Source organism: Lepidochelys kempii, chromosome 19 (assembly GCF_965140265.1).
Source record: "Lepidochelys kempii isolate rLepKem1 chromosome 19, rLepKem1.hap2, whole genome shotgun sequence".
Lineage (NCBI taxonomy): Eukaryota > Metazoa > Chordata > Testudines > Cheloniidae > Lepidochelys > Lepidochelys kempii.
In genome coordinates this window covers 10,248,240-10,388,497 of record NC_133274.1, presented here as the reverse complement: position 1 = coordinate 10,388,497, position 140,258 = coordinate 10,248,240, and the positions used below count along the sequence as shown (strand labels likewise).

At 48.6% G+C, this 140,258-nt stretch overlaps 7 protein-coding genes across 11 annotated transcripts; 4 read left to right on the top strand and 3 right to left on the bottom strand.

Moving 5' to 3' along the window:
• Nucleotides 1-10,445: 10,445 nt before the first annotated feature.
• On the top strand, nucleotides 10,446-21,172 carry KDF1 (keratinocyte differentiation factor 1). 4 transcript variants are annotated; one of them, XM_073317842.1, is made up of 4 exons: nucleotides 10,446-10,522; nucleotides 14,875-15,992; nucleotides 16,821-17,024; nucleotides 17,298-17,372. In XM_073317842.1, the coding sequence occupies exons 2-3, from the start codon at nucleotides 14,894-14,896 to the stop codon at nucleotides 16,979-16,981; spliced, it is 1,260 nt and encodes a 419-aa protein (XP_073173943.1). In that variant the 5' UTR covers nucleotides 10,446-10,522; nucleotides 14,875-14,893; the 3' UTR covers nucleotides 16,982-17,024; nucleotides 17,298-17,372. The 4 variants fall into 4 exon arrangements, with proteins under 4 accessions (XP_073173943.1, XP_073173944.1, XP_073173945.1 ...); XM_073317843.1 differs by lacking the exon at nucleotides 16,821-17,024 and adding an exon at nucleotides 17,976-21,172 and having other exon boundaries at nucleotides 10,498-10,563; XM_073317844.1 differs by lacking the exon at nucleotides 16,821-17,024 and adding an exon at nucleotides 17,976-18,006 and having other exon boundaries at nucleotides 10,498-10,563; nucleotides 17,298-17,505.
• A 7,804-nt stretch (nucleotides 21,173-28,976) lies between these two features.
• On the bottom strand, nucleotides 28,977-45,167 carry NUDC (nuclear distribution C, dynein complex regulator). Its single transcript, XM_073317619.1, has 9 exons — nucleotides 45,004-45,167; nucleotides 41,365-41,442; nucleotides 36,448-36,651; nucleotides 35,782-35,868; nucleotides 35,253-35,369; nucleotides 34,567-34,761; nucleotides 33,442-33,525; nucleotides 32,298-32,416; nucleotides 28,977-30,473 (listed from the first exon to the last, which is right to left on the bottom strand). The coding sequence occupies exons 1-9, from the start codon at nucleotides 45,100-45,102 to the stop codon at nucleotides 30,422-30,424; spliced, it is 1,035 nt and encodes a 344-aa protein (XP_073173720.1). The 5' UTR covers nucleotides 45,103-45,167; the 3' UTR covers nucleotides 28,977-30,421.
• An 8,632-nt stretch (nucleotides 45,168-53,799) lies between these two features.
• Nucleotides 53,800-55,549, top strand: NR0B2 (nuclear receptor subfamily 0 group B member 2). Its single transcript, XM_073317900.1, has 2 exons — nucleotides 53,800-54,343; nucleotides 55,210-55,549. The coding sequence occupies exons 1-2, from the start codon at nucleotides 53,800-53,802 to the stop codon at nucleotides 55,488-55,490; spliced, it is 825 nt and encodes a 274-aa protein (XP_073174001.1). The 3' UTR covers nucleotides 55,491-55,549.
• A 3,695-nt stretch (nucleotides 55,550-59,244) lies between these two features.
• GPATCH3 (G-patch domain containing 3) lies at nucleotides 59,245-69,245 on the top strand. Its single transcript, XM_073317461.1, has 7 exons — nucleotides 59,245-59,608; nucleotides 60,667-61,097; nucleotides 62,718-62,892; nucleotides 64,200-64,259; nucleotides 65,936-66,057; nucleotides 66,467-66,594; nucleotides 67,509-69,245. The coding sequence occupies exons 1-7, from the start codon at nucleotides 59,278-59,280 to the stop codon at nucleotides 67,720-67,722; spliced, it is 1,461 nt and encodes a 486-aa protein (XP_073173562.1). The 5' UTR covers nucleotides 59,245-59,277; the 3' UTR covers nucleotides 67,723-69,245.
• Nucleotides 69,246-72,659: 3,414 nt separating this feature from the next.
• GPN2 (GPN-loop GTPase 2) lies at nucleotides 72,660-93,113 on the top strand. Of its 2 annotated transcripts, none has more exons than XM_073317869.1 (6): nucleotides 72,660-72,879; nucleotides 74,296-74,731; nucleotides 76,697-76,853; nucleotides 77,981-78,141; nucleotides 80,390-80,520; nucleotides 84,066-93,113. In XM_073317869.1, the coding sequence occupies exons 2-6, from the start codon at nucleotides 74,318-74,320 to the stop codon at nucleotides 84,097-84,099; spliced, it is 897 nt and encodes a 298-aa protein (XP_073173970.1). In that variant the 5' UTR covers nucleotides 72,660-72,879; nucleotides 74,296-74,317; the 3' UTR covers nucleotides 84,100-93,113. The 2 variants fall into 2 exon arrangements, with proteins under 2 accessions (XP_073173970.1, XP_073173969.1); XM_073317868.1 differs by lacking the exon at nucleotides 84,066-93,113 and adding an exon at nucleotides 81,063-81,928 and having other exon boundaries at nucleotides 72,668-72,879.
• LOC140900498 (T-box transcription factor T-A-like) lies at nucleotides 86,050-139,790 on the bottom strand. The gene is made up of 15 exons (XM_073317867.1): nucleotides 139,068-139,790; nucleotides 136,899-137,036; nucleotides 136,302-136,350; nucleotides 135,417-135,519; nucleotides 133,419-133,528; nucleotides 129,970-130,069; nucleotides 95,832-96,040; nucleotides 94,562-94,795; nucleotides 92,578-92,842; nucleotides 91,896-92,030; nucleotides 90,400-90,461; nucleotides 89,943-90,004; nucleotides 89,006-89,185; nucleotides 87,856-87,970; nucleotides 86,050-86,813 (listed from the first exon to the last, which is right to left on the bottom strand). The coding sequence occupies exons 1-15, from the start codon at nucleotides 139,210-139,212 to the stop codon at nucleotides 86,567-86,569; spliced, it is 2,154 nt and encodes a 717-aa protein (XP_073173968.1). The 5' UTR covers nucleotides 139,213-139,790; the 3' UTR covers nucleotides 86,050-86,566.
• SFN (stratifin) lies at nucleotides 117,440-120,261 on the bottom strand. Its single transcript, XM_073317870.1, has one exon. The coding sequence runs from the start codon at nucleotides 118,805-118,807 to the stop codon at nucleotides 118,067-118,069; it is 741 nt and encodes a 246-aa protein (XP_073173971.1). The 5' UTR covers nucleotides 118,808-120,261; the 3' UTR covers nucleotides 117,440-118,066.
• Nucleotides 139,791-140,258: the final 468 nt, after the last annotated feature.

Here is a 140,258-nt window from a genome sequence, read left to right as displayed (position 1 = left end):
CTGTGAATAGAGGCGTCCGTTGCAGTATCTCAGCAACATGAGATATGCCCATGCGGGGGAGGACAACTTGGCTGATAGGGCCCAGGATGGGCTGGGAGGAGGGAGAATGGGAATGGAACAAGAAGAAAATTACTAGGGGTGCCTGGTTTTCAGCTTTACTGAGGGCCCTAATAAAGTTTTGGCTTCACCTAGGACACTAATGGACCTGGGGAGAGAGAGGGAAACAGAGAGGGGGTGTACTGGCCCTTCAGTTCTTGCTGAAAGCAGCGTGTTCCTGGGCTTCTCTTTGCCAAGCTGACCCCAAGGATGGGGTTGGCTGGTCTGGTCCCTCTGGCTTCCTCATGCCCTCACGCTGCATTACTAGCTGGAGCATCGGCATACTGGAGCTTCAACCTCCCGATGCCCAGTTAGCTTGAGTTTAATACACCACCTACCTCGAGCTGGTGATTGTTGTGTGGGAATGGGAGGCGGGTTCAGGGCTACCCTGGAGTTATACCAGGAGCTAACACTGCAGTGAAGACAATCCAGAGAGCCATGGGCTGGCCCTTACTATCTGCCAACCATTTAAAAGCTGGTGGCTGGTGGACTCTTTAGAAGTGCAGAATAATATAACCTTCATGAATTAATTAATGCGATTACTATCACTTCCCCAGTTGCCCAGGAGCTTTTCCCATGCGTCACTGGTGCCAGTATGGGGAATCTAGGAGCTGCAGCTTTCCCCTCTACTCCACAGACCCTGATCCAGCTAAAGAAGAGAGCAGAGAAAAATCACATCTAGTGGTTAGAGCACATTAGGGTGACCAGATATCAAATGTGAAAAATTGGGACAGGGGGTGGGGGGTAATAGGTCCCTATATAAGAAAAAGCCCCAAATATCGGGACTGTCCCTATACAATCGGGACATCTGGTCACCCTAGAGCACATGACTTGGAGTCAGGCTGCTTGGGTTCATTCTCAGCTGTGCTGCTGACTCACTGCATGACCTTGGGCATGTCCCTTTCCCTCTTTGTGCTTCTGTGAACTCATCTAAAACAGGGATAATGACACTGGATCTGAGGATGGACAGGAACTGTGAGGATTAACTTGTTAATCTTTGCAAAGGGCTTTGAGACCCTCAGCTAGAAACAGACTAGTGGAGGGCAAATTGCTCCTGATAAAGAGGAAATGTGGATGCGCTGCTGGAATATTGCTCATGTGCAGCTCCTGGGGTGAATCCTGTGACCCTTCCCCCGCCCGCCATGAGTGACCATGGTATGGAATTATTGTCAGGGGTGTCTGGGGTCACTGAAACGTCCTGGCATAAACTGGAGCATGTTCAAAGTCCTCCTCCAGCACCCGGAGCTCCAGAAGGAGTAAGGACCGTGCCAGAGTTGGTAGCAATGAAAAGAACAGACGTTAAAATTAGCAGCACGCCTGACCTCCGCTAAAGATGCTTTCAAGCACTTTTAAAAGCCTCAGTCTTCTGGGAGCTCAGGCCATGCACTGCACAGACCCTGATGAACAGGCCTGATGTCAGCAGGTGCCTTGCGTGCTGCGAGCTAGGCAGTTCTGTCTGATGCATTCGCCTCCGTGCTGCTGACTAATGCAGCTTCCTTGCCCACACCGTGACGCAGAACAGTGCTCAGCAGCAAACTGAGCTTCTCTTCCTACCCAGGCCACGTTCCTGCTGTCACTAGGCTTAAGAGTCTGCTCAATGCCCAGCGCTAACATGACAGCCTTTGCACTGGGGAGAAGAGTGGAGAATGTTGGTCATAAACTTGGAAGGAACCAACCTGAGCTGTGTCCATCGCTAAAGCACTGCATATTCCCCGGAGCTGCAGTGAAGATCAGCTGGATTCAATGCATATCCTTATTCCAAATAAAGCCCAGAGCACTTCCAGTTTAGAAGGTGACTGCTCAGGTTGGAGGAATCTTATGAGCAAATGAAAACCAGTGTCCAGGTATTTTTAAATAGAGCTGGAGCCAAAGTGAAATGCCAGAGCCCAACAGCCCTGAACTCAGGGGAAGTTTGAACTTCATGGGCCCGTCTCTAATAATGCAAGAATAATAAATTAATAATGCCCGGGAGGTATTTTCGCTCTCTTGACCGGCACTCTGGACACCTGACGAGGAAAAAGGCAACACGTTTCCAGGCAGCGCTTTGAATTGCACACAAATCAAACCCCAGCCAGCAAAACGACATGAGCGGGAGTGAAGCACCATACTCCCATTGCCGCGGCTTCAACAGATCCACCCAAAGTCTCTGTGCTCTTTTGAAAAGGAACCAGCCGCCTGGTACTAACAGCACATTGTGATCTGATTTCTCTCTCTCTCTCCTTCTAGCAGCCTGGCTGGTGCATCTCACACAATCCCGTGTCAGTCACAGCTGCTGCTGGGCAGGGTGCTTTGGTGTTCCACAAATGTCAGCCTCATTCTTCTCAGACCCTTGCCAGCCAGCTGTCCCGGGATAGGCTTTGAGTATGAAGTGCTCTGCACCCCATCACTTCTCTCCTTTCCCCGAACCCTGGAGCAGAACTAAGCATCCGCCACCCCTACACTCCAGGCTGGTGAGTCATCAGCATTCAGAGATCCAATGAGTCACTCAAGGCAGCAGGAAAAAAGAGTGAATGAGCCAAGCTGCCTGGCAGGTCTGCTCCGTGGAAAGCGCAGTGCGTCTCCAGCGTGCATAATTGCATGCCACCACCATGCAGCGAACGACACCAAACCAAAGCAACAATGCCCGCAAGCTCCTCTCTCTGGTGAAAGCAGGGACTGTGTTTGCATGGGACTTGTTTTTAGCCACCATCGCCTTGTTAAAAGAAAAGGAGGACTTGTGGCACCTTAGAGACTAACAAATTTATTTGAGCATAAGCTTTCATGAGCTACAGCTCACTTCATCCGATGCTGTAGCTCACAAAAGCATATGCTCAAATAAATTGGTTAGTCTCTAAGGTGCCACAAATCCTCCTTTTCTTTTTGCGAATACAGACTAACACAGCTGCTACTCTGAAAGCTGTCATCGCCTTGTTGTTACCCGGAATTCTTTTAATCCAAAGCTCTTCGTAACGTTTATTCTGTGAGAGGTGGTGTCATAAATATAAAGGGAAGGGTAAACCCCTTTGAAATCCCTCCTGGCCAGGGGAAAGCTCCTCTCACCTGTAAAGGGTTAAGAAGCTAAAGGTAACCTCGCTGGCACCTGACCAAAATGACCAATGAGGAGATAAGATACTTTCAAAAGCTGGGAGGAGGGAGAGAAACAAAGGGTCTGTGTCTGTCTATATGCTGGTTTCTGCTGGGGATAGACCAGGAATGGAGTCTTAGAACTTTTAGTAAGTAATCTAGCTAGGTATGTGTTAGATTATGATTTCTTTAAATGGCTGAGAAAAGAATTGTGCTGAATAGAATAACTATTTCTGTCTGTGTATCTTTTTTGTAACTTAAGGTTTTGCCTAGAGGGGTTCTCTATGTTTTTGAATCTAATTACCCTGTAAGATATCTACCATCCTGATTTTACAGGGGGGATTTCTTCATTTCTATTTACTTCTATTTTTATTAAAAGTCTTCTTGTAAGAAACTGAATGCTTTTTCATTGTTCTCAGATCCAAGGGTTTGGGTCTGTGGTCACCTATGCAAATTGGTGAGGCTTTTTATCCAACATTTCCCAGGAAAGGGGGGTGCAAGTGTTGGGAGGATTGTTCATTGTTCTTAAGATCCAAGGGTCTGGGTCTGTAGTCACCTAGGCAAATTGGTGAGGCTTTTTACCAAACCTTGTCCAGGAAGTGGGGTGCAAGGTTTTGGGAAGTATTTTGGGGGGAAAGATGCATCCAAACAGCTCTTCCCCAGTAACCAGTATTAGTTTGGTGGTGGTAGCGGCCAATCCAAGGACGACGGGTGGAATATTTTGTACCTTGGGGAAGTTTTGACTTAAGCTGGTAAAGATAAGCTTAGGAGGTTTTTCATGCAGGTCCCCACATCTGTACCCTAGAGTTCAGAGTGGGGGAGGAACCTTGACAGGTGGTATCAGGAAATAAATCAGGGAGGACACGACCGTCCAACCTATAGATGGCTGGCACAAAGAGGACAATGCAAGAGTGCTTTTACTTGGAGCTAAGCCTTTCTTAGTCTCAAGTACTTACACACATCTGCAATAGGTTAGTAAAACACCCCCAACCCTCGATAATTACCGAAGCTGAGTGTGGCTTTCGAGTGGCACCATAACAGCCTTCTGCTGGCCAGGCTTCCGTCTGCCAGTGGGGACCAAGATGCATCCAGAGGGAGCGCTCCTGAAGAGCTCCTTCTGAGAGAAGTCCAATTACCTTAAACTTTCCCCCGTTATTTATACATTAGTAATACAATGACATATTCCTTAAAGAAACTTGCTAAGCAAGCAGTTTTAAAAGGTCAAACACCTTATGATCGTCAGTTAACCAGAGATTTTTTTTTTTTTTCCAGAGTGTCCATGCCTTTGGGCCCTGACAAACATTCCCAGGGGCACGTATAAACAGACTTCTTGTTTTTTTAAAATATTTGCATCAGCAATTCCAACACCTAGCAGGAAGGGCACGGGGACAAGCAGCCCTGTCCGTGGCACCTAAAACCCCCTCCCCTGCTGCCTTGGTTACACTGAGGCCGCTGCATGACCAATTTATGACCTGCTGACTTGGCTACTTTTAGCAATAAGCAAGAATGGCTCAGTCCGGCCTGCTAACTTGACTACTGTTAGCAACAAGCGAGAGTGGTTTAGGCACTTTACTGGTTTGCCAAAATCTCCCCAAACACTGTCTACACTGGGGCTCCCATCCTGGCTCCCACAGGCGGGGCTGCTCTGGCAGGAAATGATCAAGACAAAAGTTTAGTGGAGACAAGGCCATGAGACATGCAACTCACCCAGAGCCTGATCCAAAGGAATGACCCCCCCACCACACACACGCTTCAGAGGGCTTTGGATCAAGCCCACAGCTTGCATATTCCCGTCCCTGCCACATAGCAGCAGTTTGTAGAGGTGCATATGAGGCTTTTGACCAAGTTTTGCTTTGTGTGGATTTCTGCCTTTTCTTTGCTTTGATCCCTGCCTTTGTCATTCCCGTGAGCTCAGACCCTCAGCAAACACGCAGTTATTACCATTTGACATTGTTTAGATAGCACCAGAGGGGCACACTGCACCTACCAAGTGTCTGAACTGCATCCATGGGTCTTACAATCAGGCCCAAACCTGCAAACTCTGGCTACTGGGCATAGCACTTACTGCCAGGCTATTGACTCCAACGCAACTGGGCCTGCCGGTAAGCAGTGTGCCTGGTAGTGTTGCACAGTCAGGTCCGAAATTAGATCTAGGATAAAACAAATGGCAAATCTTTAAAGCCCTGATTTAGGAAAGCATTTAAGCACATGCTTAACTTTAAGCATGTAAGTCCCCCTGGATTGCTATTGCTGTCTGGCATTTTCAGAGGAGAGTTCTTCATTCTGGAACTCACCTCTCCTCTCCTTCATCCAATATGGTCTGAGATCGTCAAGTCTCAGGGCACAGGGTTTACCATAGGAGGCAGCAAGGTCCAGTCAGGAGATCTGGATCTGTTCCTGATTCTGCAGCTGACTGGCTGTGTGACCCGGGCAAATCACTGAACACCAACATTTGCAAAAGTGGCCTCTGATTTCGGGCGACTCTGTTTCTGGGTGCCCTGAACCAGCCACTGTGAGCCTGGTTTTCAAGACTTGAGCACCCCTCAACTCCAGATGAAGTCAATGGGAGTCATAGGAGCTCGGCACCCCAGAAAATCATGCTCAACGGTGTCTCAAAATGAGCATCCAAAAATCGGAGGCCGTTCTTGCAAATGTTGGCCGTAAACTCTGTGCCTTGGCTTCCCCGTCTTTAACGCAGGGATGACTTTTGCGAAGAACTTTGAGATCTATGCACGAAGAGTGGATGTCAGTGAGGTGGACTTTTGCTTCAAGCAAAGAGTGGGGTTGGGTGTTCGGCATTAGCCTAGTGAATTTTGTGGTATTATCTTTCACGTACGGGGCTGGGAGACCAGAAGATGGTCCCTTCTTTTTAAAAAAAATCTCAAAATATAAATAAAAGGCTAGCGTGGGTTTCGCTAGATAAGGGGTCGTGTGTGGCAGCAGGGTTAAAATATTAGTAATTAGGAAGGGAGATTTGCCCTTGTGGGGGACGGGCTGTTATTCCCACAGAGCAGGTTATTTGAGTTGATTAGTTTCATTTTGGTTGTGCTGTGTTTTCATATGTGTGGATTACTTTAAACTGTCTCCTTGGTACTTGTTGTTTCCAGGCCTGTTGAGAGAAGCCTGTTTGAAGGTGGGGTTAAAGCGGAGTGGGGTGCGCACACAGCAAAGCATGACTCAAGGATGCGATCACTGCAGACCATGCTTTGGCATATTGCAGTGGCATGGCCCTCATAAAAGGGCTTTGGAAGTCCCCCTCTAAAGGGAAGGGGAGGGAGCGGTGGTGGTGTTCTTGTACACATATGTGTAAAGAGAGACATGAATTTACCTTTTGCCCTTCTGTGGCAATTCCCATCAGAGATCTCAAAGCACTTTATAAATATTAATAATTTGTATTATTGCAGCACCTAGGAGCCTGAGACAGGGAAATACTATTTCCATTTTACACGTGGGTGAATTGAAGCAAAGAGATTTGAGATGATTTCCACAGTATAATGGAGGGAGTTCATGACAGAGCCAGGAACAGAACCAAAGTCTTGATGCCAAGCCTCTGCTCTAACCACTAGACAACGTTCCCTCTCTACATTGTAACAGGCTGATGCTTTGAGTTTGTATTGTGGTGTGAACAAAGCTTTACATGGCCCTCTGCAGAACCATGCTAGTCTGATGGCCCAGACAGTCCCTCAGTGCACAGCACCATGCCCTCAAGGGAAGCCCTCAAGGCCTGCTTCCCGCCCAGCAGCACAGTGCAGGTCAGCAAGAATGGTGTGCGGGATTCCTTGTCTTGCCCCAGGATTCCAAACACCCAGCCCTTTGGACTACTAGTGTGGATGCAGAAATGCTTTAACTTAATATGGTTACAGTTTAAACCACCCAAGTAAACCATTTTCAAAGTGATTTAATTTGGTGCCAGTGTGGGCAGGGCATAACAGTCCAGATTACCCGTCGCTGAGAGTGGATCAGGGCACTGCCGGCTCCCTTCCTTTGTCAAGACACTGCCACTTTGCTCCAGCCTCTGCTTGGTTTGCTATATGCAATGCCACCATTCATTTCTCCTCTCTGCTCTCCCACACCGTTTCTGAGCCCCCAGATGTCAGCACATGCAGAAGTACAAGGACATTGCTATTAGCAGTAGGAGCTGGTATCTTGGCAACAGTATCAGCTAAGACAATTTAAAAGTAGAGGGGGTTCTGAGTGTCTCTGCTCTGCTGCGATGGATGAAGAACTGTAAAAAACTCCAGACCCACTTCCATTTCTCAGAATGGCAGCCATGTTAGTCTGTATCAGCAAACAGAACGAGGAGTACTTGTGGCACCTTAGAGACTAACAAATTTATTTGAGCATAAGTTTTCAAGGGGTAAAATCCACTTCATCGGATGCATGCAGTGGAAAATACAGTAGGAAGATAAAAAGAAAAGGAGTACTTGTGGCACCTTAGAGACTAACCAATTTATTTGAGCATGAGCTTTCGTGAGCTATAGCTCTCTTCATCGGATGCATACCATGGGCTCATGCTCAAATAAACTGGTTAGTCTCTAAGGTGCCACAAGTACTCCTTTTCTTTTTGCGAATACAGACTAACACGGCTGCTACTCTGAAACCTGTCAGTAGGAAGATAGATATATACACAGAGAACATGAAGAAATGGGTGTTGCCATACCCACTATAACGAAAGTGATCAGTTACGGTGAACTATTATCAGCAGGGAAAAAAAACAACCTTTCGTAGTGATAATCAGGATGGCCCATTTCCAACAGTTGACAAGAAGGTGTGAATAACAGTGTGCGGGGGGAGGGAAATAAGCATGGGGAAATAGAATCATAGAATATCAGGGTTGGAAGGGACCTCATGAGGTCATCTAGTCCAGCCCCCTGCTCAAAGCAGGACTAATCCCCAATTTTTGCCTAAATGGCCCCCTCAAGGATTGAGCTCACAACCCTTTTACTTTGTGTAATGACCCATCCACTCCCAGTTTTTATTCAAGCCTAATTTAATGGTGTCATTTGAAAATTAATTCCAATTCAGCAGTTTCTCATTGGAGTCTGTTTTTGAAGTTTATTTGTTGTAGTATTGCGACTTTTAGGTCTGTAATCGAGTGACCAGGGAGATTGAAGTGTTCGGTTTTTGAATGTTATAATTCTTGACGTCTGATTTGTGTCCATTTATTCTTTTACGTAGAGACTGTCCAGCTTGGCCAATGTACATGGCAGAGGGGTATTGCTGGCACATGATGGCATCTATCACATTGGTAGATGTGCAGGTGAACGAGCCTCTGACAGAGTGGCTGATGTGATTAGGTCCTATGATGGTGTCCCCTGAATAGATATGTGGACAGAGTTGGCAATAGGCTTTGTTGCAAGGATAGGTTCCTGGGTTAGTGTTTTTGTTGTGTGGTTGCTGGTGAGTATTTGCTTCAGGTTGGGGAGCTGTCTGTAAGCAAGGACTGGCCTGTCTCATTTCTGGATCTTGTTTGAACTACAGGTGAAAAAGAATAATTACTGGAGGTCAAGGCTGCCACCTACTGGCCAACACACCTCAGTGTGGGCTACCACTTATTTCTTCATTCTAGTGCTTTGCTTTTCTGCAGCTTCTCCCGCCTCAAGATCTCAAAGCCTGTTACAAATCTTAATTAATTAAGCTTCCCCGTAAGGTGGTCAGTATCATTATCCCCATTTCAGGGATAGGTAAACTGAGGCATAGAGCGGGGATGTGGGTTGCCCAAGCCCACACAAGAGATTAGAGTCAGGTGTAGAACCCAGGAGTCCTGACTCACTCCCCTGCAATAACCATTAGGCCAGACTCCGTTTTGCACGCATGGTCTGTACATCCAATACTTTCAGTGTTCAGATAAAAAGAAAAGGAGTACTTGTGGCACCTTAGAGACTAACCAATTTATTTGAGCATGAGCTTTCGTGAGCTACAGCTCACTTCATCAGATGTTTACCGTGGAAACTGCAGCAGACTGTTCAGATACTAACTATAGGGGAGTCCCGGCTGAGGCCTTGTGAAGCCTGGTACTTGGGAGAGCAGTAGGACTCAGGGGAAGAGCTCCGGAACTGGGGGTCAGTGGGTGAAGGGATCTCGGGGTGGGGGGTAATTCCTGGAGGGGAGTCAGTAGCTGCAGAAATTGGGGGGGAAGGGTGAGAGGAGGGTTTGGTGGACACTCCTTGGAGGGGGGCAGGAGCAATGATTGGGAGGAGTCAGTCCCGGTTGGGGTCCTAGGGTGTGTCAGTGTCCGGGCAGAGTTGGGGGGTGTGTCAGTCCCATTTGAGGGTCCCCAGGGGTGTCAGTGTCTGGGGGGGATCAGTCCCTGTTAAGGATCCCAGGGGGTGTCAGTGTTTGGGGGGGGGTCAGTCCCAGTTGGGGGTCCCGGGGGTGTCAGTGTCTGGGGGGAGTCAGTCCTGTTTGGGGTTCCCGGGGGTGTCAGTGTCTGGGGGAGTCAGTCCCGGTTAGGGGTCCCAGCGGGTGTCAGTGTCTGGGGAGGTCACTCCCGTTTGGGGATCCCGATGGGGGTCAGTGTCTGGGAGGAATGGGGGGGTCAGTCCCGGTTAGGGGTCCCAGGGGGTGTCAGTGTCTGGGGGGGGATCAGTCCCTGTTAAGGATCCCAGGGGGGGTCAGTGTTTGGGGGGGGTCAGTCCCAGTTGGGGGTCCTGGGGGTGTCAGTGTCTGGGGGAGTCAGTCCCGGTTAGGGGTCCCAGCGGGTGTCAGTGTCTGGGGAGGTCACTCCCGTTTGGGGATCCCGATGGGGGTCAGTGTCTGGGAGGAATGGGGGGGTCAGTCCCGGTTAGGGGTCCCAGGGGGTGTCAGTGTCTGGGGGGGTCACTCCCGTTTGGGGGTCCCGATGGGGGTCAGTGTCTGGGAGGAATGGGGGGGGGTCAGTCCCGGTTAGGGGTCCCAGGGGGTGTCAGTGTCTGGGGGGGTCACTCCCGTTTGGGGGTCCCGATGGGGGTCAGTGTCTGGGAGGAATGGGGGGGTCAGTCCCGGTTAGGGGTCCCAGGGGGTGTCAGTGTCTGGGGGGGCCACTCCCGTTTGGGGGTCCCGGTGCGGGTCAGTGTCCGGGAGGAATGGCGGGGGGAGTCAGTCCCGTTTGGGGGTCCCGGGGGGGTCAGTGTCTGGGGGGGTCAGTCCCAGAGCGGGAAGAAATCAGTGGCTGGGGATCCCGGGGTCCGTGCCTGGGAGGGTCCGGCCCGGAGAAGCGGGAGGTCCCCGGCGGGGCGGGGCGGGGGCGAGAGGCTGGGTGCAGGGCCCAGGAGCTCAGTCCCTGGGCCCTCGTCCGCAGCGGGGGGAGGAGCTTCGCCTCTTCGAGAAGCGTGTCCCGAGCGGCAGCCCGTAGCGGCGGGTCACATGGTCTCACCTGGCTCAGGTGAGGGAGGGGCCGGACGCCGTTCACCTGGCTCGGCACAGGTAACTCCAGGGCCGGGCCTGGCCAGCGACCCCCCCACGGCGGGAGGGGGCCCGCTTGGGGAGCCCCCCCCCGCGTCCGGGGGGAGCAGGCCCCGCCCTGCCCAGGTCGCTCCCCCCCGACACGCTGCGGGGGGGGCGCCCCAGACCCACCTCAGAGACCCCGCCGGCGGGGGCCGCCCCGGGGGGCCGTTCAGACCCCGCGCGGGGGGAGCGGGGGCCCGGGGAGCCGGGGCGGGGTTCTCCCGCCTCTGCTCGGTGGCTAGGGGTTTGTGTGCCGCGGGCAGCGGTTGGGTGTCGTGTGCGGGCCCCCTGTGGAGATCGTAGGCACCGTGCGCAGCCCCGCAGGGGTCCGCGGACCAGAGGGTGTAACCCACCGGCCTCGGGAGATCCAAAGCCGCGGATTCCTCGCTGCCTTGAGGCAGGGGGAGCTCTCCGCCCCCCTCCCCACGGAATCGGTCTCCGCTCCTTGTGACGGCCCTTCTCCAACACCCCCCCCACACCCCCCCAGCAGGCTGCCTGTTTGATGGTGTGACATTCACCCAAGCACTCTGTGTCCCCCTCCCTGCCTCCCCCAGCCCGCTCGCTCTGGGGGCGGGGGGGACACGCATGTTGTGCTCCCTGTGTGTTGCTGGGCTTGGGAGGGTCCTGGGCTCCATGTGGGATGACAGATCTGGTGTGTGTGTGTGTGTTCAAGAAATGTGATCAGCTTCCTAGGGAGCGTGTGATTGACTGGAACCACAAACGCCAGTGCAGCCGTTGCCACTTCATGTCCTGTCCTCTGAAAGAGCTGCTGCGGACCCAGTACCTACAGTGCCATCGTTACACTAGATGCACGTCTGTTACTCTTTCTTTGGAAAATATTTTTAGTTAAGTTTTTAAAAAGTAGCAGTGTGCTGTGTTGTTGGGAACGCCCAAGGTGTTTGTGTCAGAGGTAGATGTACCTCCGTTTATGTGAAAATAACTTTGTCTGTAGTCGCAAAAAGACAAGGAGGACTTGTGGCACCTTAGAGACTAACCAATTTATTTGAGCATAAGCTTTCGTGAGCTACAGTTCATTGCATCCGATGAAGTGAGCTGTAGCTCACGAAAGCTCATGCTCAAATAAATTGGTTAGTCTCTAAGGTGCCACAAGTACTCCTTTTCTTTTTGCGACTACAGACTAACACGGCTGCTACTCTGAAATTTGTCTGTAGTGAATCTTCAGGAGAATGAACAGTTTATTATGATTTGTACAACAGTGGTGTCTAGGATCTCCAACTGAGATTGGCAACTCCATTGTGCTAATGTACAAATGTATAGTGAGAGACGAGCTTTTGATCTAAATAGACAAGACAGATGTGAGGTGGGAGGGGAAACTAAGGCACAGCAGCAAAGTGACTTGCCCCAGATTGCCCAGCAAATAAGTGGTAGAGCTGGGAATAGAACCTGGATGTCCTGAGGCGCAATCTACTGTCAGCAAAACCACTGTAAGGCAGGTTTGAACCCTGGCAGCAGTGTGGTTTTTGAAGAAACTGTAAAAGCTATTGAGGGTTGTGTGTTTGGATGCAGGTCACATTAGAAATCAAGAAAGGATTAAATTTGAAATACAGCAGTTTGGATGTTCTGAAAGGCCCCCTTTTATCCAGTGTTTCCAAATCCTCCAGTACTAGATAGGGATGAGTCAAAGCTGTGGCCAGCCTGGTTATTGGCTTACTGGTTTCGATAATTCAGCTAAAATAACAAGGAGTCCGGTGGCACCTTAAAGACTAACCGATTTATTTGGCATAAGCTTTCCTGGGTAAAAAACCACTTCTTCAGATGCATGCAACTGAAGAAGTGGTTTTCTACCCATGAAAACTTATGCCCAAGTAGTCTTTAAGGTGCCACCAGACTCCTTGTTGTTTTTGTGGATACAGACTAACACTGCGACCCCTTAATACTTGATAATTCAGCTCGTTCTTATAACTGATTTTGAAGGAGATTTCCTCTCCCTCTCAACAAGGAAGATCTTAAACCCTGGATAATTAGAAGTTCCAACTACTCACAAATACCATTCTTCTGAAATGGATGCTTAACCTCTTTAGAAGGATCTTGTTGGTTCAAATAAGATTGATGCTTGAGGAGGAAGAAGGCTACCAACTTCATTGTCAGTGTCAATTTGGCAAGTGGGTTTTAACCCAAATATCTATTTGCCATTGTTATGCAGCTGGTTACAATTTAGCATCTGGGCTTACGGTCAAAGGGAACACGTCTTTGGAATCCTGGTAGTTGGGCTTTGACTATAGTTTGATATCTGTGTTGGTTGAGAAGTCTTTATAGTCTTAAACTTGTGATCTTGTGGTGAATACAGTGTGCAGCTGTGATCTAATGGATTGAGCACAGGATGTGAGCAGGAGATAGGTTCTATCCCTGACACTGTATTTTGCACAACCTTAGATAAGTCATTTAACTGCTGTGCCTCAGATATTTTTTCTTCTACAGTGGCAATAATACCCACTTTATAAGACACTTTGAAACCTCAGGATACTAAGCGCTATATAAATGACCATTACTTTATGGGCTTTGGATATATGTCATTCTTTTAACATGACCTCTGTATTATGACTAATCTGTCTTCCTGCTGACCAGTAATGGCTCTCCACTTGGAGAATTTGATCAGCTCAGATGGGTTTTTTGGTGCATGAAAACTTGATGAAATTGAGCAAAAGCTGGTGGCCTGACTCAACAGTGCCGAGCACCCACAGCTCCCGGTGAAGGCAATGCAAGCTGGGGGTGCTTATCCTCTTTTTCAGAAGGTGCTATCTGAGTTTTTATATTTAAAATGTCTAGGAGTCAGGGAAGGGGAACTCTCAGGGTGTGTGTTAATCTTATAAAATACATAGGTGAGACCAGATGGCCTGAAGAAGAGCTCTGTGTCGCTCAAAAGCACGTCTCTTTCACCAACAGAAGGTGGTCCAGTAAAAGATACTGCCTCACTCACCTTGTCTCTTTTATATCCTGGGACCAACCCAGCTACAACACTGCAAGATACATAAGTATCAGCCAAGGCTAACGAAGCCAAAATGTCCATGGAAAACAGTGGCACGGAGGCTAGGGAAGCTTATCCCCAATGTATAAATATCTGCCAAGCACTCCCAGTCCCCATGTCAGTTACTTTGGCAGGGCTACTTTTAAAAAGTGGCAGTGGTCGCCCTCGTTAGGGTAGGAGTAGAGAGGTTATATTACCTTTGTATTTGACACTGGTGTGACCACTGTTGGAATACTGTGTCCAGTTCTGGTGTCTACATTATAAGAAGGATGTTGATACATAATACAGAGGGTTCTGAAGAGATCTGCAAAAATGATTAAAGGATTGAAAAGCATGCCTTATAGCGATAGACTCATGGAGCTCAATCTGTTTAGCTTAACAAAGAGAAGGCTAAGGGGTGACTTGATCCCAATACCTATAAGTACCTATATACGGAGCAAATATTTGATATTAGAATCATAGAAATGTAGGGCTGGAAGGGACCTTGAGGGGCCATCAAGTCCATCCCCCTGCACTGAGGAAGGACCAAGTAAACCTAGTCCATCCCTGACAGGTGTTTGTCCAACTCATTTTTAAAAGCTTCCAAAGATGAGGGGAGGGATAGCTCAGTGGCTCAAGCATTGGCCTGCTAAACCCAGGGACCACCCGCCTTCTGAACAACTTCAGAGTCTGAATCTCCTTCCATTTATGCTGGGGAAGCATCTTCTGAAGGTTATAGTGACTCTGATGCCGCTAAAAGTAGCATTTTAAAAAATAAGTGGCTTTTCTGACTTCCTGCTTCCTTTTGGAAGGCACTTAAAACTTGATGTTTAAAGCACTAGTAAAAGTACTGCAGGGAACATTGCCCTGGTCAGGGGTTGGGCAGTGGTTCTCAAACTTCATTGCACCATGACCCTGTTCTGACAACAAAAATTACTACATGACCCCAGGAAAGGGGACCGAAGCCTGAGCCTGCCTGAGTCTCACTGCCTAGGGTGGTGGGGTCAAAGCCTGAGGGCTTCAGCCCTTGGTGGGGGGCCAGTAACCTGAGCCCTGTCTCCACAGGCCGAAGCCTGAGCCTTGCCGCCCAGGGCTTGAAGCCCTCAGGCTTCAGCTTTAGCCCCAGACCCCAGCAAGTCTAATGCCAGCCCTGGTGACCCCATTAAAACAGGTCACAACCCACTATGGGGTCCACACCCACAGTTTGAGAACCACTGGGCTAGATGATCCAGGTGTCGTCCTTCTCTGATGATTCTTAGACGCTGGCTGGAGACAAAGTTACTGTGACAATGGCTCTAAATTTGACATGAGACCTTGTTCTTCAGGTGCCTGAGGTGGTGAGCCATGCTGGGCAGGAGAACAAGACACCCCCAAGAAATAATCAGCAAGCACCGAATGAACCTATCCCACCAGGATGCTGTGCCCCAAAGGATCAACCCATCCAAAGAGTGTGACATCAGCCTGGAGGTGTTTAGCAAATCCACACCTGAACTCAAACAGAGCCGCAAGCTGGCACAGCAAGCACGGGACAGGAGAGCCCGCAAAGCTGACCTCAAAGACTCCAACGGGAGGGAGGCAGAAACAATTACCTTTATTTCTGGCACAGCAGAGGCTCCCCAGACCCAGAGCTTGTGCTGTCTTTCTTTGTCTCAGGCCTGGAACGCCTCCAAGGCTGTTCTCTGCTGTATAGTGGCCTGTGGGGGCTGCTTTAAGAATTGCAGCATTCACATCCCCTGCATGGGTCACACGGAGACTTCAACTGATGATGGAAGAAACAGAGAGCAAAATGGACGTGTGCCTAGCAACAGCCCTGCCAACATCTCCCCTGTTGAAAAGAATGGGAACCAGATCAAAAAGAATACCATGGGGAGCAGCTTCAGCTACCCAGATGTGAAACTGAAGGGGATCCCTGTCTATCCGAACCGGAGCCCTGGCAACCATACAGATGCAGATTCGTGCTACAAAGAGCCCCTGCCAGAGAAGACCTTCAGAAACAGCATAGAAAAGCCACCACTCCCCAGCAGCCACCGGAGCTCGGAGGAGTATTATTCCTTCCATGAGTCTGATCTGGATCTCAGTGAGTTGAGCAGCTCTATGTCTAGCAAAGAGATTGATGTCTTGATCTTCAAGAAACTGACAGAGCTCTTCAGCGTCCACCAGATTGATGAGCTGGCCAAGTGCACATCGGACACAGTCTTCCTGGAGAAGACCAACAAGATCTCAGACCTGATTAATAGCATCACTCAGGACTACAACCTGGATGAGCAGGATGCTGAGTGCAGGCTAGTCCGCGGCATTATACGCATCAGCACCCGGAAGAGCAGGGTCCGGCCCCCCATTTCCATTCCTGCCACCAAGAGCCACGAGGAGAAGATGAGCAGAGGAAACCCACCGGACAGCGGCAATGAAACCATGCTGGAGTCCCTAATCCCCAGCCAAGACGGTATGTGCAAGTCCCTTGTCCACACTAGCTTTGCAGCTCAGCTCCCTGTGTTTGAGAGCTGGGTTCACCTTGGGATATGGAAACCCTGGTCTTGTGAGGCGCCTACTTTGGAGTTTGCAGGGAGTGGAGTTGGAAACTGAACTGTAGCATCAAGGTTATTTTCCTGAGTTAGGGGGATCCTTATTCCCCTTCTAAATCCTGAAGATAGCCACTTAATACTGTCCAAGTCCCTGAGAACCCACTTTGCAGCTAGTATCCTTCTTGATGACTCACCATACTTTACTCTGCCAGAGGGGTTTGTGCTCAGTGATATAAGGGGCTGGCGATGCTGGTTCTGTGCTAGTCCTGGCTCTCCTCCCTAACCCCATCTTAGGAAGCAAGGCCATGAGTCAAACTCAGGTCACTGGGATGATCAGATCCGGCACATGCCAGAGCACTTCCACTAAGGCTAGTAAGCTGGCCTTCTTAATTAAGCTTGGCCAATGTTGTTCTTGGATAATGTTCACCTCCTGACGCTTTCTTCCCCGTGTCTCATTCTCAAGCCAAAGGAATCTCAGTTTCTCTGCCCGTAGCATGAAGGAACTTTCCCAATCTAGTAACAAATCTGAAACAATTGTTTATCAACAGTCTTGGAAAACTGGCTGGGTGTGTATGGTGGGGTTTCACCATGTTAATTTTCTAATCTTTCATTCCATTTCCGGAAAGCCTTTCCTTCCCCTACTCTCCTCCTTAACTTAGAGTCCAGTAACGTAACAGTATCCACTTCCAGACTTCTGAACTGCACATTGAGGCCGGTCACTAGCTTGTCCCCTATCGTTCTTCTCTTAGGTGTTAGTTACCTGCAAGTATCTCAAGTGCTGCCTAACCCTAAAAGAAAAGGGGGAGCTGCTGACAGAGTGGGAGGGCCTCTTTCTTTGGAATGTGCACCCCCTGTCCGAGTACCTGAAACTGCTCACCTCCAGGACATGCCACAAGGCGCGCTGTCTTAGGGCTCTTGAAGAAGCAAATATTGTTGGATGTGATGGGGAAGAAGTAAGACTATTCTATTTTTGGGCTCGCTGGTTACTTAGTTATAGGGTTGCTGTTGCTTTATTGTATTTCAATAGTTGTCAGAGGCACAAGAATGTTTCTTAAACCTAAAGAATAAAGAAGTAGTGAGCTTAGTCCTGATACTCAGCTGGATACATGCAAATGATATTGGCTGTTGGGAGAGAACTTTATATGTTGCTGGCAGGTTTGTCTGCTCATGGCACCATATACACCTTCAGTCTCTCCCCTCTCAGCACTTCTGAATTCTCTTTCCAGATTTGGCTGTGCAGATATCAGAGGAAACCACAGCAGATGTGATAGCCAGGAACATGAGGCGGTTCAGCGCTGCAGGTAACACCTCTGTCTCTGTCATAGTGAGAAAGCAAAGGCTACAGCTCTTCCAGCTTCCATTGTGACTTTGGGATGCGGCACTTGTTGAATAGAGGCCATTTCCTTCATTGGGAGGACCCAGGCTAGTACGTATGTACGTACACACACACTCTTTTCTCCTGGGGCCTGAGACCAAGCCTGAGGGTTTTCAGTCCCCAAATCTCTTGACAAAGTTTGAAGGGAAGTGAAAGCATAGTTAGGATGGGATTTTGACTTCAGCCTGAGGGTAACTTACAGTGAAGTGAAGCAGCGGGGGCGAATTATTTACCAGCAGATGCCTTGGGCTCTGTTCCTCTCCCATATTGCTTTTAATGTTTTGCATCAGAGAGCGGCCGTAGGCTGAGCTGCTAGTTCCCCTGTGTGTGTGAAGTGACAGGATCTCTTCTGAAAGTTGCCTCTGATACTCTGGGCTGTTCCCTGCCTGAGGGCGTCAGCTGCTTTCTCTTCCCTCGCCATACGTAAGCCCCTTCATGGCAGCTGTATCTGTGTAGCTCCTGAGGATTTTGCTGCTGCAGTCTGTGCCATTTTATTTGAACTTATTCCCCCCCCCCTTTTTTTTCCAAGGGTCTCCAATGAGCAGAGCTTCCTCCTACCAGGACACAGAGACTGATTCGTCTGGAGCACCGCTGCTTCAGGTTTACTGTTAGAATAATGGACCAAGGCAGGACTCTGTGGTGGGAGAGGTCACTGGGCCTTACAGCAAACAGAGTTCCTCATCTCTTTTCATATAGAACATGCTATGCCACTTTATTTTCTTCAGTTCTCTTTTTCCCTTGTTAAAGTTCAACTTGCCCCTCAATCTGTGGGGTGCATTGGATTATTTTTCTGTGTGTGGGGGATCATAACAGAACCTTGAGGAAATGGACCATGAATCTAGTGAACTTATTCAGACAGTGGGACATGAGTTCTGGGAACAGAAGATGGACAAGGGGATACTGACAAACGGAATATGTTCTGCCTTTGTGGGAACTTCCACTCTTGGAGTGCAGTTTTAGTACCCAATCAGACATCCAGCTGTTGCCCAGCTCCAAGAGTCAGCTGTACAGTTTTTGCCCTTCTGGTACTGTAGATGTTAATGTATGTTGTGTAGCTTTGTTGATGATAGGAATGTCTTTACATTTGTAGCAATTCTGTTGAGGTGAACTCCAAGGCTGTAAGAACACCTGTTTAAGATCCCAGATGTCTACTTACCGTTGCTGGCCTTGATTGTCCCAGAGGCTGAGTCCTCTAGGCACAGTAGCCAGACAAGCTTTCTTGACAAAGTGCCTTACACCTGTCCTGGAGGGACCACCTCAGAAAAGAGAGGGTAGTTCAGCCTTCAGGGTTCGTTTAATCCTTGGCCTCTTTGTAGTGGGTGCCAACAAAGCAACCAAGCCATTTAATGCTAACTACAATGTGGACAACTTGTTGACGAGACTAACTGGACTGCGACCCAACTCTTGTCTCTCAGGTTATCATGCAACCATTGAGTAACAACTTTAAATCACTGCCAGTCTGGTGAGAACCACTGACATGAGATATTAAATAGACAAAGGTGTTGATTTATAACTCATTTGCCAATCAGCTTTTCCCTCACTCACCTGCCAAGGCTTACATAGCCCTTGGTGATCATGTGAACTGCTGGAGAAAGCCCTGACCTTGGGTCTTAGCAGGTAAGTGAAAGACCAGACTTTTTTTAAAATTACAAATCAGTCCTCCCTGTAACTCTGCCTGTGTGTTTGGGATCTTAAATGCTCCTTAGAAATGCTCCCTGGAAAACTTTGCTGTTGCCTTTAAAGGGAGGGAGAAGGGCTTTTTGGGGGAACTCTCCATGAAGTATATGTAGGGAACTGATTATTGCTGTGTAAATGTGACTCTCACCCCCCTTCGCACAGGGGTGTTCAGTGTGCTCAGCCTCTTTCCTAGAAGCTGTGGCCACCCTAAAGGCACCAAACTGGGTGACCTTGAGGGCTGCAGCTTTGCAGAAGCCTGAGGGCTGCACCTCATTGGCATCTCCACTGGCTCGTTATCAGAAAGTAAACACACCAGCTGTGAGATTTGTTTATACACCTCGGTGCCTTAGCAGGGGAATAGGAAATGCTCGTTGGTGGAATTAACCAGCAGTGAAACCGGTGTCCAGTGTTACTAGAGACAGACAGTGGCAAAGGTGGGCTCTTGCCCTGGTGTATGCCGCACTTCTGTGCTTCAGCAAAGGAAAGGTGTCTTGAGCTTGTAGGTTGGGACTCTAGAGCCTGTGTTTGCCTCCTGTGCTTTTCAAAGATTTGTAGCTTTTGGTTCCTCACTTCACTAAGTAGGGCTTATATAGCTGCCAGTTGTGGACAGAACCCCTTTGAAACATACCATTCACCTGAGCCACATTTAAGTCCCACTCAGACCTACTTGCTGTTCTTGTAAATTACTTGCTTTTAAAAAATACAGATTCAATCATATCACTTGAAACATCAGAAACGCTGGCTCATGAATCAGTGTTGACTCGGCAATGATATTTAGGCTAAATAACTGATCCCACATCACTTCGAAGCTTCTTCCACATTTGCCTGTGTTTTCTTGTGGCGCTGTGTTCCACGTTTGGGCCTTTGGCGGACTCAGAGGGATGGTCTGGCAATGCGGGGGCCACAGAAGTTTTGGTGAGTTCGATTGTATTTCCTTAGGCTTTGTTTTTAAAGCAATGAAATGTAAATTTGAAAAAGCCCTCCCACTTGTTCATGTGAGGACCTGACTCCTGGCAAACAGAGACTGACTGTAAATACGTAATATTTTACATACTACATTTGATGGGCCTTGCTGACTCTTGGCTTCTGAACTAGTTTGTAAATATGTATTTGGATAAGTTTGCTTTTTTAAATGCACATTTACGTGACAACGTAGCCTGGCGCCTACTGCTGGAACAAACTGGTTCCATATAGCACCTATGATGAGGCAGTTTCAGGAAGAGCTGCCCATGGCTGCTGCCCAGATGCAACAGCAGACTTTTACAACTGTTTATACAGCCATTTATGCCAATGGTGCCTGACAATGTATGCATCTTAAAACTCCGAGTGAAAAAAACCAGTGGGTGTTAGAGGTGTAAAACAATTCCTGAAACTGGCAAACCTGTTTTTTGGTTTTTTTTAATTGCTCCCTATTTAATTATGCTTTTAAATTTCAGCCTGAAGCAGATTTTAAGCACATCCTTTGCTGAAGGGTCTGGGAGAGAAGGGCGTGTGTAGTGCCCTGCAGCTGGCAGACAGCAATGGTCCAGCTAGAAGTTTCTCTTTTGGTTGACCATTGTGTTAATGACAGATTTCAGAGTAGCAGCCGTGTTAGTCTGTATTTGCAAAAAGAAAAGGAGGACTTGTGGCACCTTAGAGACTAACCAATTGTGTTAAGTCTGTATATCTTTTTTCCCTGGTTGATTTAATGCAGCCTGGTGTCTGGGGAGCAATGAGGGTCTGTGTAAATAAAGTAGCCTCTTGGGAGCTGTCTGTGTGCAGGGAAATGTGTGTGGGGGAGTTAATAAAGGGAAGACACTGTCAATGACAATTCTACAGAACTGAGGCGAATCTTCTCTACAGTGTCTCTCTTCTCCCCCCCCATCCCCAAATCTTGTACTCATTTAATCCATCTGGAGGAGCCACACCCTCATGAAGCGGGGGGCGGGGGGGGGGTCAGAGCTTTTAGTTCTCCTGACCCTCTGACTTGAAGGACCAGTTTTGCCTTTTTAAAGTCAGTTACTCATCTCGTAGCTAGTTTGCAAAGTCCTGCTCCTGCACCTGCTGTCGCGCTCCTTTTTTGGGGTGGGGAGGGGATGGGAGGGAGATGGTCAATCAAAGGAACTCCCATGTCTCTCTAGCCTTGTCATTAGACGAGGGAGTGTGGCTGCTTGTAGGGTAACTACCTTGTCATACACTTTTTCAAAGGTATGGGGGTGTGGTAAGAATTGGTGCCAGACCCTTCTTTCTCCTCTTTGCAAGACACTTCCTAGTGGCAGTGGGGCTCCATTGAGACCCGATTGTTGGATTGGAAGGTGGTTGGTTTGGGGAGAGGGAGGGATTTAAATCCCCCTTGTTAGGTCAGGGGTTGCTAGGAGCCTTTCAGTCTGATGTGAAATCTGGAGCTTTCTACATCTAAGTTGCCATTTGAATGGTGCTGCAGGCAGTAATGATTGAAAACTCCCCACTGTTGCGTGGCTGGTGTGAAACAAGCTGGTTGGTGTCAAGCCAGTGATTCCCAGCACAACCCCTGTTCCATTTGGGAGCTACGGTTCTCTGTCTATAGAGGCAAAAGATTGAGACCAAACTCCCCACTTGCTCTGCAGATAGACCCTCCATGTGGAGGTCCAGGGAAAGACGTTTGGACTGCATTTACCCATTGGGCTAAGTAGAGGACATCGGACTGTAGACCTGTCAAGCTGCCATCTTCCACCAGCACTAAATATCCAGTCAGACCCCTGCAGGGAGACAGCCTTCCTTTTTAATGTTCTTTATTTTCATTTAAAAAATATGAAGGGAGGAAAAAATCCTTGCTCTAGGCTGGCAGTGGGTGTTGGCTGGAAGGGATCTGCCAGGGAAGAACCTTTGCTTGTGAACAGAGCTGTTTTATTGGTGAACCAGGGCAACAGGTATATAGAACTAATACGGCCAGCTCCACTTAAGTGGCAGTAACTTAAGCTGCCTTTCAGCCAGCTTTCTGAATAGCTGTCTCATCCGGGTCCTGCAACTGGGCTCTGGCCACAGAATGTCTTCTCCACTATCCCAGTCTGTTTCGAAGCAGCTTTGGAAGAGGGCCCGACAGCTTGCAGCCAGCTAATCACAGGGCAGCCCCCTCACAAAAAGCCACTCTAGGATGCGCCACTTACTCTTTTCCAGCTGCTTTATGGGACCCAAGTAGGTTTCCCTTCTGTTTGGCCAGCTTCCTGTTTGGGGTTAGCTTATTTTGAATTAGTGGTGGGGAACGGCTGATGACCACAGAATTGCTCTGTTGTTTTGTACTAGTGATCAGGCATATTTTTGACACACCAGGCCATCCTAAAAGCTGTGACTCAAGTTATTACTTATTTGTACTGCAGCCGTGACTAGAGGCCTCACCCACAATTGGGAGCCCATCAAGTTACCCACTTTGTACACACATGGTGAGACATGTCCCGGCCCCCAAAGAGCCATGTAATCATACCGAGCTGGCCCTTGGTTCCAAACCCTCATTAATTGCTGTTCTCAGAATATTTCTAGGGAGTAACTAGGATGTCTTCTGCCACCTTAGACTGCTTAAAATAAAGATCTGACAATGCATCCATCTCACTTCTTGGTTCCTTGTAGAATAGCAGTGAAAGTGCTTTAAATTCTCACTCCCGAGCCTGGGTGTCACTTTGTTTCTTGACTGCTGTGTTCTCCCCATTCATGCCTGGGTGTTGAATGAATTTGCAACATCTTTTTGCTACTGGAAGAGTTGTCATGTTTGTCAGTCCAGCAGTTTCTTAGCCTGTGTCTACACTACACAGCTTTTAGCATAGCTGCTGTTTGTCGCCTTTTCTGCTGACAAAAAACTTCCACCCCCAATGAGCGGCATTTGCCGGCAGCTCTCCTGCTGACAACACGCAGTTCACGCTGACGCTTGTCGAGGCAGAACTTTTGTCTTTTAGGGTTGTTGTGTTTTTTTTTAACACCTCTAAAAGACAAAAGTTTTGTCATTCAGTTGTCAGTGTAGACCTAACCTTAGTTGCTGTATCTGGATCCACGCTGAGTTTCAGTATTGGGCATGGTACTGAATGGGGCAAGTGATCTTTTGGGAAGAATATGGTGACTAGGGAACTAGTGCCATAACACTAAAAGAGACCAAAAGCTGAGCAACACAGGAGGACAGGGATTTTTAGGTAGACTGGTTTTAACATACATTTACCTCCAATGTCTAAATGAACACCTGTGAGAGAGGATTTCCCCCCTCCCACTGCTCAGTTGAGAGCTCACAAAACCTTCAACTTATGGGTGTTACCTTAAAAGAGAGTCTGATTCATGATGAATCTAAGTGTCAGTATTATCTCATTGTCTCACACCTGTTAGTTACATAAATATCTGTGGATTTAACCCGAAGCAGTCTTCATGATGAACATGCAGCTAAAATCAGCAGGAGCAGGACTGAGGTACATTGGGAAACCACCTGTGAATTTACTTCCTTTTGGGAACTTGAGTCAGCATCTTTATTTCACTGTTGACATCTTTGATTTTTTTGGTTAAGATTTTCAGTGAAATAAATAGCAAGTCTCTACTGAGCATGTGTCTTAATCACCATTGGAAAACCACCTAATGGTGCTCTTCAGAGATTTTATGATCTGTCACATGACTATGCCCCTTAGCAGAAATCCAGGACCATGCAGGTCATTGACCTGAGCAACCATGGTCCTATTGGAAAACCCGGGAAGTGGGTGGGCGCAAGCCCATGGTAGCACCTTCATCCTGGCTGTGTTTCTCTGCATACTTATGAATCTAGAACATCCTTGTGCAAAAATCAACTCTATATACACAGACCCCTGCTTTCAAACCCCTTGGCAGTGATTCAGTTTTATTTTGTTAAAGTTAGCAAAAAGCGATTGATCTTCCTGTGAATGAACAGACTCTGGTTAGGTTTGGCAATTTTGATTGTATTCCTGGAGGTTTCATCACATGACATCTTTAATTCCTAGAGACTCTGGGACAATTCTGGAGGGTTAGCAACCCTAACTCTGGTCTGTGTTTTTTTTAATTACTGTTTGGAGCATGCAAAGAAAAGCAAATAAACACCATGTTCCTCTCACCTACCCACCTCTTGAAAATGACTGAATGGCTTCTTTCCATGTGGTCAAAAAGTGATGTTGGAAAATGGACTGTTCTACCTTGATCCTTTCCCAGCCCAGTCCTTATTAGCTTCCTCCCTTAAAGTGAGAGCTGCAGCCTCTGTTCAAACTAAAAAGCAGTGATTTTAAATGCCTAGTACTTGTTCTTTCTCCTGCAAGGCTTTGCTACTGAATAGTTTGTTTGTAAAATAGTACCACAGCCTGGTTTGCTTCTCGTACTGTTTAAACATGTAGCTTAAAAAGCTACACAGGGGCTGGTGTTAGAAAAAGGAAAGTGGGAGGGGGAGAGAATTGTATTTCAGCCTGGAAACACCTCTACAAAGAGTCTTCAGGGCTTTGCCTAAATATGTGGGAAGGGAAGAGCTGAGGCCCCCTGAGGATATGTCTACACTGCAGCTGAGAGTGAGCCTCCGAGCCCAGGCAGCCAGATTCAAGCAGGGCCTGAGCTAGCCTGGATGTTGCAGCTTGGGCTGGAGTTCAGGCTCTGAAGCTTAGGAAGTCAAGTGGGCTTGAGAGCCAGAGCCCCACTGTATACATGACAACTGTTAGGATGCTAGCTCGAGCCCTGCTAGTAAGTGTCTCTACCAGGGCTGGGAGCCTTGCTCCCAGCTGCAGTGTAGACAAAGCCAAAGAGGTGCATGATAAATTGCTGACCTAAGGAACCATTGTTGAACCCAAAGGCTCGAGTAGAGAGTAGATCTTTCGTGGGTGTTGGGCTGCTTCTGTTGTTCCTGCTCTTGTCTGTCTCCTATGCACAATGCAGAGCTAGCTCCCCTGTCTGCTCCCTGTAGAGTTCTATTGCGTGGCGGCATGCTTGCCTTCCGCACCTCCAGCTCCTGTCACAGGATGATTGATTTTGTTGTGCTTCCTGCATGCAGTTTGAGTGTCCACAGCAGGGCAGTGAGCCTGGGGACATTGCCCCTATCTTGAAAACCACCTTTCAAGTTAAACCTGCTTGGGAATGGTGACTAGTATTAATGTACTTGTGTGCTGAATTCTCCTTTCTTTGCCAAGGGGTGGCAGCACTGACCCGCATGATTGACTGCTTTTGTAGCAAAGCAGTTAAAAGCAGTGGATAAGCTGCCAAAATCTTAACAACCGCTTCCCTATAAAAAGTTCTGATTTAAGGGATGTACCTCTGTCCTGCCTCCCTAGGCCCGTTCTCCATCCCAGGTGCCTGCTGGTGGTGCAGGAGTCCCACCACCTCCTGTTCCACCCCTTCCCCAAATCCCTGGCCCCGCCTCCTCCCCCAGGCGTGCCACATTTCCTCCCCCACCATTGCTTTCTACGGCTTCCCCCTGCAACCCCCCGCCCTAGCTCACCTCCGCTTCACCTGCTCCCCCCACCACCCCGCTGCTCCGCTTCTCCCCCGTCCCTCCCAGGCGTGGGAGAGGCAGAGTGGAAGAGAGCGAGGGTCGCGGGGGAGCACAGGAAGTAAGGGGGGGGGGGTAGAGGAACCGCTCCCCACCCCAGCTCTCCTCCACTCCACCACTGCCGCCTCCCACAACTGAGCCGCAGCTTGGCTTCTCCCTCCCTCCCAGGCTTGCCACGCCAAACAGCTGTTTGGAGAAGCGGGAGCGGTGGCGGTGCGCTCAGGAGAGGAGGCGGAGCAGAGGTGAGCTGGGGCACATTTCCAGGGGCAGCACGGCACTGGAATGCCACCCCTAGAAATGTGCCACCCCAAGCACCTGCTTGTTTTGCTGCTGCCTAGAGCCAGCCCTGTCTCCAACAGCCCCCTTCTATAGCCCTACCCCGTGCAGCCTCCCTAGCACAGCGAGTCGGGGCCCCCTTGGCCTGGGGGGCTGCCCCAGCTGAGCCCCATCCTGGCTGGGACTTTCTGGGCCAGCGACTGCCTACCCAACCCCACCCTGTTCCCTGACCGCTGCCCCCCCACAGAACCCCTGCTCCTTATCCAACCTCTCCTCCCAGCCCCGGCCCGGCCCCCTTATCATGCCACTCAAAGCGGCAGGTGCTGCAGAGCTGCCCGGGAGTGGTCCGGAGCGCTGGCGTGCTGAGGCTCTGCGAGCTGGGGGAAACCTCCCCGGCTGGGAGCTCAGGGAACCCTGACAACCGGTTCTAAAACTGCTTCTAAATTTAACCACCGGTTCGTGCGAACTGGCTCCAGCTCACCACGGTACTGGTGGAGGTCTAAAGCTTTCACCATTACCAGGGATTGCTGGCAATTTAGCTCTGGAAAAGTTTTTCAGCTGATGTATCAGGGCTTTTGGGAGCCTACTTACATCATGTGAAGTATGACTCCTGGTCCCAGGAAGTGTCTACAATGCGTGTAACTAGACTGCTTCACATCTGCAATTGTGGATCCACCTTCACAGCTGCTTGGAACCAGAAACCCCCTTTCCCTGCTTTGGTTTATTTCACTCCAGCATGACCCATTCAGTTGGGGGTGTTGTTTTTACTGACCTTTCCCTGGCAGGAGTCAATGACACCTCAGCAGTGGCACAGGACAAGGTCAGCAGGGAGAAACACCTTCCATTCCACTGGCTGGAAGGGTTGAAGTCCAGGGGCTTAGGCCTAAAGCCAAGCTTTGATTCACAAACACAACCTCGGATGTTAGCTGCTGCAGTCTATTCCCATAACTTGAGCAGGGTCATTCTCAGGGGGGGTAGATTTCCCTGCACACATGAATCAACAGCAGCTACCTGCTAACGTGATAGGGGTGCTACTGTAGCAGATTCTCTCTCAAATCCTGGGTGGCTGGCACCTAAAATGGGAAGTCTGGTGCCAGATTGGACTAGAAAAGTGAGATTTAATATCTTAAGGGTATGGCTGAAGTTAATCACCATCATGTGCTGTATAAGATCGGTTTTGTCCCCCTAACAGCCATGAAGTGAACAAGAACAGCAGCTAAGCTCAGCGTCAGGCATTGTCTCAGTCAAAGCAAGGGGGAGGCTCTGTATTTAAAAAAAAAAAAATTAGTAGAGGTGCTTGTCAAAAGGTTTCTCACGTCAGTTCTAGAGACAGCTGCATCCCAATGACTTTTGCTACCTTTGATCTGCTTATTTCCATTGCTGGGTTAGCAATAACTATTCTTAGGGCTGCCTATGGATGCGAGAGCCCTGCTTGCTGCAGACTGAACCCTGCCCCCACGTGGGGTTTGCACGATCTGAAGCAAGAGGTGCAGTTTGCTCATCTATCTTCCTCCTCACCTTTGATCTGACCCTACTTCCCTCCACAAAACAGGGTGACCGAACTCTATTTCTCCCACACCAACCCCTGCCAGCCAGGGATGAAGTGGGGCTGGTGAACTGAGGACATGGTTCGAGGAGGGCGGTGCTACAGGCAGGTCTGGCCTCTGATCAGTCTCTGCCACTGCAGCTGCTGAAACTTGACTCGTTAGGAGGGGCCCGAGGCTGGAAGCTAAGCCTAGTGCAAGCATGGAGGTTAGCCTGAACTTTCCCACTGCTCCTGCTGTTCTCCCACCTCAAGGGACGGACAGAACCCGACAGGCACCTGCCCTCAGTGACTTTCTCTCTACCCCTCTCTGAGCTCTGCAGTTCAGCATCACGGTAGGCTCTCAACACACATGCCGCAGATATGCTGACCTGATTTTTTGGCCTGCTATACACCAGAACTGGACAGAAAAGTTGGCATATATAAACCGTACATTCCAGGAACTTAATATAGCTGCTCAGCCTGCACAGGAGAGAGAAATAATGCTTACATATGTCACGTTAGTGGCTGGCCCAGTCAGTTTTAATGTAAGACCCTGAAATACTTTTTTCTTATGTCTGCACACTTGACTTCAGTGAGGGCAGAAACGACGAGAACTGGTGGTGAAGTGACAGCATAGCCTGTCCAGCGGGGGTGGAAGCTCAGGCAGAGAGTGTAAGGAAGCACCCCTGCACCTCAGAGTGGCAGTTGTCAGGGCAGGTGCCCAGCTCCATGCTCTGTTACAAGGCTGCTGCTGTAGGGGATTGTGCAGGCAGTACTGACATCTGGGGCCAAAATGTACAAAAGCTGAGACAGAACAGACTGGCCTTGGCTCAGCTGAGCGCAAACAAGCTGCCGTGTCCTGCTGCTATAAACCGAAAACAAACAGCCCAGGCACATGGGCAGAGGGGACTTTACCCCTTTGCCCAACTACCCATTCTGGCAGTTTGACTAGCCCCTCCAGTGATACCAAAAGGCAGCTTTTCCACTCCATCTGATACAGAGGCAGCTGATGTGAGAAATAAAGACCTGCTGCTCTCGCTCCATAACCACACCAGGGCTCAGGCCTAGTTCCTGCACAGCAATGTGTGTGGTGAAAAAAAGCCACCATGGCATGTTATGCACCAAGCCTTTTTCACAGGCGCAGCACTGATCAGGCAGGCGGGCAGCTACTTCAGATCGAGCACCAGGGCTGCTATAGGCAGAGGGTAGGCCAAAGAATAGGGCCGTTGGCCAGCCCGGACTAAAGTGTACAAGCTGGGCCCAGGCTCAGTCACAGGCCGAGCTGTGTGCTTCAGGAAGTGGAAGTCAGAGGTGGTGCCCGGCCTTAGGCAAGCTGAGTGTTAAAAGTCCCAGATCAGCAATGCACCAGCCTCTTCTTCCTGCAGACCCCACCTCATTATTGCTTTCAAATGTTTCAGACAGGGCACTGCAGCTCACAGTTGGTCCAGGCAGAGTTTGAGACTCCCTGGCCTAAAACCCCTCATCAGTCCAGCCCTTAGTGTTCTCCATTTCCACCTTCTACTGCTTTCAGACCAGGTGCTGCCCCATTATCAATCCCCACCCTACTTACCACACAATTACACATGCACATCACCCTATTTCCTTTATTTTACAAGTGCAGCTTTAACAATGATATGAACATGCAGAAAACAAGTTACTCAAGTCAGCAGCACCCCAGAGAGGAGAGAATGTAGGGGACACTTGCTGGCCAATCAACAGGTGAAAGAGAGGAGGCCTCTTGGAAAACACTAACTTGACATAGGTGGAGAGATCAAGCTTCCAGAGGGCTTCCTCCTGCCTACCATCCACCCCCTCCCTTTGCAAAGGCAAGAGGGCTTAAGTGCTCCTCCTTCACAGGACAGCAGAATTTCAGCACACCCCTCTGTCACTTTAGTGACCTCTCCCCTCAACTCTGTAGTGAGCCGCTTGTCCCACTTTCACCAAGCTCAACAACAGCACTAAGCCAATCCCATGCAGTGGGCAGATCAGCCACTGAACCCTCCTCACTCCCCAGGCACAATTCAGCTCTAGGGCTTCCCCCAAGCTAGAAAGGCCATAAAGTCCCTTCCCCACTAATTTGAGCAGCAGTGTGGTGACTAGTGGCGCAATGTCCTCTGATAACTGAAATGGATTTGTACCAGTGTGGACTGGGAGGAGTAAAAAATCCTTCTCTGTTGTAGATAAAATGGTGTTTAATTGGCACATTAGCCTCTACTCCAAAGACCAAGGGTGAAGCAGGCCTTATTGAGGAGCTCCCCCACGGCAAACAGATGAAGGCTAGGAAAGCGTTACAGAATAAGCCAACTGTTCCTACACGAGAGCAGAGCAGTCATGCAGGAAGAGTTAAGGGACTTACTCACTGTGAGCAGTGCTGTATTACTGAAGGTAGGACTAAGACCCCAAACGCCACAGCTGTTCCACTGATAAACACGGGGGGGGGGGAGAGAAGGGGCTTAGCCAGGGTGCTGTGTCCTGTAAAAGTTTTACAGGTGCAGCTTGCTTTGGAGCAGGTACATATGTGGGGGGGGGGGGGGAGAAGATGGAATTTTGCCCATCAAGGCTCCAACTGCCCAGTTTCAAAGCAGGAGCTGGGAGGACAGCTGCATCAGCTGCCCTCCTGTCACAACTAGACTGGTTCTTAACCAAGGACTGGGGTTAGTGGGTCCCAAGAGGCAAGTGACAGTCCCACGAGATGTCCAAACATTGCTTTAGCCTGACTTGCCTAGCCTTTTTTGCTTTACTTCCTCCTCTCTGCCAAGCAAGGTCCTCGGGATCTATATAAATGTGAGCCAGCTGGCTACGGGTCTGGCAGGCGCTGCTGCTGCAAACTGATACAAGGGCCTTGCATTGTGCTGGACTGACAACAGCGAGGATGCCAGTCATGAAGCTGCTTCCGTGGCAAGTTCACTTGGGGACGACAGGAGTGTTTACTTGCCCAAGGTCAGGAGATGACCCTTCCCTCCCCCCGACCCATGCACATCCTGCCCCATTCCATGGTATGTCTCAAGGGGGTGGGGGGGGAAAAAGGGGCTCAGTTGAATTTAGCCTTTGAAAAGTCCATTTCTGGATGCTGCTCCATGAACCTGTAAGAAAGAAAGGTGCACAAGTGAATGAGCTAGGTAGGCTGCATGCTACATAATGTTACTTTGCAACGTCATGCTCTCTGGTGTGTTTGATATTTCCTAGGCACTGTTCAATCTATCCTCACAACAGCCCCTGTATAGTGGGGAGGCATTAATCGCTGCTTCCACATAGGAAGAGGATAGCAATGCCCCCTCTACTGTCACTTTCTATCATGATGGCTGCTGCCCTCCCCTTCCCCAGGCCTGCAGGTCTCACATTAGCCATGTTGATTTGCAGAGCTTCCCGTGCAAGGAACCCTGGACACCACCTCACTCCTTCCTGCTCCCGTTAGTAATATCAGTAACATTACCCAGTCATCAAGGCCAACAGGTGTAAACAAGCAACGGTTATTAATGGGACACACCCTTGGGAACTATTACCTTCAGGCCAGACACGTAGCAGCTGCGATGTTGATAATGGGGGTGAGGGGATTCTGATCGAACCTTAGACATATTACTTAGTCATACATATTACTGGGGATGTTAGGGATGTCTCCGCTACTGAGGTAGTGAGAATAGTAGCAAGAGAAGGATAGCACAGAAACCCAGCTCCAGTAAAGTTAGGCCAAACCCTGCCCAAATGTACAGCTCTTCCAGCAGCTTTGATTAGCTTCATGCTCCGTCTGCCACTGCAAGCAGGTTTGGAAATACTGCATCATGCAATGTGAACAATATGGTACAAGGAGGCGACCCATCGATGTAGTTCAGCACTATGCAACCGCTGGCTAGGCAGAGGGCTATATGCAACCACATTCCCATTCTGCATGACGGTGGAGAAGTGCTGTTGCAGCGGCATGTCAGCAGAGAGGACTTTGTTGCCAGAGAGCAGGAATGTAGCTGGACATCACCAAAGCCCACTATGGGCCGGACAGTCTAAACTTCATGCCCATTCTCCACCAGTCAAAGAACACTGAGACTAAGCTCATGGAGAACATTCAACAAGTGGTCTCGTGTACAAGAGATCCTGTCTACACTGCTCAGGGAAGCAAGGGCAAACCCAGATTCTTGGTGAGAGGAGACCATCTCAGTTTCGGGTCTGATGTACGTTTTGGAACAAGAAGTCATCTCACTAGAGGCACACAGCACATAACCCTCATGGACCTTTAGCTTGAACGAGCCCCTATGGTGCTGATCAAAAAACTACATCAGATAGTACTGCCAGTAAAGTCTGCAGAAAAACTGTCCTGCTAGATTAATCCTTGTTTCACCCCAGGGAAAAGATGCAGTTTTGCATTTACAAGGGGAAGCTGCACAACCTACAGTTACCCTTCGTCTCATCACCAGCAGATGTGGGCACTGACCCCATATAGCCTTGTCAGGAAAGTTACTCACAGGAACTCCAAGGTGCAGTTACGCCAAACAGGGCTATAAAGATATAAACGTGCTATTGGCTTGGAGACAACTGTCTAATATAGGATGTGTGGGGGAGGAAAGATTATCTGGGCTACTAGGTTGAGGGAGATTAATGAGCTTTTATGTGATCTCACTGGCTCCATAGAGACAATACCTCCAGCCAAGACACCACCTGCTGTGTCTTACTCCCTGCACTTGAAGCTAGCCCTAGAGCAGAGCTGTGCAACACAGCACATTTCACGGAGGGTCAATGTCTAAAACATTGCAACTGAATTCTGCACGTGAATGCAGACAGGTTCCAAGGCCAAACTTGTCTCACACGCCATCAGTCATTCTCCCTCCTCCCATTACTCCATGACATATGGCTGACACACAAAATTGCTCAAGGGAGGTGGGGAAGAAAGTACCCATGGATGAATTCTCTGTACGCACTTTTTCAGTATATCCTGCTTCTTCTGTTCATCAGATGTGGGGAGCCCCATGGATTTCTGACGTTGATCATACATCATTTTCTCCACCATGCTGCGAGTTTCACTGTCCAGGTCTGACAACTAAAACCCAAAGAGATTCTGTTATAGATGGAGGAATAAACCACAGGCCCCATGGCCTACATACAGAACCTCTGCTTACAGTGAATTAAGACAGTAAAATTTCAATCCACTATAGTATGCAAACTACAGACCTACTTATAAACTGACCTGTAAATCCAACATCAAAACCTTATTGCAGTGAGTGCAGGATTCAGTTTGCAGGGTAGCTTTGAAGTAGCCAATACCAGCTCATGCTTTTGAATTATTTAACTTGCTAGATCATCTCTTTCTAGTTATGCCATCCATAACCCCAGTCAGGGAATACACTCACAAAGTCTCTCACAAATATTCAGTTAGTCATACTCTGATCCAAAAACTGTTCCATGAGGAGGCAACATGTCTCCTCATGTTCCTTTTAACATGCTCCCTACACCACTCCAGGTGAACACTCACTGGATTCTATAGGAGCAAACTTTTCTGGAGTAACACTGAACTCATGAAAACAACAAGGAGTCTGGTGGCACCTTCTTCAGAAGTGGGGTTTTTACCCACGAAAGCTTATGCTCAAATAAATCAGTTAGTCTTTAAGGTGCCACCAGACTCCTTGTTGTTTTTGTGGATACAGACTAACACGGCTACCCCCTGATACTGAACTCATGGTATTTGAAGTCAGGGGAAGGGGTTTTCCTTACACAGAGCAGAGGTTTGTTCTCAGACTAATGCAACATTGTCACCATGGGCAGTGGCAAGTTTACACCTTATTTTCCCAGGACACAAGAAATTCTACAGTCCCACTTCTAATTCAGACCAGGTCTCTCATGGGGCACTGAGACAAGTTGTGTGCCACACTTCTTATAGTTTCATAGGTCAACATTTCTCCCAAGTCTTCATCCCCTTTGGATTCTGTGTCCTTTGGCCCCATTTACTTTGCTTGCAGATTGAATACATGGTAGAGGCCAAAAGGTTTAAGAAAATCTTGATCACAAGTTGATCACCGTACACAGCCCCTGTTCACTATGGCTAATGGGGTGACAAGCAGATATTACCTTTGAGTTCTCTGGGTTAATTTTCTTGGTGTTGATTTCTGGGTCCGTGGAGACTAGCTTGCTCCACCATTCCATCTTGTTGATCTAAAAAGAGGAGAGGAGGCAGTAAAGAACACTTCACAAAACAGCAGATTCTCTGAAAATGCTCATCTGGATATTTAGGTGGGTTACTTTTTTGTTACAAAGAAACAGAGTTACTGGAATCAAACCCAGCTCATGTAGCCCTTAAATGACAATGACCGCCAGAAGATAAAGCCTGGGTATAAGGTGGCTTTCCCACTCTCAATCACCTCAGTTTAATCCCAAATGGCAGGAATTACCAACGCTAGCAACAATCTGCAAGGAGACAGCGTCCAGAAAGGGCAAACCCATGTTCCTATTATTAATCAACTGCAACTGAAATGACATAAAAGTAACACTGCCACACTGAAACCTGCCAGCACATGACACACCAACTGTGCCCAGATGTTCACATACCACAGGTGAAAGACAGACCAGAACTTTGCTCCAATAATCCACCCAACTTTAAAGAAAAGCGGACTCCATTCTCAAAGAGTGAATGACCAATCCAGGACCAATTAAAAGTTACAGCTGAAGATCTGGTCAGACTCTAGTCCTCAATACACTGATGTTCCTAAGTGGAGCAGTATATAGGCTCAAGCAATACTGTACCAAAGAACAGGAGTGGAAGTACAATCTTAACTCTCAAGGTTCCTGGCTCTAGGAGATGTATAACAGACATGAGCCTGAATGCTATCACTGATTCATCCTGCTGTACCTTGTACAGGATGTGAGAAAAATTTCCAGACCTGAGCCATTCTTTTTAGGTGACAAAACTGAGGCCTGGTCTACACTAGGAAATTAGATCAGTATAACTATGTCACAGTAAAAAAATCCACACCCCTGAGCAACACGATTAAACTAACCAAACCCGAGTGTAGACAGTGCTAGATCGATGGGAGAATTCTCCTGTTGATTTAGCTACCTCCTCTAGGGGAGATGGAGTATCCACTGCTGCACCATTTTAAGTGTAGACATGCCCTGAAGAACTGTCCGAGATTGAGATGTCAAAATACCGTGTGTATGGATCACTGGTCTGACCCAGTATGGCATTTATGTTCTTACCTTCTCCAGGTGCACGGTGACTATTTTACCATCCTCAATCAGCCAGGAGCTTTCCTCCACCTTCACTTCATTGTATAGATCTCCTTCAATCACTGGGGGGTGACCCTTCAGCCCCACTTTCAGGTGCCGTCTCTGAACGTCCACCACCACATCCTTCCCCTTCAGCCGAAAGCTCACCTTGAATGGGATGGCCAGCTGGACAGGAAAGAGAGAAAGAGGGATCAGAGAGATCTCTCACTTCCCCTTGTGTTACTGCTCCAAGACTTTCTACCTTGAGTTCATCTGAGCTACACGGTATATGCTAGAGTAGGACATGCTCTTTGTGCATTAAATATATGGATTCTGTGGGGGCTGAAGCAGACATTTGGCAAGATGATGCCCGACAGGTCTCAAGTGGGTTGCACAGGATGAGCAAACTATGAGTGCTGTCTCACTTCAACAAGGTCAAGATTGAGGCAGAATGACAAAAAGGCCTCAAAGCATCTTGTCTACTAAGCTCTCTCCCTCTATGGGTGTGCTACAGCTGAACACTGTTACTATTATCTTCTTGGACAACCAGAATACAAAGCATATCATTGAGCTAGCTGACCTTGTTGCTCATCAACGGCTCCACAGTTCATAGCAGTGCCTGCCCTCAAGTTTCAAGGCTAGAGTTCCTCACATCCCCAATCAAAGGCAGCACTTACATCCAATTCAGAAAGGGTCTGTGTCCACCTATAGTTTGGAAGGTCAGCCCCATTCCCAGAGTTTGGTTTAAGTTTTCCTTTATCCTTCTCATCTTCTTCTTCTTCATCATCAGTCTCCTAAACAGACAATTTAAGCATCAGTAAAGAGGTCTTCAAGCCTGCATATACATTTCACTAGTAAGAATGGCTCTTTAAATTCATATGGGATTTTCCAGTTAATTATGTTTTTTGATGCCCAAGGCACTCCACATAGATCCAGCCTGGAATTAGAGGGCAGAGATTTCCTTTTAAAGCATCAGATTTTTAATACATTAGGAAATGTCTTTGAGAATCTTTTGCACTCGCCAAATGGGCAGGGAGTAGAGATGGCAGAAGCACTGAAGACCTCCAGCGCACGCTCTCACAGAAAGAGGACGCTCCACTCTGTTCAAATGGCATACTCCTCCACATACCGAGAGGCCACCTCAATGTTGTTCAGATGCACACTTCCTCCTCCCCAGAACTGAGGAAGTCTCTGGGAACACATTACCTGTTTGCTGGGCTCTGGAGATTCCGTTTGATTCTCACAGGGTTTCACTGAGACATCTTTGGGCTCATCTTGTTTTTGCTCTTTTTTCTGTTTTAAAAAAACCCCAAACCCCCAGACTGATTATCTGATATCTGTGAAACTCTGACAAGTGAAATGTACTAATACAGCACTAGGTGGCCCCATTTCCTTCTATAGATAAAGCTGCAGACCTGCGCATGACTCAGAACTACAGGAAACTTGGGGGGGTTTCCAGCTCTACTGCACCACATAACAGGAAAGCCCCACTCTCCGAGAGGCAGTCTGGCATGGTGTCAGCCCTCCTCTGCTCCCTTCCCCAGTGTAACTGCACAGAGAGTTACTCAGAGACCGTGCCAGAGCGCTCTGTTGCAATAACAGCACTTGCTGAGGGCACTGGGGCAAAGTAACCTGTAAGAGAACCAAGGAAAAGAAAGATTGGACAGGCTTAGATTAACTTGGAAATGCAACAGCTGCTCCAGCCTGGTATTCTGGATATTTGTACAAGCACAAAGCTTCTAACTGAATTATACCAGTCACTACTGATTGGGTTGCACACAAGCCAACAAAGAAGGCTGGCTCTAGCCCCAGACAGTCTCCTTTTAAAAGGCAGATGTGTGTGTGCACACGTGCACCATACTGAGCTCTCACCTGGTCAATTTCCTGTTGCAACCTTTCCGCCTCTTCCTCTGTAAGCTCCTTGATCCTTGGCTCATTATCTTCCTGCTTCTTTTCTTTAACGAGTTTGGCAGCTCGCTCTGCCTTTTCACGCCGTTCTGCCTCTTGCCGGGCCTTTTTCTCCTTCCGCTCTTTCTGAGCCAGCTTGTTGTGGTGGTTGAACGTCTCTGTGATTAACTGAAAGAAAGAAGCCCAATGATGGAGGAGTTTTAAGACTTCACCATACTCCCGAACCTGGGTGGCAGCAGCTGAAGGGAGACTTCACCTCCCTTATAAGTCTACTGCAGAGCAGACACGTTCCCCAAAAGCACTGACCTAGGGATATTTCCCTCTCTTTTCATCCCAGATTTGAGATGGTGTCTGACAGAATATCTGGGAAAGTTCAAAATACTTTCCAAATCCCTGCCCATAGGAGAAAAGTACTCCTTGAGCTGGATTCTCCATTGCCCTGTACCTTGTGTAGTGTAAAATCCTACCATTTGATTTGACAGTGTTTAACAGCTACTTTGCAGAGGTGAAAGTGCAATGGGGATTCAGGACCCTAGTTTGTATATTCAGCTCTGTGCCAAGGATTTGTAGTCTCACCTTAAACTATTCATGTAGTCTCTGTGCCTCACTCATCTGTAAAATGAGAAGAATACTGTCCTAACTCACAGAGGACCAGGAGGCTCTGATAACTAGTGTTTGTCAATGCTTTGAGATTCCCCCCGTGGAAGAAGTTATAGGAGTATAATAACTGGATCCGGATGCTTTCCAGGTGGAGTACACTGAAGACCTTTCCCATCTGAAGCATCCCCATATACACTAGATGGATAATTATCCAATTTAATATTTAGATGGTAAGCTATTTAGGGTGGAGAACTTGCATTCATACTATTTTTTGTAAACACCTTGCATTGTTGGCAGAAGGGGGCGGGGGGGAAGAAATAACAATGAATACTTAAAAACCTAGAAGGTATAGTTTGTGGGAGAGAGATTTTAAAAATTTGAAAACCAAATTATATTGCTTGGGACCAAGTTACCATATAACCCTGCCCCAGGAGCACCCAAGAAAGGCAGAATATCAAGGTCTGTGACGTAAATGGCTGCACTGCTTGGAGGGAGAGTTGAGTAAACAGGCAGGAAGCCAGAGAAATAACCCAGCTGTTGATAATGCCAGAGGTACTGTGCAAGGCAGCACGTAGTGAAAACATAGTTCTACTATGGAAGACACACAAGCTCTTCAGACAGGAAAGAGAACATCTGGGGAGAATGTAATACAGGGCAGGTGGGAGCAATGCTGGGTACCCCTGGTAACCATCACAGATGGGAATCAAGAGGAGGGGAAGAAGAGATTCCTTATATCAAAGGGTATGAGTTTAATCAGAAGAAGTGCCAAGGATGTGATCGGCACTTATCAGGGTGAACTAGGCCAAAGCAGCTCAGAGATTCTGGACCTCAGCTAATTATACAACTGACTGCAAACCAGTACAGGGGGAGAAAGATACAATTATTATTAAATCTTTATGTACACAGCAGGAGTGCAGTACTCTGTTCCCTCTAAGCTGAGGGACCACCCAGGAGTGAATCACGCACTTGATTAGCAGAGCCACGGCAGCATGTGCTCAGGTGGCCCTCCCCCCACTGCTCTGCAGTCACATTGCTCCTGCCCTCTATCTTGGAACCCCTGGACAGCTGCTCCTGGGACCCTCCTGCTTGCTGTGGAGGGGGGACAGAGGGGGTGCCGATATCAGGGTGTCCTGCTTCCCCTGCCTCCCCCCCCGCCCATGTATCCCATTTCCACAGGGGGGGGAAGAGAACACAGGGCTCAGGAGCAGGAGAGCTGCTGTGATGAGTGAGTGCCTTAAAGAGATAGCGCACAGTCCCTGACTTCCCCAGCGGCCAGAGCATGCATACTGTCTCTGTGTCTCTCTCACACGCACACTCATACTTGTGTTGTTGTTGGTACTTCTTGGTACTTCCTGCAGTGCACATATATTCTATGTAATTTTATTCTTTCAAAGTGCTATTATTTTAGTTTCTGGACTGGTCTATGCATTTCATAATTTTATTTCTTTTATGCTTAAAATTTAATTCTTTGAGTAGTGAGTTCTAAAATGCATAATTATCCCTATGGTAATTAAAAAATTATGGGGCTTTTTGTTTCTACTGGTGACACAGATCTGCACATTACCTCAATATTGGTGCACATTACAAATTTATTCCACACATGGATGGAAAAAATTAGAGGGAACACTGGCCTGTAGTATCTTCTTTGATATGATATTCAAAACACACTCCCTCTGTTGTATACATAGAAGTGGAATTGAGTCTCCAAAAAGCCAAAAGGATGGTACTACTAAAATAGCATTCTAATTCATTTGGGGAAGGGAAGTGAAAAGGAGACAGGTGTGTCACAGGGTAACACTGGCCCTTTAAGAGGGAAGAGGCCAGTGCACCTGCAACTGGTCAGTTGACCCCAAATTAGGCTTAAGAGAGGGCATCTGGGCACTTGAGGGCAGGAGATTGGGAGAGTCAGAACAGGTGAATGGTGCCTGAACCCGAGAGTGAGCAGCAAGGAAAAGGTGGCAGGAGTTGCTTGGAAGAGAGCTGAATCCATATAAGAACTGGAACAGAACTGCTGGTGAGAACTGATTGAAGTGGGGAATCCTAGATGAGTGGAAGGCTTGGGTAGTGGCTCCTAGGAAAAAGGGGACGATACAGCTTGGTGAGGGGAAGCCAAGCCTGGAAGAAAGAGGGTTGATGCAGGAAGTGGATCCCCTGTCAAGGGGCAGGGCTTACAGGAAGGGAGGCCCGGAGGAGTGGAACACTGCAGGAGGGGGAGCTCTTATGGCAAAGACCTGAGTGAAGGGCTACAAGAAGACTGGTCACTCTCAGGCAGGAAGGCCTGGAGAGAGGGACTCTACATGGGTGTAAAAAGAACTTGGAACAGAGTGCTGTTATTGACTTGGGTCGGTGATGTGGCAGAGCTCAACCTGAAGAGGGGAATGGGGGGGGGGGAACCACTGTATTTTCATATGTTTACTGTGGAAACTGCAGAATGGGTTTATTACAAGGTTTTTGGGGAATTACTGCAATGGTGTGTACCAGTTATGCCCAGGGCAAGCTTTGTATCAAAGACAGACTATGTTCTCTTCATGTGTGGATAAGAAGGAGAAACTGAGGCTGGGAGAACCTGTCAGGCCACAGCCTGTTGTGGGGGTGCTGCTTGGTGGAGCTGCCCTATGAAAAGATTTTTCTCCAGAATCTTTCTCCCTCCACAAAAGAGGATTCAACATTATGGTTTTCCTGCCTCTACAGCTAGTCAAATTCCAAGCTATGATCCCAAAAAGCTGCGTGAAACAGGCTCAGTGTTCTTTCCCAAACGAAGGTGGGAGAAGCATGCTATTTCTGTCCACCTAACCTACATCTCAGGAGAGTCAGGGGCTGAGATCAGGACACTGATGCATACCCAGCAGCAAGTGGCAGGGTGTTCTGCAACCATCTGACGGTGAAATTGGCTCTGTTTCAAATGTTGGAAGACCCTTAAAGTTGCTTCAGCATTTGAATAGCCATGACCAGAAGTACAAAATATGTATTTGCATGTGGTATCGTTCACTGCCTGTATAGTGATTTGTCAAAGACTTGCCCTTACTGAGGAATGAATCCAAAGTGAGGATGATAATTTTAAAAACAAACCCTCAGTCAAACACAGGAAGGTTCTTTTAAAAAAAAATGGGGAGGGGTGTCAGTCATCTGAAACTATCAGGAGTGCTAATCACATTTTCTTTCTATAACTATATGCCAATCTCTTTGTGATCTTGTAGATTTCTAACTCGTCTCTCCCCAGACTGAGGGGAGGAAGAAGAGTTAATCATTTGCATCATTTTCATCCTAAAGCTTCTTTTTCCATTTCATAGATTATGCAGCATGTATACATTATGCAGCATTGACAAAACCATATGGCAGTGGTTCCCAAACTCTGGCCTTCAGATCAGCAGTGGTTGGTAGAGCACTTAACAGCTCTGTGGTAGAGCACAGAATTTGTTAAACTGCATTAAAGCACCTACAAATATATTAATTTCCCAATACTGATTTTTTTTTTTCCATGCAAGAATGGCTGTAGTTGCCGGCCACAGATGTTATTCAATAGCCAGTAGGAGGGGATGTGATCTGTATGGAAATTAATGTTTCCATGAGATGTTACTAAGACATAGTCCACAACGTGAAGAAGTTTGGAACTCCTGCTATGTAGCTAACTACAGAAGGCATTCAGAAAGTTTAGGTACTTCATATTTGAGCACTTAAGTCTGTTGTGAGATTAAATATGAAATGTAGTACTCTGCAGTAGGGTCAGGAATGCCAGCCTGCTGGAAACAGAAGGGTCCAGGTCTCCCACACCCACACAGCAACCACCAGCCTCACACCAACACTGTCGTATCCTGCAGCTCAGAGACAAAGTGGTAACTACATATGCAGTGAGACGGACTTTGTGCTTTTTCTGAAATGAACAAACAAGGTAACCTGGGGTTATCAATCCTGCGGTGTCTGTCACAGTTAAATCAGTATGTCTGGCAGGCTTGCTTTCCAAACAAGCCTTTGGCCAGAGCATGGCCAAAAAAACCAACAACCTTTCACCACTGATGCCACTCACACAAGCAAACATGCTCAGCTGTGGATGGGGCAGTCTATTATTACCTTGTTTCCTTAGTATGTTTCAGCAGTTTCACAGAAAGTCAGGCCCATAGAGCAGTAAAAAGAATCTGATGGCAATAGGAGAGCATGTGGAGGCAGAGCAGTAACTGGAGAATATGGAGAACTCCGTCTGCCACAGAAATGAGTGTTTCCAGATAGAGCAAGCTATGCTCTATATATGTAAGAAATCAATCATGAAAATATCAGGGGAGTTACCTTCTCTGCTACTCCCTCTTCTCCTCCTATGAAGAAATCAGTTTTACGTCTGAGGAAACTGAAGAACGTGTTCACAAGCTGAAAGACAAAAGACAAGTAGTTTCAGAAGACTTGAAATAAAGATTTCAACTTCCCAAGAGAAAACAAACAAAATAACTTTACTCTTGGCCTGCCAGGACACCAAACTGCCACCAGATCAACAAGAGATGCTAGTTCCCATCAGTACTTCTCGCCTCAGTAAGGAGAGGTTTGTGTGTGTGTGTTTTTTTTTTTTTTTTTTGATCTGTACTGTAATCCCCAGCCAAGTCTACTTGGAGATCTGTTTAAATCTTGACATCAAACTCCTGTACCTATTTATCAGAAACAATTAGCGTATTCTGCAAAGATATGCCTTCTGGATTCTCTACCTTCAAGAGATTTTTATGAGATTATACAATGGGCAAGGACTGATAAATTCCTTTTGAAGTCACCTTCCCTTAGAAGCACCATGACTACTATAGTTACAGTGGGGGCTTCTAGAATTATAACCTTAAAACTATCTGGTGTGTGAGGATTTTTTTTTAAAAATAACTCTCAAACTTAGGTCTCTTTGCTCATGTAAAAACCCCAGTAGTTCTCTCTCTCTCACCAAGTCATTCCTCAGCTCTGAGCAATGCTGTAGTAGCCATGGGAGACCTTATGTGATCAAATCTTATTTTTTTTGAGAGAGAGACTACAGCACACTTACTTAAATATGAAGAATTATAAACTGCAGCTATACTTATAAGTAGTAAAGCACATGTGAATCAGTATCCTAGACTTCACTAAAGAAAATTAATCTGTAAAATTTTGTAATTAACAATGGCCAGCAATGCAAACTAGAACAGGAGTACTTTTGGCACCTTAGAGACTAACAAATTTATTAGAGCATAAGCTTTCGTGAGCTACAGCTCACTTTATCAGATGCATAGAATGGAACATACAGTTAGATATACACACAGATAGGATGGCCCACTTAGACAGTTGACAAGGTGTGAGATACTTAACTTAAGGAAATAGATTCAATATGTGTAATGACCCAGCCACTCCCAGTCTCTATTCAAACCCAAGTTAATGGTATCTAGTTTGCATATTAATTCAAGCTCAGCAGTTTCTCGCTGGAGTCTGTTTGAAGCTTTTCTGTTGCAAAATTGCCACCCTTACATCTTTTACCGAGTGGCAACAATGCAAACAAGGTCTTAATACCTACTGCACTAGTTTAATAAAGCCAACCTGTTGCACAGCTGCAAGAAAAGTCTGTAGGTCTTGAAATAGTTGTTACAATCCCTTATCACTTTTTCCTAATCTTATTAGTATCACTGAACAATTTTTTTTTTTAAACAGTCTGGTAAATGAGAACTATTTGAGCAAGTATTCTCATTTCCAGGCCCTAAACCAAGAAAAGTTCTTACTGTCCAAGGAAAGGATACATGGACTCAATAGAAGCAGACAAATAGATGCTCTAATATGGCACAGCTAAAGGATAGCATTTCATAATGGTCCAGATGCATGGGCTGCAAAAAGGAATTGCTTCCATCGGACATCTGTAGGGCCATACAAAATTCACAGCCATGAAATCTGGCCACCCGCTGTGAAACTTGGTCTTGTGTGCTTTTACCTTATACTATATACATTTCACAGGGGAGACCAGAGTGTCTCAAATTGGGGGTCCTGATCCAAAAGGGAGTGGGGGGGGTGTAGGGGAGGTTATTTGGGGGGGGGGGGTGTCACACTACTGGTCAGCCTTCTGCACTGCCTTCAGATCTGGGCAGATGGATGGCGCTGACTGTTAGGCGGGCGCCCAGCTCTGAAGGCAGTGCCCCACCAGCTGCAGTGCAGAAGTAAGGGTGGCAATACCATCCACCCTTACTTCTGTGCTGCTGCCTTCAAAGCTGGGTGGCCAGAGAGTGGCAGTTGCTGACTGAGGGCCCAGTTCTGCAGGCAGCAGTGCAGAAGTAAGGGTGACAATACCATACTACACCATCCTTACTTCTGCGCTGCTGCTGGCGGTGGCTCTGCCTTCAGAGCTAGGCTTCCAGCCACCAGCTGCTGCTCTCCAGCTGCCCAGAAGTAAGGGTAGCAGTACTAATTTACTAATTTTTAAAATCCTATGAATGTGAAATTGACCAAAATGGACCTTTAATTTGGTAGGCCCTAGACATCTGACAAGACTAGACTATATAGGTATGTTTCAGCATGGCAATTTCTGCAAGAAATTTAAAATTTCTGGGAGATGGTAGAGGAAAGGAAAATAGTGCTCACTGAGACTAAATCCTACCCACACCTCAGCTAAAAGCTATACTATGTCAGTAGGAAGTGCTGTTGCTACTATGGTTTCCCTGACTGATGTGGGCAGGGACTTGATCCTGAAACCCATGGTAACCTCACCATCCTATTTATCTTCCTAGGTCATTTGAAACACCATGTAACAGTCATCATAACATTTTGGGATGACTGTCAGTACAGAAATCTCTGTGGCCAAAGAAATGGCTCACGTTTAAACAATTTTGCTTGTATCAGGGTTGCGACGCTAGAAGCTGGGACTGGATGGCGGGATGTATCACTTGATAAATTGCCTTGTTCTATTCACTCACGCTGAAGTACCTAACACCAGTCACTGTTAAAAAATAGGATACTGTGCTAGACAAACCATAGGTCTGACTCAATATGGTTTTTCTTAGGGTCACACTCTCCAGGGGTAGGACTCAATGACATGATTGACAAACAAGTAACCTGCCCTATAGATATAATATATGTAATGTAGCTGTGTTGGACCCAGGATATTAGAGACACAAAGTGGGTGAGCTAATATATTTTACTGAACTGGGATGATGATTTCCAGACCTGAAGAAGAAGTCTGTGTGGCTCTAGAGCTTTTTTTCTCTCACTAATAGAAGTTGGTCCAATAAGAAAGATTACCTCACCCACCTTGTCTCTCTAATATAGCTACTCATTCAACTTACTTTTATATTACATCCCTTTGCTTGTATTTTGTCTATTGAAATTGTAAGATGGGTGTGGATTTTGTCTTCTTGGCTGTCTCTGAAAGCCCATACATGTCAATAGCACCATATTAATGAGAAATACATTCAAGTCAATGTCTTCCAGCCATTACCCCAGGCACCCTGAGTCCTGGGGACTCTAGTGGAAGCAATAACAACGTGTGTAGAGGCTGCTGGCAAACAGCAACATGGCAACCTCTGGGTGACCAACAGGAGCATGCCTGCCTCTGAAACGACTACCCCAGCCGCAGACCCAGGACACAAGCACCATACCGACCCCTTCCTCTTTATTAAGAATCACCGTTTCCCTACCAAAGTCGCCAAGCACGAAGGCAGGAGGGGAAATAACGGGCACATCAGATGGCGGGCGGGGGGAGAGGAGAACCACATGGCTTAATGCAGCCACCAGAGCACGTGCACAGGAGCTGGGGGGTATCACAGCTTTATTCCAGACTCATCTCCAGGGGGCTCCCAACCAGGGTGGGGTGAGCCCTGCACCCCAGCTCGCCCCGCCCCCGCCCCCCTTTCACGCGGCCCCGGAACAGAGTTCGGAGCTCAGGGGGGAGGAGTCGAAGGTGGGGGAGGGGCGGCCTGACGAGCGCGTCCATCCGGGCGTTACCTCCCGCACGCCGCCCTGGTGCTGCTGGGCCATGGCCAACAGCATCCCGTCGAAGCGCTCCTCCTGCTCCGCCGCATCCGCCGCGCTCGGCCCCATCATTGCCCGCTGCCGCCGCCGCCGCCGCTGCTGCTGCCACCGCCGATGCCTCACACCGGAACCGGAAACCCCGCCACCACTCGGCCGCTGAGCCCGTCAGCCAATCCTCGCGCCCAAATCCCCCCAATCTGCTAGTTGATTGGCTGTCGCCGCGGCCAATCCACGGAGAAGAGGCGGGAGCCCCGACACAGGTTCTGCGCTTGGCGTTGGTTTCTATGGTTACTGACAACGTCCGGGGCCTTCCAGAAAAATCTGCGCAGGGGCCGCGTAGTCCTAAGGGGGAGGGGTCAAAGGTCAGGGGTTATAGGGGCGTGAGGGGCGTAAAGGGTCCTGGTTCTGGGGTGGGAGCCCCAGGGTGTCCGGGGGGCTCCTGTATTAGGGTCAAAGGGAGAGGCATGGTGGTAGATGCCTGTGATGGGGTCAAAGGGAAGGAGTCATGGGCCTTGGTGATCAAAAGGGAGAGGTTATGGGACTCCATGTTCCTGGGAGGGCATCCTGGGGGTTGAAGGGGGGGGCGGGGTGCTACCTACCAAGGGAGGGCTATGTGGGGAGGGGTACCACACTTTCTGCTCATTCCACTTGGGTAGGGACTAGAGGAGCCTGTTTCCTTTCCCTCTCCTCACGGGCCCGGCGGCCTTGATGTCTGGGTTGCAAACGCTGTGAGGGAACGTTTAAACCAGGGCTTCTCAAACGCCTCCAAAGGATAGGTCAGCCTCACACGTGGAACCAAGGGCAAAGAAGCAAAACCAAGGAAGACAACTCTCTGTTGCTGGAGGGCAGCCAGATTGCTGATGACAAGCTTGCATACTGACTGAAGGAGGTAACATGTTCCTGACTCTAATCACAATGAAAAACACCAGGAGCAGCAAACACATGACCAAGCTGATGCATCCACTTCAATGGTCAAACATGCTGCTGTTGATAAAGGACGGTATCACTATAGTCACTAGAGGAAATGGCTCCTAACTCTTACCATGCTGTTATTAGTAACCCGGACCAATTTCATGACTGAGGCCTGGAAAGACAGATCATTCTCTTAAGCAACACCCAACATGTCATCCTTTGTATAGAACAGTTTCTCTCTGTTTTCACCCTTTCTGGGCTACTCTGCTCGTTGCTGAGGCACCTACACAATTTAGTGATTAAACTGCTTGGGACTTTTTGACCACAGTGTGACTGTATCAGGTTCCCCTCTTCTTATGCACTGGAATGGGAAGGCAAAATATGGGCTCTTTTTAGACCGCTGCAAAACAGTGGGGTGGAACAAGAGATAAATGCCAGGTCCGTTTGTTCTGAGTGTAATATATCTGATCAAAACAAAGCGCCACATTTTCACTCTGCTCTGCTTCAGAGAGATCTCGGTGCTTTCCAGTGTTAGTGGTACAAAGAGGCTATCTTGGGGAGATGTTTGTTTAATGATCTAAGAATCAGTTTTGAAATATTGGGATTCCTTGGAACTGCAGATACTAATAATTAGGCTCTCTTCAGCCCTTTGTTCTTCAGAAGAAGTTAAATTTATTTCCATGTAGTTTGCTACATGTGGGTTTTTCAGACAAGATCTTCAAAATCCAGTGGGATGATTTTCAGAGGTGCTCAGCATCTGAAGCTCCCCTTTACTTCACTGTGTGCTCAGCCCATCTGAAAATCAGGTCATAAGGCCCTTTCAAGCTGCACTTTCAGTAAGAACTGTGGATTTGTCTCACTGTCCTTAGCCAAAATCTCCATTCCACTCACTGTTGAATACAATATGTACTGACTATCCACTGTTGTGGGAGCCTTCAGCATGAAAGCTGCTGTAAAAATGACATCCAATAATATGCTGTAAGTGCAGTTCAAATAGAGGTTAGAAGGAGTTTGGAAATGTGGAGGTACTCCTTTGGGTGAAATTTGTGTTTGTGTTTCCTTATCTTGTTGGTTGCTCAGATTTTGGAGGGGAGAGAAAAGCTGAAATAGTAGTTGGTTAAGTAGGTTCTTATATTTTCACTCACAAATCCATTGCTATTCGATCTTCTAAATCCAGGGCTGAAAAAATTAAGCAACATGTATGTATCATATTGAAGAGAAAATATCTACGTTAGGGTTCCTTGGAGATGATGTGTAGTAATGTGGAATTCGGGATTCTTAGTGGTGATTAGAAAAGGAGTACTTGTGGCACCTTAGAGACTAACCAATTTATTTGAGCATGAGCTTTCGTGAGCTACAGCTCACTTCATCGGATTCATACCGTGGAAACTGCAGAAGACATTATATACACACAGAGACCATGAAACAATACCTCCTCCCACCCCACTGTCCTGCTGGTAATAGCTTATCTAAAGTGATCATCAAGTTGGGCCATTTCCAGCACAAATCCAGGTTTTCTCACCCTCGGACAGTGGGGTGGGAGGAGGTATTGTTTCATGGTCTCTGTGTGTATATAATGTCTTCTGCAGTTTCCACGGTATGCATCCGATGAAGTGAGCTGTAGCTCACGAAAGCTCATGCTCAAATAAATTGCTTAGTCTCTAAGGTGCCACAAGTACTCCTTTTCTTTTTGCGAAGACAGACTAACACGGCTGTTACTCTGAAACCTGTCATTAGTGGTGATTGTGATTCAGAATATGGAGCTCTTCCTTCTGAAGCAGTTCTGAGCTAATGCTCCAGTATGGTATTAGGAGATCTTGTGTTGCTGGAAGTGCCATCTTTAGGATGAAATGTAAAACTGAGATCCTGAGCATTTGTGATCACTAAGAGTTCCATGGCACATTTTGCAAAGGGGGCCCAGTGTCCTGTATTTATTTATTTAGAATCCTAGACTATCAGGGTTGGAAGGGACCTCAGGAGGTCATCTAGTCCAACCTCTTGCTCAAGGCAGGACCGATCCCCAATTAAATCATCCCAGCCAGGGCTTTGTCAAACCTGACCTTAAAAACTTCTAAGGAAGGAGATTCCACCACCTCCCTAGGTAACGCATTCCAGTGTTTCACCACCCTCCTAGTGAAAAAGTTTTTCCTAATATCCAAACTAAATCTCCCCCACTGCAACTTGAGACCATTACTCCTTGTTCTGGCATCTGCTACCACTGAGAACAGTCTAGAGCCATCCTCTTTGGAACCCGCTTTCAGGTAGTTGAAAGCAGCTATCAAATCCCCCCTCATTCTTCTCTTCCGCAGACTAAACAATCCCAGTTCCCTCAGCCTCTCCTCATAAGTCATGTGTTCCAGACCCCTAATCATTTTTTTGCCCTCCGCTGGACTCTTTCCAATTTTTCCACATCCTTCTTGTAGTGTGGGGCCCAAAACTGGACACAGTACTCCAGATGAGGCCTCACCAGTGTCGAATAGAGGGGAACAATCATGTCCCTCGATCTGCTGGCAATGCCCCTACATATACATCCCAAAATGCCATTGGCCTTCTTGGCAACAAGGGCACACTGTTGACTCATATCCAGCTTCTCGTCCACTGTAACCCCTAGGTCCTTTTCTGCAGAACTGCTGCCGAGCCATTCGGTCCCTAGTCTGTAGCGGTGCATGGGATTCTTGTGTCCTAAATGCAGGACTCTGCACTTGTCCTTGTTGAACCACATCAGATTTCTTTTGGCCCAATCCTCCAATTTGTCTAGCTCCCTCTGTATCCTATCCCTACCCTCCAGTGTATCTACCTCTCCTGCCAGTTTAGTGTCATCTGCAAACTTGCTGAGGGTGCAATCCACACCATCCTCCAGATCATTTATGAAGATATTGAACAAAACCAGCCCCAGGACCGACCCTTGGGGCATTCCACTTGATACCGGCTGCCAACTAGACATGGAGCCATTGATCACTACCCATTGAGCCCGACAATCTAGCCAGCTTTCTATCCACCTTATAGTGCATTCATCCAACCCATACTTCTTTAACTTGCTGGCAAGAATACTGTGGGAGACAGTGTCAAAAGCTTTGCTGAAGTCAAGGAACAAAACGTCCACTGTTTTCCCTTCATCCACAGAACCAGTTATCTTGTCATAGAAGGCAATTAGATTAGTTAGGCATGACTTGCCCTTGGTGAATCCATGCTGACTGTTCCTGATCACTTTCTTCTCCTCTAAGTGCTTCAGAATTGATTCCTTGAGGACCTGCTCCATGATTTTTCCAGGGACTGAGGTGAGGCTGACTGGCCTGTAGTTCCCAGGATCCTCCTTCTTCCCTTTTTTAAAGATGGGCACTACATTAGCCTTTTTCCAGTCGTCCGGGACTTCTCCCGATCGCCATGAGTTTTCAAAGGTAATGGCCAATGGCTCTGCAATCACATCCGCCAACTCCTTTAGCACTCTTGGATGCAACACATCTGGCCCCATGGACTTGTGCATGTCCAGCTTTTCTAAATAGTCCCGAACCACTTCTTTCTCCACAGAGGGCTGGTCACCTCCTCCCCACGCTGTGCTGCCCAGTGCAGTAGTCTGGGAGCTGACCTTTTTCGTGAAGACAGAGGCAAAAAAAGCATTGAGTACATTAGCTTTTTCCGCATCCTCTGTCACTAGGTTGCCTCCCCCATTCAGTAAGGGGCCCACACTTTCCTTGACTTTCTTCTTGTTGCTAACATACCTGAAGAAACCCTTCTTGTTACTCTTAACATCTCTTGCTAGCTGCAACTCCAGGTGTGATTTGGCCTTCCTGATTTCACTCCTGCATGCCCGAGCAATATTTTTATACCCATCCCTGGTCATTTGCCCAATCTTCCACTTCTTGTAAGCTTCTTTTTTGTATTTAAGATCAGCAAGGATTTCACTGTTAAGCCAAGCTGGTCGCCTGCCATATTTACTATTCTTTCTACACATCGGGGTGGTTTGTCCCTGTAACCTCAATAAGATTTCTTTAAAATACAGCCAGCTCTCCTGGACTCCTTTCCCCCTCATGTTATTCTCCTAGGGGATCTTGCCCATCACTTCCCGGAGGGAGTCAAAGTCTGCTTTTCTGAAGTCCAGGGTCCGTATTCTGCTGCTTTCCTTTCTTCCTTGTGTCAGGATCCTGAACTCGACCATCTCATGGTCACTGCCTCCCAGGTTCCCATCCACTTTAGCTTCCCCTACTAATTCTTCCCGGTTTGTGAGCAGCAGGTCAAGAAGAGCTCTGCCCCTAGTTGGTTCCTCCAGCACTTGCACCAGGAAATTGTCCCGTACATTTTCCAAGAACTTCCTGGATTGTCTGTGCACCGCTATATTGCTCTCCCAGCAGATATCAGGGTGATTGAAGTCTCCCATGAGAACCAGGGTGTGTGATCTAGTAACTTCTGCGAGTTGCCGGAAGAAAGCCTCGTCCACCTCATCCCCCTGGTCCAGTGGTCTATAGTAGGTTTCAGAGTACACAAGTACTCCTTTTCTTTTGGTCTATAGTAGACTCCCATCACCCTTGTTGCTCACACTTCTAAACTTAATCCAGAGACTCTCAGGTTTTTCTGCAGTTTCATACTTGAGCTCTGAGCAGTCATACTGATCTCTTACATCATTACATAAAATACCGCAATCCTAACTCAGACAAACATACTGACTTCAATGGGAATTCTGCATAATTCAAAACAGTGAATCTAACTAACCTCTCTCTGTCCAGGTTCTTATAACGTGCTCACCATCATAGTATCTGAGTCCCACTGCAGGAGAAGGTGAGAGGTTCTGCCATTAAGTTATTTCCTCCTGTGATGCTGGTAGATCAGATGCCAGCTTTTGCCAAGGCTGAAGATGTCAGCTGAGCACTGACAGATAGATAGATAGCTGGAAGGAAACCAAACTAGCTCACCTGTATGTTAGTATTATTCAAGATAGGTGTTAGACTTGTAAAGACATGTTTAGTTTCTGTAAAATGCTTGTAAATTGCTGTATGCATTAATCTTACTTGTAATGTCTGTATCCCATTCTATAATGTAGTATGTCAGTTTTATTTTATAGTTGTAAAATGTTGCTCTGAATTTGTGGACCCAGGCAGGAGGAGTGGTTCCCCCACCCATCAAGAAGGGCTATCAAAACTAAGTGGACCATTGTGAAACATCACGATACAAGGACTGGATTAATGGTCCTCTCACACCTATGAAGGTGCTATGTGCAAGGAAGCTCATCTCATCAACTTGGATTATGAAAGGAAATGTAGATAGCTGGCACAAAAATTTGTCGTCTCTTTGCTGTTTGGACTCTCAAAGGGCTGGAGCTAGGAAATTAGCAGAGATCCTCCGGGGTCAACTTGGGTTAGCCCTAAAAGACATTTGGTTCTGACAGATTACTACATCTCTGTCACCTTTTGAAACCATAGACTGTAACTCATGTATGTATATCTGTTGCCTGCTTTAACCTGCAAATAACTCTTTTTTCTTTTTCCTAGTTAATGAATCCTTAGTTAGTTTACTATAGGATTGGCTACAAGTGTTATCTTTGGTGTAAGATCTGAAATACAGATTGACCTGGAGTAAGTGACTGGTCTCTTGGGACTGGAAACAACCTGAATCTTTTTGTGATCTTTGGTGTATGGCAACCAACTGTCACTCATCCAGCTTGCCTGGGTGGCAAGATAGACTGGAGTGCCCAAGGGGACTGTCTGGGACTCCATGGTAAGATTGTTAGAGTGCTTCAGGAGTTCACATTTGTTACTGAGTTGGTGAAATTTAATTATTGAACATACAGCCGGTTTGAGGTGTTTGTCTGCTTTTTGACAGTCTGCCCTGAGGTTGGCACTCATGGTCGTGAACCACTCCAGACAGCATGACACCTCCCCCTCTGATCCTGCTGCTATAGGTAGAGAGCTATAAAGCTTGCCTGGGATGCAGAACTCCTGAAAGAGCAGTCAATTTTCCTTTCTTTTGCTAAATGCTAACTCTGGTCACAGAGCATCTGATTAGGCAGGTTTGCAGCCCTTTCTCCAATGATATGCCATCTTAGATGGCTTTCTCTTCAGTTCTGCCTAATCTGATCATAATAGCTCATATGTAACCCAGACCTTCCTCTAGCTCTCTTATCCTGGTTTTAATTCCACAGTGAGATTTGTGGATTCTGGCACTGATCATATAGTAAGACATCTGGGGACAGAAGTGCTGATCTTATTTTATTCTAAATTCATGCAGAGAGTAAATCAATGAGAGCTCAAATCAACCCTTTACTACTTACAATGCTGGTCTGGTGGACAGATGCCCGTGACTCAACCTGTCTAAATGAACCTATTAACATTATGAAAATTACACCGTTTACCATTGGGAGAAGGGGGCCGGCAGTCATTATTTTCCTAAGACTTTTCATAGTTTGGTGATCTCCACTGGGCACCTCTAGTGACAAAAAGTTCCCCTCTGTCCTGCACTGGGGAAGTGGATGTCTTCTGCTCCCTTGTAAACATGTCATCTACCTTTTTCTTCACTCCATTAGGTCCCGCTCTGTATTCCCACCTAGCTTTCCCAGCTGCTTCCCTCCAACTCACTAAGGCAAGGAACTAGACAGCATGGCTCTTCCTTCCTTCATGTTCTTTAGGATTGGGCTCCAGGAGCCTGGATGGGATAGGGGTTTCAACTAAGTGACTTCTTCCTGCCCTAAAATTCATCTGAGTCATGGCACTCACGTTCAAGTTGCAGTGGGGGAGATTTAGGTTGGATATTAGGAAAAACTTTTTCACTAGGAGGGTGGTGAAACACTGGAATGCGTTACCTAGGGAGGTGGTGGAATCTCCTTCCTTAGAAGTTTTTAAGGTCAGGCTTGACAAAGCCCTGGCTGGGATGATTTAATTGGGGATCGGTCCTGCTTTGAGCAGGGGTTTGGACTAGATGACCTCCTGAGGTCCCTTCCAACCCTGATATTCTATGATTCACTCCTTGAAATGTGAAGACATATCAATCCATGTATCTAACCTGTGTCTAATGCAATTCCTGTCTATAAACTGATGAAATCTCCAGGGAAATCAAGACAAAAAGTAAAAAGACCCTCAGACTCCCCTGTATTTCCCCCCTCCCTGAAACATGCAAGAATACCTGAGGCTCCAGCCTTCCTCTGAGTACTAGAGATGCCCTTTGTAGTTCGTTGGGTTTCTTTTCTTTATCTGCAACAACGGCAGCCTGTTGTCAACAAGGTTAAACAAACAACCTGCTGATAAAATGACTTCCAGGTTGCTCTTTCCAAGGCCAGAGTTTACAGGCTGTTTTGCTACTGGTCTCTTGCTCCAGACAAGGGCTGTGTGTGTGTGTGTGTGTGTGTGTGTGAACTCTTTGGCAATGACACCTGTCATATAGCATTGCCTGATTACATACCTGGGGCCTTGGTGCCATGGTACGGGCAAGGTTAATGACTTCATTTATACTGTTTGGGTAATCCAGATAAGAAGGCCACTCAATCTGTCATCCGGATCTGTCCCATCCTCCTGGCCCCAACTGGCACTTTCATTGAGAAAACTCTTATCGGCACCACGTGGAGGCCCCACTTCCCTAGCCAATTAGTCCAGGGTCGAGTTGTTTTTCAATGAATGCTGCTCGGTCAAAGAGAAGTCAAGGCTGCTAAGGGGGTGTTTCACTCATCACAGAGTCTTATAAATAGAGCCAGGAATAACAGCCAAGGAGGTGAGAGGGGCTACTGAGCTGGGAGAAGCAGGCTGCAGTCAGAGAGCTTTGATTGATACAGCAGCATTTGCAAGGGACTAGTCGTGCTCACAGATCCATCCGGCCAGGTGCACAAGAGTTTCATCCTCCTTGGGACCTGACAGGATCCGCTTGCCAGGCTCAGTAATGACTACAAGCAACATGGACCTGGACTATGAGAGGTGCCGGTGCCGCAGTGAGGAGAACCGAAACGCCATCCTCTATACTCTCCTGAGCCAGAACCTGAACCACAACTGGGGCAGCCATAACCCATCCCAGCAGCGCTGCCTGTGCCAGAAACGTCGCACCGTCTGCCTCCAAACCCCCCAGGTCACCTGCCAGGCAGCCTCTGATGTCCTTGTGAAAACGGTCAGCTTCATGAAGAACCTGCCCTCCTTCCAGCTGCTTCCTTGGGGAGACCAGTTGCTGCTTCTGGACAGCTGCTGGGCTCCCCTCTTCATTCTGGGGCTGGTTCAGGAGATGGTGACATTCGAGGTGATAGAAACTCCAGCCCCTAGCATGCTCAAGAGGATTCTCCTTGATGGCCAGAGTAAGAGACAGGAGCCTGAGAGGACACAGCCCACCCTAGCCGGGGTGCAGCGGCTGCAGTGCTGCCTGAACACATTCTGGAGCCTGGACCTGAGCCCTAAGGAGTATGCTTACCTGAAAGGAGCCATTCTCTTTAACCCTGGTGAGTGCCTAATCCTCAGACACCTTTCCATCGGCAGGGAGAGAAGGCATGGCACACAATAGCATCTAGCAATGAATATCTATCTATCTGTCTATCCATTCATCCAGGGAGCGCAAATCACTTTACAAGCTGGAAGGAGTATCCCCATTTTACAGACAGGAAAACTGAGGCACAGAGCATTTTAGGGGCAAATTTTCAGAGGTGCTGAGCATCTCCAGCTCCCATTGACTTCTGGAATTCAGGCTGTAAGTGACTTTCCCCACTCAGTCACCTGCTTTAATTCATAGATCTCGGAGTCAACTATGCTGATAGGGATGGCTCATTAGGTTTGCAGTCTCTCAAATCCTAACAGGGTTGATTCAGTTCTTCATCTTTCTAAGGCAGATAAACTGAGTCCTATGCAGTTTACTGTGTGTGAAGAGGGAAGGGGATATTTTAAATAAGACTTTAAAATGGAGTTCTTGCATATCCTTCAGGGACAATAGGATGTTAAGGCATGTTTTGCTAGAGCTGGGGTTTGCCCTGGCTTCACTGATCAATATTTCGCCTCCCTTGTTGTGTTACACACTATTAAAGAACTGGTGCTCTCCACCCCAGAAGTGGCTGCATTTCAGTGGTGCTCCATGTATGAGTTAGTGAAGTACTTTAGGGTCCCTTGGAAGGTATGTATACATGCTAAGGCGGCGTGTATATTTCTCTGCCTGTGCCTGTGTGCGGTCAGTAGAAATTGATTGTGACTCGCTAGCAATAGTGCCTAGCCAGCCTTCAGCAGAGGCACATGCACGGTAAGAGTCTGGGACTGAGGCTCTGCTTCCCAAGCTAAGTCCAACTTTAATTTGTATTTTCTGTTGTTTCTCTCTCCATAGATGTCCCAGGTCTCAGGGCCTCTTTGTACATTGAGAGCCTCCAACGGGAAGCACAGAAAGCGCTCCGAGAAGTCCTAGTGCCCCTCCACCCAGAGGACAAGGGCCGCTTTGCCCGCATCTTGCTGATTGCCTCCACCTTGAGGTCCATACCTCCTGCACTTATCACCAATCTCTTCTTTCGACCGATCATTGGCAATGCAGACGTTATTGAGGTGATCACTGAAATGCTGTACGAAATAACCAGCAGGCGACTGACTCTTTCATCACACACAGCCTCCTAAGAGATCAGATTCAGCGGCCACTCTCACATGCACCTCCTGAGGATTGAGTTGCGTTCCAAGGGACGGTAATGTTAATCTGGGAGTGGGGATTTAGTGGGAAAGATACTGTGGACTTGCAGACACCTGGATTTGTGTTTATATTTCACTTGGGCTCAGGCAACAGCTTGAGCGATTGAAAATCTCAGCTAAGGCACAAAACACTTAAGAATGTAACTCTTATTTAGCATTTGTTTACAGCAGACATCAGCCCCTGTACATACTGAACTCATAAAGCCAAGTCGTTTCTGAAGTGTGTGTGATGTTACTATTTCACTGCACAGTAACGTGAAAAAAGCACGACCAATGTCCTTAAAACATTCCATACAAAATAATCCTCTGGGCTGACATTTTCCCTGGGAAATATTCAGGTCAGAGAAGCACTTATCTGAGAAAGGAGGGGATTGAAACAAGGGCTTTGAACTAAATGGAGTCTTACCGTTTTAAAGGATAAAATTGCCATAGAAAGCCTCTGTTACACACACATAACCTGATTTTTAGATGTGCTCAGCACTCACTCTGCCTGCCATGCTCAGTGGATTCTGTGGGTACTCAGTACCTTTGAAAACAGGCCTGCAATACACAACATATTGGATTAGAGCATGATCCAAATTTTGTGATTCAGGGTCAAATCTCAGCCTGTTCTGCCATTGATTTCAGTGAGGCCAGGATTTCACCCTCACAGTCTATGCATACATACGGGCCTAATTCTGCAAACTGTATTAACGCTGAGCAGTACTGAGAGTGAATGGAATCACTGATATGAGTGCTACCAGGTATTGTGGAATCAGGCCCTTATATAGTACCTGTGTGTGTATTGTGTGACTGGTTAACCAAGTGCCTTGGAATCTTAGAGAAGTAGCCATAAAACATCTATCCCTGTTTCAAACAGACGGTATTAAAGCTAAAAGGGTTCACAGAGAGCCACATTTTGCCACCCTTACTCAAACTGAGTAGTCATGTAGAGGAAAATGGGACTACTCTGAGTAATGTACCACTTAATGCTTGTACCACTAATGTTAGGGTGGCAGAATCTAATACCTTTTGTTAATGCATGAGCTCAAGTGGCTGAGGGCTCCATTTTAGCTAAATGTTATGAAGGTGTTTGCAGTGATATTAAGAACAGGTAGGGCTGGTGATCTTATGTCCATTTGTGTAACAGTGAGTGATATTACGTAGATGGTACACACTATAGAGGAGAAGCTGTAGTGGTTGCACAAGAGCATTCTGCAGCAGAGCGTCTGCTTCCTAGACTACTGACTGGTTGCTCCCGCTCCCCCATACTAGGTGCTGATCTATACAAAGAAAACAGCCTTTGCACAGAGTTCAGACATCAGTATTTTGTGAGTGGATGTTAGTCTGTGATTTGTATATAAAATTCAGTAAATTATTTTTTTTTAAAATAAAATGTATTACATTTTGGAAAATGGTGGTTCTGTTTTGGAAACATTGGTGCATGTTGCATTTTACTGAAACTTAGAAAAGCCTGCCACAGGTTTGAGAACCCAAAGATGATTCAAATGGGATGAGGCACAGTCTCCAGAAAATGCCCTCAAAAATGCATCCTGTCTTGACAGCATTTGTCATCTTAAACTGCAAAACAAAATTAATGTTGTACATAAACATTGCTGAGGAAAGGTGTCTGATTAATAGTGATGGAGACTGAACAGGAAAATCACAGGAAGCAGAATTGCAACTTTTCCCCTATGATGCTTCCCTTCACCAACCATACCTCAGTCCCACCCTGAAGGCACTGGGCCAGGTTCTGAAGTGATACGTAAACGAGACTCCCTGACACTCACTTAGGGTGTCTCCATTAGAAAAGCTAGAGTGGCGCAGCAGCAACACTAGACTCCCTTAGGCCTGGTCTACACATAAAACTTCGATCAACCTGGTTACGTTGCACAGGATTTGAAAAATGTTGTGCCCTAAGCACTGTAGTTAGGTAGACCTAACCCCTGGTGTAGGCACGGCTATGTTGACAGAAGGATTCTTCTCTCGACCTAGCTACTGCCTCTCAGAAAGATGGGTTACCTACATTGACTGAAAAAACCTTTCCCTCTACGTGGGGAGCATCTGCACTACGGCACTGCAGACACACAGCTCCAGTGCCCTAACTGTGCTGCTGTGGTATAGACGTGGCCTGTATAATCTGTATACAGGGGGCCAGATTCAGAATTGATGTGGAAGAGTTGGGTGTAAGTGGGTGTTAGCCTCAGGGAGCCTTAGTTGGTGTAACATAATGTGGGTGGTCCCTACCCCTGCCCCCAGCATAGACACACCTCAAAATTTAGCCCCCGGGCACTAGCGGTGAAAATAAAGTTCAGGCTCGATGTCCATTCAGTCTTTGGCCTCTCTGCAGAGCCTGCTGATTAACTGGGCCAATTTGTGCCAGTGGCTTAGTGTTGTGGCCACGTTCCACTGGGCACCGAGCTGAGATCCATTAATTGATTTCACACAGTCCACACCAGTCGCCAGATGGTTGTTTTATTCTTATTTTATTGAGCATGTAAGGAAGTGATGAATGCGTGAGTTATAGCATAGGTCAGTGGTTTTCAAGCTTTTTTCATTTGCAGACACCTAAAAAATTTCAAAAGGAGGTGCAGACCACTTTGGAAATTGTAAAGACAGTCTACAGATGCCCAGGGGTCCATGTACCACAGGTGGAAAGCCACTGTTCTGTGGTAATGACACCCTTTCACTGACCCCTTACACATGGTCTGCAGACCCGAGAGTCTGCAGACCACAGGTTGAAAACCACTGGCATAGGACCTAATAAACAATGTCATTACCACAGATAAACCTGCTAATACAGGACCCATTTTGTCAAAGGTCTAAAAAAGCATCAGCACCCTCTGCTGTCTGTTCACAACAGGGGTTGCCACAAGGCTCTGCTTGTAATTTCTGGGTTGCTCCCTGTTTTGTCTGGTCATTTTTTCTTTGATTTCAGCTCCCAGTACTGCCAACCCCAAGCGTTCAAAAAAAATGAGTCATGACCCCGGAATCATGAGATCACCTTAAATACAAGACTTTAAAATAATCCATTTGGGTTCTTTTTATTTACCTGTTGTGTTTTTAAGCTTTAGGTTGCACCCAGGTCACGCTGCCAAGCTTTTTTCTGCAACCACGAGGGAGGTGGTGGAATCTCCTTCCTTAGATATTTTTAAGGTCAGGCTTGACAAAGCCCTGGCTGGGATGATTTAACTGGGAATTGGTCCTGCTTTGAGCAGGAGGTTGGACTAGATGACCTCCTGAGGTCCCTTCCAACCCTGATATTCTATTTCTATGAAGGGCTAGTTGCTTTGGTTTTTGTTTTAAGAAAGCTGACAGCCTCACATGACTCCAGGAGCTGGGGCTTTAAGAAAAAACACCAATTACCATGAGTCTTGCGATAAAAATCATGAGAGTTGGAAACACTGAGGCACACGCACAGATCCTAAAATCACGGCGTTCCAGGCCCCCGGGGCTCCCATGACGATATGATGTTCATGTGCTGGGCCATGCTGGGGCACATTCCTAAAGGGAGGCTGAGGTCATACCGCTGCGCCATAGGGTCACCCAGCTGTGCCACTGTTGTGACATCATCAATGTGCGGCAGGGAAATGAACCCCCTATCCCTGCCCCCTTGCAACAGGATGACGTCGCCCCTTCTAGTGACGCAATCACTTAATCTCGCGAGAGGCGTGTCTGCGTCGACCCTCCCCCCTCCCCCGCGGCGCTGCTCACGTGACCTCGGCCCAGTGGGTTGAAGATGGCGTCGCCCGGGAGCTCTGAGCCCGGCTGGGGCCCTGCCCGCTACTGCCTGGTGAGCCGCATCCCGGCCGAGCTCCGCTCCGCCCAGCTCCGCTCCTACTTCAGCCAGTTCGCCGAGGCCGGCGGCTTCCTCTGCTTCCACTACCGGCACCGGCCCGAGCGCAGCGACCCCCCGGGCCCGGCCACTTGCTGCTGCCTGGTCGCGGTGCGGCCCGGCCAGGCCCGGCGGCTGCTCCGCATGTACTCGGGCAAGCGCTGGCTGGATGCCCAGGGCGACGGGCTGCCCGGCCGCTGTGTGATCCGCAGGGTCCGAGTCTCCCCGGACGCAGGTACGGGGCGGGCGGGGAGATGGCTTGAAAGGGTAATAGGGGCGTTTGGGGGCGAGGAGGGGTTGCTGACCATAGCAGGGGAGTCTGTGAAGCAGTGGCTCCTACTGATGGGAGAGGAATCTGGTACAAGTCCCCTCTCTACCTTCTTTCATTCCCACCACTCCCAGATGCATCCGACGAAGTGAGCTGTAGCTCACGAAAGCTTATGGTCAAATAAATTTGTTAGTCTCTAAGGTCCCCCAAGTCCTCCCTTTCTTTTTCCCAGAAAGTAGTTTACTTCCTAGGCTTGCAGGAGCCTCGGTGGCCTAGAGGTGGTGGGTTCAACCCTTGGGGGAAATTGTTTATGTAACCCCCTGTTTCTCCCCTCCAAATGGCCAGTGATCTTCCTTGTGAAGCTCAAGGGGTTCCACCCAGTTCTTTGTGGGTTGGAAGGATGGCATTCACAACAAAGATATCAGTGGGCGGTAAAATGGGTAGAAGTAGGACAGAGGGGTTGCTGAATTGCAGCTGCAAAATTCACCCACCCGCCGGGGGGAAAAAGTAGTCTCTCTATACTTTGTTGGGTTACATGTCTTTCTGGGAGGAAGCACTTCAGGTTTGTTATGTGCAATTACAGCTAGCATGTGTTCTGGCCGCAAAGTATGAAAGCTCATCTGTCATACGAGAGCCCTGGACTATAGATACCTGGTTGGCGGTTCCAGTAGTAGAACGCTTCACAAAAGCAATTGCACGCTTCAGAAAATGATATATTGCTTATGACTTGAGTAACTGAAGACCAGAAACAACTCTGTCCTGCTGCATAAAACAATGCCACCTTGCTATTGGTATGGACTTATAAAGGCTTGAAACAAACGGCTGATGAAATTCTCAGTTAACATATTTTCATAGCTTGATTCTTAAACAAGAACAGCCCTCTGACATATCCTCTTCTGCAATTCTTTGTTAAAATCTGTATCATGGGTTCCCTTTCTTAGTCTGCCTTCTATTTCTAGCTTGGTGAAATTGTGCTCTTTGAGACGGAATCACAGATTTGATAATCTACTATTTATTTCTCTTAGGTTTGGGCGTGTTCCCATATAAAAATAAAAAGGAGCTTCATAATAAGACCCAGAGTGAAATGTTTACCCAGGCAGACTTAAAGTGGCTGCCTGAACTGAATCCTCCTGTGTTTATGCCCCATGGGAATGTGGGAACCCCTCTGAGAGTCTTTCTAGAGCTGATCAAGGCCTGCAGGCTGCCTCCCCGAGTTATTAAGAAACTGCAGCTACGATTCCCCAAGACAGGATCCTCTCGCAGGTATGGGAATGTGCCCTTTAAATATCGGGACACTGAGACTGTTGAACAAGAAGACCTGGTTTATACAGACATGGGGGAGGAGATCACAATGGAAAAGGGACCCCTGGCAAGAACTGGGATGACTCAAACTAGTGATGAGGAAGACTGGGAAGGACCAGGAAAGGAGGAAGCAGAAGAGTCTCATTCAGATGATGTAAGTGGCTTTCTCCTGCCAAATTGCAAGACTAACCATAGACACTTCTACCCCAATATAATGTGACCCAATATAACAGGGGTTTGCATACAGCACGGTAAAGCTTCGACACACTGCTCTGAGCAGTGTGTAAAAGAGGCGGGGCCAGGGCCGAGGGGTTGGATAAGGGGCAGAGGGTCTTGGGGCTGGTCAGGGGCTCCCCCCCACACCAGGGTCTGGGAGGCAGGAGCTGTGGGGGAGCACTTTTGGGGGCCCCGCAATCCCAGAGTGGCCCAGGGGATTAACAGGGGGCTGGGAGCAGCCTACTTTGCTTTTCTTGCCCCAGCCCCAGCTGTGTTGCTCGGAGGAGGGGCTTGGGGAAAGGGATCCTCCTCCTCCCCTGCACTCACTGGCAGCGGTGGAAGCGGAGCAGCCCGCTCCGCTCCACCAGTTGTCAGCTGTGGCGCTCCGCTTCCCGTTGCCAGTGCGTGCGGGACCTTTCTCTCCCCACCCCCCAGCGACACGGCTGGGGCCAGGGCAAGGAAAGCGGAGCAGGCTGGGGCCGCGTCACTCCGCTTCCCGCCACCGCTGAGTGCAAAGGACGTCCTTTCCCCAAGCTTCCCACACTCACGGGTGGCGGGAAGCGGAAAGCTGTGGCTGGGAGGTGGTGGAGTGGAGCGGGCTGGGGCCACATTGCTCCACTTCCCGTCGCTGCCGGTGAGTGCCTGTCGGGGTGGGGTGTGTGGATAGGGGTCCGAGCAGACAGGGGATAGGGAGCGGGGGGTTGGGTGGGGTCCTGGGGGTGATTAGGGATGGGGGTCTCTGGAGGGGGTGGTCAGGGGACAAGGAACGGGGGGGAGAGGCAAAGCAAGTTAAATAAAACAATCTCACCTATAATGCGGTGAGATTTTTTTTTTGTCTCCCAAGGACTGCGTTATACTGGGGTAGAGATGTACCTGTAAACAGCAGGGAGGGAATGCTGCTGCTTCCTGGGGTGCTGATATCTACCTACGTAACAGTACCATACAGATAGTATCTTGTATCTGAGAATTGTATTATAAAGCATGAATATACACTAATCTGTATATGCTAAGCTCTGGCTATGAGGCTTTCGGTGCTATTTCATGTTCTCTTAGATAGCAAAGCTTATTTTATTGTAACCAAGTTGTTCTCCATGGGAAGCTGATTACAGGGTGGCAGTGCAATCCTTCTGATGGGCTTGGCATAGAGTTGTGAGCACAGGATCAGGAGGCTGGAACTTTTAAACACCCACCTCCACTTTGACGCACTTGCCATGTGGCAAGTCCTCTAGCTGCATTCCTTACTCATAAAATGGTGTATGAATGGGGTTAGGGTGGAAAGAGGGAATTAAGCTCTTTCACCAGCTCTCCCAAGTAATTGACTCTGAAAAGCCTTGCTCAGTGGAGGAGTGAGGGGACTTGCACTGATAATGCCAGTGATTGGAAATTGCAGGTGATGTGCCCACAATAGAGTGCATTGACCAAAATGCCTCTGTTCTATAGAGAACATATTCAGCAGGGCAACTGGAGAGTGGGTGATATGATGGGAGCTGGGGGAGACTGGGTCTGGGCAAGTGCCCTTGCTTTATTGGTATCAACCTTCTTCCCTGTTCCTTTGCAGGATGATGATAGGTGTGAGGAGTGGGAACGACATGAGGCTCTGCATGAGGATGTAACCAATCAGGAACGCACAGAGGAGCGACTGTTTGAAGAGGAGATTGAGCTGAAGTGGGAGAAGGGAGGCTCTGGGCTGGTCTTCTACACAGATGCTCAGTACTGGCAGGAAGAGCAAGGAGGTAATATTGCTCATGGCCTCTTGGGAGGGAGGGGCATTTTGTGCACAGTAGTTATCTAAATATGAACACCTTTTATCAAGGGCTCAGTTGTATGAACCTTTACAAGTTGTCCGATAATCAAGTGTTCTGCAAAAGGATTTGATTACAAATTGCAGCAATAAATCTGGAGACGCTCTGGGTATGTTTTATAGGAATCAAGTTAGACAAACTTATAAACAGATTGGAGAGAAGTTGTAATTTGTAGGAAGGACTCCTTCCTTTTATCTGGTTGGTCATCCACATGGTCAGCAACTGGTCCACAGTACCTCACATGGAAGAGGTTGTATTTATAAAGAGTTTATACGAGCCAGGCAGTCAAAGTACCCTTCAAAAGTCCCAAGTCTTTCAAGTACTCAGTAAACTTAGCGTTGGTGTGTTGATAGTCTCCAGCATGGACAAAAGCAATGCAGGTTTCCTCCCATTCAAATGTTGTTCTGCTAATGGTCATCCTCCCTGAGCTGGAGGGTGACTGCTAGGGATGAGAGGGTGGCTTGTTTTCAGTGTCCATTCAGAATTTTTGGTCTGAGATACCCACCACTGCCAGCAAGAGTGCTAGCTATTTTTTTGGATGTAAACGTGTGTCCCCTGGGTCTGGGACTGAGTGCTAACTCTGATTACGTAAGCCACAGACTCAGTACTGGGGGTAACGAGACTTGGGGCTGAATTTTCAGAAGTGGACCCAACAGGTATAACCACAAATAGTGATCGGTGAGTACTGAACCATCCCTGAGTGAACTCCTCTGTGGCTATAAGCACTGCAACCCTGTTCGGGAAAACTTACCCCTCAGACACCACAAATCTGGGCTGGATTTGATCCAGTGACTGGAGACAAGGCTCATTATGCTATCACCAATCCCCCTGGCAGGTCTTTCTGTAGACCCCACAAATGTTGTATATTAACACAGATAAGGTGGGGGAGGGAGTATCTTTTATTGGACCCACCTCTGTTGGTGAGAGACAAGCTTTGGAGCTTACACAGAGCTCTTGTTCAGGTCACAAGAGCTTCTTCATACCCGATTTGAGGAAGAGCTCCAAAGCTTGTCTCTCACCAGCAGAGGTGGGTCCAATAAAAGATACTCTCTCCCCCACCTTGTGTCTCTAATCCTCAGATCAACAGGGCTACAACAACACTGCATACGGATATTAACACACTTCTTCTACTGTGCTGGGGAAAATGCTGTGCTGGATGGAGGGCTATGCCCCTGACAGAAAAGCTGCTCCCGTGACCCAGATCCTTTAATTTCCACAAACTGTTTTTCTCTTGACAGACTTTGACGAACAGACTGCAGATGACTGGGATGTGGACATGAGTATCTACTACGACAAAGGTATCTGAGCTGAAATGCGCGGTCTCCCATATGTACAGGTGTTGGTGGCGGCCCAGCAGCAAGACTCATTGCACTCCCACTGGGGCTGCAGTTAAACCGAGACATGCTCAAATGTCTAGCATCTCCAGAACCAGGAATGCAGAGAAGCATGGCTGCCTCTCCACCAGGCTCCTGTGGGGCCGAAGGGATCTGAACGTTAAGTGGAGTTGGGAGCCACAGCAAGTTCAAATAGGCAGGGACCTTTGAACAGAAGTCTGTGTAGTGAGGCTCTAGTTTGGTAAGAGGGAGATATTTAATGCTTTGTATAAAGCCTCCTGTTTTACCCTCTCTGGTACAGGGATGCAGACGTTAAATCTCATAATGACTTTTCCTCATGCCACTGCCAACAATAATATTCCAAGACCTTGGCTCTGAAGATGACGGTTATAAAGGGACATAGTCAGTCAACAGTTCAGAACTGAAAAGTCTAATACTGTGTCTTATTGAGTGTCCGTAGAAGACAGGATGCTAAACCTTCCCAGATTAACACCTGAGAATATTGAAATAGGAAACTTTAAAACTCTGAGCATAATTGGCTACTTAGCAAGGCATTGTGCTTGGGACAGCCAAACTAGTGAACTGGTTTCACTCCTGTTCTCGTCAGTTTTGGTTTCTGTACTATAGAACAGTGGCTCTCAACCTTTTTAGACTACTGTACCCCTTTCAGGAGTCTGATTCGTCTTGCATACCCCCAAGTTTCCCCTCACTTAAAAATGACTTGCTTACAAAATCGGACCTAAAAATACAAAGTGTCACAGCACATTATTACTGGAAAATTGCAGACTTCCATTTTTACCATATAATTATAAAATCGATTGGAATATAAATATTGTACTTACATTTGGTGTATAGCAGCAGTTCTCAAACTTTTGTACTCATGACCCTTTTCACATAGCAAGCCTCTGAGTGTGACAACCCCCGCTTATAAATTTAAAAACACTTTTTTTATATATATTTAACACCATTATAAATGCTGGAGGCAAAGTAGGGTTTAGGGTGGAGGCTGACAGCTCACAACCCCCCATGTAATAACCTGGTGACCCCCTGAGGGGTCTTGACCCCCAGTTTGAGAACCCCTGGATGTATAGTATATAGAGCAGTGTAAACAAGTCATAGTATGAAATTTTAGCTTGTACTGACTTGCTTGTGCTCTTTATGTAGCCTGTTGTAAAACTAGGCAAATACCTAGATGAGTTGATGTACCGCTTGGTTGATGAGTTGATGTTGCTTGATACACCGACCTCTGTGTATCCCCAGGGGTACACATACCCCTGGTTGAGAGCCACTGCTATAGAATGAAGCTGTTGAGTTTCCAGCATTGCAGGTGAATGCGCCAACTTAAAACAAACGAGATTGTCTCTGAAACGCTTTAATGAAATTCTCTTGTTCAAATCTGACTTACTGTAAAACCTGCATTTGGAGCCAGGTGCCTTCCTCTCAAGATGCTGCTGTGTAGCTTGTCATTTAAAGCTAGTTTAAATGAGAAATAAGAGGTCAACATAGTTGGAACAACAACATTCCTGACTTGGCAAAGGAAGCTGCCAGAAGCTCCCCTGCTCACTGGTCTCTGGGGAAAGGACTGTAATATCACATTGTTTTCCCTTATAAGTTCTGCTGTGTCTCATGTTTGTCCTCAGATGGAGGTGATAAAGATGCCCGTGATGCAATACAGATGCGCTTGGAACAGAGACTCCGGGATGGTTTGGAGGATGGCTCTGTTTCAGGGCAACAGATTGGAACCTTTGAGAAATATACCAAGGTAACACTAGAATATGTGCTGCTCATGGTGTCTGGGCCGGAGGCAAATGATAGTTGGCCAGAGGAGGCTTGAAATGATGGAGAATTACAGGACTTGGACTAACTAGCAAACTGTTTTTTCTCTTAGGGTTGCTTTTCAAAGTTATTTATAAATCCCTGTAAAAGTGCAGGTGTCATGGAGCTGGGTTTTAGTTAGTGGCATATTGGGAAGGTTGGGGGCTTTAGAAATGCATGTAACAGCTGCAGAAGACGCTTGGCCAGGATTGACTAGCCTTCTCATTAAGGCTCTGCAACAGAGGCTGTTTATGAAGCCTGATCCCTTGGTGTGTCACTGACCTCAGTGTAATAGCTTGGCCCACTCACTCCCAGAATTGATGATGGTTTACGTGGAGTGGTTTCTTCTCTTCCAGGGTATTGGTAGGAAGGTGTTGGAGAGGCAGGGCTGGATGGAGGGACAGGGTCTGGGGAGCAGCAACTCTGGAATGGCTGAAGCGTTGGACAATGAGGGTCAGCATCCCAAGTGCAAGAGAGGATTGGGGTAAGTGCTACAAACTTCTGGTGTTCTTTGCTTGTGCACAGTGCCACTCAATGGCCCAATACCAAGAGGTAAAATGTAGTAGGTAATTGACAACTAAAAGGAATGTCCCCGGGGGTTCTGCGGCAGTCTCTAGGCAGCATTGATGTGAGTATTGGTACAACTCATGCTATTTAGAGGTGAATGGAATATGCTTCTGTCCTTATGGTTGTGCAGCTCAAGTGAGATCAAGTCCTGAATCTTGGACCCTTGTTTTTGCTACTCAGCAGTCCTCCAGCAATACCTGGATTGTCTGTAATGGTACCTTCAAAGCTTGAGAATCTGTTCTGGCTCTTGCTTCGTGAACGGTTTCTTTGCTCCCTTATAGCAGAGATTGAAACGCACGTGGCGCGTGACCTCAATGATGCTGGTGATGGGGTGTGCGCACTTTTGGAAACTAAAAGTTTAACTAAAAGCAGAGCCTACAGGGGGTGGTACCTACAGTACTTGTTTGGCAGATCCAGCGAGTGTGGAAACAATTGATCTAGGTACAGATGCTATGTGCAGACCTAGTAAACATTATTAATTCTGTCTCTGCTTTGAGTTGGCCAGCTCAGGATTTATGCCTAAACTACTTCAGATTCTCTGCACCTTCAGAGCTCTTCATGTATATAGGATACAGATACTTTACAAACATGCCTCTTAACGGCCTGCAAAACGGGTATTCACTCATTTTGGAGCCATGTTAATGAAACTATACCTAGAGGTTGGTGCCAGTCAGGAACAGGACCTAGGAACTATGATTCCTAGTCCCCATGCCCTAACAATGGGCCTGGCCCCTTTATTAGTATTTGGTAAATATGGGCTAGTGTAGAGCAATTTCTCAGGTCCTAAACAATGATGCACTGACACACTGCTCTCTGCCCACTCCTCTCTAGGTACCATGGAGAGAAACTGCAGACTTTCAGCAAGCCGAAAAAGCCTCCCCGGGATGGCCCCATCCTCATCTCCACAGTCTACGATGAGCCCCAGCCTGTAGACCATGGGGACCAGCTACTCCGGCGCCAGCTGCCCGCTGCCATGAAGTACAGACAGGACATGGCATTTGTCCGAGCGACTCAGAGTGCTCACCAGAGCCTCAGTGCCTCATGAGAGTTGCTGCTGAACGGAGACTTCGGGACTCCTTCACTAGAGCAACAGCAGAACCTTTGTATGAGAACAGCCTCTTCCACGCTGCTTTTCACCTGGAGGCCGACTTCTCCTGCTGTCTGACCCTAAGCAAAATCTTAATATATTTTCTGGAAGAAATAACAGACTCTTCTGTAGCATTTGCAAGTCTTCCTGTTTTAACAATTGCTTTATTAGGGGGGGGTCCCAGTATCCCTGCCACCAGCTGAGGTATTTGATCCTATTTGTTTGGCAGTGGGAAGGTTAACACTAATACTGTAAGCAAGGCTGTTGTGTGAAGCAGCCAGCGTTTTGTTTAGGCTCCTGCAGTGAGATGTTTTCAGATGAACCGTCTGCAAGCAGGAAAAAACCTAACTTTTCTAGAAAACTTACTACTGGTCCAGAGCATCATTCAGTCTCTGGTATTTATACTGCACTCAGATGAAAACTTACTGGGGCAAGATGACCTTTTTGGTGGCCTTCACTGTACTAAGTGCCAAAGATAAAATGAAGACTTCTATAGTAGTAGTGAGACTAGCTGTGCTTCCGCTCTGTACAGCACCTGACACTAAGTGGGTAAAAGCACAGGCTAGGATGTGCACATCAAGCTCCCTTCTCCAGTGACTAGCACTTGTGCTCTTTTTACCCACATGTATTTAACTACACACTTCTCCACTGAGAGATGCCCCACCTTCTCCCTCATGGCTTTGCACTGCAGCTAGAAGAACTAATTAGCAGCAGTATCTGCCCAGGAAGGCTGTAGCCTGTGCCTGTTGACATGGCCAGTTTATGCCACAGCCATAGACTGTGGCTGTGTGGTGAGAGGAATGCAGAGTTCAGGTTTCTGTTCTTCTTTTACAGTTTTAGGTAACATCAGCTCTATATTTAGGGATCTCATTACTGGCCTCTCCTGCATTGAACTAACCTAGCTGTCACATCTTAATTAGTTTAGCACAGGCTATAACTCTAGTTTCTCTTCCTTCACTCAGACATGCTTGTTAAAACAACACATGCTAAACCTTGTACCTTCTTTCCTTGTCTTGACAATCTGCTTTACCCCTAGACAACCATGGCAGAGGAGCAGCTTATGGCTTATTCTTGTAGTATGAGCCCGTGGGGTGAGGCCTTAGTAAACGAGGCTTAGAAACCACCTGCTGGAAAGAGTTTGATCTAATTATCCACTCCCACTATGGCACTGTTGCCAGCACCCAGTGCTGAGAGGCAATACAACAGCAGGGTTTGATTCGCTACCCGGTGTGCTTCACCCAATAATCACAACGGGGTGGAGAAGCGGAAAAGTTTATTTGAAGCTTCAAAAAGACTACAGGGAGAATAGAATCTCAAATCCTGCACACAGAGCAGGAAGTTACACAGGCTTTTATAAAATCCTTTCTTCAGCATACTTATCTAATAGCAAGCTGCCCTAAGTATCCATATAGCCAGCCAATCCAGTTACCTTGTTTTTTGTATCATTTGTTAAACTATACATAAAGCTGCTTTATTCAGCATTTTTCTTCCCTATCTGCCCTGTTTGGCCTTGTTTAGTTTCAGGTAGTCTGACTCTGCAACATAGTGTTGTAGATCCTCAGCATAACTGCTGTGTGTGCCTCCAGGCGGGGGGGCCAAGGACACTTGCGCCTAGTACGCAGAGCTGCTGCGAGTGCCTCCAGGCGGTGGGGGACCAAGGACACTTGGGCCTAGTGCAAGGGGGCTTCACCAACATGCATGGCCTTCCATCCCCTCGAGTTACCTAGTGGCCATGCCCCAGTGACCCCAACAGCACTAAAACTAGTTTTAAGGATGTAGAGTAACTCCCTTTCCTCACAAACCTCTGAGAGCCTCCTCTGCTAGTAGGCCTGGTCTGTATCCTCCACAGCCTGGCTCCGGGGAATCATCCACTGAGAATAGATGGCTAGTTTCGCACACAGAATGAACACACCGAAACTGATGTCTATTTATTTTTAACAATAGCTGGGCAAATTCATTTTGGGCTATACTAATCAAGGCCTGACTAAGAAGTTTAACTCTATTTTCCAGCTTTTTTAAATCTATCTGTACAGCACTTACCCCAATGGGGTCTGGGCCATGAGTGCTACTCCTAGGCCCGCTCATACAAAAACTTTAAACATGTCACACACAACTACTTATTAGGGGAGGGGCAGAGCTCCTTTCTCAAGTAAATCTCTATCATTAAAGAAGCTTCTTACAACCCTTTTATTTCTACAGGAGGGCATCTGTAAATATAAAGCTTGGTCTCTGCGTGACGTGCCCCTGGCCAGCAGTGTCTGGGTGCTGTGTGAATGCTCTCCTCATTTCAGCTGGACCAGAGGGCCACCTTGATACCTCTTGCTCACTACTCTAGCTGTTACTTACAGGCTTAGCCCCTGTGGGGGCAAGGGCACAGCTTCCCTGCATGAGGGGGGCTGAGGCTGGCCTTAAGGCTGTGGGTGCATGATTGTTAATGGTGTTCACAGAATATCAGGGTTGGAAGGGACCTCAGGAGGTCATCTAGTCCAACCCCCTGCTCAAAGCAGGACCAATCCCCAATTAAATCATCCCAGCCAGGGCTTTGTCAAGCCTGACCTTAAAAACTTCTACGGAAGGAGATTCTACCACCTCCTTAGGTAACGCATTCCAGTGTTTCACCACCCTCCTAGTGAAAAAGTTTTTCCTAATAGCCAACCTAAACCTCCCCTACTGCAACTTGAGACTATTACTCCTTGTCCTGTCCTCTTCTGCCACTGAGAATAGTCTAGAACCATCCTCTCTGGAACCACCTCTCAGGTAGTTGAAAGAAGCTTGTCACGGTTCCTCCCCCACTCTGAACTCTAGGGTACAGATGTGGGGACCTGCATGAAAAACCTCCTAAGCTTATCTTTACCAGCTTAGGTCAAAACTTCCCCAAGGTACAAAATATTACATCCGTTATCCTTGGACTGGCCGCTACCACCACCAAACTAATACTGGTTACTGGGGAAGAGCTGTTTGGACGCGTCCTTCCCCCCAAAATACTTCTCAAAACCTTGCACCCCACTTCCTGGACAAGGTTTGGTAAAAAGCCTCACCAATTTGCCTAGGTGACTACAGACCCAGACCCTTGGATCTTAAGAACAATGAACAATCCTCCCAACACTTGCACCCCCCCTTTCCTGGGAAATGTTGGATAAAAAGCCTCACCAATTTGCATAGGTGACCACAAACCCAAACCCTTGGATCTGAGAACAATGAAAAAGCATTCAGTGTTTTACAAGAAGACTTTTAATAAAAAATAGAAGTAAATAGAAATAAAGAAATCCCCCCTGTAAAATCAGGATGGTAGATATCTTACAGGGTAATTAGATTCAAAAACATAGAGAACCCCTCTAGGCAAAACCTTAAGTTACAAAAAAGATACACAGACAGAAATAGTTATTCTATTCAGCACAATTCTTTTCTCAGCCATTTAAAGAAATCATAATCTAACACATACCTAGCTAGATTACTTACTAAAAGTTCTAAGACTCCATTCCTGTTCTGTCCCTGGCCAAGACGACTACAGACAGACCCAGACCCTTTGTTTCTCTCCCTCCTCCCAGCTTTTGAAAGTATCTTGTCTCCTCATTGGTCATTTTGGTCAGGTGCCAGCGAGGTTACCTTTAGCTTCTTAACCCTTTACAGGTGAGAGGAGCTTTCCCCTGGCCAGGAGGGATTTCAAAGGGGTTTACCCTTCCCTTTATATTTATGACACAGCTATCAAATCCCCCCTTCATTCTTCTCTTCTGCAGACTAAACAATCCCAGTTCCCTCAGCCTCTCCTCATAAGTCATGTGTTCCAGACCCCTAATCATTTTTGTTGCCCTTCGCTGGACTCTCTCCAATTTATCCACATCCTTCTTGTAGTGTGGGGCCCAAAACTGGCCACAGTACTCCAGATGAGGCCTCACCAATGTCGAATAGAGGGGGACGATCACGTCCCTCGATCTGCTCGCTATGCCCCTACTTATACATCCCAAAATGCCATTGGCCTTCTTGGCAACAAGGGCACACTGCTGACTCATATCCAGCTTCTCGTCCACTGTCACCTCAGGTCCTTTTCCGCAGAACTGCTGCCGAGCCATTCGGTCCCTAGTCTGTAGCTGTGCATTGGGTTCTTCCATCCTAAGTGCAGGACTCTGCACTTATCCTTATTGAACCTCATCAGATTTCTTTTGGCCCAATCCTCCAATTTGTCTAGGTCCCTCTGTATCCTATCCCTCCCCTCCAGCGTATCTACCTCTCCTCCCAGTTTAGTATCATCCGCAAATTTGCTGAGAGTGCAATCCACACCATCCTCTAGATCATTTATGAAGATATTGAACAAAACCGGCCCCAGGACCGACCCCTGGGGTACTCCACTTGATACCGGCTGCCAACTAGACATGGAGCCATTGATCACTACCCGTTGAGCCCGACAATCTAGCCAGCTTTCTACCCACCTTATAGTGCATTCATCCAGCCCGTACTTCTTTAACTTGCTGACAAGAATACTGTGGGAGACCGTGTCAAAAGCTTTGCTAAAGTCGAGGAATAACACATCCACTGTTTTCCCTTCATCCACAGAACCAGTTATCTCGTCATAGAAGGCGATTAGTCAGGCATGGCCTTCCCTTGGTGAATCCATGCAAGTGGGCTGCCTCGGCCTTAATGTTAAATTAATTAGCTCAGAACGAGGGCTGTGGGCGGGGAATGGAGCCCCCCCCTCCCGCAGCATTTAGTGTCCTGGATAAATAATTTTCGGGGGTCTCTGCCTTGCAGGTGAGCCATGGCCAGGCCTGGAAGCTAATCAACAGCGAAACCAGTGCAGTGCTCGAGCAGGCTGCCTGTCACCCCCAAGGCTGTAGGGGGCGCTCTGCTGTGCTAGCTCCTACGGCGCCATTGCCTTTGGGCTTTCCCGCCCTGCTTCCTTTTCCTGCCTTGCCGCCAGGGGGCGCCAATCTCCTAGCTCAGCCCTGCCCGGCGGGGGCAGCGCCTCATGAATATTCATCAGCTTAGTACAACGAGGACGTAGCGGGCTCCCGGAACCTTCCCGCTCGCTCCCGCCCCGCCCGCCGGACCCGAGCAGCTGGGACACGCGCCGGAAGCGGCGCGACGGGCAGGAGCGGGGCCCTCGGCGGAGCCGCGGAGGTGAGGCTGCTCGCGGGGCGTCGCCCGCCCGGGGGCGGAGGCCGCGCTGCCCCCGCTCCCCGCCGGCCCCCCAGCGCCTGAGGGGCGGGCCGCTCCCCCGGGACGGGCCCCGGCCCCTCAGCGACCCCCCGCCCCGCTGACGGGCACTGCACCCCCCAATCCCAGAGAGACCCCCCCCGAGCCTCACTCAGCCCCCAGAGCCCGCGGTCGCAGGGTGTCTCACGTGAATCACGCGTGCGGGGCTTTGTCGTTCCCGGTGTAAACGGCAGCAGTCCGCGGGGATCGGTAGCTTAGTGAGCTCGGCGTGTGATCGTGTCCTAGGTGCACAGGAGAAAGGGTGACTTGTCTGTTTCAAACGCATGAACGTTTACTTGGCCAGGGGTTATGAGACACCCCCCCCCACACACACACACACAGTCTCTCTCACGCTTTTTTCAGGCTGTTTTATGAACTGGCTTTAACCCTGTTGGACCCCTGGGCGCCTGCTCCGTTCGACCCTCCGTCCCCCTGCCCAGCCTTCCCCAGACCCTCCTCCTCTCTCTAAGCTTCTCCAGATCTCCTAGGCATCTGCTAATATCCCTCACTCTCTGCCCCCAGTGGTCTAACCTCCCTCAGGTTCCCTCCCCAAACCTCCCTTACCCCATCTGCTCCTCCCGACCACCACCCTAGCATCTCATCCCTCTCCGTTATCCCTCAGGCCACCTCCCCAGCCATGCTCCCATCAGTGACCCCACAAAGCTGAGCCTGGCAGTGAGGAGGTGTTACAGGCTCCAGGGCCTTAAATAAATGTGCTTCCTATTGTTTCTAAGCTCTCTGCCCAGGGATTTTTCTCTTGGGTTTGATATTAATATTTTTACTAGCTTGAGAACCCGTTACAATGACTTGACTTTGTGTCCCAAAATGAGACTGACCACTGAATTATAACGTCAACCAAAAGCCATCTTCATCCAGTGGAAAATAAAATCCTCTGACTATCCAGGTGCAGGAATCCCTGTCGGATAGTAAAGGTAACCGTAATGGGTGTGTCTGAAAGTAACAGTCCTAGACAGGCTGAAAGAACTTCAAAGGCACTCAACATCTTGTCAGCAAGAATCTGAATCCGCTTCCCTTAGCGGCGTAGCCCTTTATATCGTGGTTATTTTCTGCAGCTGGTTTGGGCCAGTGGACAGACTGAGATATTGCCTACTCCACTGCCTGGAAGGGACTGGAGACTGTCCAGACAGGAAGGATAAAATGAGGCTTACTCTCCTGTCTTAGCATGGTCCCTCCATCTTGCTCAGGAGGTGAAAGGGGGGTGTTACGTGATAGGCCCCCCTAGGTCTGAGAATTACTTGGCAACTTCAGTTTTCAATGCATAATATTCCTATAAACACGAATAAAGAGCACTGTCTTAACCTTTTCCTTTTCTCTTTCTAGGAGGAGAAGGAAATGAGCTGACATGTCAGAAAACCATGTGTCTTGCCTGGCCTTTGGCCAGGCAGTGATTGGGCCACCTGGCTCGGGGAAGACCACTTACTGCTTTGGCATGCAGGAATTCATGTCCAGGATTGGGCGGAAGGTGGCTGTGGTGAATCTGGACCCAGCCAATGAAGGGACTCCTTATCAGTGTGCTGTGGACATCTCAGAGCTTATCACCCTGGCTGATGTGATGGATAATCTGAAACTGGGCCCCAATGGTGGTTTGATCTATTGCATGGAGTACCTGGAAGCCAACTTTGACTGGCTGCAGGAAAAGCTGGCTAAACTCAAGGGTCATTACTTTTTGTTTGACTGCCCAGGGCAAGTAGAACTCTGCACCCACCATGGCGCGTTGAAAAATGTCTTTGCACAGTTAGCTAAGCGGACCTTCAGGGTATGTTTTGGGTTTTATGTATAGTAATAAGATGGTTCAGCACCCGTAGCTCTCGCATGTTTGCTGAACTACGTTTAAAAGTGTTACGTCTTGCAGACAGGCCTTATGAATCTGTGGAGTGTGTGTAATAATTAATAATATGCTCTTGCTGTGTATTGGTCCATTCAACCAAGTATATAAAAGCACTTTACAAAGGTAGGAAAGTATTTTGTGGGGAATGAGGCACAAAGAGGACTTGCCCAAGGCTACCCAGCAAGTCAAAAGAATAGAATCCAGGGCTCTTCCTTTGCTCTACTCCTAGTGTCTTTCTACAAAGTTTTCACATTTTAACCCAGTGAACGTTGTAGCTTGGGATAGGGAGGAATGTTTGTATGCCAGAGTACTCTGGACCTGAAGGATTCTATCCCAAGAAATTCAAATGATCTTTCAAGATGTGTAACCCAGATCTCATTCAGTTAAAAATTATGGGGCAAATTATATTTTAATGTGCTTGATGCAAACATTTATTTTAATGCAACATTCTTGTACGTTGAAACACACAAGCCAGCAAATGCACAAGTGAAGGTTTCCATAATAAAACTGTCTTGCTTACATTACATATATCTCATACTTTGGATTACTGGCTAGACCATTAATGTATAACCGGTATACTGGACAATCAAGGAGGGTAAGGTAATTTTACTTTCTGAGTAACAGCCATGTTAGTCTGTATTCGCAAAAAGAAAAGGAGTACTTATGGCACCTTAGAGACTAACCAATTTATTTGAGCATAAACTTTCGTGAGCTACAGCTCACTTCATTGGATGCATCTGATGAAGTGAGCTGTAGCTCACGAAAGCTTATGCTCAAATAAATTGGTTAGTCTTTAAGGTGCCACAAGTACTCCTTTTCTTTTTGCGTAATTTTACTTGAGAATCTTATTTAGAATCTTAACTTTTGCATTTGTGTGTGTGTTCGAATAAACATGGTGGTGCATTCACATAGTTCTTTGCATCTAATTTTTATCCTTTCTGAAAAAAGAAAAATCACTATAGAGTTGTATAGATGAGTTCTTATGCACGTCTGTAAGCTTCAGTACACTATAGATACAGGAAAAAATCTATCTGTTGACACAATTGAACTCTGTAATATGGAGTTATACATTTGTGCAATTTCATAGTATGACAGGTAGTAACGGAACTAAAATCCTAAACCAGTCTGTTTCATATCTATGAAAAATAATTAATCAAATTGTTTATAAATTTATTAATTCTTTCACAAACCACACTGCGACTGTTCGTCCTAGAGAAGTTGGATGTTATAAAATTACTCTGTTATTGAGTTATTTTGGGGTGAATACTTGTATGGGAAAGGTGGAAAAATTGTATACAGTCCAGTAATTCAAAACTGGTTTTAACGTGGACTTCCATCGCCTTTGGGCTGAGACCAAGCATGGAAAGTTTCATCCCGAAAGGAAAGAAATTCCAAGCAAGTGAATAGAGGGGGCTGAAGTGGAAGAAGAGTTGCAACTTTAACAATCTCTCTTGTTGTTGGTGAAAGTTTGGCATGTCTGTAACCTTTTTTCATCCATTGATACCAAAGTACTTTATAAAAGTGCGTCAGTATCATTATCCCCATTGTACAGATGAGGAAACTGAGTCATAGCAAAGTGATTTTCACAAGGTCATTCAGCAAATCAGTGATAAAGGTGGGAAAACAATCCAGGTCTCCCGACTCTTTGTTTGGTCAATATCCTATACAGTGGATCATGCTTAGTGGTCAGAGGTATACAAATAAGTATATCAAACATCTAGGGAGAAGTTGGCTGATGGTTTTTTTTCTGATTAGAACCACATGAGTCTGGAGGGCTGGATGCCTTTATCTTTCTCCTGTGTCACAGATTTGCCTTAGTGACTTCTGCATATTTGCATAGGCAGATTCTGCCCTGCCTCTGATTTTGCACTATTTCTCGTTTCCATTTTGCAGTTGGCTGCAGTTCATTTGGTGGATTCCCACTACTGCACAGACCCTGGAAAGTTCATCTCGGTTCTCTGCACCTCCCTCTCAACCATGCTGCATGTGGAATTGCCCCACGTCAACGTCCTCTCTAAGATGGACCTGATAGAACAGTATGGCAAGCTGGGTAAGAGCCTTTGGGAAGGAGGCCTGCGTGGAAGGAAAATGAGTGGACCCTGCAAAGGAGCAGAGGGTAGAAGGGAAGTGCTGTGGAGCTGACTCTTATCAGAGAGAAACTAACCTCCTGATAATCGGCAACTTGGGGATGATGGACAGGAAAAGTATATAACATCTCCCAGAGTTCTTGGTGAAATATTCTGGACTGTGCAGTTAGCTGTGTGCATGAGTACTCTCGTAAGCGCTTTGAAAGCCATTCAGTAAGAAAAAGGAGATCCTGAAGTGGCCACAGGGTCCACTGGTAGCACCGTAGACCTGTCTGTTCTTTCTTTTGCCTTTTCTGTTCCAGCTAATCATCAACCTCCTCTCTCTGACATTTCACACAGCCTCGCCACTCTTGGGGCCAAATTCAGTAAGTCTCAGGTGGTATAGCTTGCACCTTTAACATATATTTTAAACCAACTTAAACTCAGTGGGCGAAATTCAGGGGTGATGTGTAAGGTGGGGGTGTTAGTTGTACATTGGTGGGTTGGTGCGAATCTGAAGGAGTCCCTGTTTCAGTAACGTATTTGCTGAGGAATCTGGAAGTAGTTGCACCTGCCACCGTTCTAGATGTGATTTGATTCACCTGCTCTCCCCTCTCCAGCCCCTGCCATGTGGAACAGCCTCACTCCATCTCTCCACCTCTCTAAATCTCCTCTGAAGATGTATCTTCTCGCTTGTCTTCACATCTCATTCCTTCCCTGCTTCTTGTCACTCTGTATTTGACTCTAAAAGCAGATGGGACATAGTCTGTGTGAGACGCTACACGAAATAGTCGTCTTGTACCTGTTGGGGAAACTCTCAGCTCTGGAGCCTCTTGTGCTAATGGGATTGCTGGGGAGCTGTCTGACTCACCCCTCTATGGGGAGACTCACTGTTCACTGGGCTTTGTTGCATATTCTCATTTGATGGTAGGATGGCATTGGAGCCTTTGAAGAGGGAGCTTGCCCTGCTAGCTACACAGAGGAGTTAATGTTGTCACAGAGCATGTTCAGAGGGCAAAGAAAGGGGTGGGCCAGGACCCCCCCACCTCCAAACCCATAGGAAAAATGCAGGTCCTGGTCCTGAAGCTGCTTTTCTTGTCTTTCCTTGCAGCCTTCAACCTGGATTATTACACCGAGGTTCTAGATCTCTCTTATCTGGTAGACCATTTAGCCACCGATCCGTTCTTCAAGAACTACCGTCGCCTCAATGAGAAGTTGGTGGAGGTGATTGAGGACTACAGCCTGGTCTCCTTTGTTCCACTCAACGTCCAGGTAACCCAGCTTGAGGTGTGGGTGGGTTGGAAATGACAAGGAATGTTTTGCACGTAGCTTTCTGATTCATTAACTGCCTAGAGTAAGTTTGTGGGCTTCTAAAGGGAGCTCCGTTCTCCCAATGAGCACCTGACAATGAAATCTTGTCACCTCCCATGTTATTTTTTTTCCAGACTTCAGCTGTGTCAAGTAGAACTGTAATTTCACAGCTTGATTTCTGTAGCCTTGAATAAGCATACTTATATTAAAAAAAACCAAAAACCCTGTATTACCCATGCGGTATTAAGTCCAAGTTTTCTTAGTGCCTTTGATAATGGTCTAGAAGTGGGCTTTGGGAGACTAATGAAACTCAAATGGTACTAAACTTGGAGAAATTGCAAACTCTGGTCAGGACAGAGAAATACAGAAGGGAGGTACAGAGAGTGAAAACTTGAGCAGAAAATAACAAATGAGTCTCCTCCTAGAAAAATACAGCTAATATATCAGGGTGGGGAGGGAATCCAAAATATGAGATACTCAGTAGTATGGAGAAAGCAAGGAGGCTATAATATTGAGAGAGACACGGTGGCAAGAATGGAGAGAAAATCAGGCCTGAATTTATAAATGCCATGTAGCAGCAAAAGTAAAGCTAATGCAGTTTAGGGATGCATAGGCATTGCATCATGGAGCAGGGAATTAAGGATCCCCACTCTACACAGTTGTCTTGTAACTGTATGTGGAGTTCTGCATTCATTGCTGGGCACTGTCAACTGAAATATGCCGATAAATTTGCAGCAAGAGAAGAGCAACAAAAATAAGCTGACAGGCAGAATAATGTTAGAAGGAAGGATTAAAAGGAGTTAATATATACTAGTAATGTATACTAGAGTTGTGTAAGTGACTATAGGGGAAGATACAAATATTTGAATGGAGCAGGAGGGAGAAGAATTATTTATATAGCACTTCACCTGTTGAAGCACTGTGCTGGCATTGGTATCACCCGGCACCACTTATAGGTTAAGTTTGTAAGTATCAGTATCCCTGTTTTATGGACAGATTAGGAAATTGAAGCATCAAGGGCCTGATCCAACTTTCATTGAAGCCAATAGAAAAACTCCTATTGACTTCTTTGGGCATAGTATTGGACCTGGGGAAGTAACTTGCCAAAGGCCACGCAGCAAGTCAGTGGCAAAGCCCAGTTTGCATCTCGGGACCTCCTGACTCTCAGTCCTGCACTCATTCCTCCAGATCACGCTACTTTGCCGCAAAACCCTCTGACAGTGGGGTGTGGAATGCTGTGGAGGATGCTTCCTGTGACACTGGTGGAAGCCTCATTACCTGGACTTTTAAAACTAGACTGAACAAATCCCTAATTATAGAGAATAATTTTGTACTGGAAGGGAGACAGTTCTTCAGGTCCCAATATTGGCACACCTTTTTTTCCCTTCTGATGTCTACGATACAGCATGTTACTTTCTTTAAAGTGTTTTCCGCACATTAATCCTCCTACACACTCTGTGATGTAGGTCAGGGTAAGTGTCGTTCACCTCGTTTTAGAGATAGGGATGCTGTGGCAAAGTTAGGTTACTTGCACAGGAGGGAGTCATTATTAGAGTTCTGACTGTAATTTGGGACTTGCTGACATATAGTGCCCTGTGCTAGCCACTAAACCACTTCCTGTAGATCACTGAATTTCTTCAGGGGAAATGGAAATTTTATTTCAAGAGTAGGCTGCAGAGCATCCTCAATGTAGGTTCAGAGCAACTGCCTTATTTAGACCAGGTTGTCTTAAAAGATGGCCAAGTCCATCCATTATATTGTAAGCCCTTTGCTACAGAGATCTGTCGGTTATGTTTTTCCTTGGGCATTTTGGCTGTTATATGAGTAGAACCAGTACCCAATGGCTGGAATTCTGCGCCCTCGAGTGAAAGAATACACAATATAGCTGCTGCAGTTTTCCCCCATCTCTCTCTCTCTCTCTCTTCTCCCCCATGACCCCCCCCTTCCCCCCCCCCCAGAAAAAAGCCCTGAACCTTACATTCGCTGATGTTGGGAGCTGCACACACACTCATTTCTTCATAAGGAAGAAATCACTTTCCAGGGAGAATTGTGAGGCATTCCCTTTCCTCTACCCAGGCTGAGCGTGCGGCTGTGGGATTGCACCCATCCCTGCTAGTTGTTCAGACTGCTTGACTGTTTTTTCTTCTTAATGCTTCTGTTAAAGCTGCTGCTTCTCATTTTCACCCCCACTGTGTGTCACTCTTCCCAGGACAAGGAGAGTATGCGACGGGTGATGCAGGCAGTGGACAAAGCCAATGGCTACTCCTTCGGAGACTTGGAGCAGAGAAGCCTTGAAGCCCTGATGTCTGCAGCAGTGGGAGCTGATTTCCACTTCACATCGTATCCTTTGGCTGCGCTTCTCTCCTGTGTGGAGTCTTGAACTCAGATTTATGGCTCTAGGGATTTCATATAGGCCTGTTATCTCAAGGTCTGAATTCAGGCCATGTTATTAGTACCTTTTATCTGATGCTGTTTAATGGCATGTGTACAATGAGTTGTTAGGTCTCAACTCAGATCCTATTGGACAAGGGTCCACATCAAACCCACCACAACCACATTTGGCACTAATTGGGATCTTAATTGGGGGGGTGTCATTGACTGTATCTCTGTAATTCGTGCTCACTGGGCTTGTTCCTTCCACAGAGCGTAATTAATCATTTGAATTAATGCCACTTTGTTTGGAGCTTGTTTGGACCAGCAAGAACTACAAAAGCATTTGAATATTGCATCATCTTACCAATGCTACTAGTTCCCATGTTAGCTTTCAGGCTAATGTTGAAGTCTATTCTCGGATGAGAAGGTTAGAGCTCCTTTGTCTCATAGGGTGCTTTGAACCCCAGCCCTTCTTGCTGCCTTGTTTTCCTTGATTCCTGGATGATCAGCACACTTGCAGTCCAGGAGAAGTATGTGCAGCCTCAGGAGAAAACAGTGGAACAGGAAGCAATGGAAATATAGTGCTCCTGTATCTTTCAGCAGGCTTGTAGTGGAAGGAGCTCCCTTCCTGTTTTAAGTGTGTCCCACCTCTTCCAATCAGGAGCATGAGGGGCCCTCTGTGTAGTGTGACTTGGACCTGGTACTTCCTGGGCAGAAGTCCAGCTGTTAAGCTCCCTCTTTGTATGAATGCAGTCCTGCATCTGGATCCTGCTGCATATGAGCTATGTTTTTCTGGGTGACAATGAGATCAGGACCTCCATAGCTGAGTGCAGGGCAAATTCAAGATCTCCTTACAAGAACAAGAGAGAATTTTCACCTGATCTAGGACATCAGCAGCAGCAGAAGAAAACAACTTCTCTGTAGAGCAGACAAGATGTAGGAGCCCACTATTGCCAAGTCTCATCCCTCACCACCATGACCAAGGCCACGTCTCAAGTGAAAGACAAATCAGCATTTACTGCAGTGAATGGAGCTCCTTCTTGTGGAATGAGTTCTCCATGTATTGAATGGGACCTCTGTGCATCCTCACAGTGAGGAGTATCCACTCCTTAGAGAGCCAGCCACCTGTCCATTCATCCCTGGGAGGGAGGAGAGGTGTGAGTTTTGTTGTTGTTTTTTTTTAATCATCAGCTCTTTCTTAACAAAAATACTTCTCCACCCCTTAGTTTCACCCTGTACTTTTGAGTTTGCTGTGAACTCCCCTGAAGTGGAGAAAATGCAACAGTGCTGCAAAGCATGGGGGACAAGACGAGCCATGAATAGGTTCCTTATTGCAGATGCGGCCACACGTTTCTATTAAAAGCACTCTATTCTCTGTGGTTTCCTTCTGTGACCTACCTGGAAGCAGGACAAGTATCTGCTTGGGATGGGGTGGAGGAAAGGAGGTCACTTCTTGTGCACTCTATTCCAGTGGACAAATTTTGTCTCTCTGCCCTGCATGACAAAACCCTGCCAATGTCCTGTTGTGAGCTCCTGAAAGCTTTGCCCAAACTGTACTAACAGGAGTGTTCATAGGCTTATGACTGGGGAAGAGCCTGTGTGGTTCAGCAGAAGAATGTCGCTGGCTCCGCAAAGGTTGTAGCAAACCATAGAAGTTAGGTCTTTCTTTGTCTCTACTAGGTCCTTTACTGTAACCTTCCTTTGCTATATCCCTCCATCTTTGTGGGATTGTTTTCTACAGTTGATTGTCCAGTGCTTTACCCACTTGAGTTTTAAACATCCCAAGCAACGGTGTGCCCACTACTTCCCTGGGGGAACCATGAGTAATTCTGCTCCTACTTGCTGTAGAGACAGTTATCAGGCTAGTTAACTGCTGGTAGAGAGAGACAGTTATCAGGCTAGTTAACTGCTGGTGTGAACGCACCTATCTCTGCTAGAATGGCATCTAATGATCTGAGTCTGCCCTGAAGGAGGATGCTTGAGACAGGTACATGTTGTGTTTTTTAAACTGATCATGCCTGGCAATTAGCTTGTAATGTTCAAAGCCATTTACAAATGGATTAATCCAAAGAGCACCCCGGTGAGGCTCCGATTAAGTTGTTACAGTTTCATAATGTTTTACAGATGGCAAAACTGAGACACTGAAAGGTTAAGAGACTTAATCAAAACTTCAGCAGCAGAGCTGACATTTTAATGGTCAGCAGTTCCTGGCTCCCAGTCCTGTGCTCAGGCCAAGTTTTCCATCCCTTTTCAACTGAAATATTGTAAAGAATAATCTAGTTGCTTCATGCTGTAGAACTTAGCAGGAGAGTTTCCCTCTCTTCCCCTGTACCCTCCCCTGGGCAAACAAAAGAATTGTAGGCTAACAGCTGGTAGGAATATAAGCGTGGGTGGTACTAAAGACTCATGGTAGAAGAATGAGATCTGCATTTTCCTACATCTCACGGTATTGTGGCTGGGGCTCAGAGTAGGAAACTTTCTACTCTGTTGCTTGTTGGTGACGGAATGGGGATGCACGTGACACATACATAGGGTTGGGTTGCCTCATATCAGTCATGTCATGAAGACCACTCTGGAGTTTAGAATTGAAAAAACAAAGTTCTGTCTGCTCTGCATGTTCAAAGTTTTTGGGGCACTTTTTAGAAGAGTAGGGTCTTGCCTGCATTGTTAAGCAGTGGGTGTTGTCTGCTGGTGGTATTCTCTGCCACAGTGGTAACTACATTGCAGTGATTATGCATATAGATTGAAGTGCCATCTCATCATGTATTTAGATTGAAACTCCCTCCTTGACTCACCCTGTTGCATGTTGGTACTGTAGTCCACATGGGACATAAACTTACCTGCTCTTCTGTTAGCCATACTGTCGCTTGAGTGTGTGTTTGGAATGTATTCAATCTTAAATGTGAATTTTATGACTCAGAGAAATGTGGTGCTTTAAGAGGGCATTTTTAGGTCAAATTCGATAGAAATGTTTCTATTGGTCTTCAATTTTATATGTTGTTTGGCTTTTTTTAATTTCCAAGGTAGAAGTAATTTTTTTAAAATTCACCTGTAGTGTTTGCCATTGGAGCAGTATGCTAGTGCAGAAGAATTGAGAGTCCCTTTTCTTTTTCCAGGCAGAGAGAAATGCAAAAAAACAAACAATATCAGTAGTGAAAAGTAAATGTTCAGAGTTCCAGCATTAAGGTGTTCTTAGTAATAGGTCAAGAAATCCATTTCTAAGTCCCATCTAAATTTTAACCTTTTCAGCTTCTCTAATTAGAAGACCTCTTGATAGCTGGAAGTATCTTTCTTTATTATTTTACTTTCTCTCCGTTCTGGCTAATGGTAGAAGTTGCTCTCTGTGCTATCTTGTCACTTAGGAACCTTAAAACCAAGTGTAATGTTGAAATTCTCTCCCTGCCCTTGGAGGGTTTAGGACCCAGGGAGGTGGGGGAGATGGAAGGAGCATAACCAGATGAAAGCAATGTCTCACTTGGGTATTAGAATTTCCTCATTATGCGAACCCACAGAGATCATAGAGGAGAGAAGATAGCAATTGCCTGATCAGCAAACACAAGGCAGCAGACCACCACGTATGGTAACAGACCCCTACGAAAGTAATAACGAGGCCTCTCCTGTTCGTGAACTAGGTGAGTCAGACGGAGTAATTAAATTGTACCTCTCTATGAATTATTGCTGCTTAGGCATAGCTGTAAGTGTTGATATTACAACTGGATGGACGTAATGGGATGATTGCTCCAGTGGAAAAACCCGCAGGGAAATGTTGCTGTTTCCACCTCTCAGTGCAAGTCTTACCTGTTGGACACTCAGGCCCCAGTGTACCTGCTGATACCCACATGTTAGACTCAACATGGGTGAAGAAGAAAAATGAAATGCAGGGGGACCAATTCCATTCCTGTTGATAACTCTTTCTGCTAAGTGCCCTTGAAAGTGAGCTGGAACTGGAGAGCCTTAAATCTGAGGTGGTAGAAAAGTTGCTGATATAAGTGAGTTTGCACCCACTGAATTATACAGCCGATTATACAGGATGTATAATCTGGGAGTTCCCCGAAGCAGGGAAGGGTTATGTTTTGGATCATGTCTCTAGTTAACAAAGACATCATGTGGGGTAGAGGACAGTAGTTATTTCTGAAATGTGAGTTAAATGCAGGGCAAGCTTATGTGGCTCTGAAAGTCTCATTTTATGGAGCAGGAACTCTACAGAGCTGATCTATCAGCAGGACTCCCCAGCTCCCAATTGTAAGTCACTGCTTGTATCAGATGCAGCAAATTCCTTCTGGTCTTCCCTCTTTCCCGCAACCTCGCATTGCCACATACCTCCAAGTTAGATATTTGTCGACAAATGACTCAGGCTAACCTTCTGCTGACACCTATGTGTGAAATAGCCTCACTCCTGGAACACCCAAGAGCCAAAGCCTCATTCCCACTTCCCTGATTCATTTTCATTTAGGAGGGATCACCAAAGCGGAGCTGGGCTGGGTATGTTTACAAGTTAGCTATTTTAGAGAGCTTTCAATCTTGAAATGTTCCAGTGACCTGAAGTGAGAATCTGGAATCCAGCTGGCATTTTTAATCCATTCTCCAGGAAGTGATTAAATACACTGACGGTTTTTCTTTTTTTTAAATTTTTTATTTTTTTTTATTATAATATTTGTTGGATGACATCTCACTGAAGCACAGTGTGTTCTCTCTCTTCCCTTTTCCTAAGGGGCATAGTAAAGTTTGACCCACGCTAAAATGGTGAATAGTATTTCTTACTATTAATGAATATATATTTTTATTCCAGTCACTTTATTACCTGTAGCTCTGGGTCTTTGACCGTAGGGGAAGAGGCAGGGAGTGGAGGGTGAAGTGAGTACAGAGGCACAGGATCACACTGACTAGAGGTGGCAAAGCCCTGTTGATTCATGGAGCTTATGATCCCCCAATAAGGAGAGGACCGAGTCCCCTGGATGAACTCTTAAGCATTCTAAGCACTGCATTTTATGACATATTGTTTTGTTGGGTGTTTGGTTGTGTGCCCCCCTCTCTCCGGGTTGGTTTTCCAGTAGGATCTGGGAAGGATTTGAATAACAGGCTCATACACACATTTTGAGGAGCTTTGAGAGCAGAGGTAGTGGAATCTGTAGAGGAAGGGGCTGTAATGATCGGTCACAATAGGCCAATGGCTTATTATGTGTGTGGATGAGTCTCTCTATTAAAGTTTGAGGTTTGCCCTATAGTTAGTCTTAGTAGAGGGTTTGCCAAACTTCTGGGAACACATGCGGTCGGCTGCTTAATTTGGAGGAAGCACAGTCTTGGTATCTGAGATCAACTTCCATAAGGGAGGAGCAGGAAGATGGTAAATTGAGAGCGTGATTTCTTACAGCCAGGATGCCTTATTCCAAAAATTTATACCTGCTCCAAACCCCCTTATCAGCACTTAAATCTGTAAGAACTCTTGGAGGGTTTCAATCTTCAGCAAAAGGCAAACAACACTTAGCTTTCAGAAAGGTTTATTTACAAGTGAAGTTCTATAAATAATACACAGCTTTTCAAGATCTTGGCCCATACATTTGAAGATCTTATTTCCTTTATTTGGGTCTCCTATGTGCAAGTGATAACATGCTGACTGGCTGGACGTTTGTTATGCTGGGACATGCGCTCTACAAGACAGCATTCATTTGCTCCACCATCCTGAGAGTCGGACAGGTTGCATCTTTCTTCTTAGCTTTACCCCCATAGTTTGGAAAGCTAAATCTCTCCTTGGAGATATGCCCTAGTGCTGCTGAGCACAGATTACCACCTGTATCATCCTCTGGTTGCTCTATAAGAGTCTGTCTTCCATCTTATGCCACAGCCTTTAAACAGTGGAGGTTCTTAGACATGTTCTCATCTTGTAGGACTATGCAATCAGCTATGTTCTGTGAGAGTAGAGAGGTTCACACCATTGTGCAGCTGCCCCTTTCTTTGCCCTCTGCCAGCTTCTTTCCAGTTGTTTTTGCAGACGGAAGAGGGCAGCTTCTCAGTGTCAGTAAGTCTGAGTGACTGTTGCCCAAGTGGATGCTAGACGGGGGATAGCGGAGTCACACTGACCATCACTCGAGGGCACCTCTGCCAGAGCATTGTTGTAGACTGGGGATGTGGAGGGAGCTGATATAGCAGAGGCCAAGCTGCTATAAGAGACCGAAGATCCTCTCAGGAACTGGGGGTTGGAGCTGGACTGAGGAGCAGGACTGATAGAGTTGCTGGTGACGGACCACAGGCTGGGATATTGACTGTAAGGTGAAAAGAGAGTTACCATCATGGCTTATCTCACTCACTTCCAGTAGTGCAGCTGGTCTTTCCTCTCCTTGGCGTCCTTATTCTGATACACTCCTCCATGCTCAAAGTCATTCAGCTGTGAGGAAACGGGATGAGACTAAGGCTTATGAATGCACTTACAGCCCATCTGTAACTGCACCACAGTCTTAGCAGGAGACTGGTTAAAATTTGCAATGTGGGCAGAACATAACTGTGTTGTAACTAGGTCATGTAACCCCTCTGGAGACATGCCCAAGGCTTATGGCATAAATATAACGTGGGTAGGGTCCCTCTGCGCTACACATTTTCACTAGGCCCTTGATGAGGTAGCTCTTGTAGAGGAGACAAGCCCCCTTCAGGGTGAGGGGTGCCCCTCCTGCAAAACTCCCTCCTCACATCTTTGGCAGGGGAGAGTAGGGAGCTTCACCTCCTGCCTTTGTCCTTCCCTACAAAGCAAATTCTAGGTGGGGAGAAAAAAATTGTACCTCTTTAGCAACAGGCTAAGAGTTTAGCTTGCAGCCTACCTGCTGTCTTGATTCTCCATTCACCTGGTGTTCACTCCCCTAAATGCTGCGCAAATCTACCCCTGCAGACACAGCTGTGCTTGATTTACACCCTCAATTTCTGCATTGCTGCCCCCTCTACCTGCACCGGTCCATGCTACTCCAGTTGTGAGCCCTCTTACACCTATCAGTAAACCTCAGCCGATATCTCCTGAGTACCTGCTTTCCTCAGTCATTGCCATCCCCTGGGCACTGCCAAAGCTCCTCTGCTCTGAGCTGTCAGGCTCATTCTAACCCTAAACATATAGAGAGGACAATGTGCTCAGTGTCCTGATGCAGGTAAAGTTCAGCTAAGGACTAAACTGAGACACCATGTTCCCTCTCCATGTGGTTAAAATCAGGGTGTGAAACCAGCTACCACTGGACATTAACCCCACTTAGCTTCCTTAATTCTTTAGTCTAGGAATAAAAGCGCTCTCCCTCTTTGAAGAAAGGATCCAAGTCTGTGCCATACCTTGTGGTAGAAGAAGTGCCGGGTAGAACCCCCATAGAGCTGGAGAGACTCCGGCCAGGCCAGCTGTCAGGGGCAGGCACCATGGAGAGGCCCGTGGAGTTATCTACATAATTAGCTAAAGCAAAAATAGATTATTTGGACGTAGAGCAAATGGTGACACACAATAATAAAGAAAGGAAGGATCGCCTGGTGCAGTGGTTCTCAAACTTTTGTATTGGTGACTCCTTTCACGCAGCAAGCCTATGAATGCGACCCCCCCCACTCACCCCCATAAATTAAAAACACTTTTTAATTTAACACTATTATAAATGCTGAAGGCAAAGTGGGGTTTGGGGGTAGAAGCTGACAGCTCGCAAACCCCCACATAATAACCTAGTGACCCTCTGAGGGGTCACAACCCCCATTTTAAGAACCCCTGGACTAGTGATTAGAGCAGTAGCCTGGGAATCTGGAGACTTGGGTTAAATTCCCTGCTCTGCCACAGACTTCCTGTGAGACCTTTGGCAAGTCACTTAGCATCTCTGTACCTCAGTTCCCCATTTGTGCTCAAATGCTACAGTAATAGATGCCAGATCAGTACCACAGACTGAGATTAAATGAGATTTTTGTCCACGCCCTTTACAAATGCTATATAGAAAGACTTCCCCCAATACTGAAATCCAGCTGTCTCTGGGTGGAGCATAGAAGTGATTGTCAAGTAGCGGCCCGATTCTGTTTTGCATTGTTTGGCAGCAAGCTCTAGTTGTGCACCCGCACTGGACAGGACTCCATGCAGCAGGCCCCCCCTTACCCAGAGAGGAGCAGGCCTGGGTGCTCACTCTCACCGGTGGAGATGGGCCTTTCTACCCCGAGGGTATCTAAGGGTGAAGGCAGCTGTGGTGATGCCTCTGCTGGGCAATGAGGGTCTGATTTCCAGCGGGTGCTAAGCACCCACAACTCCAGCTGAAGTCAGTTAGAGCTGTTGCGGCTCAGCACCTCTGAAAAGCCACCCCTAAGGGAACAATTTAATAATGTGCTCCATCTGTTTAAAGGACAATTCTCTTTCCCCTGCCCCGCTCTCTGCATTGAGTCCTGCAGTTAACTTCATAGGCAGCCCAAGTCTTGGGCCAGTCCAGAGTAGGGAAGATGAATGTGGTTGGGGTGTCCTTACTCGGTGAGGCGTTGATCTGGCTGTATGGGTTCGGATAAGGGGAGGCCCTCTGGTTCCGCAGGCTGGAGTGTGTCTCGCAGTATGAGCTGTGGCCAGACGAGAGGCCAGGACTGCCTGAGAACGCAGACTGGGCAGGAGAGGAACAAAAAGAGCTGGTGCCTGGCAGAAACCAACCCCCAACTGCGAAAGGAAAACAGTCAAAGGTAACTCAAGGCTCTTTAGGCAGCTAGCATCCCTGTCAGAGATCTGTCCAAAGGCATGGCACAGAGCTGGGCTGGAAACGAGCAATATCAGAAATACAAAACCATGGAAACAAGGGGCGCATTTGCAGAAGTTCCTAAGTCATGTAGTAGCCAGAGTCTAATTGGTTTTCAATTGGACTTGGGAGCCGAGGTCACTTCGCTGCTTTTGAAAATGCTACCCATAGTCTCTAGAATGTCCAGAAACGACGCTGGCGGTATTTTAAATGGTGGTCTCTAACTTTTAGGCTTGTTGCAAGAGACGGACACCAAATCAGATACCTGTTATAGGTCAGCATTGGGAATCGGAGCCTGAGAGAATTTCACATCTCAACAATGCGAGGTCCTGTTGGCTCCATTTGGAGATCATACAAACCATGGACTTTTCATCCCCCACCTGAACCTGTTTCCAGTGCAGCAGTGAGGGGCTAAGGAACCTGAGACTCCAGTTTGAAAGTGTTGTAAATGCTGGTAGGGTCTGGTCCTGTGAATGTCCTGAGCACTCACTGACTCCAGGGGGAGTTGAGGCACTCAGGCCCTGCTCCTCAAAGGTTTTTAGACCCCTAACATCTATTGAAATGAGTTAGGAATCTAAATACCCTTGGGGGGATCTAGGCCTCAGTGCTCTTCAGGATTGGGCCTTTTGTGTGTTCATGTCCTAGTGTCCTAGAGATCAGTCAGAAAAGAGGAAGTCTCACGCTGTGAATAGCCAGACTGATGAGCTTCGTTGCTGGGGTCCAGAACGTCTTTGGACTCGCACCTACATGGAGAATATAGAGAGGGAATAAAGTCTCCAGTTAACCAATGTCAGGCATTCATTAAATAGAGTTCATTTACAGGATCCCTTTAAGCAGTGCCATACAGCCAGTTGCCATCCTGACTCCCAGCTGCTTTAGGGGGAGCAGAGTGGTTAGAGCGGGGAAGTGAGGTGGGATCTCTGGGCTCTGCCACTGAGGTACTGATGTGGTTTTGAGTGAGTTTTTTTCCTGGGCTTCAGTTTTCCTATCTGTAAAATGGAGACAGTTGCTCACAAGGGTGTTGTGAAGATTAATTCATTCCCTTTTATAAACACTTAGATGAAAGGAGCGCAAGAGGGGCAAAGCACTGCTAATGATTCATGCAAGCTGACCTCAGTCTCCCTCAGCCACCACTCACCTCTCCTTGGCATCCAGGAAGGCTTTTGCAAAGGGATTATGTTTAATTTTCAAGGCAGTGATCTGAAATGACAGAAGACGGTTGCAGTTCAGCTTTTTTAAATATAAACCTTCAGCCACTCCTGACCCTTCTTCATGTCTCCAACACCCCTCCCCACCCCGCCAAATCTTACTCTGGCACACTGGTATCATCAAATTGCAATTAACTCTGACATTAAGCAAGTTACAATGGCTCTACATTTGTATAACAATAGAATTTGGCCCTTTTGTTGTTTCTATGTTGGATCATATCAAGGTGCTTCTCATGAATTCCTAAAATCCACTTGTCTTCACTCCTTGGAAGCATGAAATGGGAATCATTCTAACTTTCCTCCCTTTTATTTACATGTTCGTTGTAGGATTGCTCATGAGTGGTACATGCCTGCTAGTGGTTTTTATTTTTTAATAAGCACTTGTCTAACAGCTTCTCATATTGAAGCTGTTAACAAAATAGTGTCGTCATCCCCCCCGCCGTCCCCTCACCCCGAGATTCAGAGCTGTTCTGTTTTCTACAAGTGGCGATGCTGAAACGCATAGAGGAGGGGACTTGCCAAGTGTCAGAGCCAGGATTAGAACTCTCAGGTTTCTTGCCCCAGGCTCTACCTTAGACAACACTTCCTCACTAGCCATTTTAAACTAAGAACGGAAGAGAAGCAGCATTTTTTCCCCAGGGAAGGCAGAGCAGGGTATTGCATTAAGAGCCAAATTCCACCCAGCCTTACATCCCAGGGAATACCATTGAAATCAGGGCTGGATTTGGCTCTAATTCTTATGTGGACTTCAGCTGTTAGTCTTTAAGGTGCCACAAGTACTCCTTTTCTTTCAGAGATACAGAAGTTGTTTCCAGAGCTGGCTTTCACGAGCAGAGACCTAAAGTTCCTTTGTTTCCAGCAGCGTCCAGGCCTAGGGTTAGCACTTCACTTTCCCCGATCTCCTAGGTGTGAGGGATTGTTCTCTGTTCTGCAGGCTTGACCCTGTTGCCATGGCTGTCAGTGCGAACGCTCCCGTTGGCTTGGGGAGCAGCGCGTAAGCGTAAGAGACAAACAGAAGTTTGATTTCTCCCAGGCCCTGCTCTGTGAATCAAGTCTCTGCATGGTGGGGGGAGAGGCTTTATGATATACACACCATAAAGGGAAGTGGATTCCAAGTGACATACAGTGTATTGGATCTGCCCAAGGGAGGAGGGCATGCCCTCGGAGACAGGTGATGGTGGGAACAGAACGGGGACATTGAAATGAAACAGTTCATTGTTCTGGAAAGTATTGGAAGGGTTCCAGTTGGATACGTTCTTCACTTTGTCTTGAAATGTTGTGCTGTTAAAAAGCTGCCTCGTTCCATCTCAGAGGTGGAACAGTTGCAGGGGAAGTGGTCCACATGCCTCTGATCTACAGTGCTGTGCCTTTCACGATAAAACCCCCTAGCGCACTCTTATCTGCAGGAAATAATTATTCGACTTACCTCCTCGTTCTGATAGGCAGTGACGGCAATAAACTGGGTCTCCGGGAAAGCAAAGCTGCTGATTGCTTTCTGAGGCCCCCCGACCTTCACGATGTGGACGCGGGGCTCATACTTGTGGAGGGAGTTCAGCATGATCTGAGGGACAGAACAAACACACTAAACAGTGGCCTTCAGGCTCAGCTTCATCATCTGAGGACCTGATCTTTCAGTGTGCCAGAAAAGCAGTCAGTATGCAGGCCAGAGACATGCATCCCATGCCTGCAGTATCTCCTTCACTCTGTCCTGCAGGTGCATGGATAATGTAATATGATAGGGCCTGGTGTAACCACATGGCTATTTGCTCGATAAGTTTTCTCTAATCTAGGCTCCTGCACTGTGCTCAGTGAGCTTTTTGAGTATGTATTTGCTCAGGACAAACTAGTGGCATCTTTGGGCCACTAACTGAAATCCAGCTTGTCCACTGGAAGCCCTAGAGAATGACTGGACAAGCGAATGCTGCTGCTTCAATAGTTTCCATGGGATAAGGGAAATAGAAACTTAACTTGCTGTCTTGGGCAAGTATCTTAGAGCTCTCCAGAGGGCTGTAAGATACTTGCTGTCTTGGGCAAGTATCTTAGAGCTCTCCAGAGGGCTGTAAGATTGGCTATCCCCTCACCCTACTGTGAGCCCCTTCCAGAGTTACCTGCCCCCCTCCATTCATCTTGTTGGAGAGCTTGACTTTGCTGAAGGTGACGGTGGCTTTCATCCAGTGAGCCCCAAAATTGGGGGATTTGGGATGGATGTAGACGCAGCTCGGGCTCTGGGGCTCAGGCTTGCCGCTAGGAATCCACTCCCCGTTGACATACTTCCAGCGGTTCCCATCTGCAGCCACAAAGTCCAGGAGGATAGAGTACATGGAATTGGGGTCCAGGCCCGAGATGCCAACCTTCAGCACTGGGAACATTCTCCTACGCAGGGGATAGGAGGAGGAGATGTTTAGTTGTTTGATTCACCTTTATTGGCTGCTTTGCTCCTCTCAGCTGTCATTGCAAACCCACTTCTGCCACAGGTTTAATTACAGCGCTGGTCTCTCTCCTGCCACCTTAACAAGTGTATTTCTTAACCCTTCACCTGTATCACAGAACTTCTCCCCACAGTGGCATTTCAGGTTTCAGAGTAGCAGCCGTGTTAGTCTGTATTCGCAAAAAGAAAAGGAGTATTTGTGGCACCCCAGAGACCAACCAATCCACTTGAGCATAAGCTTTCGTGAGCTACAAAGTGAGCTGTAGCCCACGAAAGCTTATGCTCAAATAAACTGGCCAGTCTCCAAGGTGCCACAAGTCCTCCTTTTCTTTCTCCTTACAATGTGTATGATAATCAAGTTGGGCCATTTCCAGCACAAATGCAGGTTTTTCTCACCCCCCCCGTACCCCCCCCCACACAAACCCACTCACCTGCTGCCCCCACTCCACTCTCCTGCTGGTAATAGCTTATCTAAAGTGACCACTCTCCTTACAATGCGTATGATAATCAAGATGGGCCATTTCCAGCACAAATCCAGGGTTTAACAAGAATGTCTGAGGGGGCGGGGGTAGAAAAAAACAAGGGGAAATAGGTTACCTTGCATAATGACTTAGCCACTCCCAGTCTCTATTCAAGCCTAAGTTAATTGTATCCAATTTGCAAATGAATTCCAATTCAACAGTTTCTCGCTGGAGTCTGGATTTGAAGTTTTTTTGTTGTAATATCGCAACTTTCATGTCTGTAATCGCGTGACCAGAGAGATTGAAGTGTTCTCCAACTGGTTTATGAATGTTATTCTTTTCTTTTTGCGAATACAGACTAACACGGCTGTTAAACCTTCCTGGTAACTGCTAGTTTCAGAGTAAGTAGGGGCAGTACCTTCGTTTTCATTTTAATATAAACTGATCTGTTTGCCATCAGTTTTCTTCCTTTTCAAACCAAACAGACTAGTCTCTCCCATTCCCGTAACTGGGAGGGGAAACTACTGACCATTTTTAATTCACCTCCCATCAGATCAAAGTGATCAGCCTGTTACCGTTTTCCTTGATCATTCTTGGATGGTGGGGCCGGGGGGAACACCCCAGTTTGTAAATTCTGAGTCCTCGCCACCTGCCTACATAACTGTCCCAGCAACGGAATCTATCAGAGCCATCTTCTCTGCAGCAGCTCTCGGTCTCCGTATCGCTCAGGTGAAATTCATCCTTGTGCAGAGGGCCAGCACAAAGACTCTGTGCTATTTACAGCCCAGGTAAAGCAAAGCCCCTGATGGGGAATTTGTACGAATCAGACAAATGTAGCTATGCAACTCCGCTAAAACCCTACGGATTCAAAATAAGGGTGCTTCCTAGACCTTGGCCCCTACCCCCAATGGTGGGGGGGAGAGGCCTCCCCTCCCAGCCCCCCATGTCTGGTGATCATGCCACAAGGAGCTCAGAGCCAGAAAACAACCAGTGGCACCTTCCTGGAGACAAGAGCAGCGTAAAGGGGGGCTAGGAGGAGAACAGGGTCCTGGTGGATCAGTTGGGTAAATGTATGTATCTGGTGCCTGGAGGCACTGGTGATGGGCATCTTAAAGATACTTAAGGGAGGTAGATAGAGGGGTGGAAGGAGAGGCTACCTCCAGACAGCTCAGAGGAGGGGTAGAGAGAATTCTTTGCACTCACCGGCCAGTTTTGGTGACTATCATCTCATTGGTGAGCTCCTTAAAGTTCATCCACAGCTCTTTCTCCTCCAGCACCACCTTGATCTCCCTCTCCGAGACATCCTCTTTCTCAGGGCCCATTTCCAACTCACTCTCCACCGCACTGAAGACATGGTCCAGCCACTGGTGGCTGGGGACCGAGCTCATGGTGTCTGGCTTCCTCTCTGCCTCCCTCTGGGAATCCCACCGCAAAGCCCTGGAGCCCAGCACCTAGCATCAGGCCCAGACCTGCTTGTCATTGGGACTCACTGGGGAGGGGATGGAGATACTTCTGGGATTTTAAACCTCTCCTCCCCGCCCCCCTCAGCAGGACTTGTGGAGGCTTGGGGGGGGCATTCCTTTCTCATTGGCTAAAAAGAGCTAGCTGGTGCCCCCTCCCAGAGAGATGAGGAGGTGATTGGCCAGCCTGGGGAGGGAGCGGGAGGTATGGCTGGTCACTCTGCTCTCCTCCCATCTGGAGGGGGAGAAGCTTTCATGTCTATGTGAAACTCAGTGGGAAACCCAATCTATCTCCCTGCTCTGGAGATGGGTTCTGTCAAATCCATCCTGTCCCTGGACCCACTGCTTCCCCAGGTTCAGGGGTCAGGGGAAGAGATTGCACTGCCATTGACTGCTGAGCATCTTTCGTCCAGGAAAAGGCAGTCCTAACAAACCATCCGAGGGAGTCGTCAAGCGAGGAAACTATTAGCTTTGAGAGGTGGGGAATGCTGTAGCCCCTTCCACCCCTCCCTCACCTGCCCCCCTCTGCCCCAGCATCTCCCTTTCCCCTGTGAAATCCCTGGAGGGTGGGGAGGAAGGACAAAACTGTGCAAAAGTCTCAATATCACATTGGCAAATATATGTAGCAAATTGCCACAGAAAAATATAGCAAGGGGCGAAATGCTGCTTGCCCCAGCCGGGCAGTGACTGAGTGCTTAGAGCAAGTTAAGGGGGGGGAATCACTGCCTTTCCCTGCTCCGATGGCAGTAACAATCCTGTTTAAGGCCCCGATTCAGCAGAGCACATGCTTCAGTCCCAGTGCACACCCGCACAAAGGCTTGGCTCAGGTCTAGTTGCTTGACTAAACACACAAGGGGCCCGACATTAGTGCTGAGTAAAAGCCTTAAAATCCCACTTTGCATGTGTGGCTAGTCTGGACAAGGCCTTGCCTGGAGGTATAAAGTTGTTGCTAGACACCAGTGACCAGCTAGGGCCCCGGTACTTGTAACCCAAACACCCCAGGTGCACCCCACCTCCTTATTGCAGTGGGGCTGAGGCCCTGGTGCCTGGATTGCTCTGCAGAGAAAAGGATACTTCTACTTCTGTAGCCCTTTGTGTTTTCAAAGTAACGAAGCTCACAACGTAGATGGTCAGCTCTCAGGGCGGGGTCTGTCTTGTTGTTCGGTGTCTGTGCAGTGCTCAGGACAATGGAGCTTTGGTCCATGAGTGGGGCTCCTAGGCACTATCACAATAAGAATAATAAATAATACTTGCAGAAATATTAACCTAACGAAGCGTCACAACCCCACTGTGAGATAGGTAAATACCCTCTGCCTAGGCACGTAGATGGCCCCCATCTCTGGAGTACCTGAGCATCTCACAAGCAATGTATTTATCCTCACAGTATCCCTGTGGGGGATAGTATATGATAAATATAGTATCATCCAGATGGGGAAACTGAGGCACAGTGATCACACAGCACATTAGGAACAGAATTCAGCTCTCTTGGCTCCCACCCTCTGGCTCTAACCACTAGACCACACCCGTTGGGACGTAAAATGTTCTCCCTATCAAGTCTGTCTGGAGCACCAGCAGGCGCAGACATGGGGAACTCAGCTGCTTGCTGGCATTGTAACTCGAACGCAGTTGATTTTATACGGCCTGCTGTTGAGCAATGTTCCCTGAGCCCTCACTGTCTCCAAGGGCTCTGCAAAGTGAATTGCAGAGATGGGCCAGAGCAGCCGTATTTGGATCCAAAGCAGAGTTGGAGAGTGTTTGAATTTGGGTTTCCCTTTATAGAAACGCCCAAGTTATGAAGCTTGGATGTGACTGGTCTTGCCCAAAGCTCCAGAATGTGGGATCAGGCCCATGTCTGACTGAGACATGGTTAGTGCGTAGGAATGAGATGGGATTGCTCTCCTAGGATGGATCTTTTTGAGGTGGGGAGTCTTTTTGAGGACTCTGGGGGATTTTTCCTCTGTCTGCTCTGTTTGCAGGCACAGAGCTGGCATGCTGGCTTTTCTGCAGGCCAGTGAAATGTGTGTGTTTGCCCTTGGGCTGGGGAGCTGGGATTTTTAACACTTAAGTAGCTTGAGCCTCCGGAGAAGTGAGATGATGATGCAGGGTCCACACTGTGGAGGGTTAGATGGATGGATTCTGTTTCAGGATATTGGCAGCCATTTAGTTTTGCTTTGTGCCTAACGTTTCTTCCATCAGAGTGTGAAGTTTTTGTAATACGTGGTGGGTCCTGTCAGGAGAACCAGGCAGTGAGGAAATGCCAGCTTCCTTCCAAACTTTGCTTTGCAGCCTGCAGGGCCAGGGTAAAGAGATAGCAAGCAGGGAAATTGCCTGGGGACCCAAACATGATTATTACCCCATTTTTACAGATGGGCAACTGAAGCCAAGAGAGATGAAGGCTGACATTTTAAAACCTGCCTAGAGGATTTGGATACCTGAGTGTCCAAATCCCTTAAAGCATCGTTGAAAATCTGAGCATAAGTGACTTGTTCAGCATCACACAGGGAGTATATGGCAAAGACAAGAATTGAACTCTCATCTCCTGGCTCCCAGCCCAGTGCCTTTACAATTTTAGTTTCCTCTGTTGTGTTTTGCTTGGTCTCGCCTTGTGCTCTCACTGGGTGCAATGACGTCCGAGGAGTTAAAGAGGTGCCTGAACAGCGGCAGTGATCCATCATCACCCATATGTGAAATATTGCAGGGTACTGGACATGGGGGCCGGGACGTTGGCTCATGTGTCATGGAGTCTTAGCAAATATTCAGCTTGGGATGGTGGCTGGAGAGGGAGGGCAGCACGTATGAAAACAATGAATCAGGAGCCCAGGTCTTGGTCATGCTGAATTTATTAAGTCAGTCTCAAAGTTCATAACGAAAATGCACTTAGCATGCAGCTAAATGGAGCCCTGTCGGAAGTAGATTCTAATTCCTTTCCCCTCAATCTTTTCCATTTGATCTCTGTTCTTTACACTGCAGATGACTTTATTCATTCATTTGTCCCACCCACCTTTTAAGCTCTTCTGCATTTCCCCTTAGCAGCCTCAAGCCTCATGTCCCCACCCCCTGTACTGTGGAGCATGGAGGAAGGGGGTTGCAAATCCAGATTGAAAGCATCTGGCTTGAGTCCGTCTCTAGTATGTTCAAACATGGGGCCCGCAAGAGAGGATCTAGCCAATGACCCATCGAGTTGGGTGTCTTGCCTCCAACAGTGGCCACTACTTGATGCTTTGGAAGTAGGTGGGAGAAAAAATGATGCACCTGATCAGCTGCGTGATGCCACGTGAGAGAGATGTTTCCGTTGGCCTCAAGCCTGGATGACATCCAGTGCCACCCAGAGGAGCAATCAGTGAGACACAGCAGCATGTGGTGGTGCAGAACTTCCCATCCATTGCGTCTGCTTGTGTGCCCGCAGCACCTGCCTGATTTCTCCCTGCCGGTCAGCCTGCTGGCCCCCGTCTGCTGTGCATTACGGATACAGAAACTGCTTGAAAGGCATCTCAGCCTTCCCACCCACAGGGCTGAATGGGGGCCAGGGATGTTTCCTGCCTCTCTTCTTCTCCCCACCATTTCCATGTGGGACCCAGGAAACCTGGATCTCTCTGCCTAATCACCCCCCACCTTTCAGAGGATGAAGAGAATTAACAACAGATCAGATTCTCACAGGACAAATAACCTCTGCTGGGGCTCATCTGGAGACAACGGATGATGCTCTGGCATGCAGATTAACAAGCCACTGGGAGCTGGTACAGGGCAAGGAGTGAGATTTTTTGCCTGGAGTGACTCAAAGTCACTGAGGGCCGGGTGAGAATAGCCTAATCTCCAGCACGCTGGTGCTGAGAATTGCACTAGAGAGCTGAGAAACCTCTCACACCATTCACAGTGCGAGCTGATCAAAGCCACCAGCTCAGCTGAGCTCAGGCTTCCATACGGGGTGGGAGAACAGTGGGGCAAGGATTGGTGGGGTTCTGGATGAGCTGCAGTGGAGACCTCTCATTGTGAGTGGCCACTCAATCATGTCCCCCCACCAGGGGTATTTGGGAGAGATCTGGACCCAATGAGATATCATCTCCCACTGTGGGAGGGGGAGGTTTCTCTTGAATGATCAAGTCTATGCATGACAGTGGGGCCCCAGATGGTCATTTCTGTTTCAGCTGCACCCTGGCAAATTAGGTTTCAGAGTAACAGCCGTGTTAGTCTGTATTCACAAAAAGACAAGGAGGACTTGTGGCACCTTAGAGACTAACCAATTTATTTGAGCATAAGCTTTCGTGAGCTACAGCTCACTTCATCGGATGCATACCGTGGAAAATACAAAAGATGTTTTTATACACACAAACCATGAAAAAATGGGTGTTTATCACTACAAAAGGTTTTCTCCCACCCCCACTCTCCTGCTGGTAATAGCTTCTCTAAAGTGATCTAAGGTGCCACAAGTACTCCTTTTCCTGGCAAATCAGTTGGGATAAAATGAGATCTGACCCAAACCTGAACCTTCAGCCTGTCTGAGGATTGATCAAGTTTGCAGATCTTTCCCCATCCCCGCAACTCCTTTTCCTTTACGCTTCATGGTCCCAAATCTCACAAGAAAGTGACTGAGAACATGCAAGTCCACAGGACAGGGGTGTATGTGTGACACACACACACAAGTATCCAGAGCCAGTTCCCAGTGGGAATAGAAGTGTATCCATGAAATTAACTTTTATGTTTAAATTGAGATAAATTTTCTGTTTGAATGTAAACATGCCCCTGCAAGTTTGGTTGCCCAAACACAACAGCACTGGCCTAGTGCAAGCAGGTAGTGAAAGTGACTGGAAATAATGGTGACCCTGAGCAGGGTAGATCACAGATTCTTAACCTGAAGGCTGCAGGGATGTCCCACAACTCCCTCTGTGTTCAGTTCCCCAAGAGCCTCTAAACATGGCAGCTAGCTCTGTGCTGGGAAGGAGCGACGCTGACTGCCAGCTGCAGCTGCTCGGCATTAAAAGGACATGGGAGTGGGGAGTGGAACTGGATCTAGATCCTAAGACCACACCTTCCCCTTGTCCTTCTAAGGAGGAGCAGCTGCAGCAGACCCAGCAGACATGTGTAGCGGTTTCTGGGGTTTGGGCTGAGCTCCACCTCAGCAGTGATGTCTGTATCCCCTTAGGGCAGGTCTACACAGGAAATGCTCTCTGCTGTAGACGTGCAGCTCCTTAGTGTTCGGGGTGCTCATACAGCAGGCAGCATCGCTGGCCCAAGCATTCAAAAATCATGAGGGTTTTTTTTAAAATTGGTTCTTTTTCTTTGCCTTCTGGTCTCTGAGCCTTGGCCAGTGGTTTTCAAACTGCGGGTCGCGACCCAGTACGGGGTCGCAGAATGTAAGACACTGGGTCACGGCGGCTATGGTCAGCACTGCCGACCAGACCGTTAAAAGTCCCGTCAGTGATGCTGCCCTGCTAAGGCAGGCTAATCCCTACCTGTTCCGACACCGTGCTGCGCCCCGGAAGCAGCCAGCAGCAGGTCTGGCTCCTAGGCCGGGGGGGGCCATGGTGCTCTGCGCACTGCCCCGCCCCGAGCAACAGCTCTGCAATCCCATTGGCCACACAGCCAATGGGAACTGGGGGTGGTGGTGCCTGCAATTGAGAGCTGCGCAGAGCTCAACTGCTGCTGGCTACTTCTGGGGTGCAGCGCGGTCCACGGTGCCAGGACAGGCACGAAGCCTGCCTTAGCAACCCTGCGGCCCAATCCCTTGCCCCAAACCCGGAGCCCCTTCCAACACCCCAAACCCCTCATCCCCAGCCCCGCCCCAGATCCTGCATCCCCAGCCCAAAGCCCTGACCCCCTCCAGCACCCCAATCCCCTGCCCCAGCCCAAAGCCCCCTCTCACATTCTGAACCCCTCATTCCCAGCCCCACCCTGCAGCCCTCACCCCTGCACCCCAACCCTCTGTCCCAGCCCTGAGCCCCTCTCACACCCCAAACCTCTCATCCCCCGCCCCACTGGGTTGTGAGCATCAACAATTTTCTTCAACTGGGTCACCAGAAAAAAAGTTTGAAAACCACTGCTTTAGGCTGCACCCAGGCCATGGTCACAGCCTTTCTCCACAGCCATGAGGACAAGAGACTTCTGTTGTTAATGAAAGCTTGAGAGTCTCACAGAATCACCTGGCTCCAGGAGCTGGGGCTTTCTGCTAAACACCAAGTATCACAGAACCCCTTGATTAAAATCACGAGAGAACTGGGCAATCTTTACAGCAAAAGAAAAAGTGAGGACCCCATGCCTCACTCATCTACAGGCTGCTGCTTGTATTCAGCCCAACTGGTTCCCTTATAATAGGAGAGTGAGGGCAGGCTGTGTATGTTAAAGCACCAGGGCACAGTGCACAAGGAGATGTTGTCTTTAGGGTACCAAAGTGGATTGGTTGATTAGTATAACAGGGGTCATGAGTCAACAAAGCAGGTTGTGTGTAGGAGGTGGCTTGTGTTTAAAATCTCTAGTGCAACCTCCAATGGGAAAGAAGTGGCAGCCTCCCTCCCTCCGGATGGGTTTGCTTCTGGGAGGGGAGGAAGAGAGGCTTGGAGGGCTTTGTGACAGCTACCAGTCCAGCTGAGCTCCAAACCCCGTCCCCTGGCCTCCCACCTTCCTGTTCCCCAGTCACCCGCTCAGAAGACCCACTGGGTAATTTCCTTCCGCCTTCCACCCTCAGGCACAATGACAGCTGAGCATCCTGGACCTATGAGAATGAGTCGTGGCCTTTTGCTGTGCCAGAGCCTGGGTTGGAGGAGGGATGGGAAACATTCCCAGCGTTGAAGGGGGAAGGGCAGAAAGAGATAACACCCTCCCTTTCCTGTAGTGTTAACAGGTGGAGACAATAGGCCTCCTGCAGCTGGGCCTGGGGCTGCTTCCTGCCAGGACCATCCAGAGCTGCCTTTTACTGACCCACAATCAGCCACCTTGACATCAGCCACACAAAGGCCACCTTCAAAGACTGCTCAGGCTAGAGGCTCTGCCCTGCATGCAGTCTGGCCTTCCAGAAGCTCCAGATCCCATTCCTGCTGCATAGCACCCTCCAGCTATTTACGGCAGGGTGACCAGATGTCCTGGTTTTATAGGAACAGTCCCAATTTTGGGGGCTTTTTCTTATATAGGCACCTATTACCCCAAATCCCCTGTCCTGATATTTTACACTTGCTATTTGGTCACCTTAATTTACGGTTTAATACTAAGATCCCTCTTTCCGAGCTGGTGATTTCTGCTGTTGTGGAGAAGGCAAGGAAACAAGATCTGATTTGGAACAAAGATGATGTAATTAATTTAGAGAGACAAGTGACATCAAGTGAAAGATATTCCCTCAGACTACATGGCTGCAACACTGCAAACAATAATTAATTCAGAACAGTTTGCTTACAGGGAGCAGAGCTGACTAAATTACATGTTTTTTGCAGTGTTGTAGCCATGTTGATCCCAGGATATGAGAGAGACAAGATGGGTGAGGCAGTATCTTTGACTGGGCCAACTTCTGATGATGAAAGAGATGAGCTTTCGAGCTACACAGAGCTCTTCTTCAGCTCAGAAACCTGAAGAAGAGCTCTGTAGCTCAAAAGCTTGTCTCTTTCATTAACAGAAGTTGGTCCAATCAAAGATATTCCCTCACCCACCTTGTCTCTCTAAATTACATGCTGTCTTTCATTCTTTGCTAGGGAGCTTTACTATATGTAGAAGTTGCTTCCATCTGCCAATGAAAGGCAGCTGCCTCTGGGGCAGAACATAGGAGCTGTGTAAGAGCAGGCAGGAACACTGCTTATCAGTTTAGGGCAGGATGTGGAGAAGCCGATCCCAGCCAGTAGCGAGGCAGTCTAAGCAATTGGTGTCTGAATGGAGGGAAGGTGGAAGGTGAGCAGAAGAAAGGGGCTGGGACTTATTCTACAGTCTGTTTTGCAGGGGTATTTTTAGTCAAAATGGGGACAGTGGCCCAGTGGTTAGCGTGCTATTCTGGCACTCGGGAGACCCTGCTCCACCACAGACTCCTTGGGCAAGTCACGTAGGCCTGGTCTATACTTAAAAGTTAGATCGACATAACTATAGTGCTGAGGGGTGTGAAAATTCACCTCCCTGAGCACTGGAGCTATGCTGACCCAACTGCAGTGGAGATGCGGCTGCGTCAGCAGAAGAATTCTTCCCACAGTATAGTTACTGCCACTCAGGGAGGAGGATTTCCTACCGCAGAAGAAAAACCCCTGCCATTGCTGCTGGCAGTGTCTCCACTCCGGCAGTGCAGCTGAAAAACGAGCCAGGCTGCTGGCGCACCCGTAGTGTGAACCTGCCCTGAGTCTCTCTGTGCCTCATCCCCCCGTTGCAGATGGGGAACTAATAGCAGTGCCCTGCCTCACCGGGATGCTGTGAGGATAAATACATCAGACAGTGGGGTGCTCAGTCAGATACAGTGGAAATGGGGGCCAAGTACGTCCCAAAGATAAAGAGAATGGGGGTAGTTTTGGGAATAAGACACTGGAGATTTTGTGAATAAGACACTGGGAATCTTGGGAATAAGACACTGGGACACTGGAGATCTTGAGTCAGTCCCAGTTCTGCTGCACACCTTGGGGCAAGTCACTCTACCCTGTCTTTGCCTCAGTTTCCCCAACTGAAAAAAGGGGCTAATTGTCCTTCCCTGTCTCCCCGGGGGATTGTGAGGATAGATTCATGGCTGCATCTGAAGCCCGTGCAAACTGGTGATGGGGTCAGAGAAGAATCTAGACGTCTAGTATCGAAGCTGTTCCTTTGGGATTGTGACTGCCTGGTCTGAAATAAAACCCACTGGGCTTTTTATCAGTCAGAGCCAGGCGTTCGTTCACAGTGACTCCCACCAGAGCCAGGCTTCCCCTTCCACAAAGGCTGTCTCCATGTTTCAGCTCACTCACTAGGTTCTCTGTAAGGGGCTCTTAAGTGCAAGGCCGTCAGAGCTGATTGACGCACTCGTGGGTCAGGACTGTTTGTTGTAGTAACTGGAGCCTCAGGAAAATGCCTGAACAGCTCGGTTGTTTGCAGCGTTGTAGCCGTGTGCGCCCAGGATATGAGAGACACGAGGTGGGGGAGGTAATATCTTTTATTGGACCAACTCCTGTTGGCGAGAGAGACAAGCGCCATGTCTCTCTGAAGAGCCATGTCTCTCTGAAGAGCTCAGAGCTGAGTGTGAAAGGGTAGCCCCTGGGGCAATGTCTGATTAACCCCACCCGTCCCAGCTGAGATCAGCAGCTTTATATGTCATTCATGGACTTGTCATTTCCTGTACACCCCTCCTGCCCAGCATGCTGTTAGCACTAAGCAAGCCGAAAGGAAACCTGCAATGTGGCATTACATGGTGATGTTTGTGCCCCTGGGCTAGATGCTGGCAGCTCAGGGACTGAAAGCGACTGCAGCAAGCGCTCTGATGCTTCCCATTCCTGTGGTACCACTCCTCGCAAGCTCCATGCACACAGCACCGCTGCCACGCCCTCTGCTCAGCTCGAGGGGGCTGCATACCACTGCTTCTTCCCACAATCCTGCCCAATTCTCATAGCCTGGCCATCCTCTCCAGGCCAGGCCTTGTGGCCTCCTGGATTGCACCCTTTCGCCCCATCAGCCTACCCACAGCAAATACACCAGCCGCTGTTCTCTGCCAATTCCCTTCAGTCCGCACCCTCCCACCCCTCAACACCCTGCCCAGCTTTTCCAGTCCTGGGCGCCCCGCACCACTCTGCCAGTGCATCACAATCCTGACCTCTTGCACGCCCTGCTGTTCTAGTCCTGGGCAAATAACATGGACAGCTGTCTATTTCAGGATCCCTCTAGAAAGGTATTCAGAGCATCTTCACATGGGAATATCCCGGTGGAACCACAGGATCTCCTTACATTTCCAGTGAATGCAGACAATAGAGTGCATTAGGCTACCCCTAAAGTGGGGAGAGCTGCCAGAAAGATCCCCCGGGGTGAAATTAGGGGAGGCTTGGGTGAAACACAAAAGATACGTTTGATACAGGCGATGGTAGGAGTCAGTCCCCATTCACCTACCTAATGCCCACCGATGGGCCTCACCCACCCATTCAACCATGCGACTCCTCATTAAAAACCAGCTCCTGTAACGTGAGGCATAAAACAGGCAGGTGCAATCAATCTTCTGTGGGTGACTGAAGGACTTTCTGATCTGCAGCATCCATCACTCTGCCCTAAAGTAGGTGCAATTCTGCACTAACTGGTCACATAGCCAGGGTCTGCTATAGACTGGGTTAAAATCACCATGTTGCTCACTGCAGGCACCGTGGGGAAGCAGGGGAGTGAAAGGTGCTGGCATCTATGTCCCTTAGTCTGAGCAGTTTGGTTTGACCCTGGTGAGTGTAGGGCCGGCTCTAGGGTTTTTGCCGCCCCAAGCAAAAAATGTTTTGGCCGCCCCCCCCCCTCCTTTTTTTGGGGCTTTTGTACATTTGCACTTTGCAATGTTTTTTTGTTTTGTTTTGTTGACTGTTTAAAATTAAAAAAGAAATGAAAACAGAATTTGTAGTTAGTGAAATAAAACAATTTCCTACTAGTGTACTTATCTAATTTTAACAAAATCACAATTACAAACAATTTGGGTTCAACTATACACTGTAATGAAAAACATTAGTGTCTTCCAGTGCGCCCAGTTTCTCATACTTTAAAAGAATTTATATGAAGTGAATTTTTCTAGTTTTTATACTTGCGTCATCTTTTAATAATTCAGTGAAATCTAAATTTTTTTTGCAGTGGTACTTTCAATCGAAATGATTGTGAGTCCTGACAAACGATTTTGAGACATGGTGGACCTCAAATAATTTTTTAGTAATTTCAGTTTTGAGAAACTGCACTCACCAGAAGCCACTGATACTGGTAATGTTAAAAGAATGTGTAATGCTGTAGCAGTGTTTGGAGTGAAAAAATCATTTCTTCATACTGGATGGCATAAATTGACGATTCAACTCATTAAATGGATATTCAAACGTAGGATCTAGTTTTGAAGGACATTTTTTTAACAATAATCATTAGCACTGGATCAGTAATTACTGTCGGCCATGTACTTGGATCCGATCCTATGTGAGTCTCTCCACCTTCCAATAATTGTTCTTCAGTTTTAGATTTGGATAACAGTTCTTTGTTTCTGGACTCTTCAGCTGAAGAAGTAAATCTTTGGATGGATTGTGATGGTTCGTCTTTATCAGTTAGCGAAGATAATCTTTGGTCGGATTGTTGTTCATCTTTATCAGTTGACAAAGATAATCTTTGGTTCGATTGGTCTTCATCAGTTGATGAATATTCACTTTCAATTGATTGCTTAGAGCTTTCTCCTTGATTGACAGCTTTTTAAAAATACTTTATTTGAAGTACAAGATAGTTTTTCCAGTCCTTCTTGCCGTTTCTCTCTTTGTTGCCGGTAGGCAGCACCGGAAAGTCGTTTTCGTTTTTGTCCCGGCATTTTAGCCCTATAACCACTTGCACCGACGTGACACAGAAATTGGTGCGAATGGCGCCGATAGGGTGGCACAGTACATGCGAGTAATCATGATTCCTGATTTAATTAATCAGTAACCGTTAACGTTTACACATTTATGCACGTTCACATTATGAGTGACCGTGTCACGACACGATATTTTTGTCACGATATGTGACACGATATTTTTCACATCATGGCCTAGTGCACTAGTGGAGATTTTTTTGATCTTCATGTATTTTTTTTTTTCCGTACATTGGTGGATTTTTCTGAAAAAAAAGGGTGGCCGTAATGCTGCCCCTGGAAATGTGCCGCCCCACGCCCGTGCTTGCTTTGCTGGTGCCTAGAGCCGGTCCTGGGTGAATGTCACCCCCAGAACCTGGGAAGGTGGCTCTTTGGCTAGGGGACGAAGGAGTCTCGTAGCCAGAGGCCAGACCTAGGAGCCAGGAACTCCCAAGTGCTAGCCCCTGACTGTGATCTTGGGCAAGTCACCTCAGTGCCTTTTCCCTGCCTGACAAATAGGAATTGATCCGCGCCCCTCGCACAAGGGAGCGGGGAGGATGTAGGGGCTGGAACTTCCTCCGAGGATGACTCAGCTCGGGATGGGGGCCGAGTTCTAGTCCCCAAGAGGAAGCCAAGCCAAAGCTGCCTTCTCATGCGGGCCTGTTGGCTCAGCAGGTTGGTGTTCTTCCAGATTGGGGGAATTCTTGCTGTCGCTCCTGGGAAGCAGGGGGGTTGGGGCTAATATACGGAGTTTCAAGGCCTCGCCCTGATCAGTGCCCCATACAGCGCCAGGTGACCCTGCGGGCCGTATCCACAGCTTCACGCAGTGATGTCCTGTAGCCTCCCCCACCTCATGGTGCCTGGGAGGCCTCACGCTGGCACCTTTGCCTCTGCAGCTGTTGCCGCCAGACAGCAGGGGGCACTCCTGGCTAGCTTCTCTGGGTTCCGCTAATGCAGCCCCCTCACCTCCCGGTGCGCCAGGATCCTGAATTGCTGCTGGATGTGCTCTTTGCACTAAAACGGGGGCGGGGGGAACAGCTGCTTGACCGGGGGAAGCTCTTTCCCTTGCAGCCCTGGGAAGGAGGGGAGCTGGCAGACCTAGGCTATGCACCGTTTCTGGAGGTGGCTATGTGCAGTCTGAGGGGTCCCCCCCGAGTCCTCCTGCTGTAGGCACATAAAGCCAGTGTATGGAAGAAACATCCCCCCCCATGTGCCCCATGAACAGGCGGGATAGTGACAGGGTGCCATGGCAAATGCTTCAAATAACAACAGAAAAGGCCGGTCGGTCCCATACGGTCCACCTCCCTTGCAGACTCGTGGTGGGCTCATCCCCGACACTGTTCCCTTTGTGTCCCCAGAGATGGGGCTGCCACCTTCTCACAAGGCGAGACAACTCCACAGGTCCTTCGGCTTCACTGTCAGGAACGGTTTCCTGCCTGCAGGTCCCTGTTCTGGGCGCTGGAGCTCACCTGCGAGCAATGCCCAGCATTCCTGGAGCATTGCTGAGTGGGGTGAGGAATGCTGGCTTTGATGCCGGGAAGATCTGGGGATGATTCCTAGCAGGGAATCTGTTCATTTCTTCCAGGCTCCTGCAGGCGTCAACATGTCCCTTCGCTCCTGCTGGGCGGTGGAGATGCAGCTGGTCTTATACAAATCTTAGTATCTTAGCAGCCTGGCTGGAATGGCTGCATATTCCACTCCTTTTGCGGGGGAGGAGGCTGTGGCTTTCATGCCATCTTATTACTCCCCAGGTGCCACAAGGTGGGGTGTGTGTGTGAGAGAGCGAGAGCCACAAGGGGGCGCTGTGTGTGCACGCATACCCATGCACTCCACAAGGGGGCGCTGTCTGCGTGTGTCACTGTGTGTGAGAGAGAGAGAGAGAGAGAGAGAGAAAAAGTCACATGAGGGAGTGATTGTGTGTGTGTGTGTGTGGCCGGGGTGGCGGGGAAATTGTACCATGCAGTCAATTTTTGCCAGTATAAAACTGGCTCAGTGCAGGGTCTTCTTCAGGGCCCCACTAGCCTTGTGACAATACAGGGGGCTGGGTCATGAAAGGGGTGGGGGTCTCCGTCGATGGCACCTTGCCACCTAGCCTCAAATCTGTTGGACATCAAGGCAACGTATTTGGAAAGCGCTGGGTTACCAGTGCTGCAGTCTGGGGCTCTCAGCTCCTGTAGCTGAGCTGGGTGCAGGTCAGGCTGAGACCGAGAGCCGCCGATGCGAGTATCGAGCTGCGATGCAGCCTTGTTCCCAGCCACGCTGGCAGGAGCTGGTCCCTGACGCCGTCTTGGTCACCATGGGGCTGATACTGACCGATGGCAGCGGTTGCGCCCTGTGCTGCCGTGGAGGGTCAGCAGTGAGCTCGGGGCCAAATGGACGTGCAATGTCAATGTCAATTTGTTGAAAAAGCCCTGAGTGCATTTTTGGGTCTTGCAGCCTGGCACACGTGTTGCTGTGGCTAGGACGGGCCTGCTCAGGTCGCAGCCTAAGCTAGTGCTCAATGCCAGGCTGTCCAGTTCTAGTTTTGGGGAGAGGGTGTTGGGCAGAATCCCTTGTTGCCTCAACAGGGCCCCTAAATATCGACTAGGATTCAGGCTGCAGCCCATGTGACATCTGCCCTCACACCCAAGTGCATCTTCTACGCTGACTTAGCCAGACAGGTGCTGGGGGGAGGCTCTGGGTCAGAGACCCCCCCCTCTTCTCCTTGGGCTGGAGTTTCCAGAAACCCAGGAATCTCTGCAGTCCCAGTGAGAAGAACCAGCTACACTTTATTGCTAGTTGGGCTTATTTCCGGTATGGCGCGGCCCGAACTGAAGCCTGCGTCTTCCTCCCACCAATCCTTGTGGGACAAATTTGGCAGTTTGGCTCTGGATCCAGAGATGATCTCTGGGGCTAATTCAGATCAAGATTGAAATCCATTTAATCTAGAGCACCTCTAGAAAGGCCCAAACCAGAGCACTAGCTGTGAAAAGCGCCCTCTGCCTGCCCACTGGGTTCTGGCTTAGACGTTGACCCAGGGGTTACTGCACTAGAGACAGGAGCTCTGGGTAGCTCTGCTCACCCAGGCCAGGGAGGGGTATGTGCAGGGACAAGCCCCCTTAATTAGCCCCATGTGCTGGTGTGAACCTGAACGCCCCCCGAACTCTGGGGGAGGCTGGATCTGCAGGCAGGCTTGTAGCCCATCACTGTTCCCAGTGGGGGGTTCAGCCCCAACAGGCTGGAGGGTTTGTGTGTGGGGTGGGTGGTTGCAGGCACTCCCCGCCCCCCACACACATCCACACATGAGGGGCAAACTGGGTATGTCAGCCTAGCCTGGGAACCTTGCAGTGTCACATGTTGGGCAGGGGCGAGCTGTAAGTTATAACGCTCTTCCCACTCAGGCACCAGAGGTGTAAGCAGCTCCCTCCCCTGGGGTGCTTTGCCTGCTGGTGCCAGGTGCGTCCCTGCCTCTTTATGGGCTTTGCAGGGTGTGTGGCTGTGATTCTGCTCGTTTTGCTCACTTGTTCTCCATGCACCCGATGAGTTTGATAGCTTTGCTTTTATTTCTTCACGGCCGGGGGGGGCGGGGGGGTTCCATACACATCTCACCATACTGCAGGGTGGGCTCCACTCCCCGCTGCACCCGGACAGCCCCGCGGACTCTAGTGGAGTGAGCGCCGGGGCCCAACCCTGCTCTGTGAGGCTCGGCAGTTCCACTTCACAGGGGCTTGGATGAACCTCTTGCCCAGGTCTGCTTTGCGTGGGGTTGTTGTGGGAATTGGACCCAGCATAGAGCGCCAGCCGGTGTCGTGGGAATTGGCCCCGGCATAGGGTGGGAAGAAGCAGCGGTATGCAGTCCCCTCTGGAGATGGGAGAGGGGGGCGTCTAGGGTTCCATCCAACCCTGGGGCTCTCTTGAGATTTGGGGCAGGCCTGGGATTCCCCAGGGGGCTGCCAGAGGAGGCCAGTGCCCTCTTTCCCCCACAGTCGCCTAGGGAGCTGGCGGGTGGCCATGCCCCAGAGTCCCTGGGCTTGGGAGCCCACGTCTCCCCATGCGCAGCCAGTACCAAAAGCGGGTGCGTTTCAGCTTCTGTGCCCAGTCTTCCTCCTCTGTCCCAGCCACCCAGGCTCACCCTCTTGCTGCAAAGAGCTGTGTTAGCAAAGGCCCAGCTGGTCCGGGGCCTGTGTAACGTCCCACACTCTGCGCCTGCATAAAATGCTTACTAGCGGCTTTGCTGCTGAGCCCCGGCCCCTGCGGCACATCCTGGGAAAAGCTGCAAGACCGGCTCTGAGCGCAGCCAGCATCGCCTCCCACCCTGCCCAGCAACACTGTAATTTCGGCTCTGTCGAAATCCAGCTCTGCAGCTCCCACCTCAGCGCCCTATTAACCCTTCGGAGTCAGGCGAGTCCTTAGCTGGCTAGCACCTGGGCACCGAGCGGGGGACATTGCTGCAAGAGCCCCCCAGGGTTCCCGATGGCAGCGAAGGAGCAGCTTGGGGGCACTGAGCTGGAGCAAATCCCACTTTGCCCTCCTTGATCACCTGCCCGTGATCTCTGCAGCCAGTCTGGGCTTTATCCCCAGGCCCGGAGCTCACAGGGCGCTCACAGAACCAGTAGCCTGGCTGGACTGGTGGGTCCCCATTCCCCACAGTTGAGGCCCATGTCCTATGTGGTGTGCTTGCTCTACACTATCCAGTAGTGACACCCCCAGTTTTCCTGCACCTACCCCCCACCCTGGCTTGTCCTGTCCGGGCTATATCCCTTGTGTTATTTGTGTGCCTTGCTATCAGATGCAATCTGTTTTGTTCCCTCCCCCAGGCTGTGCCTCATGCTCCCCTATTGACTTGGAGTAACTGCCATGTAAGAGTGGGGTGAGCAGGAGGCTTTGGCTGCTGAGCTGGGAGGCATTCGTGTTTGTTTGGCCCCCAGGAGGCTGGTGAGGCTTTTGGTATGGGGCAAGGAATGCTGGGTGGGGGCTGAAATGACTTTCAGGGAGGGGTCAAATTCTTTGTCCATTCTCCCTCTGCTTTCCACCCTCAAGCAAACTAAGAACAACAAGCTGCCCAAATGCCTTTGCTCCAACTTCCGCTTCTACATCCAGCAGTGCAGTGAAATAGTTAACAAACTAGACATTGGTGTTATCAGTAGGTTTCAGAGTTAACACCCTCTGTCGAGGAACGGAATGGGTCACACTACCCCCCAGGATTTGTAGGGGGTGTTCAGGCTGTGTGCAGACCTGGCTGCATCAGTTCTACTGGGTTCCCAGCTGGGAGGTTTTGTTTATAACTGTAAGGGCTAGAGACTCGACTCTGTTACCCATCTCCCAATTTTAAACTAATCTCCAGTTAGGTGACTCTGTCAACTCCCTATACGCAGGGAGGATATGCTAACAGGATATACTGTACTCTGAGACTGCGTCTAAATGTCCCATGCACTGGGACTTCATCCACTTACCTGGGAGAAGAGGCTGCTAGTTACTGATAATCCCATCACCCTAGTATCTGAGCGCATCATAACACCCCCTGGGTGGCAGGGCAGTGCTATTATCCCCAGTGTACTGAGGGTGAACTGAGGTGCAAAGAGATTAAGTGACATGTCTAGGGTTACACACAACATTTGTGGTGAAGCAGAACCTGACCCCGGGTCTCCCTCAGGCCAGCCCTTTCTTCCACTCTCAGCTAAACACATTGCCCTGTGAGGAAGCTTCTCCTGGTGAAAGTATTTCCATTCTTAGGTCCAGCCCTTTGGGGGTGGCTAGCCTAGCTAATCACTGGCTTGTTCCTAGCTCCACTTAGCCATGGCTTGGCTGAGTCAGACCAAATCAGCCCGCTGTCTTCCTCCAGCAATCGATTCCCACCCACCCAGTCATTTCTGTTGCTCTTCTCTGATTCTGCCCCAGGTGATCGGTATCTTGCCCGTGAAGAGCTGAACTCTGTTCCAGGTGCAGGCGCACCATGGCTGGGTGCAGAGAGGGACGAGGCCTTTCTTGCTCTGGTGCATTTTGCATCGGCATGTGCCGCCCCACACAGGCCATGCTGCATGGCAGCCCCATGTCTCACTTGTTCTGCACCCCCACATCCAGGTCTGGCTGGGCATTGCTCTTTGCAGCTTGCCTTCCCCATTGGGTGAGCGAGTCCAAAGCCTCCGTCCCTTTGAGGGTGCAGCTGACTCTTGCTGTGTCTCTTGCTCACAAGTCTAATAATTAGGTCCTTGTATTTGTTGCCCAGTTTAGCATCCTTCGTAAGTGCCAGTAACATGCTGCTTGCCCCTCTTCCAGCCCATGACAGGCCATGGTGATGTGAGTTATTGGACTCAGTAAAGGGGTAGCTAGATGAAGGTCTATGGCCTGTGATACACAGGAGCTTAGACTAAACGATCTAATGGCTCCTTCTAGACAGTGAGCCGGTCCCATCTCTCCACTCCAGCACGATGCTCTGTTGCATGTGGTGAAATTCCCCAGCCGCAGCTTGTTCTCATCTCGCTGAGCGTTCAGCCCCCAAACAGAGCAGCATGCTGGGCGGTGCTAGCAAACAGCAAGGTGGCTGCCGGGGAGGTGGGGCGGGACGGGCATTTTGCAGGGGGTGAAGACGGCAGAGCTGGTCGAGCAGCTTCAAGGACAGCACAGGTGCTGGAAGGAGGGGCAGTAGGGGGCAAAGCGTATGGGGGGTTAGTGGGGACTCTCCAGGCTCAGTACTGCCCGGGGTGATGCAAACAGGTTCGGATTTACACAGACTGGCCTCCCACGACATGACATCAGCGCACTCACCCAGGAAAGCACCAAGGAATCTCACGTTACCTCATCAGTAACTGGAACTCGGGGAGTCCCAAGGGGACAGGCAGGGGGTGCCTGGATTCTCTTCCCAGCGCTGCCAATGACTCCAAGTTACCTCTCTGTAAACTGAGTATAATAAGGCAACCTCCCTCACAGTGGGCTGTGAAGCCCGATAAATCTTGTGTCTCGCACGCCCACGGTCCAGCTGATGCGGCCCGTTTCAGAATAATGCATGTCGTTAACATGCAGACATGGCGGCAAGATCAGGGCCTGCCAGTGACAGATGCCTCTGAAATCTTAGACAGCCCTGGAGATGCTTCATTACACAGGGACAGCATGGGCGGGATGCCTAGACACGTGCCTTGCAGGGACCTCTGCCAGTGGTGGCGGGGGAGCTCAGACTCCAGGGCTCATTGGGGCCGGGGGCTCAGTGATGTGGAGACTGGGCTGATGGGAACAAGACTGAGTTGACCAACCTGCATCCCAAAGACCAGAAAACAGCCTATGGATGGGACTGAGTTTAAATGGCTACCAACCAGGGGTGGGTTTGAACCCGCAGCCTTAAGCCTGGTCTTCTGGCTGGGGCAGGCTGGCAGTAAGGAGGAGCTGCTGGACATGCTGGTCACGGGGGAGAAAGCGACAGTGGTGTCAGCTGTCTGGGGGAACGTGTGACTCAGCCGGGCCAAGGAGACGCACCGCTCATTTTGTGAGGGGCCAGCACCAAGCCCCAGCTTGTTTGTTGAACCCACCGCTAGCCAGAAGTCCTGGGTCCTTGCCCCACCTCTTCCCCTGAGTGGTGCACAGAGCTGGCAGTCACGCCCATAGCTGTACCAATCTCTCCACTTGTTCCCGGGGCTAAGGCTCCCCCTCACGGGGGACTTGAGGCTCCATCAAAAGCATTGGGTGACCAGGTGTAAAGGGCCATTAGGGAAGGGCCCATGCCACACAGCGGGGGGCCTGGGTCCAAGCTTCCCTGGTGCTGGGGCATTGGGCCTATGGCTACCTCCCGGCTCTGCTTAGATAAATAATGGGAACTGTCTGGGGCAAACAAGGCGCAGGGCGGTGCTCTGCCCTGGCATGACCTGCACGAGACACTGGGCCTGCTGCTGAACGCCCTGTGCTCCCTCCCCAGCCCCGCGAGTGTGCAGCAGGAAGAGCGGGGCTGGCTTGGACCCTGCTCAGTGGATGTGCTGCACATTCCTGGGCAGCATCTGCAAATCGCAGCCTGCCCGCAGTATTCCTGATGGCCGCATGTACGCACACCGAGCCCTCTGGGCCCTCGACAGCCACTGCACCCGAGGCCCTGCCAAGAGAGTCCCAGCCGCCAGGAGCTCCAGGGTGGAGCCTCCTTGTGCCCGATGGAGCCTGGCAGAGGTGTGGCCGGAGATGAAATTGGCACAAGCCGGCAGCTCTGCAGGGAATGTTCCGTGCTGACGTTAGTGCTGAGGTCGGCACAAAGCACCTCGCTCCCCCGTCGCTCAGTGGGGAGGGGCGCCCAGACTGGTTTGGTCGCACAGAGCTCCTCCCGTACCCGGGCTGGTACAGTGTCGTCCAGCATGTAGTTTGGGGGGCATTTACTAGGATGCATGACACCCAACCTGGTCGCTTTACAGGGCCAGATCCTGTTTTCTGTCCTCATGGCTAGTGACCCCTTTGATGCTGCATCTGAGTAGGAGGAACAGGGTGTAGCCCCGAATACTGGACCACTCATTGCTTACCGCGGCCGCTGACATGATCGAACCTGCCTTGGAGCACATGGTGAAGGAGGGGCTTAGTGCAGCAGCTGTGGAAACCTGAGCTATTGGTTTGAGTGTCAGTCCCCTCCCTAAGGGGATGTGGAGCTCCTGGAGGAGAGGAAGGATAGATGGTTTTGGGGTTCAGCTCTGGCCAAGGAATCAGGAGACCCCTGCTCTTGGCTCTTCTGCTGACTCTGGGATGCCTTGAGCAAGTCTCTTTCCCTGCTCTCCCTGAGTTTTCATTTTGTGGACGTTATGTATTGCCTTGTCCCAATGCTTACCCATGATACTCTCATCTGGCCGGCTGTCTGGGAGCCCAGAGAGGTCAGCGTGTCAGAGTGGCTTTTCGGGGGCTGGGGGCCACCCACTCGGTTCCCAGCCTGCAAGGAACTGTCAGCTCTTCCTTGGCTGCAGCCTGTGTGCCGTGGGGAACCTGGTGCCAGGCGTTTGGAGTTAGAACCCTTTCCTCCCACTGCTGTGGGCTCAATGGAGCTTAGGTCGGAATTTACTCCTCACCACCACTTGCCCCTGCAATGCAGCAACGCCGGAAGCTCACCGCATGCAGCTGTAAGTGCACTGAGCTTCTCCTCCCAGCTGCGACGTGCAGGCTGGGCTCTCTAGGCTGACTTTCAAAGCCTCGGTAGGGATTTAGACCCCCAAGTTCTTACTAACTTGAATGGGCGCTGGGCAGCCAGAGCTCACAGGCAACTCAGCAAACCTCAGCCTTAATGGCCACAAGTGGGCAGGAGCTTGGTATCTGTCCCCTCTGAGAGGTGACGCAGCACAGCACAGGGCGTCCGGTTCTGCGCTGACTCAGCGCTCGCTGGACTCCCTCAGTGCGGCTCGCGTGCAGCCGGGCCCGTGCTCTCCAACCCAGCTCACACAGCGCGACATGACAAGGTCGGCTTGGACGAGATGACCCCCTGAGGTCCCTTCCAACCCTGATATTCTCTGAAGGTGAGAAAATGCCAGGAGCCGGCTGCGCCCTGTCACTACTGGCACTAGTGATGGTGGGAGAGCTACAGAAAGGCTAGTGTGGGCAGGGCCTATTGACTCACCACCGCCAGGATCTTCCAGCAGCCTGGTTTCCCATCCAAATGCCGGCCCAGCCCACCTGTGCTTTGCTTGAGCCAATGAGCTCATAGCCCAAGGTGGCATGACTCAAGTTCATGGTAATGATCTGTCAAGTTGGAACTAGTGGAGGGCAAAAGCTGAACTCAGTACAGTCTGTCAGCTACACCCATTCCCCAAAGGAATGAGCTGGAAAAGCGCCAGTTTAATAACTGCTGAGCTTCCCTGGTCTTCTATGCATCCTCCCCAGCAGCAGCCCCTCAGCTCCGCCGTGGCTTATGTAGGTTTGCAGCCCAACGAACAGCTCTTTTCTTTAATGCTGTTACTGAAGGATGCCTAAGGCTGGACCCTTGTGACCTTCCACTTGCTCATGAGCCCACGGCATGTTCATAGGGCTGACACATGGGTACATTTTGTGCCTGCATTGACCAATCCTGTAGCAGTTTAGCAGCTGCTCCCATGTGAAATCCTGAAATGGTCCACATTTGGATAAGGAAAACAGCACGCTAAACTGTGCAGTCCAACACATCCTTACACAGGATTTAGCACCAGGTGTAGACAGAGTAAGCTGTGTTTACTTACGTGGAGGCCGGTCAGGATCAGCCCTGGGGAGGGCCCTAAAGGCTCCCAATTGCAAGTTCTTCTTAAGAATTTTTCTATGTACACGGTGCACCCGTGTGGGTTTTCTGAGTTAGTTACACAGGGCAAACCTGTGTGGTCACTCTCCTTTCGGTTTGAGCAGCTGATTTCAGCTTAATTTAAATATCATCCTAATTAATTTATGCTTAAACTCAAATAGACCTGTTCTTTACCCAATACGTGTGTCCCCACTGCAGGGGTTTGCCACCGTTACACTTCGTCAGTTTTAAATAACCACTTTAGTTGGGCCAGTGCCACTATCTCATGTAGACAAGGCCTGCATCTCTGGAATCTGGCATAAGGCTCCTAATTAGATTCGGGGTTTCTGACCCCTAGTTCCAGGGACAAAGCTATAATTTGCCACAGGAGTAGAAGTGAATTGGAGTCATAGACGTGGGCTTGTAACGCAGAGGCGTGTACCACGCTGTGGGGGCAGAGCTGGATGTGACTGTTAGTGCCCAAAAAATTATAGTGGCTGTTTTTGAAAACCAGTATTATTGACAACAGCTGGGGGGGGGGTCATGCCACCTGGTGCTGGCCTGAAGAAGGGTCACTGATGCTGTTCCCTTCAGGTGGGTAAGAAGTCCCTCGCTTCCAGGAAAGCTTCTGCCCCTCCACCCCACCTATTTCTATCACTTATCAGATGTAACCAGGTCTCACGTCATGTTGGTCTCTCTGTGGGCACAAACCTGCTCACAAGGCTTACTGGAGCCTAGCTCCTCTGCTCAGGTCCAGCACTCATGCACAGAGCCACTATGGGTAGCCTAGCATGCGTGAACCTGCCTGGAAAAGTACCATGCTCACTCCCTGCTTAGACTTGCGCATGCCAGGAACTCCCTCTCCCCTTCCAGTGCCTTGGAAATGCATGCTTTGTGGTGTGCCAGGCAGCGCTGGCTGTGCCCCGGCAGGGCCGTGCTGCGTACCGGGATGCAGCAAAGAAGTGACTACGAGGACTACAAAGGCAGGAGCGTAAGTGCAGTTTTATTGGAGAGGGACAGGCAGGCAGGGGCTTTGGCAGTACACAAATACAGGAGGCACCTCAAGTTTGTCATTCTTAACCCACTACAAAGAACCCCCCATGGCCCAACACCTCCAGCTTCCTACGGTCTGCAAGGAACACCCAGTAGGCTGTAGAGGAACCCTGCAGCAAGCAAAGGAGAGCACACTCTCTAGCTGCAGTCGACTAGGTTTTGGTGTCTTTACCCCAAAAACCAAACTCAGCTTCCCCTTTTTAAATGTTAAGTGCCAGGAGGCACCGCCCAGGTCCCAATGCTGGGGAGGGTTAGGAACCCCCGGTGTTACTGGCAATGGGTGGGACACCCAAGTTTGTGTGAAGCTATAGTGCTCTTCCACAGCAGTAACTGCCCCAGTGGGCAGATCACAAGAAATGTGGAAGGAGGGGGGAGGTCGGGGAAGGGGGATTGTCCCAAAGCTGCCACGAGAAAAGGCAAGATAAAACATGTGAATACCATACGCACAGACCAGTCAGTCCCCTTTGCTGTCGGAATCCAGGCAGAGCTTTTGGGAGCCGAGACGTGTCTTACAAAAAAGGAGGAGGGACAGGGAGAGTGACCACTGCTTGGTGGGCTGCAGTTCAGTTCTTAGGCTCTTCCCCGGCTTCTCCAGCGTCTTCTCCCGCGCACTCTGCCGTCCATAACGTAAGGTTGTCCCTGAGCAGCTGCATGATGAGGGTGCTGTCCTTGTACGAGTCTTCACTGAGCGTGTGCAGGTCTCCCATGGCTTCATCGAACGTGGTTTTGGCCAGCGTGATGGCCTGCTCTGGGGTGTTGGCGATCTCGTAGTGGAAGACGGAGAAGTTGAGGGCGAGCCCCAGGCGGATGGGGTTCGTGGGCTGCATCTCCTTCTTGCTGATGTCCATTGCTTCCTGGTAAGCTTTCTGAGCATTTTCTATGGTTTCCTTGCGCTCATCCCCAGTGGCTACCTCGGCCAGGTATCGGAAGTAGTCACCCTTCATCTTCAGGTAGAAGACTTTGCTCTCTGCGTCGCTGGCTTTCTTAATGAGATACTTGTCCAGCAGCCCCAGGACAATGTTGCAGACGTCCTTCAGCTCCCCCTCCACCTTCTCCCGGTACTCGTTCACCAGCTGCGCTTTGTCATCGCCCTCCTCAGTCTTGTGCTCGATGCTGGAGATGACCCTCCAGGCGGACCTCTGGCATCCCACCACGTTCTTATAGGCAACAGAGAGGAGGTTGCGCTCCTCATTGGAGAGCTCATCCCCGTGCTCCACCACTGCCTTCATGAAATCAGCCATGTCCTCGTAACGCTCGGCCTGCTCAGCCAGCTTGGCTTTTTGCACCTGGTGGTTTCTTGCCATGGCTGGGAGCACTGGTGGAAAGGAGACCGCTTTGCAAGGAGGCTGGTTTGAAAAGGAGCAGGCAGTCACCCTGGGAGCCTTCCGAGTCTCTGTTCAGCTCTGCTGACGGGATCAGCTTTTGGCTTGGCGTCTCAGCCTGGAGCAATGGCTAGGCGTGGCAGAGAAGCTCTCAATGAACCCCTCCCCCCACTTCCTCTCAGACAGTACTCTCCTTAAAAGGAAAACTGCAGTGATTCACCTTGGAACTAAACGAATTATGTACTAGCCAATGTCAGAGAAATCCACCTTAATGCAAGGCCTCCTCCCTGAGACCTGCTGGGCAGAAGGCTGGTACCCGGAGCAGAGGTCTTGCTGTTTGGTTCCAGTTTGCATGGCTGACTCTTCTCAGTGTCATAATTGGCCCCCTTTTTAGCAGCCAATGACTTGCTAGGCCATGGAGGGTGAGCTAGTCTCTCCTGCCTAGAGGAGGCCCCTCCTGATCAGAGTTAGGCTCCCTACCAACGTGTGTGAGGGAATCTTGCCCCACTGATGTCCCTGCTCTCTGTCTCGATAGAGACCATCAAGCCCTGGGATGGCTGATCCTGCAGCTTCCAACAGCCCTAAACTCACCTTCCAGAATCTCACAAACATTTTATAATTTTAAGTCTGACATAAATGCAGGAGATTTCAGATGCAGCTCTTCATCCCACTAATGTCCTCAGCTGTGGGAACCCGGTGGCAGATTGGCGGCAGAAGTGGCCAGAGGCAGTGAACAAGCTCCTAAACCAAAAGTGGCTGAGCAGCTCCGGCTTTATGGGGCAGAGTTCCGAAAATGCCGTTTCTGTTCCAAAATGCTGGCAGGTCTACAGGGCTCTTCAATTCCGCAAGGCCCCAGCATTTATCCCCATTGTACACCTCGGGAACCAAGGCAGAGAGGATAAGTGACTTGTCCAAATCCACAGAAGTTTGGGGGATTTTTGTTTTTCTTTCTTTTGTAAAGGAGTGAGATTAGAATCAAGGAATTTCTGGCTCCTAATCTTATGCTCAAATCATACCTCAAATTGAAGTCCTCTTACTTCTGTTAAAATTGAACTACATGTATCAGAGCTGACCTCTATTTCCCTAGGCATATGTTTATGGGCAACTAGGAAGGCGTAAGAAAGAAGCCACCTTCTACTTGTGTCTGTACAACCCAAAGCTGTCTACTGAGCAAAGGAGCAGGCTAGAAATGCACCGTTAAACAAGCCTGCACTGCCTGTCGGAGGTGCTGGTGGAGAAAATTTCCACATGATGCCAAGTTCATTTTTAAATCACCTGTGCCATTTTCCTTTGAGGGACAGACTAGTGTCAGAGAGAACAGGATGCTATTGTCCAAGTTTGCTGCACACCACGCTCTGGAAGCATGTCCAAGAGTCGGACTGACTGTGGGAGGGTGTGGAACACCTATTTCACGATGGTGTACTCGTGCGACTTGATGTTAAATGCCTCAGATGAAAGACAGCACCATTCCCCACTACAAACATCAAAGAAACAGAAGTTTTGCTTTAAAATAAGAGCTTCTAAAGTCACTTCCTAACAGCATAGCTCATAATGTGAGAGGCAGGGAACACGACTCAGATCTAAACGCAGGAGGGACTTGTGGCTGTTGAAAGGGTGTACCTGAGACACAGACTTGTCTTTGTCAAATATAAGCTGCCCTGTATTGTATCCTCCATCCGATTGTCAAACCAGGCCTTTCACCATTTATTGCTCTTTCTTCTTTTTGATTACATTGAAGATGCTTGAAAAACAATTTCTGCGATTGCTTGGCTGCTTTGTAATTAGCTACTCCGATTAGAATCTGTGTCTCATGTTACACTAAGTTTCACTCTCAAACTGATTAAGCCTGTTCCCACTTGCCAGGAGTGACTGCTCCTCTGTCTGATGCTGCCTGAAGGCTTCATGACAAATTCACCGCACTGAAACCTGCCTTAATCACTCGCCTTATCTGCTGCGTGGATACAGTTGCTGTAGCATGGGGAGGGGAGGGTGGGGTCAGTAACTCAGCTGTCCCAGTTTGCAGGTAAATTGTTATAGCTGCATGACTCACTGATTTACTCATCTGTGCAAACAGCAGTGGAGTGTCTCCCCCAGCTGACGTCCGAGCCCTTCACTGCAAAAGGTCCCTGCCCCTGCTGAGTGAAGCCAGATGGAAATAGCATGGCCTAGTGTAGCTCTTGCTCTCATCCTGGGGCTAGAGAGCTGGTTTTTAAGTGTCGAGGAAAACCACTACTGAGGCTTGAAACTAACTTTCCTGAGCCTAGAGATGGAATTAACACTGCATGGTGGACTCTCTAGCTAACTAAGGTACGTATCTGGCACGTATTTCCACAGTATCTGAGCACCTCACACATAATCTTCCCCATCTTCACACCACTGACATGCCATGGGGAAGTGCCGTTATCGCCATTTTTGTATAGGGGGAGCTGAGGCACAGAGACTAGTGCCATTTTCAAAAGTGCTTTTGAAAATCTGACTGCAAGTGACTTACCCAAGGTCACGCAGGAAGCCTGTCACAGAGCAAGGACTCAAACCCAGTCTCCCAAGCTCCAGCCTAGTGCTCTAGCCACCGGCCTCTCACCTGACTCCACTGGAAACTGTTCCCACACACACTAATTCCTAGCTGAGGGCAAGTATTTATATTTAACACAAAACTAGGACTCTGGCAGCCTAATACTCGTCAGATCTTGGTATTTCAGTAAAGCTGGGCCGGGTCACTTCTGGGGTGGGAGTCCTAGATGCTGCAGAGAATGGTGGTGGTTCTGCTTTGTCAGCGCTCAACCCAATTCCCCATTAGGGCAAAGGGAAGCTGTGTTGCTGGCAGAGTCCTGCTCTAACTGAGACCTACGTTCTGAGCCCGTGATCTTTATGAAAGCAGCCAGAAAGCTCTACAAGCCGTGGGTATTAACGCTAGCACTGGGATCAGACCCCAGCTTGGACAGCTACATGCTGGTGTCTGAATCTGTACTGTGGGCGGAGTACCTGAGGCTGGGGGACACCCTGTGCAAGCCCCACAAGATTGCCAGCTTCCATGGGTGACTGGCCATCCTTTTCGTGTTCCTGATGCCACCACCTAGGAGTGCTCACACACTCTAGCCGAGTGCCCCTTCATATCAGTCTCCCCTACCTTTGAAAATACTTGTTCCTTCCCACAGAACATTCCAAGGGACAAACTATTCATCCCCCCCAGGAAATGGAATTTGAGAAGCAATTTTTGACCCATCCAGCCATTGAACCTGCTGTACAGTGCTTGGGCTGCTGCCTTCAAATAGGAGGCAAGCCCACCACTTGTCTTTAGGGGAGGTCTAGCCTCACTACCCCAGCAACCACTCTGCACAAGGGGCTTAGTGCAGTTCCCACTCATGCCATTCAGGAGCTGAGAATTACACTGAAGAGGCCTCTGTTCTTGAGAGGAAACTAGCCCCATATGTGTGTCAAACTTGTGAAAACTCTCTCCATTCCCTGCCCGAGTGGTGAATTCATCGCTCTTATGCAGCACTTTTCAGCAGTAGATCTCTATTGGTCCCTGAATTATCCCACCATTTCTGTTCCTGGCCGGGTGAAGGCTCTGCCAGCCTGCTACCAGGAAAGTTACAGCCTAGTTACAGTTGGAATCTTTGCTTGCTTCCATTAGATGATGAGTATTAAAGAACAATCACCAAACAATCTTCCTTGGTTTGCCTGGTATGTACACTGAGAGCTCGGTGTAGGCCACCAGTGCTGACTATGCCAAGATGGGCTGAGCTGCTTCCATTTTAAACTGTCTGCAGCTGAAGTGCACAGACTGGACTGGTAGAATGCCCTTGGTGAGGACAGCACTGCACGAACCTTAACCGAAGGCAGCTGCATAAAGGATGAAAGTCCAAACTAACCTACCTCAAATATGCAACAGGTTGGGGTACATGCATTTCCCAGTATTACACATTATGACCTACAGCCTGGGGCACTTGTCCTTTCTGTGGGGCTTGCAGCAAACTTGCACTCTAAGCACTAAATCCATTCACCTTTGCAAAGCTGTTAGAGCACCAGTGCACCTGTGTGGGGTTTTTTTTTAAACAATCCTTCCCATTTACTCTTTCTAATCTGCCCTGGGAAGGCCAACGGCACAGATGGACCTTGGGAGTTGTGGTGCTGTACGAAGGACAAAGCCAGCACCAGTCTCAGCAGTCTACAGCTTTCCATCCCAGGTCGTGTCTGTCATACATGTTTTAAGCATAATGCCAAATGCTGCTCTCAACCACATTTTGTTTCTCAGTAGCCAGCTCACCTTGACTGCAGCTGTGTGTGAAAACAGCTCATTACATCCTCATGCTGCTATGGCTGACTCTGCCCTGCCTGTGGGGCAGCTGTGAGAAATAAGGTGTCTGGAGTGGCCTCCAGCCACTACTGTCGGATTTAAATGCATGTGCATCTGAAGTAACATCATATAAAACTAGCTCTTACCAAGGGAGGCCTATTAAATAGCTTCAGCGGAGGCTAGATGCCAGTCCCCATGTCTTGTTGCAGGGCCATGGATCGCCTCCTCCTCCCGTCTTGTGCACTCACTTCAGCAGCTCTCACATGCGAGGCTTGAGGCAGAGGTCTGCTAGCTTGGCTCTAGAAAGCCACTTAAAATAGCCCCCTGTAGCAGTCAGTTGCTTGCTGAGAGCCTGCAGAGCGTATGCAGGACCATGAGCCCCGCCAAAAAGCTTGTTTGAAGCAACCCTTCCTGCCCCTCAAGAGCCATAGCCCACCCTGTCTCAGTTTTGCAGAGACAGCCAACAGGGCCATGACTTGACTTGGATTTCTGGCTGATATTTCAGCATTGACAGGGTTTGAATTTGGGTTAGTACTGATCAGGAAAAATGGTGACAATTCAGCACCAGACATCTGGTGCTCTTCAGTTACCACTTCCCATTCCTGGGAACAAGCCATTTTTCAGTCCCACTTTACGGGGGGGGGGGGGGGGAGGTGGCTCAAACATGCCCTAAGGCCACAGGCCAAAGCTGCTTTCGGATGAGGGAGTTCCTGGCTTTCAGCACTGTGATTAACACAAGAGGTCATCCAGACATACGCAAACCCTTTTATGCTCCATCTTCATTCACTCCACCCACTTAAGGAAAAGCACACACTGGTAAAAGCAGCCTGGAGGCGTTCCCCTTGGGTGCTGGGGACACAATAACCCGATGCCCATGTACAGTAAATAGGAGAAACTTTATTTTGTTACAAAAGTAAAAAGCATGAATGGATTTCAAACCCTACCAGACTGGAGCCTAGCTGAGAAGGGGTGGGGTCTCACAGGTTTACACTAGCTCACTTTTACAAACCCTACTTGGTTTGCCAGTGGCTGCTGGAGTGTCAGAGCATCCAGCCTCCTCCCCCTCTTTTCTGCTCTGTCCTTTCGAGAAGGCGGATGGCAGTAGCGGAGGAATCTATACAGGGACTGCAAATGTCACTACTGAAACTACTGCTGCACTTAATCCCTTCCTCTAAACTAGTGTATCCCAAGACACAGAACTTACTGGTAAGTGTTTGAAAGGTGAACTCTTAACACACACTAACTACCTCGGAGACAGGAGAGTCCTTTGCCTGCATACATATGGTGCAAGCAGTTCACGGCTGGGGAGGTGGCCTGCTGGCCAGCTCTGGCAGAAATTCTGCTTCACAAGGCCACTGTTCCAGCTGTGAACACACCGCACTAAACCTGGTAAAGTCTCACGTGCCTGCTCATCTAAGTAACTATAATTACATCTTCAGTCTCTTGCGGGGGAGACCCCATCACTGCAGAGTAAGGCTAGTTCCCAGGAGCCAGCGATGGCCTTGGTTCAGTTGCACGAGTCTCTTTCCAGCAGCAGGAGACGGTAAAAACTCCAGTTATTGCACTCAGAACAGATGCATTTATGGCTTTATGCTTCCAACCCACGGGACAGAAGAGCGTGCCAGCACCACACGTGGGTTTGGAAAGGCTTTCCCACCTGCACAGCGGCTTTCCCCCCTCTCTTGCCACGGGAGGGACCGAGGTGCAGTAGTGTAGCCCCGGCGTGGGGAGGCACAGGCGGTGGTAATGGCTGCTGTTTCAGGTATTATCCATGTCCTCAGGAGCGCTTTAGTCCCCTGAACGTACTGGATTTCCCCCCGTCAGTGCAGAGAAAGGAAAGTGGAGGAGAGAAAGAGAGGGTTAGTACAAGACATCCCAGAGTGAGAGTCAGGTAACAGGAGCGAAAGCTGGAGTGGATCCTCCAAGCCAGCTACAGGAAATAACCGAACAGGCTGGGGTCAGATGAGGGCCAGTCCTGTGTTAGCAGCACAAGCGAGGCTCCGCCAATGCTCTCCTCAGGAGCTAAAGCAGCTGCCCTCTGGTAACACCCACACCCAGCAAGCGCCAGCTGTTTAGACCCCTCAAAACAAGACAGGTAAGTGAGTACTTACTGAGCAATCTCTCAAGCATCATGCAGTAGGAGTGTGGGTGATTAGGAGACTACCACATGAGCAAGACAGCACTCAGCAGGGAGAGGAAAATGAGGGGGCAGGGGTATCGCTTCCCACAATAATAACGGAGCAAGACACATGCAGCCACCATTAGACACTCTGCAGGTGTGTAACTATCCGTTTACACCACAGCTGCTAGGCCATGACTTCCTTTGCACCCACACCTGTTGTGGCTAGCACACGGGAGAGACCACCAGCAGCACCAGCTGTGGAACAGGCTGCAGGGGTCACTGACTGTGTGTCAAATACAAACTGTTCTATGGCCTGTGCTGGGAAGACAGGGAATAGACACGGGCAGGGTCCATCACGCTTCCTGGCAGCTGCGCATTATCAGTGCTCCCCTTCTGGCGGACACTAGCTCATCAGCGGTGTGTGGAAGGAACAAGAAGGGCAGTTAGGCAAGTGTTAGCAGGGCTGTCCTTGCAGAATCTCCAGCCCTCGTCTCTGAGTAATAAGCACTGATGTAATACTACATTCTCTTCAAAGCACTTTTACAAATTACTCACCTGTGTCACAGGCATGTTGAAGGATGAGTTTCATGTTACAGAGAGGAAAACAGGCACAGAAAGGGGAAGTGACTTAGTCACAAAGTGCATCAGTGACAGAGCCAGGATTACAAATCTGTTCCTGGCTCCCAGTCCTGTGATCACGCCACACCTTGCTGTAAATGTCACACCACTGCATCAGCAGGACTTCTCTTCCACCCAGAGCAGCATCTCGTTTGCCATGGCTAAAAGCCACCACTGCAATCCATCCCATCCTCTTTGTAGCCACCATTCAGGACTTAAAGCCCTACTGCCCTAACCCCTCTGTCTGTGCATCCCATCTCCCTCCAAACTAAGTCCAATCGACACTACTCTCTCAACCCTACGTGCTCTAGTAACAACTGGCCTAAACCCAAAGTAATGCACGGCAGCTCTCAGCCAAGCACTTCTGCTCTGCCTTCACTCAGTCTGCAGTGCAGTGCAATGAAAGCTTACTTAATCCTCTGCAAGGCTGGGGGTAATTTACCTACCTACCACACAGCCTCACACGGCTCACTGCCCATCACTACGTTGGAACGCCAGTAGGGTTCTTGGCACACACTACACACCAATGCCTACACAAACCAGAGGGTAGCTGGGGCTCGATGTACAGAGCAAACCATGCAGTGAGGATGAGATGAGTCACTGGACTGGGGAGAGAAGAAGAAAGTGCTCTCTTACCAACTACCCCTCAGAAAGCAGGGCTAACATCCAGAAAGGGGGGTGTTAGATCCCATCAGGCTGTGCAGGAAATGGCAAAGTCCTGGCAGGCATCCTCCTGGGGAAGACACCAGAGATTATGCACTTCAGCATCCACTGGCAGGGACAGAGCAGACTGCGTCAGCGACAGAGCACTCTGTCTCAGGCTGCTCTCAGATCCTGGGACAGCACTGGACTGGGTTAGAGGGAGAGTGGGATGGGAGAAGGGTGCTTAACTTAAGGCCTCTGTAGGAAGATGCAGTTTGAGCTGTGTCAAATTTCAGCAGCCGAATGATGAAACCCCGAGAAACCATATGGCCAGACCAAGTTGCTGGGGTATGCAGCTATGCATACCTTCCAGCCTGGTCCTGCGGGAAGTGATTACAGTGGGCAGGCAAGACTTGCAGCTGGAAGAAGCCATCTAACCTTAATTGGATGGACAGAGAATCATTACTCACCCCATTGCAGAAGCTGAGGAACATGCCTCCGAACCAATAAAAGGAAACAAACAGATCCCCAAGCAGTTAACTTTAAAAATATAACTTTATTACAGCAAATAACAGGAGAGACCGGTTCAAATAGAAGTGAGAGAGTTTGCCTCCCTCTCCCTCCTTCTGAACTCCTGTAGGAGGCAGGGTCAGTTTTCCTATCCCATCCCATCAAAGCTGCAGCCTCTTAGAGTGTAGCTTTACTGACCCTCTACACTCCATCTGCCTGTCCTACCATTACACAAGCAATGAAACACGGCATCAGGGCCAGGGGAGAGTTAGTGCGCCGGCTATTTGTGGCTAAGGGAAGACAGACAGTAACTGCTGTGCGGGATGATTTCTGGAAAGGAATTTTGGAGTGTTGTTTTCCAGACACAGCAGCAGCTTTTTACACTGTTGCATTGATCCGTCTGGGGTGAAGATCAGTCTAGGAGCAGCAAGGGACATGAGCTGTAGCCTGGTGTGTCAGCTGCCCTGCCAGCCTGCCTCACCCCTGAGCTGCCAGGGTCACCCCCAGGGCTCAGGTGGTAGTTTATTCTACATGCTGGTACCAACCCTTCTTCACCTCAGCTGCCAGCAGTGGGAAACATTAACATGGGGTGTGTGTGTGTGTGAGGATACTTCTCTGAGAAACAGCTGGTAAATGCTTTTGGTCACTAACAATAGGGGCTGGCTTTGGACTAGACACCCTGCTGGAAAGGGGACTGACTGAGAACAGCATATGAAGCCCAAGTCGTCCAGTCCCCAGCCACACCTATAACAGGGCAGCAGCACCGCCAACCCCTGGCTGTACTTTCAGATCAGTCCACTGACAACAGCACCCCTGCCATGCCCAATCTCACTTGAATACTGAGCCAGAAACATGAAGCAAGAGGAACATTTACAGGGTGGAAGGAGCAGATTTTTAATCAAATCTCCAAAAAGGAATGGTTTGAAATCGTCCAATATTCTTCTCAGCTAAAGCTTCTCTCAAAGCCCCACCTAAAACCACTGCCTTCTGCAAGAAGCCTGCAGCATGTAAATGCAGGCCCAAGTTCCCAACCCCAGGACGTGGGTGGTGGAGGGGCAGGGCACATCTCATGCACTGCTCTTTGAACAGTCAGGATTTGTGACATTTTCTGGCCAGCAACAAAACTGGGCTACAAAAGAGTGCCAAAAACTAGAGAGGAAGGGAATGCATGGAATGTGAGAACACCATGTTGGGGGGTGCATTTAAATATTGTCCCATTGAAGTTCACCACTGCTCAGCAGACTGACTCACAGGGTAGGGCAATGAGGGGTGCCTTAAGCAATACCAGCCCCTTCCACGCACCCTATGTTCTCCTTAAGTTTGCAGCAGCTGGCAATTCTCTGCTAGGGTGCTGTCATTCACGATGTGCAAAGCAGAATACAGGGGAATACCTCTGTGACAATCTGCCCCCCAAATGCACTGATTAGTGATAAAAGCACAGGTGAGAAAGATGAAAGGGCTTTGGGTCCGATACATACTGCAACGCCCAGGGGTGTCTAACCAAGTGGCTTAACACAGAACAAACATTGCAAATCTCTGCCCTGGTGCCAGGGATACGTACAGCGCTATCTACACCGACACATAAAAAAATACTACCTAGAAAAAAATTTAAAAATTGTGCAAAAATACCCAGCAGCTTTTAATAAACGCATTTCAAGTATTGCTAATGTGTCTGTAACTCTCCTACACACACTCGCCAGTGTCAGTAATCCACAAGGCAGACTGGTGAACACCTGGTAAGGAGCAGCAACAGGTATGGTGCCACCCTGGGGCAGACAGACTCAGAGGAATCATTCCCAGAGGGCCAGCAGGTGGCCCCACTCTCTATTCTACTGGCCGGGAATCCAAACCAAGAGCAGGCTAACTGACACCAGCACTCAGGGTAACCCAATTTGGACAAGCTGTGCCTCTTCAACACCAACATTGCCATTAAAGCTCTTTACACACAGAGCCCACTCACACTTTAGCCACCTAGTGTTGGGCAGAGATCTAACAGGTTATCATTTAAGGGCAACATCTCACAGTTAAACCCACAAAATGCTTTGCTTATTTTGTTTCTAACAATTAAAACTAAGAGCTCCTCTGGGCTGTATCCTTGTCCCTGCATGGCTTCTTACTGGCTGAAAGGGCTACAACACTAGGAAGGGTTGGTCAGCACCTTCTCTGTGACCAGGTGAGAGCCAGTACTCAACAGCAACTGGGATGGCACATCTATTTCCCTGCCTATGTTCAGTGCCCCATAGGGGTCTGGACCCTCAGCGCTCTCCCCAGCACCTGGGAAAGGGAATGTCATCCCAACCAGCCAGCCTCAATTCTGAAAAGTACCGGTGCTGCTGGGAAAGGGACGCTACATATTCCACAGGCCCAGATGGGAACGTAGTTTATACTGACACATGAAGCTGCCCCTCACACTGCTGGGGCAGAGACGGAGGAGGCATTTGTAGCGACACAACAGGGAGACCCAGCTTTCAGCCTTCATCGTCCCCCAAAACCCAACCCCCATTCTAGAATGGAGCACAGGAGATGGGACATGGGCTGTGTCCACCTCCCCATCCTCAGCCTCCACAAGGCACCGCAGCCCATTCAGCTAATCCCCGCAGGAAAGATGGCAGGTCTCTGGAGCGGACACTCCAAGCTTGGATGGTTCTGAGAGGTTGGGGTTTCCCAAGCAGCCCTTCTTGCTTCCCAGCTGTGGTTGGAACCCCTCTCCCTGGCTGAGGCCAAGGTCTTGCTCGGCATCAGGCTGTAGCAGTTGAAAATCCAGGTAAGCCACATCACAGTGAAACAAAAAAAATAAATAAATAAAAAGGTAATGCATGGCTTGACTGAGTCTTTGGCAGCTCTGCACCACAGGGCTGTCTTGCCTGAGGTCAGGGAGATAACGGGAAATGTACTGACTGGAGCTAGGCACAGGCCCTGGACTATATCACAGCACCACTAGGGAATGCCTCCTACCATGCTGGTGTCAGTCTTGGATCCAAAGGAGGGGATTTCACTCTTGGGACTGGACGGGGTCCCGGCATCAGGCTGGATAAATCCTCTTCTGTCTATTAAACTAGAAAACAAGATGGAAAGAGAGAGGAGAGGTTAAAACACCAACGTTCATCATGAAACAAACCCCTGAAGCTGTGTGCTAAGCCAACCAGTGATGCTGTAAAAATGAGCTGCTAACACCTGTTGCATCAACAGTATAATACTGGTACAAAAACAGTGAACCCAATGCTGGGATGCATTAGCAGGAGTGTCGTAAGCAAGACACGAGTAGTTGTTCTTCCATCCTACTCAGCACCAATAAGTCCTCCATTGGAGTAGTGTCTCCAGTTCTGGGCACCACGCTTTGGGAAAGATGTGGACAAATTGGAGAAAGTACAGAGGAAAGCAACAAAAATAATTAAAGATCTAGAAACATGACCTACAAGGAAAGACTGAAAAAAATTGTGTTTGTTTAATTTATGGAAGAGGAGACTGAGGAGGAACACGATAACACTCCTCAAATATGTAAAAGACTGTTATAAAGAAGAGGGTGATAAATTGTTCTCCCTATCCACTGAGGACAGGACAAGTAGCAATGGGCTTAAGTTGCAGCAAAGGAGATTTAGGTTAGACAGGAAAAACTTCCTAACTGTCAGGATGAGTAAGCACTGGAACAAATTGCCTAGGGAGGCTGTGGAATCTCCATCAGTGGAGGCCTTTAAGAGCAGGTTGGACAAACACCTGTCAGGGATGGTGTACTGTAGATAATACTTAGTCCTGCCTCAGTGCAGGGGACAGGCCTAGATGACCTATCAAGGTACCTTCCAGTCCTACATTTCTATGATTCTCAGGGATTTCAAAGGCAGGAAGCAAACCCTGACAGCATTTGATCATTAGCACTGGATAGCTGTGCCTGCCAGCATTGTCCAAAGTTTAGGGAATTTGAATGCAGGCAGGAAAATCCCCTCGGCCAAATCTCATGAGGGCGACTGGAGAGAGGGAACAGACTCCGCACACAGGAAAGCACTTAACTATGGCTCAGACTTTTCTTGTGCACGTTTTTAAACATTTGTCGCTTAAAACTCAAGGTGACCGGCAAGGCTACACGCACCCACCTGAGCCCAAAACACTTAGCACTCTGGGCAGGAAGACGTTTCTTCAAATCTCTTGGTGTGAGCTGAGTGCACCTGGAAGCTGCAGGCTTGTCCGCCCTGGACAGTCAAGTCCCCACTGCAGCCACAGAACCAGTACCATAGTGACAGCAGCAGGGTAAGCTTCCCCAAGTCCTGCTTGTGTCTTTGTGGGGACTGCCAGACAAAGTGTCAGTGGGAGGATGGATGACATGGGTTCCTGACCACTCAGAACTAGAGACAACTTTGTGTCACTACTATGCTAGGCTGGAGTTGGAGAGGCCCCCTACAGCAGGAGCGAAATACTATTATCCCATTAGCAGTCATCTACCTCACAGTGCTCTCATCATGTTTAAATAGATTAGCTCACTTACTGCCATGGACTCCATAGTAACAGTAGCACTGAAAATGACAAGAACCTTGGGAAGTACTTTAGAGGGGAAAAAAAACCCTCCTTAAATCACGGTGTAACAGCCCTCTTGAGCACAGGTTAAGCAACAGCAGACCTTCCCTGTATTATTTCATTACACTTACATTAGGTTAGTATTTCTGGAATGCTCCCAGTAAGTTCAAATTGGTTCCTTCCAGCAAAAGAAACACTGTCTCAAACCTGCTTGGAACATTCAACAGGCTGAGAGCTACAAAATGTGCGTTGGGATTGAACTCCCAACAGCCCAACACAAGAGATTATTTTAAATTTGCCCAACTGCGCCCTCATGTGACTAAACCATGGTAGTTTTATTTTGGGATGGGGTTAGATTCATAGCTGTTAAAGCCAGAAGGGACCATTCTGATCGTCTAGTCTGAGCTCCTCAGTTGGAAGGTGTTCGGTAGGACAGACCCAACATGGGGTTTTTGGTTGTTTTTTTTGAAAGTTACAAACCAGGTTTCATTAAATGATTTTTTAAAATGGAAATACAGTTTAAGCAGTGAACAACATTGCCCCATGAACTCTGCAACCCAGGACCCTGCACCCTGCCCAGGGAAGAGCAGAGGGTGGAACTCACTGTTCTTGTTTCATTATCCAAAACCAGTGAAAAACAAGAAGCAAATAAGCAAAGATGAGGAAATGTTTGGCATTATTCCTTCCTGCTTTAATGACAGTTGCAAATAATTCACAGGTAAGGGAATTTGTCAGGATCAAATTAAACAGGAAATCATTGTGTCCTTTTAAGGCAAGAGTCTCCAAATTGTCTGACGAAGGACAGCATTGGCTACTTGCCAGAAGTCTAAGGTTTCCAGCATACTGCATAAAATGGAGAGGATTGCAGTCAACCCCATCTCTGATAGAGGTGAAGACCTCCACAAGACCACACATCCCAGCATGCAATGCTCCATCTTGATCTGAAAAGCAGCTGCAAGATGCATGTAGAATTCCAGCCACTTAGAGATGACCTGGAAGGGGTTTTGATGCTGGTTTTTCACCTTAGAAATATCAGGAATGTCAAGTCTGCTCTCACCTGGAGATCCTGGAGCTGTATCAAGAGCACATTTAGCAAGAGCCCTCCTGCCTTCTTTGACAAGTGAGGAGTGAGACAAAGCTCTCGCCCTCAGGCGGTCAGTTAGTCATGGAAATTAAAGATTTGTTCAAAAATAAAATAAAGAGCTTTATTTAACCAGTCTAAAATCTGTACTCTCCCGAACACTCAGCTTTCACTGCCCTGAGTCTGGTGAGAGTGTCATTCCACTAGTTCTCCAGTCACCAGACTCTGCCAGGGCAGACAAGACCTGTATTTGCAGTGTAAAAACAAGCAGTGAAGAACTTCTCCATCATCTAGAAGCCAGATGTATTGAGAAGTCCATTGCAGGGCACCTTTAAGCCCAGGGTTATTCCTTATGTAGTGCTAAAGCTCACAGGATGCATCCTTTAGCCCTCCTGAGGTCCTTAGGGCACTGGATTTTTAAATGTCTAAAGAGGAAATGCTAATCTAGTAAATATTTCCATAGCAAGCAATTACCATTAGCTGCCGGGCCCTCCTGTAATGGGCATATCCCACCCTTACTACACTGCAGGGGGATATTCCAGTTGCACTCAGTTTACACCCTACAACGAAGTCTGGAGTGCCCTGAACTAAGCAGATTTAAATTGATGAAAAGTAACAGTCAGCACCCGCCTGTACATTTACCTATCCTCTGGGCCTGAGCCTCAGAATTACCCACCCCACCCGAGAGCCCTGTGCCATCGCTTTGGCCTGGCTCCTGGGAGCCAGTATTAACCTCTCCTGTCTCCACCTCCACATATGGCTGCTGTGTCAGGGCAGGGTGCAAGTCCCGAGTCCAGTGAGGATCGGAGGCTCTTACCTGGGATGGAATGGCCCACACAATACTGCACAGCAGTTGGTGAGGATACTCTTATGGCTGTAGGGATTGGCAAACTCTGAGCCTCTCTTATTTGACCACGACCCTTTGATCTGCAATTGAAAGGACATAGGCTGATTAGAAAGCGACAGCCTGGTGAGAGGGGATGGAGATGGTCAGTGCACTGCCCAGGTCACACGGGAGGGTGTCTTGGACAGTATCATCCACACATTGCTTGAAAAGCCCAGGTCTGAAGTGACAGAAGTGTCCCAAGTCAGGGCAGAGGGGTGTGGAGCTCTGCACTGTGCCCCATAACACGGCTCTCGCTTCCCTGACCTCTAAATCCTCTCCACAGCAGTGTGGCAAGCTGATAGAACGTCCCTGTGCGAGACATAGCTTCCCCCACCCATTGCACCAAGCAACCTTTAGCTGGCCTTCTGCAGCTCGCGTCCTCTCTAGAGCAGTTTGCCCTTTTGCCTTTGCCCAAGCTTAGTCTCAAAGTCGCAATGCCCACTAGTTACACATTTCCCACACCATGTACTATGCATCACACTTTGTCTAGTGGTTGTAAACCCCCCACCCTCCCATCCATCTGTTTCACTTTAGTCATTTCTTGTTTGCCAAATTTAGACTGAAAGCGCTTCCAGGCAGGGGCTTATTTCTGGAAAGCACACAGTGCACTTACGGAGCTAAGCTAACAGCAAGAGGGTTCATAGGCAGCTCTGTTAATGTAAAGAAACCCTTTCGTTTCTTCATGTTGAGCCGCCACAGGAGCCTGTTTAAGGAAACACTGTTGCCTTGAAATCTTAGTCATGTAAGCTGTAGGAATTAGATGGTGTTCCAGATCCTACCTCTGCCCCTGAGCCTCGGCCAGCTTGTGTACAATCACACTTCCCCTTTTTACTTCCTTTCCCCAGCTGCTGTGACAAACAGGCCAGTCAAGCAACACGGGAAACCAACAGACTATGCACCACAGGTTCAGTCACGCGGTGTAACTCCCATTGACTTCAGTGGGAATCTCCGCTGTATAACCGAGAGCAGAAATTGCCCCAAAGTGCTGTTAAATGCACTAAGTAAAAGAGTAGAGAAACCATTCTCTCTGAGACAGCAATTGTGTCACTTGTAACAACAAGGTGGTACAAATATTTCAGACAGAAGTGTGATCTTCAAATCCCTTTAAGCAACCAGACAGACACAAACAGCTATGCTATCTAGATACTTATCAGACCCCCATTACAGTAGTATCTCAGCATGTCACAACCTTTAATACATTTACCTTTATAACACCCCTATGTATCAACTCCCTTTCATAGAGGAGTAATCAAGGCAGAGAGAGAGAGACAATGGGACTTGCCCAAGTCACACAGGAAGTCTGTGGCAAGGAAAGAAACTGAATCAAGTAATGGCCACCCACTCAGCCTCCTTCCTCCCTACTGCTTTCTCCGTGGTCCAAATATTAACAAAGGACACATCTAGACTGGGAAACAGGTCATGCTTCAAAACATGTTAAGCTCTCATGTTTTAACTAACACGATTTTAAACAGGACTTTGCATCTAGCGTACCCAAGGTAAGTCCTGTTTACAAATATGTTAGCGGGTTGTGGTCCATCTTAGGGACAGCCCAAAGGTTAAAGGGTATTAGCTAGTATTTTAAAATATGACCTCTTTTCCTAGTCTCCACACAGCCAAACAACACACACTGCTCTCCCTTTTGAAACCTGAGCACTCTGCCGGGGTGTGCATGCACTGGCATGCTCCGCTGGGCTACTCGAATTAGAGGATAAACTCTGGGGGCATCCCAAAGGTGCGGTCTTTAATCTGCTCTGTAATAAAGTGCCACAAGCACCTAGGGCCTGTCAAGATAACCTCCTCTGACACACTGCTGCAGAGACAGCAACAGAATTTTGGCTGATCTCTTCATTGCTTAGAAAGGAATGGGCTTCATGTCCAGAGCACCTTTCTGGTCCCATTCTATGGAAGGAGAGACACACGGCTACTTACGTCTTCATTCGTCGTCAGGTTGGAGGCGACTAGGTAAGTGTGAAAACCTGAGAGGCCCAAAATAGACCAGACTGAGAAAAAACATATCACCAGCTCCAGCACGGTGGAAAGAGAGTCAAGGAAGCCTCCAAGACCACACACACACACACAGAAAGCAAGGAGAGGCCTCAGGCCCAAGTAATGGATGAGTCAGTCACTGGAGGCACTCTCAGCAACTGTGAGGACTCTCAGTGGGGGGCACAAGCACAGGGACTTTGCGAGGGTCATAAAGGACTCAGCAAGGTGCCCTTGCTTTTGAGTGGCTGGCTGAGACTCCTAGCAAGGAAATGGACTCTCACCCCTACCCCTTCCATTGGGGAAAAAGGGTCAGCCCTGGCTATAGCAAGGAGAGTGCATTCCAGCCAACAAAGCAGGCATGCAGCTTCCTTCCCACTGTCTGTGCTATTCTGCGAGTGCCCATCAAGGGAGAACTCACTACAGCCAATTTAGTCACATCCCCCCTTTTCCCGGTGTCCTCCCACGTGTCAGAAAGGGAGCTTGTTTCCAACCCTCGTCTGTGCATGACCAAGCACATGTACCATGTCTGGCAATGGAGAAAGAGACTGTGTCTTGAACAAAGGGTCTCACCAGCTTGGCTACAGGATCACCACCTCCTCCTGTAAATGCAGAGAAGTCTGCCCGTCCCCCACTGTGGTGTAAGGAGGCTACGTGCATTAGGGTTTGTAAAGTACAGTGAAATGTCCTGACAGAAGGGGCTGTAAATCAGAGAACACTTTTCAGAGAGCTATAGATTTAGTATCTCTGCTCCAATACCCTGCAGGGATACAGCTGTGTCAGTGTACAACAAGGGGAACAGATGGGAAGGTGCAGGCTCTAAAAGGATATCTCGCCGGTGTTGCCTTCAGAGTGGTGACAAATCCACTTCCCTGAGAGCCTACAAAGCAAACAGGACAAAGTATTGAATTCAAGAAGGCTCATTTACATCTCCAGCCAATTTGTCCTGCTTCAAAGTACACACCCATCCCAAAAGGCTTCATGGATCTGCCCAGCTGACTGAGAAACCCCCACAGTCTAGATGCTGGTGTGCAGCATGCGCTCCAAGAGGTTCAGGGGCTGAAAAGCAAGCTGCCTTCTATCAGAGGCCATGACTAGACGTAGATGCAATGTACACATACACCTCTAACCCACTGCAGCCTTGACATACTCTGTAACCTACTTGCTACGGAGGGAAATAATCCACTCACCAAAACTCTCAAACTATTTTCTAAAATAAGGTTTACAGTTCACTACTGCAGCCCTCGACCAGTTCATCCAGATGACCCAGCAGTGAAAGGCCCTGAATCTCGTCATCGTCACCTGAGCCATCCATCACCTAGTCTAATACAAACTTAGAGGCTGCTTCCCTGGATGTGCGAAGCCAGGTGCCCGTGGTGATGGCCTGAGGGCGAGGCACGTGTTACTCACAGCAGCCACGGTACTTACGCAGAGCGAGGTGGGTGACGACACAGGCGAAGATGAAGGCCGTCAGGAAGGAGAGGGAGAGGATGAAGGCGTAGAAGTAGCGATAGTTGCGCTTCCCCACACAGTTGCCTACCCAGGGGCAGTGGTGATCAAACCGCTCTGAAACCAGGCAGCAAGAGAAGGTTATTAGCGCATCTTACTCCCCACACATGGGTGAACACTGCAGAGCCCCTGGGAACCTTGGGGCTACAAGCCAGCCCTTTGCCCTATCCTGCCCACCTAAGATTTTAGCCCAGTACCTCGGAATGACAGGACACCGTCACTATATTTATATAGTGCTTTGCATTCTGTATGTGTGCTCGTCTTTAACTTTATAGGGACACCAACCTTAAAAATCACTTTGCCCGAATACTGATCTAACTAACCGTGGTTTCTTGTAACACCTACAATTACTAAAACTGAAAGACATTAGAGAAAATGCATTTCTATGTCTTCAGTCTGTATACATTGTACATTTGACAGAACTGTGGGGACTCAGTTTCACTGTTCCCTTGCATTAGTCATTTCCCCTATTCATGTGAAGAGAAAAAGCATTTTAAAAGTTAGGAAAATTTGACTGTAAAGCCACAAAGACTGGCAAGGGAACCCAGGGCAGATGCAATATACCTGAAAATACTTCTGATTCTTAAAAGAATGGACTAGATTTCAAGTTGGCAGGGCCCTTTCAACAACACACACACCGCTTTACCCACCACTGAAATGCAGCCACCTCTGAGGTGAAACATATCAACTCTTTCACAGCTCATAGTAACATAACTGGGATTTAACTGGGAATTGGTCCTGCTTCGAGCAGGGGGTTGGACTAGATGACCTTCTGGGGTCCCTTCCAACCCTGATATTCTATGATTCTATGATAACCTAAGAGTTTCATACAGGACGTGAAGAATATCCTATCCAGTTGAAACCGCAGGGGGAATTTAGGATGGCAGAATGAAATTACCCACATGGAAATTTTGCCAAGACACATGGGTTAACACTCCTACGCTAGCAAAAAAAAAAGGACCAAGCCATCTTTTATAACCACAAGCGGCCAGGACCTCCAACTTAGGTTTCACCCACAAAACTGTAACTCTAGCAGCCCAGCACTGCTTAATACTACGGTGAGGCTTTGGTTCAGAAGGAAGAATGCCAGCTACTAAAACCTGAAGCATCCTGGAGGTCTCCCATTCAAGTAATGCTCAGGCCTGACAAAGCTGGGTGGGGCTGCATCCTGTGCCACCAAGTGACACTCGCTGATGTCAAGCCTCATCCTTGAAAGCCATTCAATAGTGCCTCAAACTCCCTGTCTTTGAGCTGTCTTCTTTAGAAAGGTGACCTTGAATTTTGTGGTAGTTCTCAGATCAGTAATTTCATCTGTCTCCAAGCTGCCCCAGCATCCACAACTGTTAGTGCAACATGCTGATTTGAACAGAAGGTTGCACCCATAGGTTAATGAATGAATTAATTAATGACCATTAATAAAGTAACAGTGTGCTCAGTGGACCTGCCATTCACCTATACTCCACCATCCTGCCCACACGTCACACCAGACTGACAGCTTTTTAAACTGCTCCTCCAGAGACTCTAGACTATGCAGGAATCTCACTGCCACACCAATATCTCCTGCTGCATGCCAGTCCCTCTCACATCTGCCAGTTTGGCTGTATCCAACCCTTTTTTTCACTCCTTCATTCAGCCTCCAGCTCTCCCTCCCATCTAGCACCAGGTGCCATGGGGCAGAAGGGCTAAGATAGAACATGCTGGCCCCTCTGCTTCACATTCGCCATGACTGCAACACAGAGTGGCCAAGGGAACAGAGATCCTGCAGCTTTATTTCATACCCAGATGCTTGGCGGTAGGTTTAAATAGGAGATATGCTGCGTTTCACCTGTACAATCCTACCTCGTACTGTTGGAGAGGGCAGTAGAGCACAGCACCTGCTGTGTCCTGGCCCACAGGCCACTGTTGGCACAGTACATATCTGTCATTTGTTTGAAGTGGGGAGAAGGGAGAGAGATTATTTTATCACAAGTTTGTTATTTAGTTTTCAAGCCCTTTATGGTGAAGCAGAAAGGTTTTTGCTCAAGAGCTTAAACTAGAACCCCATTTATCTATGCAGATTTCACCTGCTCCTGAACCCCTTGGACTTACCTACACAGTTATCACAAACACTGCAGTGAGAGGTCCGGGGGGGTCGGAACATTTTGCAGGTATAGCAGTACTTTAATTTCACCACGTATTTGTTTATAACCACTTCCATTGTCCGGGCGGGCGGGCGGTAGGTGGAGGTGCCCATGCTATCTGTGGAGTGAGAGTGAAGTGGGGAGAGTCAGACTCACACAGGCCCATTCCACATGGCACCCCAGCCACTGGGGCCTTGCTCCCCTCTTGCATGGCACAGCTCTGGCTGGTATGCAACTGTGCGGTGCTCATACATATCCAAGCTGAACACTGGAGAGGCAGCGTGATGGAGGGGACTGAGATCAAGATGGGAAGCCAGGACCCCCAGAGCTCTAATCTCAACTCTGTCCATTACTCAGAGTGTTATTTAATCTTTGTGCCACAATTTCCCCTTCTGTTCAACAGGGATGACCCTTGCAGGGCTGCTGAAAGGAATTAACATCAGTCACACTTTGAAAATCAGAGGCAGTATATACATAGTAAGCATTAAAGCAGCACTCTAACACACCTGCTAACATTAACACATCTCTAGAACACAGAAGGAGGAAGCAAAGCTCCTCTCTAACAGTTCTCAACCAAAGGAAGTAACAAGCTGTTAACACACGTGTGATTCTTCTACAACCGTTCTGTGCACCAGCAGCACAGCTACAGTTAAGGAGCAGTAGCCTTTGGGGGGCATCGTCATGGGAAGCCCTGTCCTTGCTCCCCATGTCCCCTGAAGCCAGCAGGGGCTCAGCTCCAGCAGGTGGCCTGGAGCTCAGGCTTGCAGCCAGGGGCTGGGGCGGCTCAGGCTGGCCCGGGGTCGGCCAGCTGGCCGTGGGGGAAGGAGGGAAGGAACAGGGGCAGCTCTTGGCTCTGGGCCGCTGGGGGTGGGGGTCGCTCAGGGCTCCGGCTCGCAGGGCCTCAGGCAGAAGGGGAGTGGCCAGGGAGCTAGCCTTCCTGAAGGGGAGGTTCACCCACCGCCTATGGACAGGGTGGCTTAGGGGCACAGTAGGCTTAGCAGTAGAATTGTGGGCAAGATGGAGGGGTGATCTCTTGACTGTTTCAGACAGATTCCATTGAAGTTTGATACATACTAGTAGCACAAATGGAATTTACTTCCTCCAAGACCATGGTTGGAGATTTTTCAGGACACTGCAAGATACACTTGTGCATGTAGCC

Coding starts and splice junctions, on each gene's coding strand:
- NR0B2 (XM_073317900.1), top strand. CDS start 53,800: ATGACTACAAGCAACATGGACCTGGACTATGAGAGGTGCCGGTGCCGC. Junction 54,344..55,209: donor AGCCATTCTCTTTAACCCTG/GTGAGTGCCTAA, acceptor CTCTCTCCATAG/ATGTCCCAGGTCTCAGGGCC.
- LOC140900498 (XM_073317867.1), bottom strand. CDS start 139,212: ATGGGCACCTCCACCTACCGCCCGCCCGCCCGGACAATGGAAGTGGTT. Junction 94,796..95,831: donor AGCCCCACTGCAATAAGGAG/GTGGGGTGCACC, acceptor GCTGGGCTCCAG/GGCTTTGCGGTGGGATTCCC. Junction 87,971..89,005: donor CCAGATCAACGCCTCACCGA/GTAAGGACACCC, acceptor TTTTTGCTTTAG/CTAATTATGTAGATAACTCC.
- GPATCH3 (XM_073317461.1), top strand. CDS start 59,278: ATGGCGTCGCCCGGGAGCTCTGAGCCCGGCTGGGGCCCTGCCCGCTAC. Junction 61,098..62,717: donor AAGAGTCTCATTCAGATGAT/GTAAGTGGCTTT, acceptor GTTCCTTTGCAG/GATGATGATAGGTGTGAGGA. Junction 62,893..64,199: donor CTGGCAGGAAGAGCAAGGAG/GTAATATTGCTC, acceptor TTCTCTTGACAG/ACTTTGACGAACAGACTGCA.
- NUDC (XM_073317619.1), bottom strand. CDS start 45,102: ATGATGGGGCCGAGCGCGGCGGATGCGGCGGAGCAGGAGGAGCGCTTC. Junction 34,762..35,252: donor AGACCCTTTCTGAATTGGAT/GTAAGTGCTGCC, acceptor TTTCCTGTCCAG/CTGGCCATCCCATTCAAGGT. Junction 33,526..34,566: donor TCACCGTGCACCTGGAGAAG/GTAAGAACATAA, acceptor TCCTCTTTTTAG/ATCAACAAGATGGAATGGTG.
- SFN (XM_073317870.1), bottom strand. CDS start 118,807: ATGGCAAGAAACCACCAGGTGCAAAAAGCCAAGCTGGCTGAGCAGGCC.
- KDF1 (XM_073317842.1), top strand. CDS start 14,894: ATGCTGGGCAGGAGAACAAGACACCCCCAAGAAATAATCAGCAAGCAC. Junction 15,993..16,820: donor CCTAATCCCCAGCCAAGACG/GTATGTGCAAGT, acceptor TTCTTCTCTTAG/GTGTTAGTTACCTGCAAGTA.
- GPN2 (XM_073317868.1), top strand. CDS start 74,318: ATGTCAGAAAACCATGTGTCTTGCCTGGCCTTTGGCCAGGCAGTGATT. Junction 78,142..80,389: donor TTGTTCCACTCAACGTCCAG/GTAACCCAGCTT, acceptor CACTCTTCCCAG/GACAAGGAGAGTATGCGACG. Junction 80,521..81,062: donor GCTGATTTCCACTTCACATC/GTATCCTTTGGC, acceptor CTGGATGATCAG/CACACTTGCAGTCCAGGAGA.